We start from the raw sequence: 129,293 nt of genomic DNA on the forward strand, positions 1-129,293 counted from the left end.
ATATATATTATAAATTTACATATTGTTCTTTACATAACCAGTTTATGGATCTACATTATTTTTTTTCCTCAAATGATTGCAAAACCTATAGCATGAACAAAATACAGTATTTAATGTTACATTACAAAATTAATTACAGTGCAATGAAATTTTTAATAGCTCTCAGATCCTGATCAGATAGAAATAACTGAAATTTTTCACTTAATTGATGCATTTTATTATGGCCTATGGGATGCAGAAAGATCATATATCATCAACACAAGCTCTTTCATTCTCCATGCAGTAAAATAAAACATCAATATCATACTGCATTTTACAAATGTTTCAGCTTTAGATGCAGTACAATAAATAAAAATGTATGCACACTTTGGGCTATAGATAATGAATAAATAAAACAGTATTAAATAGTGCTAGTAAATGGCTTCCAAGTGGACTGTAATCTGAAAGATTTAGTAACATGCATGATGCTAGAAAAGAATAACAATATCAGTACTAAACAAGAAATGTACTTATGTACAAATTTATTGTTTATATCAATTTTAATTAATACTAAACTGTAAATATGTTTTATGGATATGAACACTTATTCCAGCATTGACTATTTAAATACCTTTTCAACTATCTTAATGGTATCAATGGCCCACAATGTTTTTTTTTTTATATATATGCTTTAAGAAGCAGCATACTTAAAGGGAAAGGGAGGGTATGCTCAAGAAGAATCCACTTTTTGAAGTTTTTCATCTTCACTTTCAATAGCTTTTTCTTTATGTTCTAATATGATATCATCTCCATCATCTTCAAATTCATCTTCTGTTGGTTTTTCAGGACCATCAATTATGACTTCATCTTCCTCTAAGGTCATATCGTCTTTGTCAGGTGGACATTGAAGACACCTAATAAAACATATAAGGTTCATTTGCATTCCCAAAGTCAATATGTTATATGCTCTTAAGTTCTATAAATAATAATAAAAACTTTTATGAAACAAATATTTTATATGAAAAATTCTGACTTTATTTTAACTGTTATACTCTAGTTAAGTGTTCCTGTAAATATGAGTTTTTCTCAAATATTCAAAGAATATAGCAGAACTAGCAACCAAAGACTCAGAATCTCATCTTCTCTTTTTTGTGTTAGATTTGATGGAATGTCACAGCCAAACAATTTAGCTTATTAGAAACCCCCTGCTTAATGCTTATGGTGGTGGGGGTAATCCCACCTGCAATATCTGTAAATTACATGTCTTCTGGCTGGTGGGCCTGTTTTGTGGGAGAAAAATCGCCATTCCTTCCTGCATGAGACTAACTCACTTCACTTGAAAAACCCCTGATAAAGATTCCTTGCAGAAATCAAACCCAGGATGTTTTTGATACAGTTGAGTTACAGAAGCCCTCCAACCTCAAAATTATTTTTTTTTTTTTTTTTGAATAGCTGACACTCCATATATAATATAACCTCAGTGCATCACCTCATGAGGAACAGAAATTTCAGCATTATACCTAAATGATTGTACAAAATGATTGTAGTCTTTTTATTTCATATATTTCAAATGTGTTTCAGTGGTCTTGGCAATTTGTACAATGATTTGTACTTCACAATTTGTACCTACCTGAGAAGAGATGTTAATTCAAATCCCATTTGTGACAGATCAAATTTTACAATTTTTTTTTTTTCCAGACAAGACACAAAATTTTCCCATGAGACAGAAAGTGGCTTAAATAATGTTATATTTTTCATGAAAAAATAAAACTAAATGTTAGAAATGTTCATATCTTAGCTTTTCTTTGAAATGGTGAAACTGCCAATATTTTCTTCAAATGTTGTCACTTTGCTATAATGCTTAGTTCTTTTCAACCTGTTTTTTTTTTTTTTTTTGAATAATATTTGCATATCTGAATCTACAGCTCACTCTTGAGTTGTCTGATTTGGATCCTTGTAAAAACTTTAGCACACAATTTTCTCTCCCACTGAAATACTTCTTACCCTGCTCCACTAGGTAGCAGTGTCACATCCTACTTCATATCCTGTGCACATTCTCATATCCTGGACCAAATGTGAAAATATCTCTGATGGCAATAATATAATAAATAAGATTTTCTTGTTTTGTGTGTGTGTGTGTGTGTGTGTGTGCATGCATGCGCTCTCAGAATTTATTCATGAATTCCCTGAAATTAATTCATGAACTTATCCTGAAGTTATGAAAATTCTTATGCAATTTAGAACGTGGCGTCAGTAATGACTAGTCCATGTTCTCTATTTAGCCTAAATTGAATCCTAGGCTACTCACCATTCTTCTCGATAGATCTTCCCATAACATTTCTGCATGCCTGGAAATCATTTCTTAACATGGAAAGATTTTTCCTCCCAAGAAACTCAGATTTTTCATTCTGATGATTATTGTTTCCCTAATTTTTGAGAAGATTTATGCACACATATTTGTTTAGATTAGGTTGATTTCTGAGTGCCACTGCAGATTCCAAAAACAGTCTTTCCTTTTTAAAAGAAAACAGAAATCAATCTAAAGTTAAAAGTATTGTTATCACCAGAGCAGATAATGGTAATACCACAGTCGCCCTTAATGCCACAGAATATAATCGAAAAATGTATACTTTTCTCTGAGATCACTACCTACATCCCATTAAATCACGATCACACAAAAATACAAGTTAAAAAATTAAAAAGCTTACTTAAAAAAAGTATCTTCTGGCCACAGGACATTATGAAAACACTCAAACCCTTTGGTTCAGCGCCCCCCCCCCCCACGATATACGGTTTATCCAAAATCCTTATTCCATATAAATTTATTCGATTGACTTCCTACCAGGAGTGCTTAAGGGTCAAAGCTGTATACCTGAGAGGAAACCTACACATAGCCTTTAAAGGAATGCGGAGAACCGACCAGGGCTTCTGACCTAATGTCCAATCCTCACCTTCTCGTGGTGCACCCTGTTGGGTATCTACTTTGATACTGAACAAACGAGGATGGGCTGGCAATTTGGGATTTAGCCGACCAAATTGTATTCTTATTGGTTAAACCAAAATAGAAAATGATGGTACAACATGACAAAATTTCATGCCGGCTGGGGCGTCGCCCGGTTAAACAAGGCCCCGGTTGTTTACGCCAGGGAACCAGGGTGAACAGCGAAAAGTCAGCTACTGGAACAAATCTGAAAACAAACCCCAACTCAACATCACCAGAGTTAAAGATCGGTACTATCAATGTAAGAAGCCTGAATGGCAAAGAAATGGAGCTAGCTGAGGAATTAGATAAGTACCAGATCGACATAATAGGGGTGACTGAAACAAAAAAGACCAAAACTGGTGAGATCTTTCTGAGCAATAAATACAAAATGTTATATTCAGGCAATGACAATCAAGGAAAAGAAGGAGTAGCCATAGTATTCAACACAAAATACGAGGCTAATCTTCTTGAATGGCAGTCAGTCTCAAGTAGAGTAATGTGGGCAAATATGAGAATGGGGAACTGGACAATGAGACTTATTTGTGCCTATGTCCCACAGAAGGTTCTACTAAGGTAGAAGTGGAGGAATTTTTTGAGGCTTTAGAAAAAGCAATTGACACAATGAAAAAGGAAAAGTTGGTCCTTGTTGGGGATCTAAATAGCAGAGTAGGAAATGATTGTGAGACATACAAAAATATTTTGGGAAAATTTGGAGAAAAGAGCAAAGCTAATAATAATGGCAAATATCTGTTGGATTTCTGCTCAGGACATGGACTTGTTATTACTAACACCATGTTCCAACATAAAAATGTGCACAAATTCACATGGAGAGAAGAGGCTAGGAATAAGAAAAGTCTCATTGACTATGTTATTGTTGATAGTGATGTTTTCTCCCTGGTGCAGGACACCAGAGTGTACAGAGGATTTGAAATTGGAAGTGATCACTATTTAGTCTTGAGCAGGATAAAATTGAATTTCATATTGAAAAGAAAAACATGTGAGAAAGTTTTAAAGCGAATAAAAGTTGAGCAGCTCTCAGATGTGAACTGTAGACTAAAATACACAAAGATTATTGAAGAAAAAATGAAAGAGTTTGAGAAGAGGAATCAAACCTTGGAGATTCAGTGGCAAACTCTGAAGAAAACATTGATTGATTCTGCCAGAGAGGCATGTGGTGAGGTTGTGTGCAAGGATGAAAAAATCAGAACTCCCTGGTGGACACAGCAAGTTAATGAGGCAGTGAAGGAAAAGAAGAAAGCATATCAAAAGTTCCTGGCAAAAAAGTCAGCTTTTACTCTTACAGAATACAGAGACAAATGTAAGAATGCTAAACACTGTGTAAAACTAGCTAAACAAAAGTCATGGGAGGACTTTGGCAAGAATATAGAAAATAAATATCAAGAAGGTGGCAAAATATTCTGGAGGTTGTTGAAGAAGCTTAGGAATGGAGGAAAGAGTGCTGTTAAAGGAATTAGAGATGATAAAGGTGATATGAAAACAGGAGAAAAAGATATCCTTGAAGTAAGGAGTAATTACTTTGAAAAACTGCTAAATGAAACAAGCAGTGATGACAGCACAGTGGTAAAAAACACTGACCAGGCATGCAGTCAGGATTACATATCCATACTTGAAGTAGAAAAAGCCATCAAAGGCTTGAAATGTGGAAAGGTAGCAGGAGTAGATGATATTCGACCAGAAATGCGGAAGCATGGTGGTATAAGAGTCTTACAGTGGCTGCACTGCATAGTTCAGAAAGCCTGGACAGAGGAATGAATTCCTGATGATTGGAGTAGAGCTCTCATAGTACCCATATATAAAAAAGGAAATAAAACTGAATGTGAGAATTACAGAGGTATTTCCCTACTGAGTGTTCCTGGCAAGATCTATGCAAGTGTACTTGAGAAACGGTCGAGAAGAATTGTGGAAGAAAAGCTTGATGAAGAACAAGCTGGATTCAGGCCAAATAGAGGCTGTCAGGATCAGATCTTCACTTTACGACAAATAGTCGAGAAAGCATGGGAATATAACAAAGATCTGTATTTAAGTTTTGTCGATTTGGAAAAGGCATATGACAAGGTGCCAAGAGAGAAGCTATTGAATACGCTGCAGTTATATGGTGTCAATGGGGCATTATATCAAGCAATACTTAGTTTTTATTTGAGTTGTAAGTCAGCAGTTAGAATTGAAGGAAGTACAGGAAGATGGTTTAATGTTAAATCTGGTGTGAGACAAGGATGTACATTATCCTCTGTTATTCATTATCTATATGGATCACATTATGAAGGAAAGTGGTATTAAACATGATATCAAAATTGGAGGAGTTAATGTCAGCTCTTTGCTTTATGCGGATGATGTTATACTTCTAAATAAATCCGCTACAAGTCTGCAAGATTCTCTGACTAAATTGAATAGCTGTTGTAATAGATATGGTATGAAGGTCAGCTGAAAATAGGCAGAATCATTGAAAATGTCAACTGTGTTGTGAATGGAGAACCTGTGGAACAAGTAAAACATTTCAGCTACTTAGGCACGATTTTTACTGAAGATGGCAAATTAAAAATAGAAATAGACAACAGAATCGGCAAAGCTGGTATGGTGGGAAGTCAATTGAATAAATTCATATGGAATAAGAGAGAAATTAGTCGGAACACTAAATTAGCTGTATACAAGACAGTGTTCAAACCAGTTTTAACTTATGGATCTGTGAGCTGGGTCAGAAGTAAAACACTTGACCAAAGACTAGAGACCGCAGATATGAGAGTCCTGAGAAAGATTAGAGGCGTGAACAGATGGCATCAATGGCAATATCATATTAAAAATGAGGATATTAGGAAAGTACTTGACATTGTCAGCATCCAGGAATGTGTTAGCAGAGCTAATCTCAGGTGGTATGGTCACTTAAATAGAATGGGAGAGGAAAGATTAGCAAAACAACTGTTCTCTGCCAGGTTGGCAGGAAAACGACCCAGAGGAAGACCAAGATATAGGTGGATTGATACGGTACAAAGTGCCTTAGACGATAGAAATATAAGATCTGATAATGTTGGAGTCTTGACAAGTAACAGACTGATTTGGAGGAAAATTGTAGATAGGAAGTTAGTAATGATGTAATTTTTTCATGTAGTACTGTCATATCCTGTACACCCTTTGAGGGTACATGGCAGGAATTTGATGATGATGACTTCCTACCATACGAACTTTCTTGATTCTGTTGTCAATTTCCACATTTAATTTACCATATTCACTAAAATCTTATCAAAGTAGCTAAAATGTTTTACTTGTTCTATAGGTTCTCCATTCACAATGCAGTTAATATTTTCATTGTCTTTGTCTAGTTATTGCTGACATTCATACCATATCCATTACAACAGTTATTTAATTTAATTTAGTCAAGGAATCTTGCAGACTTGTAGCGGATTTATTTAGCAGTATAACATCATCTGCATAAAGCAAAGAGCTGACATTAACATCTCCAATTTTGATATCAGGTTTAATACAATTTCCTTCATAATGTGATCCATATGGATAATGAATAACACATGAGAAAATGTACATCCTTGTCTCACACCAGCTTTAACATTAAACAATCTTCCTGTACTTCCTTCAATTCTAACTGCTGACTTACAATTCAAATAAAGACTAAGTATTGCTTGACATAATGCCCCAGTGAGACCATACGAATGTAGCGTTTTGAACAGCTTCTCTCTTGACACCTTGTGATATGCCTTTTCCAGATCTACAAAACTTAAATACAGATCTTTGTTATAATACCATGATTTCTCAACTATTTGTCATAAAGTGAAAATCTGATCCTGACAGCCTCTATATGGCCTGAATCCAGCTTGTTCTTCACCAAGCTTCTCTTCCACAATCCTTTTCAACCTTTTCTGAAGTATATTTGCATAAATTTTACCAGGAACACTCGTTAGAGAAATACCCCTATAATTCTCACATATCTCTACCTATTTACTTCAAGTAGGTAGAGATGACCTTGCTAATGCTTCTGCCTGGTATCATCACTTGGGCCTGGCTCCCACTGAAGAGATCTCAATAAAGATCGAAACTAGTCTGGGTAGTGGCCCTTCCCTTAATGCATAACATTATACATATCCGCAAGGAGATGTGTTTTGCATTATGGGAGATACTGAGATAGGAGCGATGTTAGCTTGCTCCACCTTTGCAATGAGTTTCCCGGTGTTGTACCACCTTATCCCAGTCCTGAAGATACTTTCAGGTGCAAACTCTGTTTGCTCACACTTGGATAAAGGATTAAACTAAATTTATTATAAACTTTCAACAATCTACTTCAAGTATGGATATGTATTCCTGATTGCATGCCTGGTCAGTGTTTTTTTACCACTGTGCTGTCACTGATTGTTTCATTTAGCAATTTTTTGAAGTAATTACTTCATACTTCAAGAATATCTTTTTCTCCAGTTTTCATGTCACCGTTATAATCTCTAATTCCTTTTACAGCACTCTTTCCTCCATTTCTGAGCTTCTTCAACAACCTCAGAATATCTTGCCACCTTCTTGATATTTATTTTCTATGTTCTTACCAAAGTCTTCCCACGACTTTTGTTTAGCTAGTTTTACACAGTGTTTAGCTTTCTTACATTTGTCTCTGTATTCTCTAAGAGCACAAGCTGATTTATTTGCCAGGAACTTTTGATATGCTTTCTTCTTTTCCTTCACTGCCTCTTTAACTTCCTGTGTTCACCATGGAGTTCTAATTTTTCTATCCTTGCACACAACATCACCATATCTCTCTCTCTGGTTGAATCAATCAATGTTTTCTTCAGGGCTTGCCACTGAATCTCCAAGGTTTGGTTCCTGTTCTCAAACTCTTTCATTTTTTATTCAATAATCTTTGTGTATTTTAGTCTACAGTTCACATCTGAGAGCTGTTTAACTTTAATATGCTTTAAAACTTTCTCACATGTTCTTCTTTTCAATATGAAATTCAATTTTATCTTGCTCAAGACTAAATGGTGATCACTTCCAATTTCAAATCCTACACTCTAGTGTCCTACACAAGGGTGAAAACATCACTATCAACAATAACATAGTCAATGAGACTTTTCTTATTCCTTGCATCTTCTCTCCATGTGAATTTGTGCACATATTTATTTTGGAACATTGTGTTAGTAATAACCCGTCCAAGTCCTGAGCCTTTTCTTCACTGTATATAGAAAACCCACTCACACAGGCAGATACATTCACAACCCCCCCCATTAATAATATGGTATCATTAAAACATTAATGAATAGAGCCCTATAATCTTTGTTTCAGTGGAATCTCTCTTTCAACTATATGCAACACTTCTTATCCAATGGCTACAGTGATTACAGAGTTAAAAAAATCAGTTCCTCCCCCATTCCTTGGCCATCTCGTCAGGAAGATTTCAAAAATGCATCACCATCCCTTATAGCACATTATGAAAAATAGCCAGGTTGTTAAAAAAGTACAACCTCTACACAACTTTTAAGTCCCAATGGAAACTTGCTACCCTTTCTGTTCTACTCTCAGTGCCTGGAATATATAAAGTACTCTGTTCCTGCAAGTTGGCTTACTTCAGACAGACAGGTAGATCTGCCACTGTCCATTTAGATGAACACAAATCTTATATCTGCAATCACGACTATGGTCAATCTGGCCTTTCTGCCCATGTATTGGACACAACTCAGAGGATCTTCTGGAAGAAAACCACCATGCTCCACCATAGTAAATTTAAAAAGGAAAGACTGTTTTTGGAATCTGCAGCAGCACTCAGAAATCAACCTAATCTAAACAAATATGGATACATGAAACTTCCCAAAATTTGGGAAACAATAATCATCAGAGGTCCCAGTTTACATCCTGGGTGCCTACAAATGCCCACAGAGGGTGCACCACCTAGATAGGACTTTAGAGTCACCCAAGTGTTTCATTAAGTATTGTGCTGTTTTTGTCTATGTGTTACGAGTGTTATTTGTACTCCTCTGAAGATGTCTCAATGACTGAGACGAAATATTGGAAGCATTAAAATTAGTTTTTAAATCCTTTAATAGTGCTGTCAATACTCCATTAAACATCAAATATGAGAAATCTGTTCAGAGTATCATGTATGGAGATTTGATGATTCAGGGTGTGCAGAGCAGAGTGTCAGAGAAGTGCTTGCTGGGTGGAACAATAGAGAGTGTGGCAACAGTAGTGAAGAGGGGTGAAAATACAGAGGAGACGATAGTAACAGTTGGTACAAATGACTTGAGAGAGATGGCACAAGATTTGAGATGTTAGGGATAGTGCAACAGAAATGTGTACAAGGAAAGATAGTGAGTGTGCTGTCCTGGTATGATAATGCAGAGTGGAGGAGAAAAGCAGTGATAATTAAAGAGATGATAGCAAGAATGCGCAAGAAAGAGGTCTGGAATATGTGGATGCTAGAGTAATTTGAGGATAGAAGAGAGCCATATGCAAGAAATTAATTACATTTGAAGGCAGAAGGACACAAGCATTTAGAGAGATTTATTTCAAGGCAGGGAAACTAGAATAGTGGAATTATACTGGAAGAAGCAAGAGATCTTGGGGGTAACTATTGATAGAAATTTCAACTTCAAAGGACATACTGCAAAGGTTGTGAAGACATATCAATATCAAAAAATTGCTGCAATATTGGGGAGGACATTTGACCATAAAAGATAAAAGTGTGGTATCCCATTGTATAAAGCTTTGATCAGACCACATATGGATTTCTGTGCTCAGATGTGGGATTTGAAGGGGATGAAGTAACCCTGTAGAGGGTGCAAAAGATGATAATAAAAATGATATCAGGACTGCACAAGATTGATTATGAGGAGAGGCCATGCAGACTGCAGAGCCTTGTGGAGAGAAGACAAAGTGGGAGGGGGGAGGAGGAGATATTTCTGTTATTGAAGGGCTACTATTGAATTAACACTTGAGGAGATTTCTCATATGGTAGAAGAAAGTGAAAGAACAAGGACAATGGGTCATCTCAGGAAGTTACAAAGGAAATAGTGAGTAAAAGGGTAAGTAAGTTTTTTTGCATGGAGAGTGACAGAAACTTGGAATGCATTGCCTGAGAGGGTAACGAAAGTGCAGACAGTGAATGAGTTTATGGAATAGTGGGAGACTTTATATTGACTAGTGTTGACCTCCCACAATGAGTTTTGTGACTCGTGGAAGTCAAGAAATTAACACATGATACAATTTGGTCAGTTTAGTCCCAGACTGCTAGCCAATCCCAGTTAGTTGAGCATTCAAATGGATACCAAATAGTTGTAAATATTTACAAATTCAAAGAAGGACATTGATAAACATAAATTTTTATATGACATAAAATTGCATTATTAGTGACAAACAGTTAAGTGTAGAGGTCAGATTATGTGAGTTACTGTATTTCAATTTCAATATATATGAACCAAATTTATTATGTTAATTCATACCTGCTTTCATTAATTCCATAATTGATGCAAGTAAAGCCTACACATTCACAACAACCATCATGAAACCAACGGTAACTAGAAGCTCCCATAGAACGACAGGAATTCTTGCACTTGTTCCACGACATACACTGAGACATATAAGCTACAGTGCAATTTACTGGAATACTTTCTGTTATTATTTCTGCTGACTTATCAGTAGAAACTATAAAATATTAAAACCAAGATTTCTAAGCAAACATTTCATTTCACAATATTAGAAAAAGAACTGTAAACTGTAATGCATAATATAATATTCAGCTAAAAGTGACTACATCTGAAAAAATTATTTTATTTTATTTTATTTTTCTAGTTAAGAGAATTTATGAGTATACTGTAAAAGATGATAGCATTCCAGGGAATCTTACTATAAATATAATTAAAAAAAAGCTACACAGTGAAATATGACACACAATATTTTTGATTCAGTTTACTGAGCTTAGTGAATTCTCTCTCATGGGAGTCAGATGATAATAAACTTAGTCTAAAATGCTACCGAGAATTTGCAATTCCAAAATTACACTAAGGGGGGGGTTTAAGGTCAAAGCTGTATAACAGAGAGGAGACCTCCACACAGCCTTTAAAGGAATGTGGAGAACCGACCAGGGCTTCTCACCTAATGTCCAATCCTCGCATTCTTGTGGTGCACCCTGTTGGGTATCTACCTGGATACTGAACAAACAAGGATGGGCTGGCAATTTGGAATTTAGCCAAACAAATTGTATTCCTATTGGCTTAAACCAATATAGAAAATGATGGTACAACATGAAAAATTTCATGCCGGCTGGGACGTTGCCCGGTTAAACAAGGCCCCCGTTGTTTTCACCAGGGAACCAGGACGAACAGCGAAAAGTCAGCTACTGGAACAAATCTGAAAACACACTCCAACTCAACATCACCAGAGTTAAAGATCGGTACTATCAACATAAGAAGCCTGAATGGCAAAGAAATGGAGCTAGCTGAAGAATTAGATAAATACCAGATTGACATAACAGGGGTGACTGAAACAAAAAAGACAAAAACTGGTGAGATCTTTCTGAACAATATATACAAAATGTTATATTCAGGAAATGACAATCAAGGAAAAGAAGGAGTAGCCATAGTATTCAACATAAAATACAAGGCTAATCTTCTTGAATGGCAGGCAGTCTCAAATATAGTGATGTGGGCAAATATCAGAATGAGGAATTGAACAATGAGACTTATTTGTGCCTATGGTCCCACAGAATCTACTAAGGTAGAAGTGGAGGAATTTTTTGAGGCTTTAGAAAAAGCAATTGACACAATGAAAAAGGAAAAGTTGGTCCTTGTTGGGGATCTAAATAGCAGAGTAGGAAATGATTGTGAGACATACAGAAAAATTTGGAGAAAAGAGCAAAGCTAATAATAATGGCAAATATCTGTTGAATTTCTGCTCAGGACATGGATTGGTTATTACTAACACCGTGTTCCAACATAAAAATGTGCACAAATTCACATGGAGAGAAGAGGCAAGGAATAAGAAAAGTCTCATTGACTATGTTATTGTTGATAGTGATGTTTTCTCCCTGGTGCAGGACACCGGAGTGTACAAAGGATTTGAAATTGGAAGCAATCACTATTTAGTCTTGAGCAGGATAAAATTGAATTTCATATTGAAAAGAATAACATGTAAGAAAGTTTTAAAGCAAATAAAAGTTGAGCAGCTCTCAGATGTGAACTGTAGACTAAAATACACAAAGATTATTGAAGAAAAAATGAAAGAGTTTGAGAATAGGAACCAAACCTTGGAGATTCAGTGGCAAGCCTTGAAGCCCTGATGGATTCAGCCAGAGAGGCACGTGGTGAGGTTGTCTGCAAGGATAGAAAAATCAGAACTCCCTGGTGGACACAGGAAGTTAAAGAGGCAGTGAAGGAAAAGAAGAAAGCATATCAAAAATTCCTGGCAAATAAGTCAGCTTTAACTCTTACAGAATACAGAGACAAATGTAAGAAAGCTAAACACTGTGTAAAACTAGCTAAACAAAAGTCATGGGAGGACTTTGGCAAGAACATGGAAAATAAATATCAAGAAGGTGGTAAGATATTCTGAAGGTTGTTGAAGAAGCTTAGAAATGGAGGAAAAAGTGCTGTTAAAGGAATTAGAGATGATAAAGGTGATATGAAAACAGGAGAAAAAGATATCCTTGAAGTAAGGAGTAATTACTTTGAAAAATTGCTAAATGAAACAAGCAGTGATAGCACAATGGTAAAAAACACTCCACAGGCATAGAGTCAGGAATACATCTCCATACTTGAAGTAGAAAAAGCCATCAAATGCTTGAAATGTGGAAAGGCAGCAGGAGTAGACGACCAGAAATGCTGAAGTATGGTAGTATAAATGTCTTACAGTGGCTGCACTGCACAGTTCAGAAAGCATGGACAGAGGGACGAATTCCCGATGATTGGAGTAGAGCTCTAATAGTACCCATATATAAAAGGGGAAATGAAACTGAATGTGAGAATTACAGAGGTATCTCCCTACTGAGTGTTCCTGGCAAGATCTATACAAGTATACTTGAGAAACGGTTGAGAAGAATAGTGGAAGAAAAGCTTGGTGAAGAACAAGCTGGATTCAGACCAAATACAGGCTGTCAGGATCAGATCTTCACTTTATGACAAATAGTTGAGAAAGCATGGGAATATAACAAAGATCTGTATTTAAGTTCTGTCAATCTAGAAAAGGCATATGACAAGGTGCCAAGAGAGAAGCTATTCAATATGCTACAGTTATATAGTGTCAATGGGGCATTATATCAAGCAATACTTAGTCTTTATTTGAGTTGTAAGTCAGCAGTTAGAATTGAAAGAAGTACAGGAAGAAGGTTTAATGTTAAAACCGGTGTGAGACAAGGATGTACATTTTCTCATCTGTTATTCATTATCTATATGGATCACTTTATGAAGGAAAGTGGTATTAAACATATCAGAATTGGAGATGTTAATGTCAGCTCTTTGCTTTATGCAGACGATGTTATACTTCTAAATAAATCTGCTACAAGCCTGCAAGATTCCCTGACTAAATTGAATAACTGTTGTAATAGATATGGCATGAAGGTCAGCAATAAAAAGGCAAAGACAATGAAAATAGGTAGAATCGTTGAAAATGTCAACTGTGTTGTGAACGGAGAACCTGTGGAACAAGTAAAACATTTCAGCTACTTAGGCACGATTCTTAGTGAAGATGGTAAATTAAATCTAGAAATGGACAACAGAATCAGCATAGCTGGTATGGTGGGAAGTCAACTGAATAAATTCATATGGAATAAGAGAGAAATTAGTTGAAACACTAAATTAGCAACAAGACAGTGTTCAAACCAGTTTTAACTTATGGATCTGAGAGCTGGGTCAGAAGTAAAACACTTGACCAAAGACTAGAGACTGCAGATATGAGAGTCCTGAGAAAGATTAAAGGCGTGAACAGATGGCATCAATGGCAATATCATATTAAAAACAAGGATATTAGGAAAGAACCTGACATTGTCAGCATCCAGGAATGCGTTAGCAGAGCTAATCTCAGGTGGTATGGTCACTTAAACAGAATGGGCGAGGAAAGATTAGCAAAGCAAGCATTCTCTGCCAGGTTGGCAGGAAAATGACCCAGAGGAAGACCAAGATATAAGTGGATTGATACGGTGCAAAGTGCCTTAGACGATAGAAATATAAGATCTGATAATGTTGGAGTCTTGACAAGTAACAGACTGATTTGGAGGAAAAATGTAGATAGGAAGTTAGTAATGACGTATATTTTTCATGTAGTACTATCATATCCTGTACACCCCTTGAGGGTACATGTCAGGAATTTGATGAACATGATGAACAAAATTACACTAATACAGGATTTTAAATGAGAGCTTAATCAATGAAATGAAACTAATATGTGTGCAATTATTACTACTGCCAAAACAAAGAGTGTAAGAAAGATGAGTGTATTATACAAATAGCATTTTTTTAAAAAAAATAAAGAATGATATAAAATAACTGTGGAATGCTTAAGGATCAAAGCTGTATATCTGGAAGGAGACCTTCACATGGCCTTTTAAGAAATATGGAGAAACGACTGGCACTTGACCTAATGAGGTTGGGCTGAAAAAATTGTATTCTTAGTAGCTTAAATCACAACATAAAATAACGGTAGAATGAAGAATTTCATGCCAGTTGGAGCACTGCTCGGTTAAACAAGATCCCTGTTGTTTTCATCAGGGAACCCAGGCAAATGGTAAAAAGTCAGAGATTGGAACAAATCCTGAAACACATCCCTACTCAACATCAGAAGAGTTCAAGATTGGAACTATCAATGTAAGAAGCATCAATGAAAAGGAAAAAAATAAAAGAAAGAATCAATGAAAAAGAATTGGAACTAGTGGAAGAATTGGATAAGTACCAGATTGATATAATACACCTGACTGAAACAGACAAAAACGGGTGAGATCTTTGTAAGCAACAAATACAAACAGGCAATAACAATAAGGGAAAAAAAAGGAGCAGCTATAGTATTCAACATCTTAAATGGCAGGCAATATCAAGTAGAGTAATATAGGCAAATATCAGAATGGGGAACTGGACAATGAGACATTTGTGTCTATGGTCCCACAAAAGGTTCTGCTAAGGAAGACACAATGAAAAAGCCTTCAGAATATTTTGCCATTTTTCTGATATTTATTTTCTATGTTCATTTCAAAGTCTTCTCATGACTTGTTTAGCTAGTTTTATTTTATACACACCGCTTCACTTTCTTACATTTTTCTCTATATTACCTCAGAACACACATCGTGGGAGGGCACTCAACTCTACTCATCATCATCATCATATCCACCCCCAGGACTCAATTCATCCTATCCCAGGATGGATTGAGTCTCCTCCCTACCTAGGAGGCTTACAGCTAATTAATGCAACTGGATCACCACTCCTTGCTGCATCCCCTAAGGACAGTATTTCTGACTGTAGTCCATATGTGTTCACAGGGCTGGTTTACCTGTTCTGGGGGACAAAAAACCTGAGTTTCCAGGTGAAGAAATCTCTTACCTCTGTATGAGACCAGTTAACTCACCTTTTGTCGATAGAGACCAGATAAAGGTTTCTCACGTCACTGACAGGAATCAAACCCAGGTCTTTCCGACCAAAGGGCTTTATCTATACTGACTGAGCTACGAAGGCTCCAACTCTACTCAGCTACATAAATCTCTTCATCTCCTCTACTACTTAATTCTCCACCTCCAAACAATGACACTACTATCATTAACACCATCACCAACAACAGTATCTATAAATTGTGTGCAATGATGGTTGATTTGCCTGTACATGGGATGAAAAACCCTGCTACCACTGTATGAGATCGGCTAAATCACCTTTAATTGAAAAAGCCCATATAGAGTTTCTCCTCACAATGAAAACTGAACCCAGCTCTTTTCCAAAAGGAGGGCACAATGTTCCATTGTTCTTCAAATTGTGTAATGAAAGCACTTGAATTGATAACTTTTTTATTTTCCTTGCCTGCCTTTTAACTTCTTGAGTCAACCATGGAGTTCTGATTTTTCTATCTTCACAAACAACCTCAGGATCTGCCAGTGAATCTCCAAGGTTTGGTTCATTTGCATTTTTTAAAGAGAATTGATGGCCAGTATTCATCACTCCCTCTTCATCAGAAAAGAGGGGTAAATAAAAAAGACATCATATTGTACTCCTTCTAGGACACTACTAGGTAGATGAATTGTTTTATCTTCTTATTTTTTTTTGGGGGGGGGGGGATCCATGACATATGAAAATGGTCCAAGTCCCAATCTTTTTTATTTAGTATATATTTCTGTACCAAAACCATCTTTGGCATGTCCTCAACAGTGAGTCTATGCTGATTGATGGTCTGCTTCATTTGTTCAACGAAGATGGAAAGCAGGCCATATCATTCAGGGATGTTATAATTGTTTGAAGGTGGTACTGACATACATCCCTATTGACACTTTTTTTTTTTTTTACAGCTGTCTTCTCAGTGTTTACCAGATGTTGCTGCCACTTTTGAGCATATTGCCTCATTGTTTCCTGATACATTGCTGTTCTTATTTTTTCCACCTCCTTGTATGCTCAGGAGTAAACTGGATGGTATCTTTCCCAATCAGAGCAATGATATTTGGTGTTTGAGAATGACCATACTTCTGACATTTAAAACAGAGCAAAAAGTTTGGGATGAGAGCCTTAATGGGCAGGCAACTGCCTTCCTTGACCTTTTATTTCAGAGCTGATCTCTTCGTCTGGTTTGTCAAAGAGGTCCCTCTCCGTTTTGTGGGAGGTAACTGTAATTGTCATTCTCCTGACAGATGTTGCATGCTGTAACTTTCCTGATTGTGTCTTAATTGGTGCTCTGATAACTGTATCTCTTGAATGCAGCTTCTTTATTATCTATGGAGATTCTGCTAATCCTTTCAAACTTACATACCATTATTATTAGCTTTTCTCTTTCCTCCAAATTTTCCCAAAACATTTCTATATATCTGATAATCAAATCATTTCCTATCCTGCTAGTTAGATCTTCAACAAGTACCAATTTTCCTTTGTGTCAGCTGCTTTCTCTAATGCCTCAAAAAAATTCTTCCACTTCTTCTTTAGCCTTTCTCTGGGACCATAAGCATAAATATGTCTCATACTATGTGTGTTTCACCTCTGTTCTGAGGCATTTATCTTAATTGGAACATTGATAACTGCCTCAAAACAGAGGTCAAAATATTTGTTATCATCATCATCATCATGTGTATCAAGGATTTAGGCCTAGCATGGCCTGTTCTGGTCTTAGAAGTCATCGTCGAATAGTTTAAGAGGACGTCCTCGTTTTCTTTTTCCTAATGGCTTGTACTTTAAGGCTTGTTTTGGTAATCTTTCTGTTTTCATTCTTTGAACATGTTCCATCCATTTATGTTTATATTTTTTAATTTTTTCTATTACTGGTTCTTGGTTTAATTCTTTCATAATTTCTTTTGTGATCAAATAGGGTATATTTTGCAGTTTTTCTCATAAACTTCATTTCTGCTGTTGTTAATCTTTGTTTGTCTTTTTGTTTTATTGTCCAGATTTCACTTCCATACAATAAGACTGGTAGGGCTAATGTATTGTATACTTTTAGTCTGGTTTGTTTTTGAACTAGATTTGGTTTAAATATAGAGTTAATTACACCTGTTATTTTTAAATATTTTGCAATTTTTACGTTTATATCTTTTTCATTTTCATATGTGATCATACATCCTAGGTAGTTAAATGAATTCATCTGTTCTAAGATCTTGTTATCTATTACTATTTTAGTTCTTGCTGGTTCCTGTCCTTTAAAGGCCATAGTTCTTGATTTTTCTGTTGATATTATCATACCATAATCTTTGGATATCTCATTTAGATCTAAAATAGCTTTCTGTAAGTTATCTTCAGAATTTGTAATTATTATTTGGTCGTCGGCAAAGAGGAGAGTGTTTAAGTTTACTGTAGGAGAAAGTTTAATTCCTTGATGTAAATTTTTATTCCATTTTATTATTATTTCATTTAAGTAGATATTAAAAAGAGTTGCTGAGAGGGGACATCACTGTCGGACCCCTTGGTTTATCTCTCTCGTATATGATAGCTCGTGATTTAATCTTATTTGTATTTGATTCTTTTCATATATACTACTTGTGATAGCTTTTAGGATATTATTTGGTATTTGTCTTTCTTTTAATATTCTAGTGGTAAGACTTATACGTTGGTTAGACATAACTGGTAATTAATTTACGGAATTAACAACGCATATAAAGTAAATTAATTAAAGATAACTTTAATGAATCACTTCTATATTTCGACAATGTCACATTGTCATCTTCAGGAACATAAAGATATGGTATGTGCACTACAGGAACTAACAAAGCAAATGAGGAAGAAATTAAGACACTAATTTTGTTCCTAAAGTCCTAATGGTGCCCTCTTGCGGGCTAATTTGGTAGTCTTGGCCGTTGGGCTGAAGTTCTCATAATGAAAGTCTGAAAAAATAACTAATATCCTCAAGAAATATGACCTTACTTCCTGTTACAGACCATATAAAAAGTTGGCATCCCTTATCCGCTCTACCAAAGACCAACCACTTCCCCTAGACCTACCTGGTGTATACCAGGTCCCTTGCAGCTGCAAATTGTCCTACTTTGGCCAAACAGGCAGAACAACAAATATCAGGATTTCAGAACACCAAGACTACATCTGGTTTCACCAGTACAGCCGCTCTGGGCTGGCAGACCATGCCTTAGATACCCACCATAAAATTCGTTGGAAGAAGACAAAAATAATCCATCGCAGCAAGTTTAAATACGAAAGATTATTCAAAGAATCTTCAGCAGCTCTAAAAAACGTTCCTAACCTCAACAAATTTGGGTGCATGAAACTGCCCCAAATTTGGGAGACTTTCATTATGAGAACTTCAGCCCAACGGCCAAGACTACCAAATTAGCCCGCAAGAGGGCACCATTAGGACTTTAGGAACAAAATTAGTGTCTTAATTTCTTCCTCATTTGCTTTGTTAGTTCCTGTAGTGCACATACCATATCTTTATGTTCCTGAAGATGACAATGTGACATTGTCGAAATATAGAAGTGATTCATTAAAGTTATCTTTAATTAATTTACTTTATATGCGTTGTTAATTCCGTAAATTAATTACCAGTTTCTTTTAATATGTTAAATAATATGTTTCTTTTAACTTTGTCAAATGCTTTTTCAAAGTCAATAAATGCAATATGTGTTTCTAAATTGTATTCTCTTCTTTTCTCTATTATTAATTTTAGGCAAAAGGCCGGGTCTATACATGATCCTCCTTTTCTAAATCCATTCTGTACTTCTAAAATAAAGTTTTCAGAATATTTCATTAATTTGCTATTTAAGATTCTGCTATATATTTTGTAACAGGAATTTAGTATACTGATACCTCTATAGTTTTTAGGGTCATCTCTATTATCTTTTTTTTTTAAACATAGGAATCACAATTGCTTTTTTCCATTCTATTGGGGGGGGGGGAGATACCAGTTGAATAAATTTTATTTAAAAATAATAAGAGTCTTTCTTTGAATCTTGTTCCTGCATAATTATATAGTTCTGAACCTAGCTTATCTTCTCCAGGTGATTTTCCGTTTCTTGTTTCTTTCAGGCTGATTTCTATTTGTAAAATATTTGTAAAATGAAATTTATATATATATATATATATATATATATGTAAATATCTCATTTCATTCATTAGTGGATATAAGAAACTGACTCATTTGAAGTGAGGATAAGAAGATGGCACTAATTTCTGTGAAAGAACCAGGAAATTAGATAAGTATATATTTTCTCATGTAACAACGACATACTTAAACATACAGCATATGCACTGGAAGGTCTTATTAAATTGTCCTTTGGTAATGAAAGATTAACAAAACTTTTGAAGATATGTACTCATAAATAGTTTAGTAGTTAAAGTGAATGTCCGAGCGGTTAGCCAAGTGGCTATGCGCTTTGCAACTGCATGCCTGAGAAAGGAGTGTCCTGGTTTGATTCTCATCGCTGAAGCGAGGAGCTTAAGGATCTTTCTCAGACATAGCCAAATTAGTCAGTTTTGGGCGTGGACTGCAGGGTTTTTCTTCTGCAAGCAGGCAAACCTGGCCCGTGAATACACACGGATTACAGTCATGCCTGAGAAAGGAGTGTCCTGGTTCGATTCTCGTCACCGAAGCGAGGGACATAAGGATCTTTCTCAGACATAGCCAAGTTAGCCAGTCTTGGACGTGGATAGCAGGGTTTTTCTCCCTGCAAGCAGACAAACCGGCCCCGTGAACGCACATGGATTACAGTCAGGAATACTTAAGACCCAGCCATAGGCCTGATTCGTCAGCCATGCCAGTCCCGAGCCCGGATAAAATTAGAGGGATTGAGATGGTGCCGTACTTCCCCATAAAAGGGGCCTCACAGCCGTTATATTATCATATCCTATAAATAAAAAAAAGTCAAAGTGAATAAGTACATTTGTTTAAGTACGTCATTGTTACATGAAAAAATGTATACTTATCTAATTTCCAGGTTCTTATACTTAAAAATGATGAGTGACATTCATATAAGGTACTACAATTACCTCATGCTATACAAACAAGTCATGATTTTTTTAATAAGGAATATTTACATTATGATTTAACCATTTGCAAATATAGATCCTTACAGAACATATTGGTTATCTTTCTGGAAAGTTCTGCATGGATAAATGTAATATTTGCTTAATATTTACTTTAAAAAAATTATAAACATACCAGCAGTAAACGTGATCTCTTTGTCACGTGTGGGACTGAAAAATGAAATGTGGGCAGGATAAGTGTATGATGTCCATCGTAGTAATCTATCCTTTTCCTCAGTTAGCACTGTAAACAATTCAGGTATAGGTTCAGGTAAGTCTTCAACATGAGACTTCTGGCTCAAATGGCTTTCTGTTTCATTAGGTTTAGGACACATTTCTATAAAGGAAGAAAAAAAATTAAAAAGGAGCTTTTTTGGTATAAAAAATTGAAAAAACCCATTTGAATGCACAATAAATAAAAATCATTAAGGTAATCAATGAAATTTGATTTTTTTTTTTTTTTACAGTAAATTGGCAATAATTTATTATATTCATTTTTATACCTGCTCAGATGATTTTTCTTTAATACATACAATGTTCATAACTTAATACCATATTGTTATATTGTATACAATTTTAAAATGCAAATATCAACAAATCACACAGAAAAAACACAAGGAAATAAGTAATATTTTAAAGAACCCTCTCATGGCACAAGTATCTCTTAAAGAACAAAGGCATATTATATTACAGAATTATGTTACAAGAAATTGATGAGGCCAGGGATCTTCAAGTTATGGTGGGTAGGACACTGAAGTTCAAAGATCACATTGCAAAATTTGCAAATACAATTCAGAGGATAATTGCAATGTTAAAACTAACACTGAATTTAAGGATAAGAAAGTCATTTTGCCTCTTCACAAGGCCTTGATATCATCTGGAAGATAGATTCAGTCTCCTGGATTCACAGGGAATAAAGAAAGTGGAAAGGATGCACAGAAGAGTAAAAAAAGATGATGTTGGGATTAAGAAATGTAGATTATGAGAACAGATTGCGAATTTGTGAACTGCAGACAGTGATAAACAGGAGAAAGAGGGATGATATGACAGAAGTCTATAAACTTCTGAAAGGATGTTATGGTGATCATCTGAAAATTTTTGTTCCATGGAAGATGGGAAGAGGAGCATCTGCGGAAGTTAATTTTGTGTGCAGTTACAACAGGAATGAGAACTAGATTTTTCTCTTACAGAACATTGTGTGAGCAGAACAATTTGTCTGCTGAAGTAGAGAGTGGATCCAGTATGAATGAGTTTAGGAGAAGGTATGACATCTGGTGCGGATGATCTGTGGCCTCTCTCAATGAGTCCTTGACTCCCTGGAGGTCTCAGATAATAATAATAATATTATTAATAATGGCAGAAAAATAGAAACTAATCAAGCAGTTCAACAGGGATGTCGCCCTGTCTCCTGCCTTATTTAGAGAGAGGGAGAGAGAGATGGGGGGGGGGTGGCTTGACAAATTATACAAAATCCCAATCGCCACAAAAAAAAAAAAAAGGGTGCTCACCACAACCCACCATCACTACCATTTTTAATGATGTTTTCCAATAAGTCAATAGTTCTATCAAGTGATTAGTCTTGCTGTATTATTGTTTTGAGAACCATTTTAAGAAGGAGAAGTCAAATAATAAGAACAGTAAAACCAACAAATATTTTGGGAAACAATTTGTTACATTAATTTTTGTTACTGGAATGACCTTTTATATTATGTATATTCTTCTGTATTTTCTTAAAGTTAGAAAAAAAAAATTTGTTTAGAAAACTAGCTTTTATTTTTAAAAAATAAATAAAAATAAAAACAAATTCTATTCCGTCTAGTCTGCAGCTATTTGCCAGCTGGTAAAATCTACTTGTCGTGAGCAAGTATATTTGTACCTATCTTCTTCTTCTTCTTCTTTTCAGTCATTTTCTGTACACTGCTGGACGAAGGCCTCCTCCAGTTCTTTCCACCTTTCTCTGATCTTGACAATGGTTGACCAATTTTCGCCAACAAAATTTGACAATTCATCACTCCACCTTCTTTTAGGCGTCCTCGCCCTCATTTCCCTTCTTTTGGAATCCAGTTCGTTAGTATGGTGGTCCACAGCTTATCTTCTCTTCTGGATAGATGTCTGGCCCATTTCCATTTTAGTCACTTATGGTGAAGAATGATGTCAGTGATGTGAGTCTGGCTTCTTATCCAGGTGTTTTGCTTCTTATCTTTTAATATGATGCCTAGCATCAACCTCCCATTTTTCTTTGAGTTGTTGTTGTTAGTTTATTTGCCAGTGCTTTTGGTTGTGTACGTAAACAATGGTTAAATGTCTTCCTTTTTAAACAGAGTGGGACATCATTGTTTTGAAAAATGCTTTTCAATTTTCTGAATGCACTCCAGGAAAGTTGAACTCTCCTATTTATTTTCTTTTGGAGTCCACAATTTAGATCAATGAGATGACCTAAGTATGTATATAAAGATACTCTTTCCAAGAAATTGTTTTCTATTATTATGTTTTTTGGTGGTACAAAATGATTAAACATGATTTTAGTTTATTTTTAGACTGACTTTTCTGCTTTCATGATGTGGGTCTTCTGGAGTATTTGCAAAAATTATATCATCTGCATATCTTAGGTGTGTTAAGTTTCTGTTATTAATTTTTATACCAAGGTTTATCCAGTTTATATTATTAAATATTTCTTGAAGGATTGCTGTAAAGATTTTGGGTGATAGAGAGTGTCCTTGTCAGACACCTTTTTCAATTGATATTTTATTGCTACTCGTGTGAAGTTGGATGATTGCAGTGTGGTATATTTCCTGGAGGAGGTCCATATATTCTCCAGGAACTCCCTGATTCTGGAGTGCTTTGATTATTGCATTAGTTTTGATGGAATCAAATGCTTTTTCATAATCAATAAAGGCTAAGCAGAGAGGCAACTGGTTTTCTTCTGCTTTTTCTATTATTTGTTTTGCTGCATGAATATGATCAATTGTGTTAAAGCCTTTACGGAATCCCGCATTCTACTGGTTGATTTGAGTCTAGAAGAGGGGTTAACCTGTTTGTTATTACTTTTGTGAGAATTTTGTACAGATTAGAGAGAATACTAATTGGTCTATAGTTCTTTACTTCTTCTTTGTCCCCCATTTTAAATAACGGTACCAGAGATAGCATTTTTCCAGTTTTCTGGTATCTTCCCCTCTTCTAGGCATAGATTTAGTAAGTTTGTGACATGGTAAATGATATTGTTTCCTCTCCCATTTAATTATTTCTCTGTGAATTAGGTCTTCACCAGGACATTTTTCCATTTTTCATTTGTTTTAATGCTTGTTTTATTTCATCTGAAGTGAATGGGGGGGGGATGAATTCTATATGCAATGGAGAAGAGTTATTTATATTTGATTTATCTATTAAAAGATCACTATAGAGTTCTTGATAAAATTCTTCTAGCCTGCTTAGGATTTGTTCTTGGTTCCTTATTGTAGTTCCATTCTTATCTTTCATTGCAGTTATTTGACTTTTGCCAACTGATAAATGTTTTCTTAGTATTTTCATATTTTTATTGTTTTCAATTGTTCCTTTTATTTTTTTAGTGTTATAAGATATTATTTCATTTCTCATCTTTTTCCTTATTGTTTTGCATAGTTCTGCATATTCTATTTTAGAAATTAAGTTTTTGACTTGTTTCATATTTCATCTCTTTTTTAGTAGTTGTAAGGTTTCCTCTGAAAGTTTATGGTCTTTTTGTTGTTTGTTGCTTTAGAATTCAATGGCTGCTTTATTACTTCCTTATATTTTTGCTTATTTTATTTATGTCTTCTTCTTCAAATATATTTATTAAGTCTAGTTTTTGATTGAGTTTTTCTTCGTAATCCTTCTTGTTTTCGACAGGTCTTAAATCAAAACTTCTTGATTTTTTTTTGTTAGCCATTTTATTCTTTCCAATTTGGGGTTTATTTTAATTTTGGCTCTCACCAGTCGGTAGTCACTTCCTGTTTTTACTTGATTTGTACCTATATATATAAGTTACTGTAAAAGCCTGAAAATTGGTAAATCCTAGCATTTACCATAGTGAGGTGATAAAAGTTCAAAAAATGCTTGTGAATGCTTCTATTTCGGCTTTTTCCAAGCCCGGTAAATGCCAGTATTTACCAACACCAATTGGTAAAAGCCCGAGTACAGTGTGAGTATAGACGGGTGTCAGTGGCAGTTTAGGTTAGGTTAGGTTCCAAAAACCTACTCTCGAACAAAATATTAGAATAAAAATACCAGATATTGATAGAGCGAAGATGGATCCAAAATCACTAATAGCTGTTATCACAGACATTAAAGGCAAAGAATTTTATGAACTTGGTACTAAGTTGGGTACCAAACCATTTCAGTAAATGGTTTGGTACCCAACAAGTTCATTTACCAACATCAATTGGTAAAAGTCCGTTTTGTTTAGATTATAATAATTTACCTTTGTCGATTTCAATTTCAAAACATAATGTCCAGAATAACATTAAACATAACTGCTTTATTATTTTACTACATTTAATTAATATATTATAAGAAAATGTTCATAAAATAAAAGTAACTTATTAATCCTAGACTTCAAGACTACATATTGCTGCATTAAACCCATTAAACCAACATCCCCATTCATTCACCCATCTGTCTAATTTATTCAAAACCACCTACAGGGCTGCTGCATCTACACCAATTAACCTTCCCAGCTTCACATCATCTGCAAACAACTCAATATTCCTCTGCAATCCATTGACAATGACATTGATATAAAGGTTAAACAATATAGGTTCCAGTACCGAGTCCTGTGGAACCCCACTTGTAACCTTCTGCTTCCTTGATATTGCCCCACCATACACAACTCTCTGATACCTATCAGACAGCCAATCCTGAATCAGTTGACTAACCCGACATTTAAATCCATGTGCTGCAACTTAAGTATCAGCTTATCATGTGGCACCCTGTCAAATGCCTCTGCAAAATAAAAAAAAATGGCAGTATATGACTTTCCCTCATCAACTGCTCTTGTCACTTTATTATAAATGGCAATCATATTACTAAAGCAAGAGCATCCCTTAACAAATCCATGTTGACTCTCACAGATAACATTACCCTCATCTGCCCAATGCTATATATGATCCCTCACTAATTTCTCCAAAATCTTAACTACTGATGAAACACAAACTGGCCTATAGTTAGACACATCCAGTCTGTTACCGCCCTAATGCAATGGCACTATCTTATCTTCCTTCCATTCCTTGGGTACCTTTCCCATAGCCAGACTTTTATTGAAAAGCCAGGTCAACAGAGCTGTCAGTTCTTTAGCACATTCTCTCAAAACCTGTGGTGAAATACCATCCAGTCCCAGTTTTACTGACATCCAGGGTACTCAGTATTTGGTACACACTCTCCTTTTGCATCTCTAAACCTCAAACCTGTCCTATCCCTATAGTATTAAAACTTGCTTCTCCAGGATGGAATACGCCAATAAAGTATTTATTGAACAACTCCACTATGATATTCCTATTTTTATCCCACAATGTCATTCTTCCACAATCATTTCTCCTCCTACTGGCCACATAGCTAAAAAATTCCCTAGGATTATCTTTGGATCTTAGTGCCAGTCTCTTCTCATATTCCAGTTTCACCTTCCTTACCATATTAGTCACTCTCCTGGCCTGAGTCTTATGTTCTTCATGCATCTGCTCTCTTCTCTCCCCCTTTATATCTATTCCATAACCTCTTTTTCACTTGCAGTTCCTGTTTGATATTGTTTGCCATCCACTTTACACCAAATTGTGCCCTCTTCTTCACTCATGGAATACAGCTTACTATTGCTGCTAACAAATATTCCTTCGCAATTTTCCACGCACTAATGATATCCTGGCCTTCCAATTCTGCTCTCCATCTAACTTCCCAAAGTTGATATCTAAGACTATTATAATCACCTGCCTTATAATTCCATGTATGCTCCCTTTTCTTTGATACCCTTGCATGTCTATTCATTTTCCAAGTCAAAACCACATGGTCACTCTCTCCAACAGGGGGGAGGGTGTCATCTCAGTTATTATCAGCTCTTCTGATGCTATGACCAAATCCAAAACTCTTGAACCTCTTGTTTCCCTCTATTTAATGTTGCCTAAGAATTCCAGAAATTCCATTCCCTTATTACTACATGCATTTTCCTCTTCCCAGCTTATACTGCTGTAGTTTAAAATCTCCCATAACAATCATTCTTCTTGCACTTGCCAAGCTCAACTGTCTAAACATCTCCTGGTCTCCACCCTCTGTGCGCCTTGGCTTGTAGCAACATCCCAATAAATATCCTGTCTTGTCTGCCTCTACCTTACCCCATATGCTTTCAAAACCATTAGTGTCACTGCCTTCCAAAGCCTCCACTCTTAGAGGACATAAGTAATCACTTAAGACATCAATTAATGATAGTATTGGGCCAGCTACCTCTGACTGGCTATTGATGGAGATTGAACTGTCCACTCAGTTTCCAAAGAGCTACACAGGGTTAAAACAGGCCTTGCCTACTTCCTATAAGGGAATAAAAGAAGTTAGCTGATTTTTTAAAAAAATAATGATGATATTTCAGAACTAAAAAATAGAATCAATAGAAGAAAAAAAAATGGATAGAACACATAAACTGAATGGCTAATACCTGATATCATAAACAATTAATAAAATATAAACCAAATGGGAAGAGAAGGCCCCTATTAGATTTAAAATGAGACCAGAACAGATTATCCATATTGAGCATTATGGGGAAAAGAAAAAAAACAACAACATTATTCCGAATTATAATTACTTCCTTTGGTATTACTAGTTAGCAAATAAAAGCAAATCTTTATATGGATATAAAATAAGCAGCAATTTATGCTACATGTAAATCTAGAGCATAGGTTCCCAAAGTGGGCGGTACCCCCCCCCCCCCCAGTAGACGCCGAAGCCTTCTAGATCAGAAGCATTTGGGAGCGGTCGGTGGCTCTTTATAGAAGAAATGAATAATATATATTTAAAAATTAATTATTTTCGTGATTTTGCGATTAGATAATCATTTCATTTTGCATTTTAATTCATCTTATGCCCGTCTCACACGATCAATTTTTTTATCAATTTTCTATGTCAATGAGAAAATAGAGCATGTATATAATATGTGTATAATAGGTTATGTTTACAGTAGCAAATATATTGTATATTATTTCTGGGAAAACTCCCATGTTACTCCTCTTTATAAACTATTATGATTACAGCTATTTTGCCTGCTTCAGTTTAGGAGTACCCCTGTTTAAATGTCATTGGCTATTTACTCATGGATTCTTAGGGCATTATGAGTGTAGATGTACTAAAAAGTATATGTAGCCTAAGGAATAGAAAATTGCACATACCTTTTTCTGGGTGTTGTGGCTTTTCCTCAGTCTGCGATGTCGAAAACTGCAGAGTGTGTGTGTGGGGGGGGGTAGGCAGTTTGGTAGAATAAGTTAGAAAAACCCGGGTTTTTTTCGTAACATATAGAAACATATACGTTTATATAGGGTGGGGAAAAAATGAAAGGGTTAATTTTTTTAAAATAGGGAGGGGGAAGGGGAAAGGTGGTTGACGGGGTGTGGACCGTTTCGACTATTCGTGGTCGTCATCTGAACACATTGGGCTAATGTGTTCAGATGACGTGCCCAATGTGTTCAGATGACGACCACGAATAGTCGAAACGGTCCACACCCCGTCAACCACCTTTCCCCTTCCCCCTCCCTATTTTAAAAAAATTAACCCTTTCATTTTTTCCCCACCCTATATAAACGTATATGTTTCTATATGTTACGAAAAAAACCCGGGTTTTTCTAACTTATTCTACCAAACTGCCTACCCCCCCCCCACACACACACTCTGCAGTTTTCGACATCGCAGACTGAGGAAAAGCCACAACACCCAGAAAAAGGTATGTGCAATTTTCTATTCCTTAGGCTACATATACTTTTTAGTACATCTACACTCATAATGCCCTAAGAATCCATGAGTAAATAGCCAATGACATTTAAACAGGGGTACTCCTAAACTGAAGCAGGCAAAATAGCTGTAATCATAATAGCAAATATATTCGTTATATTTCATTTCAAAATATATAAAACCAGTTTTCTAATTGATTTGTACAAAAATAAACCCAATTTTATATAATTTAATATTACGAGTAAAAATAATAATGGCAAGAAAGAAATAAAATTGTAAATTTTAGTTAGCCTAGTTAGTACTAACTTATATTGCTAACTAGAGGGAAAAAAACAAAGCAAATATTATTCGATACTTATTATACTGTTTTCTGTGGTTATGTTTTGTAGGTTTGTTGTTTATATCTTGTGTAATTATTTTATTTATTAATTATTATTTATAATTATTCAGACAATGTCATGGTCGGACGAACAAAATGTGATTGTGTGCAAAATAAAAAATTTAACATGTCATACAGGATATTTTAACTTCTATTTTTTATATACTTAAAAAATTTATTTATTTTTTGCTATTGTAAACATCGATCGTGCCATACAGGCTTTAGTCTATCCATGCAGCAGATGAGTCTTAACTAGTAGTATGTCGGTCAACTATTACGTAGGTAATTCACTCAATTCAGCATGTTTTGACAGGAATATGGGTGCTTACAGCGACTTGTTCAAAGCACGAGTACGATGGTATTGCAAACAAGTCAATGCATGCAAATCGATTCGGGCTAGATTTCAAATCTATAAATACCAGTGGTTTAGGAATAAATTTCATTATTTTTTGTGTGCTTTACCAACAATCATCAGTCGAAAGTGTGATAGATAAGCGGAGTCATACAAAGTGTAAATTAAATCTTTTATTTTGTGAATATTTTTGCAAATTTTATTACTTTATTATGTCTGAATATAAGAAGAAATGTCGAGAGTACAGTATTGAGTATTTGAAATATGGTTTTATTCAGTCTCCTACGAACCAATTATTACCCATGTGCTTGATTTGCCAAAAAGTGTTTTCAAATGAAGCAATGAAGCCTTTTAAGGCTACAAGAGTATTTGACTAAAATGCATACTGACAAAAAGGATAAAGATTTGTCCTATTTTCAAGTACTAGAAGAAAAATATTTTAAACGTCTAACTATATCAAAACTTTTTACGTCATCCACTAAACAAGATACAAGCTGCTTATAACATTTCATTATTAATCGCAAAAGCGGGAAAACCACACACACAATTGGTGAGGAATTAATCTTGCCGGCAGTAAAAGAAGTAATAAACACTGTGCTTCATAAGCCAGCGTCAGATATCATCAGAAAAATTCCTTTGAGCAATAATTCAGTGCAAAGAAGAATCGATGAAATGGCTGAAGATGTTGAAAAATCATTGTGCGATTATTTGAAGACATGCCAATTTTCCATTCAACTCGATGAATCAACTCTCCCAAATAATGAACCACTACTCTTATCATACGTACGATTCATAAAAGAAGAAAAAGTTTGTCAAGAATTATTATTTGCTAAAAACCTGGAAGCGGATACAAAGCGAGAATCTATGTTTAATATCATGAATAAGTTTTTTCAAGAGAAAGACATTCCTATTCGTAATATTTTGTCTGCTGCTACTGATGGTGCTCCAGAAATGACAGGGCGCCACAGGGTTTCATAGCGCATTTGAAACAAGTAGTACCAAATGTACTTGCTATACATTGTGTTCTTCATCGTCAACATTTGGTTGCGAAAAATTTAAGTGAACACCTGCACACGTCACTCCATTACGTTATTAGAATAGTCAACAAGATTAGAAGCAATTCATTGTGTGACAGATTGTTTGGCCAACTTTGTAGTGAAAACGATGAAGATTTCAATCATTTGCTGCTTCACACAGAAGTTCGCTGGCTTTCAAAAGGTATTTGTCTGAATCGATTTTACAATTTGTTTGATTCAGTACTAGAGTTCCTAGAAAACAGAGACGACGGATTGCGGGCCAACCTGATTACATCCAAAAACGACATCGCTTATTTGACAGACCTCTATAAAATATTTAATGAAGTCAATCTACAACTATTTGAAGACATGCCAATTTTCCATTCAACTCGATGAATCAACTCTCCCAAATAATGAACCACTACTCTTATCATACGTACGATTCATAAAAGAAGAAAAAGTTTGTCAAGAATTATTATTTGCTAAAAACCTGGAAGCGGATACAAAGGGAGAATTTTCCTGCCAGGTTGGCAGGAAAACGACCCAGAGGAAGACCAAGTTATAGGTGGATTGATACGGTACAAAGTGCCTTAGACGATAGAAATATAAGATCTAATAATGTTGGAGTCTTGACAAGTAACAGACTGATTTGGAGGAAAATTGTAGATAGGAAGTTAGTAATGATGTAATTTTTTCATGTAGTACTGTCATATCCTGTACACCCCTTGAGGGTACATGGCAGGAATTTGATGATGATGATGATGATGATCTACAACTACAAGGTGATGAATTGAATTGAATTAAAACAAAAAACGTTATTGCTGCTTTTGTAGGGAAACTTCTTCTATTCAAGCGGAATATGGGCCGAGGCAACGTTTCACCAAAATCGGTATAGCAATAACTGTGTTCAAGATGAAGCACATATTGGCCACTTCTTTTTAAAAATTTAACGGCATAAGCAGTAATGTATCATTAGTTGCTATTTATGTCAAAAATATCAAACGGCTTGAACGCAGAAAACTGTTATAATAGCGGGGGGGGGCATTACAAATTTATGTCTTGCAAAGTGGGCGGTGGCCCGAAAAAGTTTGGGAACCTATGATCTAGAGCAATCATATGCCTAATTAATAATGTTCCAATAAAAGCAAATTAGTTCCAATTTCCAGTCAGAAAGAGAGAGCATAAATTAGAAATGTAGTGCCTCTGTGGCACTATTGGAAGAATGACAGGACACTGTACCCTTCAATTAGAAAAGACCAGTGTTCGATTCTCATCATGACAACAGGGAATCTTTATTGGGCCTTTTCAGCTGAAGGCAAGTTACCTAATCTTATCTAGAGGCAGCAGGGTTTGGGGTTTTTTTCTCCTGGAAACTCAAGTTTTTCATTCCACACAGACAAATCTGCCAGAGTACACATACAATTTACAAACTAAAACTACTATGAGTAGACAGTAGATGGCATGATGATGATGGAAACTGATATAGTGGCGTCATGCATAGATGAAAGATTAAGTATAGACAGTGGGTTGTGTGGAGTAGTGCACTCTTCCATGAGTCCTTGGACATCTCAGGTGTCATGTAATAATTTTCATTACACACACACACACACACACACATACAGAACAAAACAGCAATTATGGTTAAAAAAAAAAAAAAAGAAATACTTACCGACACAAGAGCAACATTCACTATAGAGATAATCGAGACAAAAAAAACAATCTCTGTTGCATGTTGTGTTCTTCAAGTCACATTTGCAAGACTGAGTTAGCATGCATTTGCTTACAATTGATGCACACACTGCTTCATTACAAGAAGAGCCTGTTTCCAATATTATGTAAAGAACCAGGAGGGACAGTAGTAATGATAATCTTTTCATCTTTCAATCTATAAAGAAAACGGATCATTTGCATAGACACCAAAACATAGATGCAATGCAATTTTACAGAAAAGAAAAATATTATTCTCGTTTATTTTCAACGTAACACTTAAAAAAAGCTATATTCTCATAATTTTTTTTTTTTTAAATGAGTGCTTATGAAATACAAGTTCAATGGATACTATGAGCAATCGTCGTGCCAGATTTTAATTAGAGACAGACTGGAAGGAGAAAAGGGCACATGAGAAGATAGAAATGGAAAGAGAGATAATTACCTAAAAGAGCCTGTACTAGATCAGGTGACAGCATCCAGCAAAGGTTGTTTTAGGTAATTATTCCTAAGAGGATTTGTCCATAATGACCAAATGTGGAGAGTGATCACACAGGCTCAGCCTTGGAGTGGTGAAGTATGTGGAACTATAAAGTAGATAATTATAGAAAATGATTTGAGCAATACCATGCAAGGAACTGAAAGGAAAAATATTAGATGTTCATTGGGAATAGTCAAGACATGTTTGAGGGAAATGATATCAGATTACATTCTCATACATATCTTTGGATTCTTTCCAGAGAACTGTCACAAAGAAACTGATGAAATTTGTAGTTGATAATCCAGGTATGATCAAATCTATGACCTACAACCAACCTTCACAGCAATATGCACTTTGAATTTCAAATCTCTATCAACCATTTCACCACATTATGATTCATGATGTGATTTCACCACATCATCTACTACCTGGAGCATATATCCATCAATACAGTACATAACATTCCTTATTAATACAAGCATATTTAAATATTCCTGAAGAAATATGATGGCAGCATCACTCCTTATAATTTTTTCCAGCTTTGCAACATCACAAATAATTGAATATCTAGCACCTCAAAAATGCAATGGCAAGAAGGACAGAGCATTGTGACATTCGATAAGAAAAGATCAGAGTTTGATTCTTATTATGTGGAGATAAAACTTTATATGGAAGGTGAGATAGTTATGGAGGTAGCAGGATTTATTTTACCTGGAAACTCTGGATTTGCCATCATGCATGAAGGCAAATCATCAGAGAACACACCCAATTTATAGACAAAAAAAATACTATTAACGGGCAGTAGATGGTGTTAGGAGTAGATGAGGAATAGTGACATCATATATGGATGGAGGATTGAGTAGCCTAGACAGTGAGTCCTTCAACTCAGGTGTCACATAACTATAACAGTAATTGCCTATCAATCAATATAAATAATCAACAACACCATGGTCCTCTGGTATGCTACTGGTTATCTTCCTTTTCTGAGATCCTTCTCCTGACACACGTCTTGCTAGTATCCTTCAGAAAACCAATCTCTTAATCTAATTCAGTAATTATTATACATCTCAATTTTTTTTATGGTCCTACCCAAAAAGGCTATTTGCAAACATATAGTACATTTTGTACTATAGTTGGGCTAAGAATTTTTTTTGTTTCTATTTTATCAATTTTGTATCTTTTTTTTTTGTATTTTTAATTTATTTTTTAGATATTTCAGAAACCCTGCTCTACAGACCAAACATGAACTATTTCAAGCCACTTCAGGCCTCCAATAAGCAAGGAGGTGGTCTGTCTCACATTGGTCAATGAAATTCATCTCCAACCTAAAGAAAATCACAAACATCCATGCCCATGGCACGATTTGAATCTGCAGCCTGTTGGTTGGAGAGTGGATATGCTAAACACTTGGCCAACTAAGCCAGAAATTCCCTCAACTTTCATACTAACCAATACTAGTTCACAGTACCTCTGTAGCACAGTCGAAAGAATGACAGGACATGTGTCCTTTGATTAGAAAAGACCTGTTTGGTATCATATTAAAAGTGCATAAGATCCATTTGGATTCTTATGTTTTAAGGAATCTTTATATGGACTTTTTCAAATGAAGGTGAGTCAGCCAATCTCATTTGGAAATAGTAGGGTTTTCTCCTCTTGGAATTTTGAATTTGTCCTTAAAATGGAAAACTGGCCAGAGAAAATGCAATTAGCCAATAAAAATACTGTGTAGCATATGCATGCAGATGTATATAGTATCAAATCATGTACTACTGGATTATATAGCATAGAGTGGCTTCCCATAATGAGTACTGAGCCCCATGGAGATGTCATGTAATAATAACCTGCTATACAGCAATGTGTCAAATGCCTTCACCAAGCCCAAAAATATCACAGTATACAAGTCTCCCTTATCCACACATCTGTCACATTCATAAAATGCAAGTATATTGCTAAAGCAAGTCTTTACAAATACTTGCATTTTATGAATGTGACAGTAAACCTCACATTCATAAAATGCAAGTATATTGCTAAAGCAAGTATTTACAAATGCTAACCATCATAGCAAATCAAATGCTTATCAACTCATCCTATATTTCTTAAACAACCTTTCCAACTGGAAAGGTTGTTTTAGCACTACTCTTAGGTAAAGTAAAGCACTATTTTGTTTCCTTCCATTCTTTTGGAACTTCCCCTGCTGCAAGACTTTAAATAGTAAATGATAAGATCAAGGGTGAAGTCAATTCCGGTATACGTTCCCTCAAAAATCATGGCAATATACAACCCAACAAACCTTAAACCATTATGTAAATGGTTAGTATGAACTGCCCATAATGAGTTTTCTCATAGCCTTATTGACATCAAACCTATTTGATACTTCACACATCAATTCTACTCTCTCTAGTATTCATTTTCTTCTGGATTTTGTACAGCATAATTCTCACCAGTATGAAATGCACTGATAAAGTGGACGTTAAATAATTCAACTAAATCCTCTGCTGTAGTCAGTTTTATCCTATCCAAGAACAGCTGTTCAATAGGTTTACAGCTTTAGTATTTAGGCTTATTGCCTTGTTTAAGCTCATTAGAAGGATTGATGGAAAGAATAAAGTGGAATGATAAAATATAAGTTCATTAGATCATATATTTCATCTCAGCCATGGAGATATCATCAGGGATATTATCTCAAAATTGTATAAGCACACACAAGAGAATGCAGAACAACAGACAAAGCCTAAAGCCCCATAAGGGACGGCACCTTCTGTGGGTGCTGTTAGCCTAACTGTTGGGCAGGAGGACCAAGGATTAAAGTTTCCTGACTCTTGGGAAGTTTAACACAGCAATATTTATTAAGATTAGACTGGTTTAACAAATCTGCTGCAAATTCTAAAAAAAAACTTTCAAGCTTATATTTGTTGCAGTGAAGCATAATGGCTTCATTCATTCCACTCATTTCAAATCTTTAATTCCAAATTTAGTTTTAAATAATAATGATATCATGGTGAGCTTTGATAATAGCTCTCTATTTACCAATATCTCCCTTTCTGACACTTTACTGAAAAATGCTTCTCCCCTCCCCTTCTCCCCTGTTAGCCGAACTCTCTTTTATTCACCAAACGTTCCTACTAGCCAATGGCTAAAATGCTCTTCTCCTCACATCCTTCTCATCAAATAGATTACAATAATGCTATTAAATAGTTTTAATGGAACATGTACACTAGACATATTAAAATAACTTTCACAGTTTACACATGTAACAAAAATTATATAGAATTTAATTCAAAAACTCCAATATATTTCATCCAGTGTTATATGGACATCATCATCAAGGGGAGAGACTATTAACTGCATTCAAAACATGAATCACAATAATGAATCATAAATCAGCATATATAAGACACTATATTTGATATTATATTTCCTCTGTCTTGTATATATTTTGTTGATGATATATTTGCAGTCTAGTCCCACTCTGAGTCAGAATTACTTCAGATCCAAAAGAAAATAAGCTCCTTATACTTCTGTATCAAGTTCACTATTTAATGTGAAATCCAATAACTAAATACCCTTTTTGGATACCTTAATAATTTGTAATCCCACAAGCCATGTTGAATTTTCAGTTTATAGAAACTAACCTTTACTGGCAGATACATTCATTCATCCTCCCACCATCATTCACTATAAAAAAATGGGTATTATCAAGATCCATATACATATGAGGGAATCATAGAGCTCATATGATCTGTTCTTCTGATTCCCTTTTATTAGATGAACTGAATAAAATTAAAAGCAATCTGATATGTATGGGATACAACAAACCTACCATTCAAAAAATTATTAATAATTATCATTCTTCTACCTGACTACAATCCAATGTGAAAAAAATTTCAATATCCTAGCTTAAAGGAACCTCAAAACAAATAGCAAGGATTCGTCATAAATTCAATTGATACACTTCCTTCAAACCAGATTGGAAACTGTCGTCCTTCCTACCACATTTGAAGGATACATTACCACATCTTTCCTTTCCAGGTGTCTATCAGGTATCCTGCTCATGTCATCTTTGCTATTTTGAATAGACTGACCATTCTGCTTTGATTAGAATTGAAGAATATCAAGACCATATTACATTTTTCGAATCAGACAAATCTGGCCTTGTTTCTCACAGTTTTTTTGTCTGCCTCTTTGGAACCAGACAAAACTTCTTCATTTCAGCAAGTTCAAATTTAATCTTTTTTTTTTCCTAGACACATGCAAAATGCTACAAAATCATCCAAACCTGAACCAATCCAGACTGCATGCCAATATTCAAGTTTTGGGAGGTAATCAATATTAATTATAAGTTTTGTTTCTTTTTGTTTTGTTTTGTTTTTGTTTTTTTGGGGTGCTTAAGGGTCAAAGCTGTATAACTGAGAGGAGACCTCCACATAGCCTTTAAAGGAATGCGGAGAACCGACCAGGGCTTCTGACTTAATGTCCAATCCTCACCTTCTCGTGGTGCACTCTGTTGGGTATCTACTTGGATAGTGAACGAACGAGGATGGGCTGGCAATTTGGGATTTAGCCGACCAAATTGTATTCTTATTGGTTAAACCAAAATAAAAAATGATAGTACAACATGACAAAATTTCATGCCAGCTGGGGCGTCGCCCGGTTAAACAAGGCCCCCGTTGTTTTCGCCAGGGAACCAGGGCGAACAGCGAAAAGTCAGCTACTGGAACAAATCTGAAAACAAACCCAACTCAACATCACCAGAGTTAAAGATCGGTACTATCAACGTTAGAAGCCTGAATGGCAAAGAAATGGAACTAGCTGAGGAATTAGATAAGTATCAGATCGACATAATAGGGGTGACTGAAACAAAAAAGACAAAAACTGGTCAGATCTTTCTGAGCAATAAATACAAAATGTTATATTCAGGCAATGACAATCAAGGAAAAGAAGGAGTAGCCATAGTATTCAATACAAAATACGAGGCTAATCTTCTTGAATGGCAGTCAGTCTCAAGTAGAGTAATGTGGGCAAATATGAGAATGGGGAACTGGACAATGAGACTTATTGGTGCCTATGATCCCACAGAAGGCTCTACTAAGCTAGAAGTGGAGGAATTTTTTGAGGCTTTAGAAAAAGCAACAGACACAATGAAAAAGGAAAAGTTGGTCCTTGTTGGGGATCTAAATAGCAGAGTAGGAAATGAATGTGAGACACACAAAAATATTTTGGGAAAATTTGGAGAAAAGAGCAAAGCTAATAATAATGGCAAATATCTGTTGGATTTCTGCTCAGGACATGGACTGGTTATTACTAACACCATGTTCCAACATAAAAATGTGCACAAATTCACATGGAGAGAAGAGGCAAGGAATAAGAAAAGTCTCATTGACTATGTTATTGTTGATAATGATGTTTTCTCCCTGGTGCAGGACACCAGAGTGTACAGAGGATTTGAAATTGGAAGTGTTCACTATTTAGTCTTGAGCAGGATAAAATTGAATTTCATATTGAAAAGAATGACATGTAAGAAAGTTTTAAAGCGAATAAAAGTTGAGCAGCTCTCAGATGTGAATTGTAGACTAAAATACACAAAGATTATTGAAGAAAAAATGAAAGAGTTTGAGAACAGGAATCAAACCTTGGAGATTCAGTGGCAAACTCTGAAGAAAACATTGATTGATTCTGCCAGAGAGGCATGTGGTGAGGTTGTCTGCAAGGATAAAAAAATCAGAACTCCCTGGTGGACACAGGAAGTTAGTTAAAGAGGCAGTGAAGGAAAAGAAGAAAGCATATCAAAAGTTTCTGTCAAATAAGTCAGCTTGAGCTCTTAAAGAATATAGAGACAAATGCAAGAATGCTAAACACTGTGTAAAACTAGCTAAACAAAAGTCATGGGAGGACTTTGGCAAGAATATAGAAAATAAATATCAAGAAGGTAGCAAAATATTCTGGAGGTTGTTGAAGAAGCTTAGGAATGGAGGAAAGAGTGCTGTAAAAGGAGTTAGAAATGATAAAGGTGACATGAAAATGGAAGAAAAAGATATCCTTGAACTATGGAGTAATTACTTTGAAAAATTGCTAAATGAAACAAGCAATGATGATAGCACAGTGGTAAAAAACACTGACCAAACATGCAGTCAGGAATACATATCCATACCTTGAAGTAGAAAAAGCCATCAAAGGCTTGAAATGTGGAAAGACAGCAGGAGTAGATGATATTCGACCAGAAATGCTGAAGTATGGTGGTATAAGTGTCTTACAGTGACTGCACTGCATAGTTCAGAAAGCCTGGACAGAGGGACGAATTCCCGATGATTGGAGTAGAGCTCTCATAGTACCAATATATAAAAAATGAAATAAAACTGAATGTGAGGATTACAGAGGTATTTCCCTACTGAGTGTTCCTGGCAAGATCTATGCAAGTATACTTGAGAAACGGTTGAGAAGAATTGTGGAAGAAAAGCTTGGTGAAGAACAAGCTGGATTCAGGCCAAATAGAGGCTGTCAGGATCAGATCTTCACTTTACGACAAATAGTCGAGAAAGCATGGGAATATAACAAAGATCTGTATTTAAGTTTTGTCGATTTGATAAAGGCATATGACAAGGTGCCAAGAGAGAAGCTATTCAATACACTACAGTTATATGGTGTCAATGGGACATTATATCAAGCAATACTTAGTCTTTATTTGAGTTGTAAGTCAGCCGTTAGAATTGAAGGAAGTACAGGAAGATGGTTTAATGTTAAATCTGGTGTGAGACAAGGATGTACATTATCCCCTCTGTTATTCATTATCTATATGGATCACTTTATGAAGGAAAGTGGTATTAAACATGATATCAAAATTGGAGATGTTAATGTCAGCTCTTTGCTTTATGCCGATGATGTTATACTTCTAAATAAATCCGCTACAAGTATGCAAGATCTCTGACTAAATTGAATAGCTGTTGTAATAGATATGGTATGAAGGTCAGCAATAAAAAGACAAAGACAATGAAAATAGGCAGAATCATTTAAAATGTCAACTGTGTTGTGAATAGAGAACCTGTGGAACAAGTAAAACATTTCAGCTACTTAGGCACGATTTTTACTGAAGATGGTAAATTAAATATAGAAATAGACAACAGAATCAGCAAAGCTGGTATAGTAGGAAGTCAATTGAATAAATTCATATGGAATAAGAGAGAAATTAGTCAGAACACTAAATTAGCTGTATACAAGACAGTGTTCAAACCAGTTTTATCTTATGGATCTGAGAGCTGGGTCAGAAGTAAAACACTTGACCAAAGACTAGAGACCACAGATATGAGAGTCCTGAGAAAGATTATAGGCATGAACAGATGGCATCAATGGCAATATCATATTAAAAACGAGAATATTAGGAAAGAACTTGACATTGTCAGCATCCAGGAATGCATTAGCAGAGCTAATCTCAGGTGGTATGGTCACTTAAACAGAATGGGCGAGGAAAGATTAGCAAAACAAGTGTTCTCTGTCAGTTTGGCAGCAAAACGACCCAGAGGAAGACCAAGATATAGGTGGATTGATGCGGTACAAAGTGCCTTAGATGATAGAAATATAAGATCTGATAATGTTGGAGTCTTGACAAGTAACAGACTGATTTGGAGGAAAATTGTAGATAGGAAGTTAGTAATGATATAATTTTTGTCATGTAGTACTTACTATCATATCCTGTACACCCCTTGAGGGTACATGGCAGGAATTTGATGATGATGAGTTTTGTTTTTTTAATTAATAATTATTTTAAATTATTTTTTATCTATGCAGCTTTCTACAACTGGTCTTATGAACTCTAACAGTGTAATATCATATGCTTCAGATGTGACAGAGACATGAGTTACTATGCATATGATTTATGACTCATTATTGTGATTCATGATTTGAATGTAGTGAACAGTTTCTCTCCCTGATAATGTCCTCACTGAATGAAATATATTGCAGTTTATAAATAAAATTCTATATAATTTTTGTTACATGTGTAAGCCATGAAACATAATTTTGTAATGCTATTACTATTCCCTATACCTGGGGCACCTGAGGAAGAAAAAAAAACAGGACTCTAAAATATATATAAATATATATCTGTACTGCTTTCAAACCTCATCTGAAACTGGCTGTCCTTATCTGCTATCTCCCCTCTCTGTTCAAAGTGTTTACAAGGTTCTTTATTCTTGTAAGCAAATTATCTTATTATGGTCAAACTGTGAGATCTGGCAACATCCACCTATAAGAACACAAGAAATACATCTGACACCACTACTATGGTCAGTCTGCTGGTCTAGCTGACAATGCTTTGGATATCTTGCACAGAATCAAATGGGAAAAAACTACTATGCTTCACAGCAACAAACATAAACTTAAAATTTTCTTAGAATAAGCAGCAGATTTGCCAAACCAGCTTAATCTTAATAAATATGGATGTGTTAACCTTCCCAGGTTATCAAAGTGGTTAGCTTATCCACTCTCCAGCCAAGAGGCTGTAGGTTCGAATCCTACCAAGAGCATGGATGTTAGTGATTGTGTTAACCGTTTACCATGTGTGCTGCTGTAAACCTATATCCTAGTGCGGTATGGCCTTTGTACCATACCGCACCTATAGAGAACACTCCTCATAAGACTTTAAGCTTTTAGTCTATTTTCTTCTACTTATTGAGTTATTTTGCATGTGCTTATACAATTCTGTAGATGGTATCCCTGATAATGTCTCTGTGACACGACAGACATGGTAGATGCACACTAGATAACAAAAATTGTTTACTACCTAAAAATTCACAAACATTTGTGTCAAAAGATTCAAACTCATAATCTATTAGTTGGAAAGCAAGTATGTATGCTATTCATTCCAACAGGTCTAGCAGTTCACTGCCATTACAGGAAAACAGGAATAAGATAAATTTGTTAATGAAATATGGCTAATATTAAAAGGTTGATTGTGGATAGTTGGGATTCAGAGCCAATGTTTGTGGAACCTGCTTTCCGAAATTTAATAAAGATAATGTATAATGAAAAGAATACAACTGTTTAATCAAATACTACCTTAATGATCATTTATTGATACTTAACTGAAAAACCTTAATAACATCAGCGAATGAAGTCACAGAAAACAACCACATACATTTTTATTATTTTCCTTTTGTTTATTTGGTTCATACTGTCTGTTATTTTTGATACTTTACATCCTGTATTAGTTCTGAATTAGGAATGTGCTTGCTCCAGCACAGTCAACTCCATGCACTGTGCTACAGCCATCCGTTCTTAAACACCATGGCAGGTACTAAGTTGTCTTTTACCACCTATGAGATTCAATTTCCCTGACACACAGACACAAATTTATAGGGCCTCCAACAGGGCTCCAGAAATCCACTCATGAATTTTCAGCCAGGTTCTAAATGCATTCAAAATATAATGTTTTCTTTGCATAATTTTTTTTAAAACATTATCTTATTAACTGTCAAGTTATTTGATCAGGGGCAGTTGCTAATGAATTTATTAAAGAACTTTCATTTCCAACCAAGAGATAGCATCTTAGGTAATTATTGTGATTCAGATTATTATGTCACTACATAGAGTGACAAGACTCATTGTGGGAAGCCCACTCTAGAAAAGACAGTCTATCATATGACTCCTGGAACTTATTCACTGTTCATGCTCTCACCACTCTATGAGGCAATGCATTCCATGGTTTAACCACCCTCCATGCAAAGAAACTATTCCTTACCCTCCTTCTCAAGACTTCCTTTTGCAACTTCCAGGGATGATCCCCTTGTTCCACCAAATGAAAGACCTCCCCCAGTGTCAATCCTGTAACTACCTCTCAACAGTTTAACTGTCTCAATCATATCACTTCTCCTATCTACCAAACTTTGCAGTCCATGTTCCGTCAGTCTATCCTCACAACTAACATTGCAGTCCTGATATCATCTTTGTTATCTACCTCTGCACTCTTTCCACAGTTAATTTATCCCCTTCAAATCCTGGGGACCAAATCTGAGCACAATAGTCCAGATGTGATCTGATCAGGACTTTATACAATGGAATGACAACTTATCTCTTCTGGTCAGAATCCTTCTCAGTATTGCAGCAATCCTCAGGGTTACCTTCACCACCTTTATAACATGCTCCCTGAATTTCAAGTTTCTATCAATCATCACCCCACCCCAGATCCCTTGCCTCCCTTACTTCTCCCAACAGAGCATGCAGCCTCCCATCAATGTATCCCAAACTTCAAGACTTTACATTTAGCTGAATTAAACTGATACCCCCCATTCATTTGCCCATCTGTCCTTTTTATTCAAATCCTCTTGAAGGGCTACCACATCTGTGCTATTACTAATAATCCTTCCCAGCTTCATATCATCTGCAAACAATTGAATATCCCCCCCCCCTGCAATCCATTGAAAACTCTGCAGTTCAAAATAACAACTGCACTGTAGTCATTAAAATGAACTTAAATTTTTAAAATTTACAGAGCACTAAATTGCAAAATGTTGACTGTTTATGGATTTCTTCCTTTTTTTCAAGTTTATTTTAAAGATTGAGTTGTGAGGGCTCTGCAAAAAAAATTTTGCTTGCTTCAGGGCTCCACTTCAGCAAGAAGTTTGGGAAACCCTGGCCTAAGATTATCCCTCAAGAATTCCAAAAATTCTATTTCCTTACTACTACATACACTTACCTCTTCCCAATTTATACTACTGTAGTTAAAATCTCTCATAACACTCATTCTTTTTGCACTTGCCAAGCTCAACTGCTCTTCACCCTCTATGCTCCCTGGCTTATAGCAACACCCCACTAAATATCCTATCCTGTCCACCTCACACCATATGCTCTCAAAACCATTAATGCCACTGCCCTCCAAATTCTCCACTCGAGTGGACCCTTCCTATCCTGCTGAAAAATGCTATATACTGATACTTTTATTCCTATCAGTATATCATCTTCCATCAACCATGTCTCAGTGATCCCAATAAGCTCTGGACAGGCTGAGGCTCTCAGCACCACCAATTCATCTACTTTATTCTGGATACTCCTCACATTAGTATAAAGAATCAAGGTATTGTCACTGTTTCTATACCTATCATTATCCCCTACAGACTCCACTAGATTCAACATCACATGATGTATTCTTCCTTTTTGCAAGCAGCTATTCTCACAGGGGACACCCCAGTACCATCTACCCAGATAATTCTTGTTTCTCTGCATTGACACAATTGACTTATTCAATGAACAACATTCTCACCTGATGCCTACATCCTTTTCCCTTCAAAAGCCCTCCAAGCATCAACATAATCCATCTAACACATTCTGGCTATCACATTATTCATTACTGACACTCTTCTGCACAGCTCTGCATATCATACCTGGGCAACATAGTCACTATCTTCCATCTGTACAACCTCAAGAATGAACCTTGGATCTCTCACCACCCGATTCACACAGCCTCTCAAGTTATTCATGCCCACCATCACAATTATCTCATCCAATCTTTCATCTCACTTAATTGCCACAGTCACACTATCCTTCCTCCAGGCAGACACTCCTCTGGCATTCCATCTCACACATCACAGATCATCAAGTCTCCATACATCACATCCCTTACCATTTGGTTCTTCCTTGCTTGCCTGCATCCTTTACCCTCTATCTCCTCTGACACTTTCTTTCCTTGTTCTCCCGCTTATGTGCCATTCTGTCATCTCCATCTTATCTTTCTCTCATTCCCTCTCTTTCACTGGTTCTCCAATTCTCTCCTCTTCGATCATTCTCATAACTCTTTCACTCCTACTCTGATTTGCTTTGCATTCATTGTTTCCAGTCTCCTAATCTCTTCTTTCACACTTCTCAAGTCATTCCTGATACATTCCACTTCTTTCAGCACATCTCTCTCTCTCTCTCTCTCTCTGCAAGCTACCTACTCTTGCTTGACATTCATCCTCCCAATCAACACCATCTTCCAAAATTACATCTTTCAAACCTACTACCCCCCCCCCCCACACACACACTTTTATATTCTCATTCACATGCTGCTCGCTTTCCTCATCCATGAACATGCTACTTATCTCTCTTGGTTGGTATTCATCTATTTCTGATGTAAGCTTGCCAAGGTCCATTATGCTAATTTCTAAATCAAAGTACTTCCCATTTTCTACATTTTATGCAGGCGTGCACTCCCTTGTCTCTCGTCATTCGAACTGCCGGGATGTACACATGTTGCATACCACAAAATCCCGTAGCATGCTGTGTAAAATGTAGGTGGAGGACTCAATGACCATTGGCAAACTGAATTGCGACTACTGCCATTATTCAAACACTACACAAAGAATACTAACAAACTATATTAAAATATTACGTTTAAGTACAATTCCCAAAGTACAAACTACCCACAGACTATACATTCTATATAGTTTAGATTTTCTGTAAATTTAAAGTAAAACTCTAATTACAACAAAAAGTTATCTTTTGTTTTTTTTCACTGCTACCCCTGTAACAAATCCAACTACAACCTCACTCTCTTGCGGACTCAATTTAGACAGTATTAAAATAACATGTTGGTTATTACTGATGGTAATAAACAAGAATTAGTTAAGGAAATCAAAGACCCCAATATAGATAGGCTGCTTCTAGATGCTTCTACAAGTATTTCAAATGAGGATGAACTTGTCCATTATAAATCAGGAAACTGAAATTGTGAGAAAACTGTGCCAGAGATTGTGAGAATTATAGAACCATTGCTTAAATTTCACATACAAGTAAAGTTATGCTGAAAGTGATCCAACAAAGGTTGGAGCCATATGTGAATAGAGAAATGCCACAAGAACAGGCAGGCTTTAAGCAGGGGTGGGGAACCCCTTGCCCGCAAGTCTATTTCAATTCGTCCCTTGGCTGATGTACTCGTATGTACATGTAAATAAAATTTTATCATTTAAATTCATTATAATTAAATTTATTTAAATTTAAATAATTAAATATACAAAATCAAAAATAAGTAGATTACATAAAATATGATCGTCATACGTCTGGCAACCATCAAATTGAGGCCAGCCATTAAAATAAAAAGAAATCAGGAGCATTTCTCGCGGGCAAAGTTCAGACTTTCTCTGATTGGTTGCTTCGCAATTACCGCCATGACATTTTCCCCGTGTCCAAACATACTGACTTTTGACTTTGTTTTTCTCATGCAGTACTGCGAGTGCCTTGTAATTAACCAGTTGACAACTTTATTCAGTTTATTTTTTTAAATGACAAGTTGTAGTGAAAAGCATAAAAGTGGTGAATGTGCTCTGTTTTGTGAAAAATGGACACAAATATACTTAAAATAAAATAAATATCATTTTTTAAATAAAATAAATATAGCCTTTGCTTGATTGTTATAATTATATGTCTACATTGTAATTTATTTATGTACATTGTAATTAAAAGATACCATATCAGATGAGAATGTTGCACAATACACACTATATAAAAGAATTAAAATTTGCCAGTCGCCCACGGAAGTTTTTAAATGAGCAATTTTCACCCTTTATACTAAAAAGGTTCCCCGCCCCTGCTTTAGAGGAACTAGAGACCAAACAGCAAACATGAGACAGATTATGGAAAGAACAAGAGAATTTCAGGAGGAAGTATTCATCCGTTTTATTGATTATAAGAAAACTTTTGATTGTATGGATCATGACAGACTGTGGATTGTAATATTGGTTGATTTTATTGGTTAAGATGGAAAGTAACAAAGCTGGGCTTAATTTAAACATCAGCAAAACAAAAGTGATGGCTTCTGGTAATTTAAATGAATTTATAATAGAGGGAGATAAAATAGAAATTGTTGAAAGTCATAATTTACTGGGGTCCAGAATCAGAAATGATGGTAAATGTGAAGATGAAATTAAAAGGCCTGTGTAGCTCAGTAAAAGTGACGCTTACATCCTCTGCACTAGGCCACCCAAAGGTAGACTTAAGTTTAAGTCTAGTCGCCGACTAGAGGAAATTTTTCTAAGTCTATCTTCGACCGGTTCCCAAGTTAGTTGATCTCTGGCAAGGGCAAGCGAGTTTTTCATCCCGTAAACTGAAAAAATTGACCATAGAAACCACATTATTCAGACATATACTGTTAGGGTTAGGTACCAAGAGATGGCAGCACTTGTTTTCCCATCTCTTCATTGGTTCCGCCTATAATTAGTGATAAACATGGGCCAACTATCTCTGATTGGCTACTGCTGGAGACAGAACTGCCCACTCAGTTTCCAAAAGCTAGATAGGGTTTAAAGGACTCGCTTACTCCCTAATAGGGAATAAAAAGCATTAGCTGATTTTTTTTAAATTAAAAGATGGATAGTCATGGGAAAAAAAGCAATATTAAACCTGACAAAAATTATGAAAGAGTTTGTTCACGAAGGATGAGTAAGGCCACAAAAGTTAGAATTGTCAAAGCAATGGTATTTTCAGTAGTGATGTATGGATGTGAAAGTTGGATTATTAAGAAGAAAGATAGAAAGCAAATTGATTCATTTGAATTATGAGTGTGGAGGAGACTATTAAGAATCTCATGATTGACCAATAAGAAGGCTTTAGAGAATATAAAGACAACTGCTCCTTGGAAGCGATGATTGCTAAACAGAAGTTGTACTTTGGACTATGTAAGCTGATGAATCATTGGAAAAGGCATTGGAAGATTGAGGGAATGAGAAGAAGAGAAAGACCACAAAAGAGCTAGATGGACAACATAAAAGAACTCACCAACTTGAGCTTACAATTACTGAAAGAAAGGAAAAGAGGCCAAGTGGAATGGAGAGTTTGTTCACAAGATCACCAAGAGTCGAAAACAACTGGATGGCACATAACAGTAGCAAAATTAAAGAGAGACATTCCAGATCTTATATCAACACACTGTATTTCACATAATTTGAATCTGGCTGTTTTAAATTCTATTAAAGGTGTTCCTTTTGTTGCTGAAATTGAAACAGTAATAAAAACTATATACCTTTTACCATAATTCACCAAAAAGACAAAGAGCTGGGATAAGTAGCAGGCATGTTAGAAACAAAAATCCTGAAGTACAAACATTAGCATTCAGTAAGGTGAGTGTCTTTCGAATGTCTAATATAGTGGGGGCATTGACTGCACTTAATTACTCTAGAGTGTCAAATGCATTTGGAGGAAACAGGTAATGGAAAAGGAGATTATGCTGCTGCAACATCAAAAGGCTTGTTAAAGAAATGAAGACATACAATGTATTCAGATAATGCATGCAGAGAGCTATTCTAATGTTGAATAACAAATCTAATAGATGAAGGAATAATGTATTTAAAAGTTGTCTCAAATTACCTGGGCTGAAGAAATGGAAGATTTTGGGAAAGAAGAAAGTAAGATTTTGGTAAATAGTTTAATAAATATTTTGATGATAATGAAGGAATAGTTTCAGTAAATTTGGTGAACAAGTGGTAATCTGTTCAAAGTTGTGGGGAAACATTTAACTATACAAGATATTAAGGAGGTTACCATTTCCCTGAAAACTGCTTGAAGTTGTATAATAGTATGCACATTATCACGTGAACAAGGTTTTAATCAAATAAATCTAATAAAAGAGAAGATGGATCATCAACGAATCACTCCACCCTGAATGATTTATTGATGATGCATATGAATGGTCCCACTCTGCAGAACTTTATATTCAAGAAAAGACAGGCACAGGAATAACTTATAACCAGCTGGTTATAAGTTATTCATACAAAAAACCTAAATATGAGACTTCCTATTTAGGAAGTCTCCTACTTATATATGCAATCAGGTATATATAAGTCCTTTTGTCCATCAAATTCACTCCATACATCAATAAACTGTACATCATTCCTCCTGCACAATTTTCTCATTGACAATCATGGCCCTTCTTAGTTTTTTCCTATTATACCGAGGCAGCAGATTCACAATCTTTATTTTCATACTCTTTATTTTTGCTTCTACTAACAATTCTTTCATATCTTCTCTTGTTGCATATGTCTCACCTTTCAAATCATTTGTACCTGCCAAAACAATTAATTTGTTCACTTCTTTCTTTTGCTTACTTCAACTTCATCCCAAATATTCTTGTTTTTTTTTTTTCATTTTTTTCCTTCCCTTGTCCTTCTCATATCTGTGAATCTGTCCAAGTCATTTTTCAGAATGATACTTTTAGGTTTTTTAATTCTGAAACTTTGGAGTAAGAAAAAATATTCAACTGGGTTGGTTACCAGTCATTTGCATCCTAGTTTGGCAATGGAGATGCCACCTTAGGGTCCCCAAACTTTCCCTAGTTTCCCCTTCTGTCATTTGTACCTCACCAAGCTTCCCACTGGGGTTGCTACCTAGTCTTCACTTATGTTCCAGGCTCTATCATGTGGAGGTGAGAGCAGGACTCGGGAAGAGAAGCTAGGTGATCCTACTTATGGGGATGATATATTGCACATTCATATCCTTTGAACCCCATTTGCAGGCAGATAATTTGTGTTATGGTACATAAACCATATGTGTCATATGGTTTAGGTACCATCCTCCACTATCTTAGTTTAGCAAGAAGTATTGCCTAGTGCAATACTTCTTGCATATTCCTGTGCAATTCCACATAATATAAATTACTTTCTAAAATCATAAATTGAATTTAACACATAAGTAATATGATTGGGGGAAGAGATCATTTTCTGATATGTATTGACATGGTCTAGAATACATATCTAGAGGAGGTGCTTATTTCCTGCTAGAATTATTATTATTATTATTATTATTATAGTAATTATAGAATGGGATATTTTCTAGTACGCCACAGTAGGCAGTGGCCTAGCAGACTTTATCAACGCCCTTGTAGATAACGTAAACACACTTTGTTAATTCGTGCCATGTAATTTTGTGCAATTCGCCACTATCAAACTTAGGCGAGTTTACCTAAACAGGTAACAGAAATGCCTAGACAATGCTTGTAGCGTCCTCAGGTGCAATGTATTTTGCACGGTAATATAAAATACAGTTAACACTTGAACAAATACACGGGTTTGAATTGCGCGGGTCCACTTATACGCGGATTTTTTTTCTGCTAAATATATTGAAAAATTTTTTGGAGATTTGCGACAATTTGAAAAAACTCGCACACGAGCCGCGTAGCCTAGAAATATCGAAAAAAAAATAAGAACAAATTAGGTATGTCATGAATGCAGAAAATATATGTAGACACTGTCTATTTTATCATTTACTACCATAAAATATACGCAAATCTATTATAAAAATTTATCAAAAGTTACTCACACATACAGACCGTACATGGTGCCATTCGCAGTCCAGAAAAATATAAGCAAATGTAAAGATGCAGTATTAAATCAGAACTACATAAAATTAACAGTTATTAATTACTTAAATTTATTTAATTTGCATAAAATAAAAATTTTATAACAACTCATTCATTAGTATATAGGCTAGGCTACCGTGAAGTAATCGTATCGATTACACTAGGCTTCCATAAAGCAATCATGTTGCTGCAGCTTTGTTATCAATGCCTGAAACGTTATATGAATTTCTTTTTCATATTATCTTTTCGTTTCCGATGTCTAGTAATATGTTTAACACTGCACTAATTGATGCAGGTACTAACAGACGATTCATCTTGTAAACAGATGACGTAAACTACGGTATCAATAAATACAGTACAGTACTGTAAATGTATTTTCTTTTACTTATGATTTTCTTAATAACATTTTCTTTTTCTCTAGCTTACTTTATTGTAAGAATACAGTATATAATATACATATAACATACAAAATATGTGTTAATCGACTGTTTATTTTATCGGTAAGTCTTCCAATCAACAGTAGAATATTAGTGTAGTAAAGATTTTAGAGAGTCAAAAGTTATATGCGGATTTTCAACTGCGCGGGGGGCCGGCGCCCCCGCATTCATAAACTGAATCAACCGTACAATTAAACACAATGTTTTGTTCACTCACCAAGTATTCCTTTACAGGATAACAATAAATGCTATAAATTCAATAACAACACAAAAAATAAAATTAACTTTCTTCACTCCCTCCGCTAATCACATACAATATAATACATGTTACAAATTAAAGCGTGACAGAAAATAGAAAACTTTAGGAAACATTCTTTTACTTCACGTTTGGTCCAATAGATGGCGAATACTTTAAAAAAATCACGAGAGACTTCAAAGTTTTTTTTAATTTATTTTTTAAATAGTTCATAGTTGATCAAGCGATACTAACACGATTTCAGATTCTAAATTTTCTAGTATTCGAGAACTATCCCCACACACACACCCTTTAACAACTTGTCCTCGTTTAATAACTTTAAAAAGCACTCATGGTGGACACCATTTGGCAAACGAAAATAGAAGAACACATTGTTTAAATGAAATTGTATTTAAAACCCAGTTTCTTAGAGAATATTATTCTCTCCCATTCCAGACATCGACTAACTCGGGAACGACTGAAGAAAGTCTTAGAAAAAATTTTTCCTCTAGATGGCAACTAGAATCAAACCTATAACGGTTTACGTAAGATCACTTGATACTATGGTTACAAAGGTCATTTTCACATTTTTATTAACAACAATTACTTATATCATCATGAATTATACATACAAGATGCACATCGAAATAAGATTGTTATACCACCATATATAAAAAAGTGTCATCTGTTATATATGTGTAGTTGATACATTATTGTTCACTTAAATATTTTGAATTCCTTTTCTATATAGTTTTCTATATACTGATGTTCACTAATCAGGGATTCCGATAACTCTCAGTTAATTATATATACAAAACTTTCAGACCTGTCTATTATATTAAATTATGGTGTCTTTCAGCTCTGTTGGCTTTTTTTTTCCAGTTAGGTGTAAGGCACGCTATTGTTTATATTTAAATGATGCATAGTAAGTTATATATGGTCATCATGGCAGTAGTAGACCCAAAACCTCCCTCAAATGGGAGAGGCCTTCACCCTGCAGTGGGAGAAAAATAGGCTGTTCATCATCATCATCATCATATATTCATGTGTGTGTGTGTGTGTGTGTGCTTGCGTGCGTGCGTGCGCGCGCGCATCGAAATAAGATTCTCAGACAATCACATACCGAAATTTCGCCTTCTGTTGTTATTGTTATTATTATTCTTATCAACAGACCTGCATGGAATCAAGAGACTCATCGTGGGAGGTCTCACTCTCCCATGCACATCTCATCGTACCTCGACTTAAATGCATTCTCTGTTCCTGTACTCACCACACTCTCAGGCCATGTATTCTAATCACCCCCACTCTCCATGCAAAAATTCTACTCTTCAACCCCCAGCTCACACCTATCATATACAGCTTCCAGGGCTGGCCTCCCATTTTTCCCTTGTCTTCAGATATTCTATGAAAAATCTTATCCACATGAATCTGGTAATTACCCCTTACAAACTTATAAGTCTTGATCATGTTTCCCCCCTCTTCCTTCTATCCACTAGGCTCTGTAATTTGCATTCTCTCAATCTCATTCCGTAGCTCAGTCAGTATAGACGAAGCGTTTTGGTCGGAAAGACCTGTGTTCGATTCCCGTCAGTGACGTGAGGAACCTTTATCTGATATCTTTTGGCAAAAGGTGAGTAAGCCAGGTCTCCTACGGAGGTAGGGGAGGTTTCACCCGGAAACTGGGATTTTTCGTTCCCCAGAACAAGCAAAGCTGCTCTGTGAATACACATGGATTACAGTCATGAATACCTTTCAGCCATATGCCTCTCCCGAGCCCTTAAAATTGGGGTGGGGGGGGTAAAGCATTGGTGAACAACCCTGAAAAAATCTCAATTACAGGGGAGTCAAATGGTGAACTACTCTGTAAAAATCTCAATCTCATTCCAGAGACCAGAAATCAGCGTAGTCATTTGTCTCAGGACCCTCTTCAACATCTCTTGAAAACCCTGCAACCAAATCTATGCACAATAATCCATATGCGGCCTAATCAAAATCTTGTACAACGGAATCAACAGAGCCTTACTTCTACATGTCAGTGTCCTCCGCATCATTCCATAATCTGCTGTGTCATCCTCACATTTTTAGCAAAATGTCCACGAAATTTCAAGTCTCTATCTACCACAACCTCTAATCCTTCATCTATTCTACCTCCTCCAAAATGTCCCTACCAGTCTTATACTCTGCAGTGTTTGTTTCCTAAATTTTAAAACCTTACACTTCTGCAACATTAAACTGACATCCCCCCCTCCAGACTCGCAGATTTAGACAAAATCCTACGAGCCGGAGTGGAAATAGCGACCTAGGGATGCCTGCTTAGTACCTCTACAGTCCACTGCTCTGACAACTGACATATAGGCGAACAGCTCAGTTGGCAAAGCGGTTATTATAATACTCTAATCGTATACAGAGCTTCCATGTGTATTACATTAAATTATGGTATTTTAGTTTTTACTGATGTTTTTTTCAGTTAGAAATGAGTACTAATATTTTTTTAAGACACGCAGTTCGCATGACTGCTTTCTTGAAGTGTTGCTGTTGCACTAAGTTGGCAGTCACACTGATATTCACTAAGCCTGTAAGAGTTATGCTGTTGTCAAAGAAATATCTAAGGTTACATTTATTTATTATTATTATTATTGTTCCGGGAAACTCCAAGGAGTCGACAGACTCATCGAAGGAGGCCCTAACATCATGTCAAGAACAACTATTCGACATTGACACAGTATCTATCATACGTTGGCTTGAAATCATTCACGGTCGTAGCACCCACAACAGACTCTGGAAGCTTATTCCACTCATTCACCACACTGCAAGTAAAAAACTAGCTCAAACACCCTTGTCAACCACGCTCTTGCCCAGCTTCCATGCATGGCCCCTAGTCCTCCCACCACCAGTCATATTTTCAAAAATATCTTCTGGATCAATCTTATAGAAACCCTTCAGTAATTTGAATCTCTCAATCACATCACCCCTCCTTCGCCTATCGTCCAATCTCTACAACACATAAATCTTCAACCTATTCTCATGAGATTCATTCCACAGACCTATCATCTTGGTCACTCGTCTCTGGATCCTCTCCACTTCCTCCCCATCACGAAGAAAACCTGGCGCTCATAACTGGGCACAGTAGTCCAGATGGTGTCTTATCAAGGCTCGATATAGAGGAACAACAACTTGTTTGTCTCTGCATGCTAAAGTATTTTTCAGAAACCAAGTGATTTGATGAGCTGATTTAGTCACTTTTGCAAAGTGCCCCCTAAACTTCAATTCCCTATCCACCAACACTCCCAAATCCCTGGCCTCATCAATCTCCTGGAGTACGGTTCCACCAATGCGATATACTGTTGCTATTCTTTTCACCCCAAAGTGCATAACCTTACACTTTGCCACATTAAACTGACATCCAATTTTCGTAGCCCAGTCCTCCAAACTATCCAAATCATCCTGTAAAATTTTGACATCCTGTGCACTCACAATTGCTCTACCCAACTTTGCATCATCAGCAAACAAGTGAACACTTTCTCTCAAATCCTTTCCTATATCATTGATGAACAAATTGAAAAGCAGTGGTCCAACAACAGAGCCCTGCGGCACACCACTAGTCACAAGCCGTCTTTTAGACTCCACTCCTGCATAAACCACTCTCTGGTATCTCTCCTTCAACCACCCTCCTATCCATCTCACCAACCCAATATCCATCCCCATCTGCTCCAGTTTACTGATTAGGGTTCCATGTGGTATCCTGTCAAAGGCCTTGGCAAGGTCCAGTAGTATCACTGTAAACCCATTACCCCTATCCAGATCAGCCTTCACTGTGTTATAGAACGTGAGTAAGTTACTGAGGCATGATCTACCCTTCATAAAACCATGCTGTCCCCCATATAATATCCCATTTTCATCTATCCAACCCTGTATTCTTTTCTTGACTAATTTCTCTAAGACCTTGAAAATGATTCCTGATATGCTAATCGGTCGGTAATTTACAACAGCAGTCTTGGAACCACCTTTATGCAGTGGAACTATTTTCTCCTCTTTCTACCCCCTCGGGACTAACCCAGACTAGAGACTCAAATTAACACTGATGTATTGACATTGAGGTTATGCAATAGACTACTTACCTCCACTTGATTCACCACAATTCCCGTATAATCTACTGGTTTATTCGTTTCTGCAATGTCACCACCTGGATGATATATACTTGCAAAGTGCTCACTCAGTAACTCAACTATATCAACTGATTCAGTTACCTCCCTACCATCAGCATTCTGTAAAATCATTCTGCCATGTACATTTTTCCTTTTACTTGCTACATATCTAAAAAACTGTTTAGGATTCTCTTTAGCCTGCATGGCCAATGTTCTTTCGTAATCCTTTTTTGCTTTTCTTACCACACTCGTTACCCTTCTGGCCTTCGCTTTATACTGTTCATGTGCCTGCCGGTCACCTTTCTCCTTAAATTCTTTCCATAGTTGTTTCTTTTTTTGCAGCTCAAGCTTAATGGTGTTATTCATCCATTTAACCCCTACTTGATTTATTATTCGGACTCTAGGTATACAGTCAGCAATTGCTTCATGCAAACACTTCTTAACTGCCTCCCATGCACTATCAACTTCTAGTCCTTGCAGTTGTACATGCCATGGCACTGAACCAATCAAACTCCTAAGCTTGTCATACTTTCCAGCCCGATAATTCCACATGTACCCTGTCTTAATTGAAAATGCCATACCTTTAGCCACCTCCCAAGTCATGACCCTATGATCACTCTCACCAATTGGTGGCAGTGAGGTCATATTTGTTACAGCCAAATCCTCAGATTTAATTACTAGGTCAAGCACTCTCTGACCTCTAGTATTTTGCATTACATGCTGTCGCAGATAGTTATCCCTTAACACCTTCATTGACAATCACGTGATATCTCGCGATGTGAGTTCTCACCAAACGGCCGATCACGCGTTATCGCGTTGACGTCGCTAACTAAATAAAAAAATAAAATAAATTTGGCTACCACACGAAATTCCAATTTTCAGCTTGGCAATGAACGATATCGCGCGATCACGCGATGCGAGTCCTCACCAAACGGCCGATCACGCGTTATCGCGTGGACGTCGCTAACTAAATGAAAAAATAAAAATAATTTGGCCACCACATGAAATTCCAATTTTCAGCTTGGCAATGAAAGTGTTAATAACCGCATAAAATCCAATTCGTTCCTCCCGTGTGTCCTCTCCTGACTCCAATCAGTGCGACCATAGTTGAAATCTCCCATAATAATTACCCTCCTTCCACTCATTTCTTCTATTTGCTTGTGCATACTGTTACCACCATCTTTTCCATCACCTGGTCTATAGCAGCACCCAATTGTATATTTAGTTCTGCTAGCCACAATCTCACACCAAATGGCCTCAAATGTGCTCTTTTCTCTATCCTGCAATTCAACTTCTATTCTCCTTGGCTGGAGCTTATCAGCTATTATCAACAATACTCCTCCCCCCATTTTATGCTCCCTGTCATTCCTGAACACACTATACCCATCACATTCAATCCCACTAGCTATATCATCTACAGTCAGCCATGACTCACTAATACCAATAAGCTGTGGTCTGGACGTGCCAACCATGGCCAAAATAAACTCTTCCTTCTTGATCCTAATTCCTAGCATTAGTGTACATGAATTTAAGACCCCCATTAGCCCCAACCCGCCTCCCTAAGGACTGTATATCTATCCTCCCCCCTTGTTGAGGTAAGGTGTCACACTTTTTCCTGCAGTCGGTGATCTATTTCACGTGGTTGAGGTGTAGCGCCGTTTCTTCTGATTGAAGTGTAGAGTATCGGTTCCCAACCGGTGGTACGTGTACCCCCGGGGTTTCGTGCTAGGCCGTTCAGGGGTACACGAAAAATAATCAGTAATGGCGGAAAAACAAGTAAAGTAAACAAAATGCAAAAGTTAGTTATGGAAGAATAAATGTTAAGTGTGAATCACCGCTATTTTAAAAACAAGGGGTACAATTTTTAGAAATGGGTTTAGAAGGGGTACACAAGTGGAAAAAGCATGGCAACCACTGGTGTAGAGCCAGGAGCTTTTCATCTGCTTGTACTTCAGATCTATATTATTTCCACTGAAGTGAATGATAGTATCGTTCTGTTGTGAACTGGAGGGTTCTTCTGATGTAAGGTGGTAGGATAAATGGGCCCCTTCCTTTGTAGTGTTTATATATAGTTAAAAATATATATATAACTCCGTCAGTTTTCTCTTCTTGCAGCTATTTCACCTGAACACGGTTGCACTGACTGGGAAGCATCATACTCCTCCAATTTTTACCAGCTGCAAACACATGACTTGTTACATTGCACGATGCACCTCGCCCATCGATATGTTCGGTAGTTATTTCCAACGGACTCAAATAATTCATGCATCATAGTCATGTTATTCAATGGTAACGAAATGTTTTAATTTCAGTTAACATTCAGTACACATGTTTTTACAGATGTCTGAACACCTAACATCCGTATTGTGGTTATTAACGTTTGCAAGTCACTGCCTTTTTACTTAATTGTTTGTAGATATACTATCCACCAATAATTGTCTGGAAACTTTAGCAATTTACAATTGATACCATCAGGCGAACACCGATATCAATCAGGTCCACCTTTGACCACCTTCTGCACCCTTTGAAGGAGGCTTTCCACCTATGTGCCGCAGACATCAAATGGAATTTTTCTCCATTCCTCAATCAAAGCAGCACTGAGTTCAGCGACAGATCAAGGAAGCGTTGCTATGGATCTCAATCTCCGCTGCAATTCCTCACACAGTTGTTCGATGGGGTTGAGGTCAGGACTCTGCAGAGGCCAGGGAAGTCGTTTAACACCCATCTCTTCATACCATTCCATAGCAGCTGCATCTTTGTGGTATGGAGAATTGTCGTCTTGATAGTCACACTGGTCCGTTCTGAAAAAACTCCACAGTGTAGGCAGCACCAAATTATCCAGAATATCAAGATATCGAGCTGCCTTCATTGAACCACTGATACCGACCAGTGGTACCACACCAAACCAGCTGAATGCAGCCGACACCATTACTCCACCACCAAACGTTACTGTGGGTACAACACACTGTGGTAACAAGCATTCACCAGGCTGCCTCCACAACTTGCCATCAAACTGTAGACAGTTGAACCTTGATTCATCGCTGCAGAGTACCGTTTTCCACTGATCACTGGTCCAGTTCACATGTCCTTTGCATCAGGGCAAACGGTTTAATATTAGTGCTCCTCATGGTGTTACTTGCGCTCTGGGACTCATCACGGATGGTCTATGCCAATTTTAGCCGGTTTTACCACCCTCCTGTCCCTGTCAGTCCTTTTGGGCGGCGGCCATGGGTGTTTTCCTGCCCTGGTGATAACAGAACGTCTCCATTTTGTAGAACACATAGACAACCATTGATTTTGATGCTCCATTTGAGCGGCAATGGCACGTATGGACCGGCCACCAATGTGAAAGCTTACGATGGCACATTTCTCGAAGTCACTGAGTTCACGTCGCATTGCTATACCACCTGTATTCAACTACTGCAATAAAATACTGCTTCCTACTATCTGTACACCGGTTTTTATGTTATTAACAAAGCTGGAATGTTCCATAACTTCAAATGACAAGGGTGTCCAGACAATTATTGATAGATAGTGAATAATGTGATCCATATAGATGATTAGTAACAAGTGAGATAGTATAATGCATCAAACGATTAAAAACACTTGTCTTCCACCTGATTTAACATCAAACTCTCTGCCTGTTTCTCCTTAAATGCTAACTGCTGACTAGTAACTCAAGTATTATAGTAAATATTACTCGATGAAATGCCTCATTTACACCATATAATTGTAGTGTTTTGAATAGTTCTACTCTTGGTTCGTTCCTATCATATGCCTTTTCCAGATCTATAAAATTTAATATAAATCTTGTGATAGAGTAGATTCTTGTTAATTAATCCTCGTCAGGAATAGCATGATTTGACTCAATTTAGCAGTTACTCCAATTACACGATATTGCACGTAAAGAGTCTGAAAGGTGTATATACCCATGATAAAATCAGTTTAGATGTTTTTTTTTCTTTTAGTGAGAGCAAAATTACTTACTTATTGATAAAGTGAAGAAATTGAAGTTAATTAAAAAAAAGCATGTACCAGAGCCGAAAAAGGTTAGTCGATTGGTAGAGCCTCTGCTACTAATGGTTCAGTGAAGTAAGTTTGAGCGCGGTTAGTAGTTGGAAGGGGACCAATTGTTCGACTGTTGGCACACTCTCCCTAGATGAGTCTTTGGACTCCCTGGAGGTAAAAAAAAAAAAATCAGCTAACGCCTTTTTATTCCCGTATATACGGGAGTAGGCGAGGCCATTTAGCCCTATCTAACTTTTGGAGACTGAGTGGGCAGTTCAATCTCCACTGGTACCCAATCAGAGACAGATGGCCCAAGGCTATCACTAATTAAGCGGTACGCAGTGAAGAGAGACGGCTCAAATGAGCCGCCATCTCGTGGCCCCTAACCCTAACCCTAACACAATATATTTAATGTCTGAAATAATGTGGGTTCTACGGTCGATTTTCTTGAATTTACAGGACGAAAAACCCGAGTTTCCGGGAGGAAAAACCTGCTTGCCCGTGCCAGAGATCGACTAACTCGGGAACCGGTCGAAAAAAGGCTTAGAAAAATTTCCTCTAGTCGCCGAATAGACTCGAAACCAAGACTTCCTTCGTGCGGCCTAGCGCGGTGGTGTGCAAACGCCACATTATGACTTGACACCTCCCTGGAGGTGTCAAGTCATAATAATAATAACAATAATTTCATTTATGCACTTATTAAACATACATGCAGTTCTTAGCAGTTAATAATATTGTAAGAATTGATCAAGTGTACCCCTTTTTTTACAACTTTTGAGCCAAATCAGCGCAGGTATCTTGTGTAGATATATCACTACCTTCGTTGTCTTTTTCCATGAAATACTCTCAATTCAGCTACAAATTTTCTTTCATCCTGGTTATTATCTGTTATTCTCATCAATATCTTGTTTTTCTACTGTCCCCGATATTTCGATGCGAACCCCCCCCCCCCCAAAATTTTCATTTTATTATGGTATTGAAGATTATAGTCAAAGGCTGTAAACACTTTATAGTTTCTAAAATGGTTCAATTATAAAGGAATGTCATTCCAACTATTCGCCGTATCTTACATATCCACAACTGAATGCTTAAACCACAATGAGCAAAACAATTCTAAATACCCTTGTTTCTTATTCCCTCACCAATTCTCTGCCATTAACTGTACTTTTGGTAAAAGATGAACTTCAGCGTTGACCTCCTTAACAACAAGAACCAGTGCTTTTTTTCTTTTTTTTTTAGATTTCCGTTGTAATTCCAACAGAATCTAAACTAGTAAGACAATTGTTTAAAAAAAAATTCAGATGTCATCTATGCATTTTTCTTAGCATATTGCTGATCTCATGATCTCTCTGTTTAGAGCATCAAGGCCTCGCCGTTTTCCAATAGCTAACAGCATTCGTTTACCAGTTTCCTGAGAAATTTGAACAGCATGACAGTGTTACACTATCTACTGCTTTATTTAATACAAAATTGTAGTTATGTTTATAACACAGTGATTCTTCCAATGTGATGAAATTAGCCTTGTTTCCTGAGCATTTCCTGAGCACTAAATGTTTAAAGCCAGATTGCGTAATTTTTGGAACACCATGCCGTTGAGGTTATTGGCTAGTCCAGTTAAACGGCATGTGTCCCATTTAAACGAATCAAATTCCTGTTATATTCTCATTTTGTTTTTTGTTCTTCTAGATTTGTCTTTAGAAAACGGCTGCCCAGATTAACCGGTGGACCAATTAACTGGAAACTACCTTCCCATGCTTTCTCCACTATTTTTCACTTTAAGACAAATAGCTTCATTTCCACAATTTTTTCTTTAGTATCTGTGATAAATTTTCTACTTGCTCATTTCAGGTAATTGAATTAACTTTTTCGGCGTTCTAACTGATTAAATTTTCTGGTTGTGAATCACCAGCAAAATCGGAAGTATGTATTATTTAAGTTATCATTTTCTTTGATTAATACAGTTATATGTGCATAATGTTTAAATATCGTGATTGTATGATACTTAATCATTTAATATTGTTGTTGTACAACTATATTATATATAAAAACTATATATTAGGTTGATAGCCAACTTGTATAAGGAGCAAGAAGCCACAGTAAGAACAGGTGTTAGATTGACTGACTGACTGGCTTCAATTTGGAAAAGGAGTTAGACAAGGATGTTTACTTTCTCCTCACTTGTTTAGTATATATGCAGAGGACATCATGCGTGAAGCATTGGATGAGCTCAGGACAGGAATTACGATAGGAGGTAGATTGATCAGTAATCTGAGATACGCTGATGATACAGTTCTCCGAGGTACGCTGATGATACAGTACTCCTTTGTAATGACATGGAAGAACTACGACTAATTCTTGACAAAGTTAACAAGATCAGTAATAACAGAGGACTTCAACTCAATTCTATCAAGACAAAGATCATGGTTCTCAAAGAAAAAACAAACAGAGAAGCTCTTGAGAAACAAGTGTATCTTAATGGAGAAAGAATTGAGGAAGTCAGCAAGTTTGAGTACCTGGGATCCATTATTAATGTGAAGAATTGCTGTTCAGAAGATGTCAGAAAAAATGTTAGGAATGGCTAAAACAACAGTCAAAGACCTGTCTAAAATCTGGAAGGATGGATCTATCTCCATGGGAACAAAGTTGAGGATTTTAGATGCAGTTTTTTTTCCAACAGCGACTTATGGATGCGAGACCTGGAACCTAAACAAGTCAGATAAGAAACGGATATCTGCTTTTGATATGTGGTGTTACAGAAGGCTGTTGAGGATATCATATACTGAAAGGCGTACAAATGAATGGGTGTTAGAAAAGATTAGTAGAACTTTAAGGCTCCTTAAGGATATTGACAGAAGAAAGTTAAAATATTTTGGACACATATAAAGGGTGGAAGGAGGACTTCTCAGAACAGTAATAGAAGGTAAAGTTCCTGGAAAAAAGAGGCAGGGGGTAGACCATCATTGAGATGGATGGATGGCGTGTGTGGAGTGACTGATCTTCAGAGAGTTGAGGCTGCCAGAAAAGCAAACAACAAAACTACATGACGAGGCCTTGTGTGGAACATCATCGAGCATCGGAGTGACCATATGGCATCTGTAGTTGCCCAGTGAACATTGAGAGAGTTGTACAACTATGAATACACTCTCATATATTCATAGTTGTAGTGGCAACAGGCCAACCGATAGGAAGAGGAATGAATTCATATACCAATAATAACGCCCAGTTATTTTTAGCAACAATTTGGCTGGTTATACAACTCAATTTTCAGATTTTAACCTAGAAGCTAAGCAGGGTCTCTCAGAGTCGCAATATATGGAGTGTTCTAAGTAATGCCGTGTTTTTTTTTTTTTTTTTTTTTTTTTTGTAGATCATACGTGATTATTTCGTTGATGTTTAATTCCTGTAAATGGTTAACAGCTTCCTTGAAATTGTGGGCATTGATAACATTTGGGATAACTTTGGTCTGTTGCTGGACAACTTCGGTGGCAGATCTCGATAATTAGTCATTTTTTTCCCCAGTTGGTTGTTTTTATCACCAGGTACTAATGTGTCGGTAATGTGCACTTGTCGATACTCAATATTTTGATTGTGATGTCAGGTCTATTGTGTTTCGAAGGCCGATCAGTTTGTATTCTTAAGTAGGAGAGAACTTTTGCTGTTTAGTTTTCTAATGCTGTCTCGATTTTATGTACAGACCAGATATCAGAAGATAATCATATTTTTTGCATTCAGATGTTCTCAATTTTTGATTTTTTGCAAGGGTTTATTATTCCAGCGCACATTATCGGTTATTTTGCTGTTTCTTTTTGTAAGAGTTATTTCCTATTTGCATTTAGAAGAAATTCTTATGAGATGGTTTGAGGCATTTGTCAGTGCTGTTGTTGATGTAATTTTTTAAAAGATTTCTTCTTCTTCAACAAATAATCTCACTCGCAACAAGAGCTTCGTCTACCTATTGTTCTTGGTAGATACAGCCTGTCAACATCACTTCGTGGTAATGCACGATGCAAGTCATGAAATTCTGAGTTTCACGGTCCAATTTGTCTACTTTTTAATAATCTATTATCACAGCTGTGCATTGGATCACTGGTATAGCCCATGAGGGCATTGCCGAATTGTGCTCAATCCATTAAGTTTTATTCTCAGAATATTTCTGATTGTTTCGGAGTATTCCACTGCTAATTGTTGTTTAACATTCGAGTGGAGAATATCACTTCTTCTTCTTCTTTCGCTATGCCTTATCCCGTGTTAAACGGGGTCGGCGTTCACATCTTTAATCTTCTTCTTCTTCCAGATTCTCCGGTCCAGGGCATCTTCCCGACTCCATCCTTTCTCCCTAAGATTCTCTGCCACCTTATCCCTCCATCTGAGTTTGGGCCTACCTCTTTTCCTCCTTCCCTCCACCTCCATACGCTCCACTCGTTTACCAACATACTCCTCACTCCTTCTCTCTACATGACCGAACCACCTCAGCCTGCTTTCTTGTACCTTCTTACCGATCGGTGCAACCTTGATCGTCCCGCTGATGTAATCATTCCTTATCCTGTCCTTCTTTGTCACATCCCCTCATCCATGTCAACATCCGCATCTCCACCACTTCCATCTTCCTCTCCTGTGTCTTTGTTATAGGCAACGTCTCCGCGCCATGGAGCATCGCTGGCCTCACCACCATCTTATACAACTTTCCTCTCATCTTACAACTCACTCTCTTGTCGGAAAGGAACCCGCTCAACTTCCTCCAGTTCATCCAGCCGCATTTTTTGGTGCTGTATTTCCTCATCCAGGTCACGAGTGGAGAATATCACTGCCTTCTAATATTCCTAAGAATTTATAATATTAGCTATTTGAAATTACTTTAATACCATATATTTCTCCTGGTTAAAATTAAAATTGTTAGAGTCATTAATTTTCTCTTGTTTAATAGATAAAATTCAGTGGCGGCTCGTTCATAAGAGCTGCAGGGGTGCATTCAATGTAGCCCTGTAGTCTTTATGGACGAGCCGCCACTGAACTGGTTAAATGCTTTAACCAAAATCTGTAATTCGTCTTTGCCAGTTGCACTCCAGTATTTTTTTCCTTTTCTAATTTGCCCACTGCCCAATTCTTTAGTAATAACAACAATCTCCATTTGTTTTTGTTTCATTTCTGATTCTATTTCCTTAATCCGCGAGAAATATTCGTTACGTTCAGTAGAATTATTTCAGATTGGCTTCTAAAATTCAAATATTTCTCATTTTTCTGGCAAATGATTCTTTGCATTTGCAGAGATCGGTAAATGACTTTCGTTCAGTTGAAATTGAACATTTTATCTGGTTGATTGATTCTTGCTTCATATCTTTTAATATCTGGGCAGTCGCAATAATTCTTTGCTTTAGCTATTTAGTAACTTCAGCAATTGTTTTAGTGACAAAATTCATCGGTAGGGTAGCCAAGCGATTGAAGGCGCTGGTTTAACTTTGAAGGCGTGGGTTCGAATCCCAGCCTTCTATGATTTTCCCACGATAAGTCTGACTGCATGGAGGCAGAGTGTTAATTATAACACTTATGTATTTAAAATTTGTTTTTGATGTTATATTATTTTTCAGCTATCCTTTTTTGAGACTCTTTAAGTTACTAAGATCAGTTCGAATTTTGTTGGCTGTTCGTTCCAATCGGACATGTGCAGATTTCCTCGTCATCGGCTTTTGCTCTTGAGGTTTGTAACCAAGTTTATTGCAATAATATAAGGGATGCTATATAAGAGCCAATTTTTTTCTTTTAAAGATTTGCTTGTGATTGTTTTAATCAGAGCATTTGCATCAAAGAGCAGCTCTTTTAGGTTAGATCTATCTAGGGCTTTTAACCACGCTACCGTCCAGGACGTATATATACGTCCAAGTTACCATGGATGCGAAGTGTATATTAAAATTGTAATACCATTGACATTACATGGAAATATATGATGGATACGAAGCGTATGAGAATACGTATTTGATCCATAATAGCCTGTAAGGTAGTTTTTAATGTTAATAGTCTTACACGTTAATTTATGGAGTTCATATTTTCTGATATGACCGACTTCGTTTTACACTGCATTTCTGTCAAAATACTCTGAGCTGTATTGTCACCTTAATGAGCAATGAGTTGAATTCCGGAATTGGATGGAGTTACATACTTACGATTCGTTGTTAATGAGCTGTTGATTTATCAAGTAACTCTCGCAACTCAAGTTCTAAATTTTTTATTGTGGAAAATGAAATTCTTTTGTTCCATATGTCTTTGTTCGATTATTGCGGATTCTGGGAAGTTCTGTTTCTAATGTTGTTTTCAATTTTCTGATGTTGCTCTGTAAAAACAATTCACAACTCCTTCGTTTTCTTCTATAGTTTATTTTTTACGTTCATTTCCTTCCAGTGGCTTTTCAGTCTTCCTGCCTTGCTTATTCAGCAAGGAGAGTGGAGTCCTGTAGCCCAACCGTCGCGTGATGTCCAGGATCCCAACATCTGACAATCCTTGATGACCAGTGTGCTGATTGCCTATGAATTTCTTCGTGCGTTTCATCATCCCCCGTGAACCATGCTTCACTAATACCAATAATTTTAGGAGAGATTGAATCAATCAGTGCTACTCATTCATTCCCTTTATTCCTAATGCTCTTAGTATTAGTATATAGAAAAAGATACTTCTCAGTCCTCTCTCTATATGTGTTAGCTAATCATTACTCTTGGTCCACATATACGTTTATATATATATATATATAATTATCCGTAATATTCAAAGAACTGAACGTTATCGTATCTCTTGAAACATTTTCCCCACATGAGGCCGTTCTTCCTACTCTCAACCCTATCAATTCTAGTTTCCCTATACAAATACTTCCACTTCCTTAGAAAACCGTACTCTCCAAAATCTTGTGTCTCTATTCAGATGCAACCCATCTTTTGCACACAGCGTTCTTTTACCATCAAATGCACTTCAAATATCAACATATTCTAGACTTCTCTTCCTACGCATTCTTGTAATCATTCATTATCACCGCTCTTCAACTTAACTGCATTGTCAAAGTGAGGAAGTACACTCACTACCCTCCCCGTTACACTTTTCTACTGAACAGTCTTTAACATTGCTCTGAAATCCTTTGCCACCCTATTAAGGCTACCTTTCAAGTCATTAGTACCAACCATTGTTATAATCTCCTCCACATTCTGTTCTCTCTTCATCGTAGTCACGCTCTCCATTGTTCCACCAGGAAAGCACTCTTCGAACATGTTATTCTGCACACCCTGAATCATTGAATCGCCATATATTGTACCTGTCATGTCTTTACTACTCGCACTAGCGTATTTCACTCTCTCTTTTCTCAAACTCTATCTCTCACTTCTTTTCCTTATCACGCTTTCCCAGCATCCTCTCATTTCCTCTCTTCTTATTGTTCTTTCATTCTCTCGACTTTCTGTCACTTCCATTCTCTCCCTTGATCTCACACTCACCTGACAGTCTCTCTCCCCCACCTTTTCTTCTTCCTGTAACATCAACTGAACTATGAACTATTCTCCAGAGTCCGAACCTTTCAATTCATTGTCCTCAATTCAGCTCTCATACATTTCACTTCCATTATGACTACATCCATTTCTCTTTCTAAGCATTGCAGTTGAAACATTGTATGGAAAGAAATAGATGGTAGGCCATTTTCACAGGACTGCAGATCCGCAGCAAAATTTAACATTTAGCACTCTCAGTATTGGATCTATGGACAACTGGTGCAACACTCTTCAGCCTAGTCAGCGGAACTGAGACAAGAACTGATTAGATATTTTGTGCAGAGGCATATTTCTTCTCATTTCTTCTCTTTATAAGCATCCGACTTTACAAACACCTTTTAGCGGCACCTCTGAATGAGGTTTCTGTTTATCTAACCAATGATTAGTTGAACTAGGGATAGCAGGCGCTCCAGGTACTCCCATATCCTTTACCGAAAAGCTAATATCGTTATGTGGAAAATAATCAGGTGACACAGGAGGCTGTCCAAATGATATCAATGTACCTTGATGCATTCTATCAGAAGATATATTATCTGTTGTCATTATTTGTGATAATGGAGGTAACTCTATGTAATGAAAATGTCATGTGATGAAAACAATGATCTTTCTTCTCTTGTGATCGACACTGCAACCTCATTAATATTCTGGAGCACCCCTGGCATGAAGGTACTTTACATACAAACTTTGTTTGCTTAAACTTGGACAGATTGAGAACAAATTGTCAATCTGTCTTCATAATCTATATTCCACAATCCTGATATCATTTTTGATACTCTCCTTTGATTAAACCAAGAATATAATTTCTTGGTATCTTTGAGTTTTATTATAACCAAGTGAAAAAGCCTTATGAATAACTAAAGCCGTCTCTAAAAATTCGGACGATCCCCAGCCCCTCAATTGTGGGCGAAAGACCGTCCATCTCAGCGTTGACTCCACTCAGTGATGGCCTTCCACCCACCACCACCACCGAGCAGAACCGCTCATATTCCGAAGAGAAGCATTCACCGACAAAGCCCTTCACCGGGCTGGGCCGAAAAACGCTTCCCCGGAGACTCAAATTGCTCCCGTAAGGCAAAAATCTTAAGAGAGCGAACTCATAATAATCCCCCACCGGTTTCAGCCTTTATTGAGGCTTCATCAGTGAGTAGCTAGACCAAAGTGAAAAAGCCTTCAGTAAAATAAATAATAAATCAGCTAACGCTTTTTATTCCTTTATAGGGAGTAGGCGAGGCCTTTATACCTTATCTAGCTTCTGGAGACTGAGTGGGCAGTTCAATCTCCACCGGTAGCCAATCAAAGATAGCTAACACATGTCTATCACTAATTATAGTAGCCACCGATGAAGAGGTTGACAAACAAGTGCTGCCATCTCTTGGTACTTAAACCTAACAAGATATGTCACTTTCTGATATAATGTGGGTACTACAGTCGATTTTTTTGAGTTTACAGGATGAAAAACCCGAGTTTCTGGAAGGAAAAACCCGCTTGCCTATGCCAGAGATCGACTAAATCAGGAACTGGTCGATGAAAGGCTTAGAAAAAGTTTCTCCAGTCGTCGACTAGACTTGAACTTAAGTCAAATTTCGAGCGACCAAGCGCAGAGGACGGAAGAGCCACTTCCACTGAGCTACATCTCCAGTGAGTCAGGAACTTATCGAGTGAGGCCATACCATTCGCACCAGCTATCATCATATCTGTTCTTGAATTCATTCCCCCTACTTGCACACACAACATCCAAGGACAATCAAGTCCAGTCACACACTACTCTACAAGAGAAAAATTTATACCTGACCCCCTTATTGACAGCATTCATTCTCAACTTCCAAAGATGCCCTTGCGCCCTTTCACCACCCTCCAAAAATGAAAAATTATTACCTACTAAAATTCTGTATAATCCTTTCAGAAGTTTGTAAGTCTCAATCTTATCCCCCCCCCCCCTCTTTCTCCTGTTTACTAGTCTCTGCAGTCTACAAGTTCTCAATCTGTCTTAATAATCTGTATTCCACAATCCTAATATCATTTTTGACACTCTCCTTTGAACTCTCTCCATCAGATTGATCTTATCAAGATCTTGTAAAGAGGCAAAATGACTTCTTATCTTTACATGTCAAGGTTCGTTTCAGCATTGCCATTATTCTCTGAGTTGTATTTACAATTTTTGCTATATGACCCTTGAACTTCAACTTCCTGTCTACTAAAACTCCAAGATCCCAGCCTCATCAGTTTCTTCACGCATAATCCTACCAATATAATACGACGTTGGATATCTAATCACACCAAAGTGCATGATTTTACATTTATTAACATTGAAATTACAGCCATTTTCACTTGCCCACAATTTCGGCCTCTTCACATCATTCTGCAAGTAATGCATATCAACAGCGCTCCTGATTATCCTACCTGTTTATATATATGTCTATATATATATATATATATATATATATATATATATATTTTTATATATATTTATATGTTTATATATATTTATATGTCTATATATATATATATATATATATATATTTATATATATTTATATGTTTATATATATTTATATGTCTATATATATATATATATATATATATATATATATATATATATATATATATATATATATATATATATATCAAGATCAATTATATAATTTCAAGATCAATTATATATATATATATATATATATATATATATATATATATATATATATATATATATATATATATATATATATATATATATATATATATATATATATATAATTGATCTTGAAACGAAATTGCAAGTTATTAAGCAACATGAAGGTGATAAGCCCTCAATGTGAGCGCACATGACTTCGGATGGTCTCATTCTACAGTGAAGACCATATTGAAAAAGAAGGATAAAATCGTCGATGGTGTGAAAGGATCTGCTTCCATTAAATCGACGAAAGTGACGAAGAAACGACAAGGTCCTATTGGTGATATTGAAAAGCTACTTGCATCATGGATAGAGGATCTGAACCAAAAGCGCATAACCCTTAGCACTATAACCAAAAGCGCATAACCCTTAGCACTATAACCAAAAGCGCATACCCCTTAGCACTAAGATCATAACCGCTAAGGCACTATGTCTCTTCAATATGTTGAAGGAGAAAGCAGGGCCCGATTACGACTACCAATTCAATGCTTCTTCTGGTTGGTTCATTAGATTCCAGCAGCGGCTTGCGCTTCATAATGTGAAAATGTATGGTGAATCTGCAAGTACCGATGAGAAGGCTGCCAAGGAGTTTGTGACGAAATTGGATGAAATTATTACAGAGGAAAATTATTTGCCGCAGCAAATATTTAATATGGATGAGACCGCCCTGTTTTGGGAAAAAATGCTCGTGCGGACATGCATCCACAAAAAGCTAAAATCTATGCCTGGTTTCAAAGCTCTTAAAGGCCATATTCCGATTCTGTTAGGGGGGGGTTAAGTGGCTGGATATAACCTAAAACCATTTGTGATATGGCATAGTGAGAATCCATGAGCCTTCAAAAACATGAGGAAGTATACTCTTTCAGTTCATTAGCGGAGATATAATGAGCCGTGGATGACTGAAAATTGTTTGCTGATGCCTTAACCAAGTTCTGCGAGTGAAATGGAAAGCTATTGTGTGAAATAAAATGTAGAATTTAAAATTTTATTCTAGCTAATGCTCCAGGTCATCCGTCTTATATCAGTGATCTTATATCCCACTCCAAACACTACTTCATTGATCCAACCGATGGATCAGGGAGTTCTTGAAGTGTTTAAGGTTTATTGTCTATGGAGAACTTTTTCACAAGCCATTTCTACTACTGAAAGAGATGACCAGACTCTCATGCAATTCTGGAAAACATTCAATATTTATCATGCTATTCAAATATTGCTGTAGTTTGGGACGAAGTGATCTCTCAATGTATGAGTGGCATATGGATAAAGACATTAAAAAGGTTTGTGCACGATTTTGGAAGTTTTGAAAAAAACAAAGACCTTTGTAAATTGAGTAATGAAATAGTGGACCTAGCAAACAATCTGAATCTCGAAGTGAACGATGACGACATAATTTAACTCACAGAAAGTGCCTCTGAAGAGTTGACCACCGAAGAATTGGTCGAATTGGAGGATGTGTTGCAGATGAGGAAGAACAAGAAAAGGAAGAGTGAAAAGAGAAACAAGAAGAGGTAGTTAAATAATTCTCATTGTAGGGTCTTGCAGAAATGTTCTCTGCAGTTAGTGATGTTCTCGAAATGTCTGAAGAAATCATCTCCAATGTTGAGCGTTACTTATTAGTAGAAAGGAAAGGGCATGATGCATTTGCTTGCTGTAAACAAACTTATGATGAATAGAAGAAGAGGAATAAACAAAGCACACTGGACATTTTCATCAAAAAAAAAAAAAAAAATGGTTACACCAGAAGAGCCGCAGCCTGGTCCTTCACATAGGGAAGGTAATGAAAATGATTGTGGAGGAAGATTTGGGTGATTATTCTCCTGTTTTATAGTGGTAGTAACGCACACTACAGTTTTATAAGGTTTAAAAATTAAAATCAGAGTATACTTATTACAGTTAAGTCCCCCCCCCCCTATAATTCTGTTGATTTAATATATCGACTTACGTCCTGCTGGATGGAATGGAACCCCAACATAAGCTGAGGGATGACTATATATATATATATATATATAATAACGCCTTTTGTTTCTTTTGTTTCCTATGAGGCGGTGTTTCCCAAGGGGGGATGTATGCCCCACAGGGGGCAATTTGAATATTATGGGGGGAGCAATTAGAAAATGATGTCGCATTCGTTACCTCATCACCGATATAGTCAAAAAATTACCATTGTAGGGGATAAATTATCGATGTTTCAACCCTGACTTTCCGAGAAAAAGTAAAGTTGGCAACACTAGTACAGCAGTCAACAAAAATACATAAATACAAGTCACTTCTGGAAAGTAAACAGTGCTAGTTTAACTTTGTGCAATTTTGTTGTAGAAACAACGAGGCAAGTTTGTTTAATTTTTTTATGTATTGTCAATGTTTTTTTTTTTTTTTTTTTTTTTTTTGATACTAGGCTTTTTTATGTAACATTTTTACATGAAGTTAGTTTTTTAGTTACCAAAGTTGCGCTACTATCAATTTAAAAAAAAAACGAACGTTTTGCCACAATTGTATTAGGTTTGTTTGACATTTGAAAACATAAACATAATCTCTCATATTTCGTTGTTTCTTTTTCTCTGCTTGTGACGGTAGAATTTTAAAATTTACTTTTTCATTATATTAATTTTTTATTTATTATATATGTTTATAGTAGTATAAATAAATGTTATACATCATTAATTTCCTTGTATAATCCACACATGCTTACAGTATACTTTATAAACCTGCTTTTTCCCTTTCAATTGCTAAACCCATGCATAAAATGAGTAGTGCAAATAAGAAAAAAAAGTTTGTTCAGTATTCAGATGATTATTTGAAGTTGGGTTTCATACCCGCTGCTCAGGATGAACGGTCACCATTCTGTCTATTGTGAGAACACCGTTTGACCAACGAATCAATAAGAAAAGGTCGCATCGAAGCACATTTAAAGGCGAAACAGCACTTATGTGAAGTATGTTTTGAACCAATTTAAGTCTCTAAAGGAGAAGTTTGAGAAGTTCAACAATAGATTCATTATTCTCTGTATGAACTGCTACCCAAAATTCTGCTCTTGAAGCTAGTCATGAAATTTCTTTGCTCATAGTTAAATCAGGTAAAAATCATACTATAGAGAAGAATTTAATTAAGCCAGCAATATCAACTTTTCTCAAAACAATTCTGGAGAAAGATAACAAAGATGTCAACGGAATGCCACCGAGTAATAACACTGTTAGCAAAGAATAGATGAGATGGCTAAAAATGTGGAAACACAACTTGTTGAAAAGTTGGGATCAAGGAAATTCTCAATACAGATGAATGAATCAACTGTAAGAGACAGTGAGGCAGTATTGATGGCCTATGTAAGATATATTGACAATAGTGAATTTACTGGTGCAACTTATCATGAAGTATATGGAACAGCAACATATGTGCAAAATCGTCTTAAAGAAGTTTTTCTTCTATCTCAAAATATTGTAGAAAACATACATACAGTAGTGATAAAAGTTCAAGATATTACAATTACGAATATTTATAAGCCACCTGGATTACCTTGGCCGGAAAAAATTATTCCTATTGCTGAACATCCCGTAATCTATATTGGGGACTTTAATAGTCACCATGAACAGTGGAATTATGCTCGAAACAACGAATGTGGCGAAAAACTTGTTGATTGGATCGAACTAAATAATCTTCACTTAGTCTTTGATGCCAAAGACAAAGGCACGTTTAGATCTGAGGCCTGGAAAAGAGACTATAACCGTGATTTATGTCTTGTGAGCAAAAATAATTCAGGTCACCCTATGCAAAATCTGAAAAGGGTCTTAACTGACTTTTCTCATAGTCAACATAGACCGGTATTAATTGACATTGGCATTTCCATTCCATTTGTAAGATCAAAGCCTATTCCACGCTGGAATTTTAAAAAGGCTGACTGGAATAAATATGCAAATGAACTTGGCAAATGTATTCGCTGGATATCTCAAATAAGTAGTAATTTTCATCGATTTATAGGTGTAGTCCTGCTTGCTGCCAAGAAAAATATTCCTAGAGGTATTAGACATAACTATATACATGGTTGGAGCGAAGAATATGAATTACTTTATAATGAATATCAGATAAACAATGACCCCAAAACAGCAGACAAATTCCTAGAAAACTTGGATATATCCCGAAGGAAAAAATGGGCCAATACAGTTGAAGGTATAGACTTTACTCATAAAAAAAATCAGCTAACGCCTTTTTATTCCTGTATACGGGAGTAGGCGAGGCCATTTAGCCCTATCTAACTTTTGGAGACTGAGTGGGCAGTTCAATCTCCACTGGTACCCAATCAGAGACAGATGGCCCAAGGCTATCACTAATTAAGCGGTACGCAGTGAAGAGAGACGGCTCAAATGAGCCGCCATCTCGTGGCCCCTAACCCTAACCCTAACACAATATATTTAATGTCTGAAATAATGTGGGTTCTACGGTCGATTTTCTTGAATTTACAGGACGAAAAACCCGAGTTTCCGGGAGGAAAAACCTGCTTGCCCGTGCCAGAGATCGACTAACTCGGGAACCGGTCGAAAGAAGGCTTAGAAAAATTTCCTCTAGTCGCCGACTAGACTCGAAACCAAGTCTTCCTTCGTGCGGCCAAGCGCGGTGGTGTGCAAACGCCACATCCACTGAGCTACACTCATTCCAGCCGTAAAGTTTGGAGCCTTCTTAGGAAACTAGGTGGTAGTGTTCCTTTGATTAAAGAACAACCAAGAATCACCCCAGATCAACTAGCTATACATATTGTTAATATATCACGTATCCCAAACAATAAAAAGCATACAAGATATATATAAAGAGAAAATTAAAAGGATTTAGCAAGTCTTCACCTATAACTTAAAATTTTGCACACCCTTTTACGCAGCAAGAAGTTTAAGCAGCCTTAAAGGAATTAAAGCCTGGTAAGGCTCTTGGTTTTGATAACATTCATCCAGAATTTTTGATTAATCTGGGAAGAAATGCAAGATTATGGTTATTAAAGTTCTATACTGACATTCTTACAACTGGTAAACTTCCCACTATTTTTAAAAAAGCAAAAGTACCTTCAATTTTAAAGCATGGTAAGCCTAATCATAAACCGGAAAGTTACCGACCTATTACTCTCCTCAGTTGTTGTTCTAAACTCTTTGAAAGACTTATTTATAATAGAATATGCTCCATAATTTTTAAAAATGTCCCAATAGAACAAACTGGCTTCAGACAAAATCGTGGGTGTTGTGACCAGGTTCTCTCTTTGGTAACTCACAGAGAAGCTGGTTTTCAAAAAGGTTTAAAAACATCAGCATCAATTATTGATTTGTCAACCACCTTCTACACCGTTTGGAGACAAGGCCTTCTATATAAATTATATAAAATTATCCCATGTAAAACAATAGTCCATATTATTAACAATATGCTAAGAGATAGAAGATTTATAGTGACTATAGGTAATAAAACTAGCAGCGAAAGGAAGTTAAATAATGGACTGCCACAAGGATCTGTTTTATCTCCGTTATTATTCAATCTGTATATATCTGATCTTCCTGTCACTACGTCAAGGAAATTTTGTTATGCCGACTATATAGCAATAACTACACAGCATAAATGCATAAGTCGTACAGAAGAAATTCTAAAAGCTGACTTAACTATTTTGGATGAATATTTTAAAAGATGGAGACTTTGTTTAAATAGGAGCAAAACGGTAATATCTTGTTTCATCTAAATAATAACTTGGCAAATGTGAAACTAAAAATTGAATTGAACAACACTATACTTCCATATAATACATTCCCTAAGTACTTGGGAGTCACACTTGACCATTCTCTCACTTTCCGGCAACATCTTTCAAACTTGGCATATAAACTAAGGACACGTAATGATATCCTACAGAGACTCTGTGGCACTACCTGGGGTTCTAGAGCCCCTACTCTTCGGACAACAGCCCTTGCTTTGGTATTCTCAAGTGCTGAATATTGTGCTCCTGTGTGGCTAAATAGTCCTCACACAAGAATTATCACTTTTCAATTGAACAATACCTTAAGATTAATTACAGGTATTAGATCGACCCCAACATATATTGGTTACCTCTTTTAGCAGGCATTATTCCTACAGAACTACGTAAATTGAATTCTTTAGTCCGTGAATTCCAAAAAATTGCTGGTAATCCGAACCTATCTATTCATCAGGATCTCCCAAATCTTAACGTCAAAAGATTGAAATCTCGCCATCCATCACTACGAGCAGCAAAAGAACTAGTGCTAAATAATTTTAATCCTTTATCGAAGTGGAAAGAGACATGGAAGGAAAATACGAAAGAACATTTGCATAACATCTTTAAAGGTGATCAAATCATCACAGGATCAGATCTACCTTGCAAAACATGGACGGTACTAAATAGAATTCGGACAAATCATGGCCTATGTGGAGATACTCTCTATAAATGGAACAGACAAACATCTCCAGAATGTGACTGTGGTGCTCCACGACAGACTATGCAACATACTGTAACAGAATGCATCTTCCGTGCTTATCAGAATGACTGGAAAGACTTTTTACAAGCGGCTCCTGAAGCTGTGACCTGGATTACGAACTTAGATCTGAATTTATAATGATATATATGTTTCTTTTCCTTATTATAACATATTAAGACCTTTTACTCTTAACTCTTATTTTAATTTTCCAACTTCTTGGATTAGATCTGTGTTTTCCTTCAAAGTTTTAACTTAAAATATTTTAAATTCTTCAATTCTGTTAATATATAATGACATCATGATTCTCTTTTTTAACATCATGTTTTTGCCATGAGCTATGTATGTATGTATGTATGTAGTGAATTTACTGAAGAGATGTTCTGTGAAGAACTGAAAACTACCACTACTGCCATTGGTATATACAATAAACTCAAAAATTATTTAGATGAAGCTCAAATATCAATGTAAAATATTACAACTTGTGCTACAGATGGTGTTCCTGTTATGATGGGTAAGAAACGTGGCTGTTTAAAATTAATGAGTGATGACAATCTTGAAATGTTGCTTGTGCATTGTGTGATTCACAGAGAAATTTTAATTTCCAAAAAACTTTCACCTGTTCTAAATGAGATATTGAACTGAGTTATAAAATGTATCAACACTATTAAAGCTAATGCCAAATGTCAGTGTCTCTTCAAACAATTTTGTGAGGATAACACTGCTGAGCATGCAAAACTTATTGCTTCACACCGAGGTGAGATGGCTGTCACAGGGGAATATCCTGAGAAAATTCATGGAACTATTTGATATTCTTAGTGAGTTTTTGAATGACAAAGCTGAAATGAAACTCCTTCAAACAGCTGATGGCCAAGCATTTTTGAGTTATTATTATTATTATTCCTGACACCTCCAAGGAGTCCGAAGACTCATCGCGGGAGGACACCTACAGCTGTCTCAACCACTACACCGAACCTCTACTACGAATCATCTCCATCAACGCCATCTACCGGTATTAATATTTTTTGTCTGTAAATTGCTTGTGTTCTGAAGGGCCGATTTGTCTGTATGCGGGATGAAAAACCCGAGTTTCCGGGAGAAAAACCTTGCTACCTCCGTATGTGATCGGCTAACTCACCTTCGATTGAAATCGTGCAGATAAAGATTCCTCCCGTCGCGACGAGAATCGAACTTAGGCCTATTCCAATCGAAGGGCGCAATGCACCGTTGTTCTTCCAATTGCGCTACGGAGGCGCTTTAATAGATATCTTTGAAAAAATGAGTATGTTAAATAAGCAACTGCAAGGAGCAAATGAGACCCCTGTTGATGCAAAGGCTAAAATATTTGGTTTCATTACATTTCTGCAATTATGTCAAAAGAATATTTCAGCCAAAAAATTTGACCAATTTTATTGGCTAAATAAGTGTTCAGGTAACTGATGCTGCTGTGCCTGTTATTGCGGATTACCTAAGCAAAATGGCCCATGATTTAAATGACAGATTTTCTGATTTAAAAGAGACTGATTTTCCATCCTGGATAACTCAGTCAATGCTACTGGACTTAACTGTTGTGGCCATGCAGTATCAAGAAGTACCTCAGAAATGCAAAATGATGAGTCTATTAGAACTTTTTTCAACATAAAAGGAACAATGGCATGTTTTTGTGACTAGACAGAAACGAAATACCCAAATTCAACTGATTTTGCAAGAAACTTACTGTTGCCCTTCACTAAAGCCACATTCACCATATTTAGGTGAATGTGGCTTTAGTACTGTAGATGATTTGTTACTGAAAGAAAGAAATCGTCTGGATATCACAAACCGTGGGGATTTGAGATTGAAATTGACTAAATGAGTACCTTAAATAAAAACTCTTTGCAGCAGACACCAAGCTCAAGGATCACATTACTTGGATTTTATTTTCCCGAGTTGAGTTCAATTTATGTTTTATAATATACATAGTGTATATTACATAAAATATAAAATTTATATTCATTGAAGATAGTCAAATTAAAAACACGTTTACTCATGTTCCTTTTTTATTTGAAGCCTATTTATATTACACTTTTTCAGAACTTGGTTGACTATTATGCTAGAGGGGGCATCGAATTCTTTGAGACGTTGAGGTGGGGCATAATCCAAAAAAGGTTGACGACTAATTGAATAAGGGAATGACAACCGTTAGCGAACACATGTATATTAGATTTCAAAGCTTCTTGTAAATAAAAACGAGATAGCGTGAGAGTATATTTTTTCAGCACGATCAAATTAAAATTTGAAAGTACTGAATCATTATTATTATTAACTCATTTTTAGCGAATCATATAATTCATTCAATTCCGACAAATAATATATTAATTCTATAGGTGGCTCCATCTTGTGAAATTATATTTAAAGAAAAGTGGAGCATGGCTAAATGTTCAGTTGATCAAAATTGTAATAAAGCACATTGATTCTTTATTTCTGTATTTGTGGAAACATTATCACTAAGCGGATGTCATTTTGTTTTCGATATTTAAATTAGCAGAAATGAAATATGAAAGTGAGGAATCAAAAACTTATGTTGAGTATTGATTTGCACATCGGTCAACTTGACTGTAATTATGCGTTTATAAGAAGTGTAATTGCTTATGTTTGTTGCGAATAACAATTCTCAAAATATAAAATGAATAATAAAATTAATTAGCCTACAGCATGCAAATAATAGAAAAAAAAATTGAGTACAATTTCATCTACCATATTTACGTGCCAAATTTATCGGGCAGTCGTGGCCGAGTGGTTAAGGCGATGGACTCGAAATCCATTGGGGTTTCCCCGCACAGGTTCGAATCCTGTCGACTGCGATCTGTGTATTTTTTTAAGTAGTCCATCATCTTTCTATAATTCATCTAGTAGTCACAAATATGTAGACTGCTCAATTTTTTAACTATATGTCACGCGTAAAACAGTTATATTTATTTATACTTTCGATTACATTTTTGCTTTTATAGAACCTATTACAATTTATTTTTTTGATATTATCATTCTCTTAAGGCTGTCAAAAAATCGTTCAATACCAATGAGGTGGGTTAATGTGATATACTAGGAGTTGTAGTATATAATTACGATATGAAAAATTTTTTATCATTTACTAAGCATGTATATGAAGGTACTGTTAATTTAAATGTGTTAGTACAACCAGACTGGATTCATTATACTTCCAAATAATAATCATCATTATTATTTATGAAAATACTCATACACTAATAATCATCATCATCATAATAATAATAAAAATAATGACTTCAGTAAAGAATTACAGTTAACAAAATCATATTGTTATTAGTGTTAATGCAGTGATGTAAAAAAAAAAAAGTCTTCTTTTCTTCCACAGTGTGATTAATGGATTCATTTAAAAATCTGCATGTAGGATAATATACAAAGATTTATGATTCTGTGATGTCATTGGATTAAAAATGTCCTTCCCACAGGTTTATAAATATCCCTTATTATTATTATGTGATACCACCAATGACACAGTATTAAGAGCACTCTAAACTATACAACCCATGTCTGCACTGCAGCTGTGAATTTAATACATATGTTCATTGTTACAGAGTGATCAGCATTTGTCATAGCAAAATTATGGAAATTGCTACTATGCTAGAGTAAATATTTAACACGAATCAGTTGCAACACATGTTTGCCCTTACATATTGAGTATAAGCAAGCATTATATGTTGTCAAGTGACACTATGTGATATCCTAGCTTGCTGCAGACTAGAAGACTACATTTTAGTACTATTATAGATAATCCCTCTTAGTACTGGCTAAAATACAACTATATAAAGAGATTAAGCATGCGATACAGAGAAAAAAGGGCATTGTGGAGGCAGCAAAAGAGAAGTGGAAATAACCAATTCCATGAGGTCTACAAAGAGCAAGCAAGGAGGGTTACTTGGTTGGTGAGGGTAGCTAAGGAGAGGTATGAACAGCAGTTGGCTAATGAAGCCAAAAAGAATCCTAAGGAGTTCTTTCGATATGTAGCCAGCAAAAGAAAGGAAGATTATGGAAAGATGACATTGATTGGAGAAAATGGTGTATAAAGACAACTGTTGCGGAATGTGTGGTGGAGATACTTAATGAGCAGTTCATAAAGATCTTTCAATCTTCTGAATGTGACTTCATGGAGGGATTGAGAGCAGTTGATGATGGGGAGGAGAGACTGACTGTAGGTGAGCAAGAGGTGTATGGGGAGGTGAGTAAACTAGATGTTAATAAGGCTGTGGGACTTGATAATATATCACCAAGTATTCTGAAAGAATGTGCCAGGGAGTTGACATCTGCCTTGACATATTTTTTTAATGAGTCTTGCACTCGGTCAAGTTCCTAAGGAGTGGAAGGAGGGCAAGATTGTGCCACTTCATAAAGGAGGTGATCGAACTCAAGCATCAAACTATAGGCCTATCTGTGTGTCAGGTGTTGTGGTTAAGTTGTTGGAGAAGCTTGTGAGAACTAGGATCCAGAATTGGGTTGACAACAATGGTATTATCTTTGATGGACAGCATGAATTTGATAAAAGGAGGTCATGTTTTAGTAATCTACTTACCTATTATAATAAAGTGACGGCTTCCTTCGACAGAGGAGAGGGATACACAGTAATATATTTAGATTTCGCAAAGGCTTTGATAGATTATTTCATGATAAGGTGATAGTTAAACTAGAGCAGATGGGGTTGGATATTAGATTAGTGCATTGGATCAGAGACTGGCTATCTGATAGGTATTAGCAAGTTGTGTATGGGGGAACAATATCCTGAAGGAAAGTCACTAGTAGTGTACCTCAGGAGTCTGTTTTAGGTCCATTACTGTTGAACCCAGTGCCGTACTCAGGATTTAATCTTGGGGGGGGGGGGGGGGAGCATTCAAGATTTAATCTTGGGGTGAGTTAAGTATACGATTTGAGAATACACACTATGCATTGCATACGACCTATGACTGAGCATCTGCAGTGATTGCCAATACATGATCTCCTTTGGCCCGGTTTGGGCAAACGAAGTAGCGCTCAGTCCGACGAAGCAATACTTCGTTCTCCTTGCGTGCAACAGTGGCCATGATTCCCGAGAGCTATAGGGTATTCCCACCTTATGTGACTGCTAATTTATAAGTAGCATAGAAGACATGATACAATATAAATTTAAAAAAAAAAATTTTAATTAGGAAAAGATTTTTGGAAAATTTTCTAGTATTTTTTTCCTTTTTCTTTTTTAGGGAGGGGGCCAGGACCCTTGGCCCCATCCCTGGGTGTGCCACTGGTTGAACCTGTATGTTAATGATATTGGCAAGGATTTGGGTGAAGATATTCAGTTGTTTGCAGACGATGCAAAGTTGAGACGAACTATGAAGAGTAGAGAAGATGTTGTGGCCTTACAAGAAGACTTGAATAAATTGAGTGATTTGGCACGGGAATGGGGATGCTAGTTCAATGTTGCAAAATGTAAGGTTTTAAAATTTAGGAAACAAGGATGGGATGTAGAATTTATATTTGGTGGGAATATATTGTAGTGGATAAGGATCTGAAATTTAGGGGACACATTGCCAAAATTGTGAAGGCAACACAAAGACTTCTGGGAATGATGTGGAGGACACTGACTTGTAGAAATAGGGAGATTCTTGTTCCACTGTATAAGGCTCTGATTATCCCCCCCCCCCCCCACCCCCCCCCCCCCCCACCCCCCCCCCCCCCCACCCCCCCCCCCCCCCACCCCCCCCCCCCCCCACCCCCCCCCCCCCCCACCCCCCCCCCCCCCCACCCCCCCCCCCCCCCACCCCCCCCCCCCCCCACCCCCCCCCCCCCCCACCCCCCCCCCCCCCCACCCCCCCCCCCCCCCACCCCCCCCCCCCCCCACCCCCCCCCCCCCCCACCCCCCCCCCCCCCCACCCCCCCCCCCCCCCACCCCCCCCCCCCCCCACCCCCCCCCCCCCCCACCCCCCCCCCCCCCCACCCCCCCCCCCCCCCACCCCCCCCCCCCCCCACCCCCCCCCCCCCCCACCCCCCCCCCCCCCCACCCCCCCCCCCCCCCACCCCCCCCCCCCCCCACCCCCCCCCCCCCCCACCCCCCCCCCCCCCCACCCCCCCCCCCCCCCACCCCCCCCCCCCCCCACCCCCCCCCCCCCCCACCCCCCCCCCCCCCCACCCCAGATGTAACAGTCAGCCCAAGAAGAGAAAGCTGATCTTGAAAGTAAATTGGAATGTTTTCAAAAATAAATGGCAATAAAGTGAGATCTTTCATGCAAGTAGTAAGACAAGTCTGAGTTTTTATGGCATTGAAGTTTACTAAGTTGTCTTCACTTGAAGATGTTGAGGAAATCAGTATTTAAGTCAATGATTATGGAAGATCTTAGGGCTTAACATTTGAATACTACAGGGCTTCTCAAATGAGGAAGAGATATGAAGAGTATTGTCATTTGCAAAACTGTGAATAGGATTTGAAGTTAGAGAAATAAGGTGATGTAAAGCAGGAACAATGTTGGTGAGAGTACAGAACCCTGAGGTACTCCAGCATTAATTAAATCTGATGAGAGGAACCTGTTCACCATGACACACAATGAACAACCAGTGAGGATGCTGGCAATCCAATCTGAAAGTGCAGACCATAAGATGATAGCTTGTTCAGGAGGCCTCGATGCTGGACACGATCAAATGCCTTTGAAATATCAAGAGCGACCACATGGGTTTCTCCAAAACTTTCCATGGCCTGTGTCCAAAGGTAGGTGAGATTAGCAAGGAGGTCATTTGTAGAACAAGAATAGTAGAATCCATATAGGTGATTGCTGATTAAGTGATGAGTCTCCAGGTAGTGAAGAAGCTGGTTGTGGCGCTAGCGTCGCCGTAGCACGTGGCGGTGAATTTGAGCTGTGCAGAAGAAAGTGATTTTTAATCGGTGAATAGTCCGCTTTTTTCCCCGTTTTTCTACGTTTTTGAGTGCTAAATTGTTTCTCTGAATACGAGTGTACTTCAGTGGTTGTTTTTTGGAAGTTAGTTGCTGTCGCGATATAATATATTTTGGTACCGTCGGAATCGAACGCGTAACGGTGGAAGACAAAACGAAGCTAAGTTACTGTATTTAGTTATATTTCATTTTATTTAATTATATTTAGTACTTAAATGTTCTGATGTTTGTACTTTTTTTCCCTCTTATTTATTAATTGAATAATTATTAAAGATTACGCTACTCGGCAGTAAGGAATGATGGTGGATTCAGCAGCAGTCGCAAGAGGCGTAACGCCAAGTCCTCCGCCATTTAAGAACTCAATTATTAGCAATATCATAAGGGACTTTGTGGTATGCAGTACTTGCGGCATGTATGCGTCTCGGGAATTACATATGTGGCTTGTTAAAGAGAGTGGAGAGCGTATGTGCGCAAAATGCAGGCAGTTGGAGGAAATAAGTACATTAGATATATCGATATCCGACTTTGTTGCTCCAGGAACGGGGAATGAATGTAGGAAGACAAGTAGTGTGATAGGAGAGAATGAGAAAATAATAGTTGATGGTGTGGAAGGTGTGAGTGACTGTGAAAGTTTAGGAGATGGTTTTGTTTGGGAGAGTGAATTTAGATTAAGAGTGACTGACCTGCAGAGGGAGATAGATGAGTTGAAAGAGGAGGTGGAATGTCTTGTGAATGAGAGCAGAAGTATGAAAGATAAGATTAGGAGAATGGAAGAGATAAATGCAAGGCGAATCAGAGTAGAAGAGATAGAGAATTTAGGGAGTATGAGTGAGAGGTATGGGGGTGCTAGAAGAGGAGAGAATGGAAACAGTAGAAGAGAGGGAATGAGAGAGAGGTATGGGAATGCTAGCAGACAAGAGGATGGAAACAGTAGGAGAGACGGAATGAGAGAGAGATATGGAAGTGCTAGAAGAGGAGAGAATGGAAACGGTAGGAGAGATGGAATGAGAGAGAGGTATGGGGATGCTAGAAGACGAGAGGATGGAAACAGTAGTAGGAGAAAGGTATGGGAATGAAAGAAGAGGAGAGAATGGAAACAATAGGAGCAAGGGAATGGTAAGAGGTATAATGTATGGCGACTCAATGATCCGTGGTGTTCAAGATAGGATGCGTGAGGAGTGTTTACCAGGAGGAACAATAGAAAGGGTGGCTATGGCAATTAAGAGAGGTGAAAGGGTGGATGAGATGATTGTGATGGTAGGAACGAATGACTTGAGTGGTAATGTAAGTCGGACAGCGAGAGATATGAGATTTTTGCTTGAGACTGTACGGAAGAAGACAGAGAGAGGAAAAATACTGTGCGTGTTGCCTAGGTATGATAATGATGAGCTGAGCAGAAGAGCGGTGATATTGAATAGCATAATAGCGAGAATGTGTGACAAGAGAGGACTGGTATATGTGGATGCTTAGAGTGCGTTTGAGGAAAGAGAGAAATTGTATGCGAGAGACCGTTTACATTTGAATGAGGAAGGACGTAGGCATCTGGAGAGATTGCTGTTCTGAACGAGTCAGTGTGTCCCAGGGAGGATGATAGCAGGGGTGGCCTCTTGTGGGAATGGATACTTGGGAGAAGGGAGACAATGTTAGATAACACTGAGCCCAGTGGAGTCTAGAAGGGATAATGCTGGTTATAGAAACAGTGGCATTTATATGCTTTATACTAATGCCAGGAGTATCCGGAATAAGGGAGAGGAATTGGTGGCGCAGATAGCATCAGCCTGGCCAAAAATTATTGCAATCACTGAGATGTGGTTGACAGAAGGGGATATAACAACAGGAATAGAAGTTGCTGGGTACAGCATTTTTCGTCAGGATAGGAGGGGAAAGCGTGGTGGTGGGGTACTGCTTATGATAAGTGATGACCTATGTCCTCTAAGAGTGGAGAATTTGGAAGGAAGTGAGACAAATGATTTTGCGGGCGTATGGTGTGAGGTAGACGTAGGCAAGACAGGATATTTAGTGGGGTGTTGCTACAGACCCAGGAGCACAGAGGATGGGGACCAGGAGATGTTTAGACAGCTAAGTTTGGCAAGTGCAAGAAGAATGATTGTTATGGGAGATTTTAACTTCAGTAGTATAAATTGGAGAGAGGAAGATGCATGTAGCAATAGGGGAATGGAATTTCTAGAATTCTTGAGGGACAAATGTCTTAGGCAACATGTAACAGAGGGAACAAGAGGTTCAAAAGTTTTGGATTTGGTTATAGCATCAGAAGAGTTGATAATAACTGAGTTGATGTCTCTCCCACCAGTTGGAGAGAATGACCATATGGTGTTGACTTGGAAAATGAATAGACATGCAGGAGTATTAAGAGATGGGAACTTATGTGGAATTATAAGGCAGGTGATTATAATATTCTTAGACGTCAACTTCGGGAAGTTTCGTGAAGGCAGGAATTGGAAGGCCGGGATATCACTAGTGCGTGGGAAATTGTGAAAGAATATTTGTTATCAGCAATGGTAAGTTGTATACCACGAGTGAAGAAGAGGACACAATTTGGAGTAAAGTGGATGACAAACAATATTAAACAGGAATTGCATGCGAAAAAGAGGCTATGGAAGAGATATAAGGAGACAGGTGAAGAGATGCATGAGGAATATAAGACACAGGCCAGAAGAGTGACTAGTGTGGTAAGGAAAGTGAAACTGGAATATGAGAGGAGATTGGCCCTAAGATCCAAAGAAAATCCTAGGGAATTTTTTAGCTATGTGGCCAGTAGGAGGAGAAATGACTGTGGAAGAATGATATTGTGGGATAAAAATGGAAATAGAGTCACTGATGCAGAGGACATAGTGGAATTGTTCAATGAACACTTTATTGGAGTATTTCATCCTAGAGGAGTCAGTTTTAATGCTAGAGGGATAGGACTTGTTCGAGGTCTGGAGGTACAGGAGGAGAGTGTGTTTCAGATACTGAGTACTCTGGATGTCAGTAAAGCTGTGGGACTGGATGGTATTTCACCACGAGTTTTGAGAGAATGTGCTAGATAATTGACAGTGCCTTTAACATGGCTTTTCAATGAAAGTCTGGCTTTGGCAAAGGTGCCCAGGGAATGGAAGGAAGGTAAGATAGTGCCATTGTATAAGGGTGGTAACAGACTGGAAGTGTCTAATTATAGGCCAGTCTGTGTGTCATCAGTAGTTGTTAAGATCTTGGAGAAAGTAGTGAGGGACCGTATACAGCATTGGGCAGATGAGGGTAATGTTATCTGTGAGAATCAACATGGATTTGTGAAAGGGCGCTCTTGTTTTAGCAATATGCTAGCCTTTTATAATAAAGTTTCAAGAACATTAGATGAGGGAAAGGCATATACTGCAATTTTCTTAGACTTGGCGAAGGCATTTGACAGGGTGTCACATGATAAGCTGATATTTAAGTTGCAGCACATGGGTCTGGATGTCAGATTGGTCAACTGGATTCAGGATTGGCTGTCTGATAGGTATCCGAGAGTTGTGTATGGTGGAGCAGTTTCCAGGAGGCAGAGGGTTACAAGTGGGGTCCCACAGGGCTCAGTACTAGGACCTATATTGTTTAACCTTTATATCAATGACATAGCCAGTGGATTGCAGGGGGATATTCAGTTGTTTGCGGATGATGCGAAGCTGGGAAGGATTATTAGTAATAGTGCAGATGTGGTAGCCCTGCAAGAGGATTTAAATAAGCTAGATAGATGGGCAAATGAATGGGGGTGTCAGTTTAATGCAGCAAAATGTAAGGTCTTGAGGTTTGGGAAACATCGATGGGATGCTGCATACTCTATGGGAGGAGTTATACTGGAGGAAGTAGGGGAGACAAGAGATCTGGGGTTGATGATTGATAGAAACCTGAAGTTTAGGGGACATATTGCAAAGGTGGTGAAGGTAACACAGAGGATTGCTGCTATTATGAGAAGGACACTGACCTGCAGAGATAAGAGGGTTATCATTCCGTTGTATAAGTCTCTGATCAGACCACACTTGGACTATTGTTCTCAGATTTGGTCCCCAGGATTTGAAGGGGATAAATTAACTGTGGAAAGGATACAAAGATGGTTTCAGGACTGTACAAGGATAGTTATGAGGATCGGCTGAGAGAATGTGGACTGTAGAGTTTGGTGGATAGAAGAAGGAGAGGTGATATGATTGAGACTTTTAAACTGTTGAGAGGTGGTTACAGGGTTGACACTGGGGAGTTCTTTCGTTTGGTTGAACAGCAGGAAGGAGTGATGACAAGAGGCCATCCCTGGAAGTTACGAAAGGAAACTGTGAGCAAGAGGGTAAGGAGTGGTTTCTTTGTGTGGAGTGTGGTTGAGCCGTGGAATGCATTGCCTGATGGAGTGGTGGGAGCGAGAACGATCAGTGAGTTTAAGGAGTGGTATGATAGACTTTGTGTTTCTCAGGGGGGACCTCCCCTCGATGAGTCTTGACAGACTTTATGTCTTAGGAAGGACCTCCTTCGATGAGTCTTTTGACTCCTTGGAGGCCTGAATAATAATAATAATAATTATCACTTTTGAAAGTACTGAGGTAAGAGCAATAAGGCAATAGTTAGATGGATAACTTTTGTCTCCATTTTTAGGTACAGGCTGGATGAAGACCTACTTCCCATGTTGTTTGATAGATACAAGTCGAATATGATAGCTTGTAGGTGATTCAGGATGGTGTTAATTCTGAGGCACAAGTTTTGAGTACAACTGGAGGAATACGATCAGGATCAGGAACCTTGTTAGTATTGAGATTAATCAGGATTTTTCCTTCTGATGGAAGTTCAGTGGAGGCATGCAATGGGCATTTTGTGCTAGTGCAGGAAGTATTTTCCCTGATCATCTAAGGAATATAATACTATTGGTTGTAATGTATTTTTGTCTATAAATTGCACGCGTTCTCCTGGCTGGTTTGCCTAGTTGTGGAATCAGAAACCCAAGTTTCTAGAAAGAAAAACTCTGCTGCCACCATATGAGACTGGCTAACTCACTTTCAGTTAAAAGCCCTGATAAAGGCTCTTTGCATCCTAGATGTGGTTTGAACCCAAAATGAAAACCAGGTGAAGCCTTATACAATGAAACAATAACCTCTTTATTTTTCACAACTTGTTATACTTCACAACTTTAAAATTCAAAACTTGTTATAGACATACTGGCCACTAAATCAGGTGACTAAATCTGTGCATAATAATCTATTATGCACAGGCCTTATATGATGAAGCAATAACTTCTTTATTTTTGTATGTCAAGGTCTTCTGCATTATTACCATAATATGATGTGACAATTCACAACTTGTTATACACATACTGGCCACTAAATTAGAAACCTTTATGCAGATGCACATAAACGTCACTTATGCAGCATATGTGCAAAATACTCAGTCATGTGCATCACAATGTGTTCTAGGCAATTGTTTAAGAATGCTGCTGGCCAGTAATCATCAACAGTGTTGATCACAATGGGAAAAACAAAGAATCTTTTGGAGTTCGATAAAGGGCTTGTTGTTGATATCCATATGGCTGGAGCCATGATTCTGAAAACAGCAGAGTTGACTGGTTTCTCAAAAAGAAAGATATTCTGGGTATTTAATCAGTGGAAAATTAACCCACATTGCTTGTCTAAGAGGCATAACTGTTGTCCTAAGACAGTCAGGAATGAGATCATCGTCGTCTGAGAAGGCTTGCGGACAAATAGAACTTCCTGTGTGCAGCAATTGACCAAAGCATTTAATGAAGGCTGTTCCTGACCCATATCTCACTGAATGCGCAAGGAATTGAAGAGGATTAGTATTTGCAGTTGCATCCCTATACAGAAACCACTGATTTCTGCAAAGAACCAAAATGTTTGTCTACAGTTCATGTGACTTGCTACATGGGTTCAGCACAGTGGACCTGGCCCATGTGAGTGTCTGTTAACTTCTTTCCAAGCAGTGTCTATATATATATATATATATATATATATATTAATAAAACTAAATTTAACTGACTAGAACCCGAGAAAGTATAACAAAAAACCTTTAATACATCACAACTAGTTTCATCGGTGCTCCGACTTCTTCAGGTGAGAAATAAAAACATAAGATATAAAATAACACGGTAAAAATGAACTTTACAGCTTAATAAAAAGCAGAATAATAACAGTCATATTTGAATAGGTGACCGCGTGCTACCATTGGCATGAGTAGAATGTGTGCGACAGCTAATTTTTGAGCGCCAGTACTGGATTACTGCGCTATGGGAATCAGGTAGATTGTAGCTAAGATTATTGTTTAAATGTGAAGGGTCCAGAACTATTTCTTTTGATTCGATAATTCTTCTTTCGAATTCATCCTTGCAAATATATAAATTAGTAGTGCGTTCCCAATCAACTTGATGTGGCTGTTCTTCAAGGTTAGAGTTTGCCGAGAAAAGGACATGACTGGAAAGGACGCTCGCTCGTGCTCTACTGTAGGAGATGTCACGTCTATGTTCCTCAAGACGAAGTGAAACAGATTTGTCTGTCTGGCCAAAATAAGGTCGACCACAGTTGCACAAAACTTTATAAACACCAGGAAAATGCAGATGGTTGTGTTTTGGTTTTGGTCGACTCAGAAAAGAATATATATATATATATATATATATATATATATATGATAGGCAGCAGGCCAGAAGAGTCACAACTGCTGTATGGAAAACTAAGTATGAGTATGAATAGAAACTGGCTCTACAAACTAAAGATAACCCAAAAGAATTCTGTTGATATGCTGCAAGTAAAAGAAAGAAAGAATGAATATGAAAAAATCACTCTACTAAATGCAGATGGTGTGAGGGCAACAGATGCAGAAGAGGTTGTTCAACTAATGAGTGCCCATTTTGCTAATAGCTATCAACCTGGTGTGTATGCAATATTGAGCTCACTGCTACCTCTTCACCAAATGAAGAAACTCAGGTGTATGAGGAGGAGGTATTAGAGCTATTGCACAAACTGAATAAGAATTCAGCAATAGAGGCTGATGGAATATCTGCAAGAATGTTCAGCTGAACTGGCTATTCTTTAACTAGGCTATATAATTTGAGTCTCAGAACAAGAAGATTTCATGGGAGTGGAAAGAATGTATGATAATCCCATTGCACAAGGGTGGTGCAAAGATTGATGTATCCAACTATCAACCAATTGGCATCTCAAGAGTGGTGGTGAAGATTTTGGAAAAGTTGGTCATTGCTTGCATTCAGAAATGTGTTGACAGAGAATCTCTACTTTGGGTTTACTAAGGGAAGGTCATGGGTTTACTAAGCATGGGTTTACTAAGGGAAGGTCATGTTTTAGCAACTTGTTCACATTCTATAATAATGTTACCAATTGAACCAGAGGAGGGGAATGGATGCACCATGATACTTTGGGATTGATTTTGCTAAGGCTTTTGACAGAATACAGCATGGAAGACTGTTGTATAAATTGGAGAATATTTGTTTGGATTATAAAATATTAGGGTGGATAAGAAGATGGCTGACTGACAGATACCAAAAAGTGGTGTATGGGGGGGGGGGGGGGCAATCTGCAAAATTTAAGGTAATCAGTGGTGTACAACTCAGTCCTTGATCTGCTGTTATTCGGTCTGTATATTAATGACATTGGAAAGGATTTGACATGCGACATACAGCTATTTGCTGATTATTATTATTATTATTATTATTCAGGCCTCCAGTCAAAAGACTCATCGTGGGAGGTCCTTCCTAAGAACATAAAGTCTATCAAGATTCATCAAGGGGAGGTCCCCCCTGAGAAACACAAAGTCTATCATATAACTCCTTAAACTCACTGATCGTTCTCGCTCCCACCACTCCATCAGGCAATGCATTCCACGGCTCAACCACACTCCACACAAAGAAACCACTCCTTACCCTCTTGCTCACAGTTTCCTTTCGTAACTTCCAGGGATGGCCTATTGTCATCACTCCTTCCTGCTGTTCAACCAAGTGAAAGAACTCCCCAGTGTCAACCCTGTAACCACCTCTCAACAGTTTAAAAGTCTCAATCATATCACCTCGCCTTCTTCTATCCACCAAACTCTGCAGTCAACATTCCCTCAGCCGATCCTCATACTATCCTTGTACAGTCCTTAAACCATCTTTGTATCCTTTCCACAGTTAATTTATCCCCTTCAAATCCTGGGGACCAAATCTGAGAACAATAGCTAAGTGTGGTCTGATCAGAGGCATACAACGGAATTGATAACCCTTTTATCTCTGCAGGTCAGTGTCCTTCTCATATTTGCAGCAATCCTCTGTGTTACCTTCACCACCTTTGCAATATGTCCCCTAAATTTCAGGTTTCTATCAATCATCAACCCCAGATCTCTTGTCTCCCCTACTTCCTCCAGTATAACTCCTCCCATAGAGTATGCAGCATCCCATCGATGTTTCCCAAACCTCAAGACCTTACATTTTGCTGCATTAAACTGACACCCCCATTCATTTGCCCATCTATCTAGCTTATTCAAATCCTCTTGCAGGGCTACCACATCTGCACTATTACTAATAATCCTTCCCAGCTTCGCATCATCCGCAAACAACTGAATATCCCCCTGCAATCCACTGGCTATGTCATTGATATAAAGGTTAAACAATATAGGTCCTAGTACTGAGCCCTGTAGGACCTCACTTGTAACCCTCTGCCTCCTGGAAACTGCTCCACCATACACAACTCTCTGATACCTATCAGACAGCCAATCCTGAATCCAGTTGACCAATCTGACATCCAGACCCATGTGCTGCAACTTAAATATCAGCTTATCATGTGGCACCCTGTCAAATGCCTTCACTAAGTCTAAGAAAATTGCAGTATATGCCTTTCCCTCATCTAATGTTCTTGTAACTTTATTATAAAAAGCTAGCATATTGCTAAAACAAGAGCGCCCTTTCACAAATCCATGTTGACTCTTACAGATAACATTACCCTCATCTGCCCAATGCTGTATACGGTCCCTCACTACTTTCTCCAAGATCTTAACAACTACTGATGACACACAGACTGGCCTATAATTAGACACTTCCAGTCTGTTACCACCCTTATGCAATGGCACTATCTTACCTTCCTTCCATTCCCTGGGCACCTTTCCCACAGCCAGACTTTCATTGAAAAGCCAGGTTAAAGGCACTGTCAGTTCCCTAGCACATTCTCTCAAAACTCGTGGTGAAATACCATCCAGTCCCAAAGCTTTATTGACACCCAGAGTACTCAGCTTCTGAAACACACTCTCCTCCTGTACCTCTAAACCTCGAACCAGCCCTATCCCTCTAGCATTAAAACTGACTCCTCTAGGATGAAATACTCCAAGAAAGTGTTCTTTGAACAATTCCACTATGTCCTCTGCATCAGTCACTCTATTCCCATTTTTATCCCACAATATCATTCTTCCACAGTCATTTCTCCTCCTACTGGCCACATAGCTAAAAAATTCCCTAGGATTTTCTTTGGATCTTAGGGCCAATCTCCTCTCATATTCCAGTTTCGCTTTCCTTACCACACTAGTCACTCTTTTTGCCTGTATCTTATATTCTTCATGCATCTTCTCGTCACCTGTCATCCACTTTACTCCAAATTGTGTCCTCTTCTTCACTCGTAGTATACAGCTTACCATTGCTGCTATCATATATTCTTTCACAATTTCACACGCACTAATGATATCTGGGCCTTCCAATTCCTCCCTCCATGAAACTTCCCAAAGTTCACGTCTAAGACTATTATAATCACCTGCTTTATAATTCCACATAAGTTCCTGTCTCTTTGATACTCCTGCATGTCTATTCATTTTCCAAGTCAAAACCATATGGTCACTCTCTCCAACTGGTGGGAGAGATGTCATCTCAGTCATTATCAACTCTTCTGATGGTATAACCAAATCCAAAACTCTTGAACCTCGTTCCCTCTGTTACATGTTGCCTAAGACATTTGTCCCTCAAGAATTCTAGAAATTCCATTCCCCTATTGCTACATGCATCTTCCTCTCTCCAATTTATACTACTGTAGTTAAAATCTCCCATAACAATCATTCTTCTTGCACGTGCCAAACTTAACTGCATAAACATCTCCTGGTCCCCATCCTCTGTGCTCCTGGGTCTGTAGCAACACCCCACTAAATATCCTGTCTTGCCTACCTCTACCTCACACCATATGCTCTCAAAATCATTTGTCTCACTTGCTTCCAAAGCCTCCACTCTTAGAGGACATAGGCCATCACTTATCATAAACAGTACCCCATCACCACGCTTTTCTCTCCTATCCTGACGAAAAATGCTATACCCAGCAACTTCTATTCCTGTTATTATATTCCCTTCTGTCAACCACGTGTCAATGATCCCAATAACTTTTGGCCAGGCTGATGCTATCTGCGCCACCAATTCCTCTCCCTTATTCCGAATACTTATGGCATTAGTATAAAGCATATAAATGCCATTGTTTCTATACCCAGCATTTATCCCTTCTAGGCTACTAAGACTCCACTGAGCTCAGTGTTACCTGATGTCGTCTCCCTTCTCCCAAGTATCCATTCCCACAAGAGGCTACCCTGCTATTATCCTCCCTGGGACACACTGACTCATTTAGAACAGCAATCTCTCCAGATGCCTACGTCCTTCCTCATTCAAATCTAAGCGGTCTCTCGCATACAATTCCTCTCTTTCCTCAAACGCACTCCAAGCATCCACATATACCAGTCCTCTCTTGTCACACATTCTCGCTATTATGCCATTCAATATCACTGCTCTTCTGCTCCGCTCATCATTATCATACCTAGGCAACACGCACACTATTTTTCCTCTCTCTTTCTTCTTCCGTACAGCCTCAAGCAAAAATCTCACATCTCTCGCTGCCCGACTTACATTACCACTCAAGTTATTTGTTCCTACCATCACAATCATCTCATCCACTCTTTCACCTCTCTTAATTGCCATAGCCACCCTTTCTATTGTTCCTCCTGGCAAACACTCCTCACGCATCACGGATCATTGAGTCACCATACATTATACCTCTTACCATTCCCTCTCTCCTATTGTTTCCATTCTCTCCTCTTCTTTCATTCCCATGGGTCTCTCTCATTCCCTCTCCTCTACTGCTATTCTCTCTTCTAGCATTCCCATACTGCTCTCTCCTACTGTTTCCATTCTCTCCTCTTCTAACACTTCCATACATCTCTCTCATTCCCTCTCTCCTACTGTTTCCATCCTCTCGTCTTTTAGCATTCCCATACCTCTCATCTGATGATGCAAAGATAGGTAGGGTAATCAGAAATGCAGCTGATATGCAGTACTTGCAGAATGATTTGAATAAGCTGGAATTGTGGGCATGGGAAAATGGATGTCAGTTCAGTGTCAGTAAATGTAAAGTTATGCACTTTGGCATGATATCCAATCTCATATTATAATGTGGAATTATGATAGAAGAAACTGATAAGGCTAGGGATCTTGGAGTATCAGCAAATAGGAAGTTGAAGTTCAGGGGAAGGGGTTTCATGTAGCATAGATTGCAAATGCAACTCAAAAGATAATTGCAATGCTGAAACAAACTTTGACATGTAAAGATAAGGATGTCATTTTGTCTCTACAAGGTCTTGATAAGACGTCACTTGGACTATTGTGCACGTCTGGTCTCCTGGTTTCTGTTGTGATTCCGATACAGTGGAGAGAGAGAGAGAGAGAGAGAGAGAGAGAGAGAGAGAGAGAGAGAGAGAGAGTGCAAAGGAGAGTGTTAAAAATGTTATTAGGATTGTGGAATACTGATTATGAAGACAGATTGAGAATTTGTAGACTGCAGACACTCTCAGAGAGAGGTGAAGTGGTAGTGGAATAGGGACAAAGTGCCTTAGTGGTTATAGTCATAGTGCTAAGAGGTATGTGCATTTGGTTCAGGTCCTCTATGCATGATGGAAGTAGCTTTTCCAATCATTCATAGGATCTTGTCGTTGCTTCGTCACTATCGTTGAACTTGCAACTTCTTTTCAAGATCAATTGCTTGTCTCTTTTTCTGTGATTCTTCACTAGGCTTTTTAATTGGGCATGTGGGGGCCATGTTGCACAAAATATTTCGAAATATTTAACAATAAATACACAATTAACATATTTTTGAAACACAAAATGAACAGAGGAACTGTTGAAGCCAAATGCCGACTGTCAAGAGAAGTTGCCGCTGAATTCGCAGTTGCCACTGCATTGCTGCATGATTCATTATTGCTAAATAAAAACCTTTTTACTTTACGCACGCTTGCATCTTGTTTGAAAGTATAGTCGAAAATTTTATTTATTCCATTATGGGATCACAGCCGTATCTTTAAAAGCACGTAACTCGAATGGACGTAAGTCGAGAGATGACTGTAGTTGAGATATTTAATAAGCAGTTCATTAAGGTCTTTCATTTTTGTGAATGTGACATCACAGAGAGTTTTGAGAGCAGTTGATGATGAGGAGGAGAGACTGACTGTATGTGAGCAAGAGATGGGAATTGAGCAAACTTGATATTAATAAGGCTGTGGGACTTGATAATATATCACCACATATTTTGAAGGAATGTGCTGGGGAGTTGGCATCTGCCTTGACATATTTGTTTAATGAGTCTTGCACTAGGTCAAGTTCCAAAGGAAGGCAAGATTGTGCCACTTCTTAAGGGAGGTGACAGAACTCAAGCATCAAATTATATGTCTATCTGTGTGTCAGCTTTGTTTGTGGTTAATTTTTGGAGAGGGTGTTGAAAACAAGGATCTTTAATGGACAGCGTAGATTTGCTAAAGGGAGGTCATATTTTAGTAATCTACTTATGTATTACAATAAGGTGACGGCTTCATTGAACAAAGGAGATGGATACACGGTAGTATACAGTCATACCCCGAAGTTACGCGGTAGGTGGGACCAAAAAAAAAAGTGCGTAAGGCAAATTCGTGTAACTCGGTGTATAATTTTGCATGTAATTTATATATACAAACATACAAAATATTAGTTAATTGGGACCAAAGGTTTATAAAAACACCTATATTTTTTAAGAAATATAATCATAATTGTAGTTTTTCTTGCATAAAAAAAAGTTATTTTGCTGTAGACGGTTTCATAAAATCTTCGTATGATGGCATAATGTCTTTTTCTTGTCAATCAAAATTTCTTCATAGCAAGCCAATGATTTTTTTATTCCTTGCCTTGTGGCTACAAATCATTCCTCGTTAGAATCTATGTCCTCCAAAATCTGTAAACCTTTCTTTTATGTATAATAAATTTAGTTTAATCCTTGATCCAAGTGTGAGCAAACAAAGTTTGCGCCTGAAGGTATCTTCAGGACTGGGGTACAACACCAAGGCACTCCTTGCAAAGGTGGAGCAAGCTACCAACACTCCTATCTCAGTATCTCCCATAATGCAAAACACATCTCCTTGCGGATATGTCTAATGTTATGCATTAAGGGGAGGGCCACAACCCAGGACTTGTACCAACACTCCTATAGGAGTGTTGGTAGCTTGCTCCACCTTTGCAAGGAGTGCCTTGGTGTTGTACCACCTTACCCCAGTCCTGAAGATACTTTCAGGCACAAACTTTGTTTGCTCACACTTGGATAAAGGATTAAACTAAATTTATTATACTCTAACCAAGTGAAAAATAAACTTTCAACTTTATTTTATGATTGTTCTTACTGTGGAATCCTGTAGATCGAACTTCTTTGCTAGCTCAGAAATTTTCATTCCGCCTTCAAAATCCTTAATAATGTTGAGTTTTGTTTCCATAGTCAATGTTTTTCTTTTCTTGCTTAGCTGTAGAAGAATCGGACTTGCTTCTTTTGGAACGACATTATTATTTTTTATGTGATAAAATTTTTATCAAGAACATAACATTAAACAATCACAAGGTTTGTAGACTATAAAAATCGTGTATGAATGGAGACCGCGCTAAACACGTCAGTGTGTTCACAGCATGTGCGACACTGGCGAATGCGGATGGCTCTGGAAAGATACGACTAGTGATGAGGCGTGAAGTGGGACGGGAATAAGTACATATAAGAAACCGCGTAACTCCGGATTCGCGTAAGTCGGGGTATGACTGTACTTAGATTTTGCAAAGGCTTTTGATAGATTACTGCATGATACGTTGATAGTCAAACTAGAGCAGATGGGGATTAGATATTAGACTAGAGCATTGGATCAGAGATTGGCTATCTGATAGGTATCAGCAAATTGCATATGGGGAAGCAATATTCCAGAAGAGGAAAGTCACTAGTGATATGTCTATGGGATCGGTTTTAGGGCCATTGCCATTTAACCTGTATATTAATGAAATAGGGAGGATTTGGATGGAGATACTCTGCAGATGATGCATAGTTGGGACCAACTAGCATGAGTAGAGCAGATGTTGTGGCCTTACAAGAAGACTTGAATAAATTGAGTGAATGGACATGGGAGTGGGAATGTCAGTGCAGTGTTACAAAATGTAAGGTTTTAAAATTTGGAAAATAAAGATGGGATGTAGAATATATGCTTGGTGGGAATATATTGTTGGAGGTGAAGAAAGTAGGAGATCTTGAGGTAATGGTGGATAAGAATCTAAAATTTAGAGGACACATTGCCAAAATTGTGAGGACAGCACAACGAATTCTGGGGATGGTGTGGAGTAGAAGTAAGGAGATTCTTGTTCCATTGTATAAAGCTCTGATTAGGCCACACCTGGACTACTGTGCACAGATTTGGTCACCTGGTTTTCAAAAGGACGAAAAAATGTTGGAAAGGATCCAGAGGAGACTGACTAGGGTAGTTTCTGATCTCTGGAATGTTGAATATGAGAAAAGGTTGAGAAGATGCAATTTACAGTCTAGTGGATGGGAGGAAGAGGGGTGATATGATAGAGACGTACAAGTTGGTAAGAGGTTTTTCATAAAATGGTGGGATATCTGGGGAGAACAAGAGGTCATCCCTGGGAGCTGTATAAGGAGGGTGTGAGAAGCAGTTTTTTTGCACAGAGAGTTGTGAATGATTGGATGCATTGCCTGAGAGCATGGTGTCTGCAAAGAATCCAATGTTTAAGGTAAGGTATGATCAGCTGTGTGTGTGTGACAAAGGGACCTCCTAGATTAAGTCTTTAACGCCATAAGGTCTTAACGTAATAATAATGTGATTGAGACTTACAAACTTCTAAATGGTCATACAGGATTTCATTTGATGGAATTTTTCATTTTATGGAAGGTGAGGAAAGGACAGTAGAGCATCCTTGGAACCTGAGAATGAATGCTGCTGAGAAGAGGATGAGATCTAGATTTTTTTCTCTCATAGAGTGGTGCATGATTGTAATGGACTGCAAGCAGTGTGAATGAATTCAAGAACAAGTATCATAGCTGGTGCATGTAATACTGGATACCAAGATTGAAGTAATGTATTTGCCATACAAGCAGTGAAAAGGTGTATCTCCTTATTATTATTATTACAACTTGGATAAAGGATTAAACCAAGAATATGATATCTTGGCATCCTTATTTTGTATTATAACTAAGTGAAAAAATTGTCAACATCTATCGCTAATCCAGAGTAAATTAATAATAAGGTTATACACCTTTTCATTGCCGACAGAAATTATAAATATCATCACTCACCTAAACAGTAAAAAGGCTCCAGGACCAGATGGCCTTGGTCCTGGGCCAACTAACGAAATAGTAAAACTACTTCCAAGAAAGGCCATAGTCCATCTCGTCAACATTACCAATGCCATTTTTAGATTCCAGCATTTTCCCACTGCTTAGAAAACAGCCACCATCATGCCATTGAAGAAGCCAGGAAAAAACCCTCACCTTCCCGAAAGCTACAGACCTATCAGCCTGTTGTCCAGCCTCGGAAAGGTGACAGAGAAAGTGATCCTCACAAGATTCCAAGCAGAAACGGATAAGTTAGGAATTTTGCCTAACGAGCAGTTTGGCTTCTGCAAGGCCCATAGGAAACTCAATTGGAACTCATTGGAAACTCAATACAGCTGCCATCTTCATTGATACAGAGAAGCTGTTCGATAAAGTATGGCACCAAGGCCTTCTTTACAAACTCAAAATTTAACTTGCTAATCAAGTTAATAAAAATACTCCATTCATACCTGAAAGACAGATACATGCAGGTCAGGGTCGGTGAAACGATTTCATCCAGACGCAGGGTCTTGGCAGGTGTACCTCATGGCTCTCTTCTGGCCCCTCTCCTGTTTTCAATCTACATAGCAGACATCCCTCTGAACCCGAGAACACATTCATTGCATTATATGCAGATAATACTGCATTAATGGCAAGATCTCTGAGCCCAAAACTGGCAACTAGAAGACTTAACCAGTATACATATACTAGAGAGGTGACTGGCAGACTGGAGGATCCAAGTAAACCCCCAGAAGAGCTCAGCTATACTGTTTACAAGAAAGAAAATCCATAGTATGGAGGACATTCATCTTTTGGGAGTTAAGATTCCATGGCAGACTGAAGTCAAATATCTCAGAGTGATTCTTGATAGAAAACTCCTATTCAGCAATCATATAAGACACATTGCCTCGAAGACATCCAAAGTCATAGCACAGCTCTACCCTGTGATCAACAGACAAAGTAAACTGGATACACAAACAAAATTAACAATTTGCAAGATGGTAATACGACTGGTCATCACTTACGCATCCCCCCATGGAGCCACACCACAAATACAAACATTCTAAAACTACAGAGATTACAGAATAAATGCTTCAGGATGATTCTAGATGCCCCTTGGTTTATTAGAAACTCCCAGATCCATAGAGAAGTCAACATCCCTTACATCTCTTCCCTTCTCCTAGATCTAGCTGAGAAGTTCTTTACCAAGACAAGCAACCACCCAAATCCGTTGATCAAGGAAGCTTTGGAATATAAGGAAGCAGAAAGCTACAAATAAAAGGCCGAAGTCAATCTTAAGTTCAGCTGAACACAGCTAATATCACTGCCCTCATTGGGCAAGCATATAGCTCATAAACACTCCATTCAAAGTTCTTTCATTACAGACAATGGAGAATATGAAAATCAATTTTGCTTCACCCATCTAGTCAGAAATGTTATTTGTCGTCATCGTAACCTTGGTATTCCTTCTGGCTTTGGCTTCCACTGATGCACTTTTGTGCTGAAGTGGAAAATTGACAGAAGTGCCTTTCCCTGGGATATGAGTGGCTCTGCACGGTGGTTGGAGTGAGCTTGCCTAATGGCACGCTCACTCCCACCAGCAGTGGTTCCACTCAGTGGCAGGCCCACACCAGAATTATGAGTTAAATGATCCTTCAGGTCACTGACTGAGATTAGAGTGATCTGGGGTTGATCCCTGAGTTTTTGAAGAATTCCTTCTACTTTATGAAGTGGGTTTGCTTACTTCCTGAAAAGTGGAGAAGTTCTGCTTGGTGGCAGGTTGCCTGTCACTGGTGGAATGACTTCTGACTTTCCTGTCATGGACTGATTCAGATCAGGAATAATGAGTCTAGTAGTAATCCTTTGGGTCGCTCAGTGAGATTTGGAGTGACCTTGTGGATCACTCAGAGGTTTTGGAGAGGTATCCCCCACACTTAAGCATACCTCAGTAAAAGTTGAAACTGGTCTGGGTAGTTTACCATCCCATAATGCATAGCATTATACACACGTTTGTAAAATTCTATAAAAATTTCCATGATCGTTTTAAATCACGTGAAATCAGAAATTGTAAAGTTTAAAAACTAATGTAATGATTCTACTGATAAATTGTATATAACGATTTATATTGGAGGTCTATGTGTAACAAAAAATAAAGGATTAGCCCAGATAATGTTTGTCGTCAAAACTGAAGGTAGCCCAAGTGACGTGATCATGTTCGCAGAAGATCCGGAGAGTTACAGCTGAAGAACAAAGAATAAACAGAGCTAGGCTCTTGGAGCACTCACTCTCTCAGTTTTTCTCGTGTCAAGACCTTGGCTCCAGGTGTGTGACCCCAGGCACGGTGGGGATCCAGGAGAGGTCGTTGCCTTCCGATGTATACCCAGTATTTGCCGGACATGCTACAAGCACGTGGAGTTCGCGGCATCCACAGTGGTTTCAGTTTACCAACGGAGAATCAATCTATACTGTCCTGGGAAAACTGCCACAGCAGAACCATCCAGATTATAGCCAGCGCTCAGGAAGAAAGGCAAAGTGTAGCAGAACTTTCGTCCAAGTTGTTAGGATTGTATGTGAAACACAAATGTGAGTAAGCTCTGCTCTGTTATTGTTGAAGTAGTTGTACTTGAGGATTGTATGTATCCTTGCTGAAGTTAGATTGTGATTAGTTAGTTATTATATTACAGGAATAGAGAGAGAAGTAAAATGTTAACTTATGTATGCCTAGATAGAATACTTAACGTAAGAGGTAGCTCCAGATATCTAAGTGTTGTAAACAAGTTGATTAAGAGTTGTATATGTTATGTCTAATTGTATATGTTGCATGCTGAGTAAGTGATAGGTTTTTCGAAGTTATGCTTCATATTTATCCAGTACATTGTACAATTGACTTAGTTTAAAATAAACATACTTTGTTTGTATAAATCTCTTGCCTGATCTATCAGCCAATACACTGTTTCCAAATAAATATCAAACCTGCTAGCCTACTAAAGTAAGAATTGCCATGACTAGCTTTTCAAGAACTGAGTATGTTAATGTTCAGATCTTACATATGTTCAAATCTAATTTCTCATGCTGTATACATAATTTAGAATGGTGCAGTCGTAAAACAAATATATTTTTCTAAATTATTCAGCGTAACCTGTTATAGTGAATAGACAAACCTCAAGTGTCTTTCACTAACAGAACAAACATAGGTAAGCATAGGAGGGATTAGTTGCAGGGCCTAAGATAAGCAGATTATTGTTAACTTGAATAAAGTGGAGATTTAAGGTTAGGCATAAAAATTAAGCAATATTAAACTAGGTAGAAAAAAAATTATTATTATTATTACCCCAAGACCTCATGGAGTCAAAGACTCATCTGGGAGATCCTATTATCACACACGCAGCTCATATTGTGTCTTGAACACATTCAAACTCCTTGCAGACACCATACTCTCAGGCAAAGCATTCCAATCATTTACAACTATACATACACGAAAAAAACCTGCCTCTTACTCCCCTACTCACACCATCTTCATATAGTTTTCAGGGATGACCTCTTGTTCTCCCCTGATCTCCCACTATTCTCTGTAGAACTTCTCCAGCATCGATCCTATAACAACCCCTTACCAACTTGTAGTAAGACAGGAGGAAGAGGGGAGATATGATATCTCCCCTCTTCCTCCTGTCCACCAGACTCTGCAAATTACATCTTCTCAATCTTTCCTCATACTCGACATTCCAGAGGTCAGAAACTACCTTAGTCAGTCGCCTTTGGACCCTTTCCAACATCTCTTCATCCTTCTGAAAACCAGGTGACCAAATCTGGGCACAATAGTCCATGTGTGGCCTAATCAAAGCCTTATACAACGGAACAAGAATCTTCTTACTTCTACACGTCAGTGTTCTCCACATCATTCCCAGAAGTCTTTGTGTTGTCTTCACAATTTTGGCAATGTGTCCCCTAAATTTCAGATCCTTATCCTTATCCAGAGATCTGGGGGTGATACCCCAGATCTCTTATTTCTTCCACCTCCAACAATATATCCTCACCAAGCATAAATTATGCATCCCATCTTTGTTTTCCAAATTTTAAAACCTTACATTTTGCAACATTGAACTCACCTCCCCATTTCCGTGCCCAGCCCAATCACTCAATTTATTCAAGTCTTCTTTTAAGGCCACAACATCTTCACTACTCTTCATGGTTTGTCCCAACTTTGCATCATCTGCAAACAACTGAATATCTCCATCCAAATCTTCACCAATATCATTAATATACAAGTTAAACAGTAATGGCCCTAAAACAGACCCCTGAGGCACTCCACTAGTGACTTTCCTTTTCCTGGATATCGCTCCCCCATGCACAACTTGTTGATATCTATCAGATAGCCAGTCTCCAATTCAATGCACTAATCTAATATCCAACCCAATCTGCTCTAGTTTGACTGTCAATTTATCATGAGGTACTCTATCAAAAGCCTTTGTGAAATCCAAGTATATTACTGTGTATCCTTCTCCTCTGTCCAAGGAAGCAGTCACTTTATTGTAATAAGTAAGTAGATTACTAAAACATGACCTCCCTTTAGCAAATCCATGCTGTCTATCAAAGATAATGGCATTGTTGTCAACTCAACTCTGGATCCTAGTTCTCACAAGCTTCTCTAACAACTTAGCCACAACCTGACACACAGATAGGCCTATAGTTTGATGCTTGAGTTCGATCACCTCCTTTATGAAGTGACACAATCTTGCCCTCCTTCCACCCCTTAGGAACTTGACTGAGTGCAAGACTCGTATTAAAAAAATATGTCAAGGCAGGTGTCAACTCCCTGGCATATTCCTTCAGAATATGTGGTGATATATTATCAAGTCCCACAGCCTTATTAACATCTAGTTTACACAACTCCCCCATACACCTCTTGCTCACTTACAGCCAGTCTCTCCTCCCCATCATCAACTGCTCTCAATCTCTCCATGAAGTCACATTCACAAGATTGAAAGACTTTTATGAACTGCTCATTAAGTATCTCCACCACACATTCCACAACAGTTGTCTTTATACACCATTTTCTCCAATCAATGTCATCCTTCCATAATCTTCCTTTCTTTTGCTGGCTACATATCGAAAGAACTCCTTAGGATTCTTTTTGGCTTCATTAGCTAACTGCTGTTTATACCTCTCTTTAGCTACTCTCACCAACCAAGTCACCCTCCTTGCCCGGTCTTTGTAGATCTCATGGAATTGGTTATTTCCACTTCTCTTATGCTGCCTCCACTATGCCCTTTTTCTCTGTATCTCATGCTTAATCTCTTTATTCATCCATCTCACACCTACCTTATTTAACCTTCTCACCCTTGGAATATATTTAGACATTGCATCTACTAGAGCATTAATCTTTTTTCCAGCTAACTCCTCATTCCATGCTGCACCTGCAAGCTGTCTCCTGAGCTCTTCATAATCATCCCCCCCTGCCCCTTGTAGTTTCCACATATATACCCTTTTCTCACAGAGGTCCTCGCACTGCTGGCAACCACCTAGGTAATCACCTCATGGTCACTCTCACCAATTGGTGGATGATTTGACACCTCATTTATAATTACATCCTCTGATGAGATGACCAAATCCAAGACCCTCAATCCTCGCGTGCCCTCTGTTACATACTGTCTGAGGTAGTTATCTCTCAAAAACTCATTTTCTTTACTTCCAGTTGCTACTCATCATTCCAGTCTATATTGCCATAATTAAAATCGCCCATAATGATCACCCTTTTCTTATTTGCTTGGCTAATTTGATTATACATTTCATTATCACCACCATCTACATTACCTGGTCTATAACAACATCCAACCAAGTATTTCATTCCATTCACCTGTATCTCACACCATGCTGCCTCAAAACCACTGGCACTATTTCCCTCTTGCATCTCTACTTTGTATGAACATAACTATTTCTCTATCATCAATAGCACTCCCCTCCCGTTTTACCGCTTCTATCTTCACGAAACACATCATACCTTCCATCTCTGTTCCTGTCAGGATGTTGTCCTCTTCCAACCATTTCTCACTTATTCCAACAATCTTTGGGTGAACAGACGCAATTAGTGCAACCATTTCATCTGCCTTGTTTCTTATACTTCTAGCATTTGTATACAAACACAACAGCTCATTTCTGGATCTACAGCTAGTTCCACTGATACCACTCACTTGATGTGATCTCTCCATGCTCGACTGAGCCATTTCCCTTTCTGCTTATTCATTTTAGAACTCTTTTCAATTCCAACTGTTTCCTCTTGATCCCAGGTCATCCCATTCCTTTCCTATCTACACATGCTCTCACCTCCTCTTGGAGCATCCACCTTTCTCATGCTGTGTACCCCTGTCCACCCTGAGCCCCCCCAGTTTCCCTGCTCCTCTTGCACAACCATTCTCTCATTTGCTATACTCATATCACTCACTTTCCCATTTATAACCACCTCTTCAATCCCTCCTGCTCTTCCACATCACTTCCCGCTTGATCTAATTCATTCTCTCTTTCTCACTCTACTCACTTCTCTACCTTCCAGCAGCAGCAGTCTCTCCAAGCAACTCACACCATAACCACTCAAATGCAGTCCATGGCTCCCATACAGTCACTTCATCCTTCAAACTCATTCCACACATTAACAAACTGTACTACCCTCTCCTCACACATTTCAGCCAGCATATCATTCATAATTCTTGCTCTCCACCTCATCTCACCACGGTCATACCTATGCAACATGCTGACTACCCTTTTTGTCACACTATTCTCTTTTATCCATCTAAGCAGCCTCCTGATATCCATTCTGACGTGCTCTTTGTCCTCTGTCAAATCATTCGTACCTATTAAAACCATCAACTCCTTTGCTCGCTCCCTCCTCATATCCAATGCCTCAATCACTCTACTCATTTTACCACCTGGAAAACATACCTTGTGCATCCTATCATCCAGCACACCTTTAATAATGGAGTCGCCATACAACGCCACTCACTCATCTTTCGTGCCATCATGATTTGTTTTAATAGTTTTTACCCGAATTTTCTTAATTTCATCTCTTTCCTCATCCAGTCCAATTCAACTTCCGAATCTCGTGTCACATTCTCTCTATCATTCAATCTTTCTAATTTTCTCGACCCCCCCTCTTCTCACTTTCACTCTCATTCATCCTTCTGTGTTTCTGCACTTTCGGTCCAACATGCATCCAACTTTCGCTATCATTCATTCTTTCGATTTTTTCCACTTTCGATTCCTGCATCACGCCATATCTGGTTTCATTCGTTCTCTCAATTTCATTTCCTTCCACCACTCTCACCTCACTTTCGTCCTTTTTAACATGTTACAGTCTTCAAATCAAAACAAATCAAATTTATTTTTTAATGCTAACACTTCTTTTTAATGACAACATGGAGAACACTTGCTGATAAAATGAAGAATGCTGGACACTTCAGCTAGGGACAGCTTGCTCCTTTAGGTAAGTGTGGTGGGAGAAGTATTCAATGCTACTGCCCTGCTGGCAACTTAGTATACCGGCCAGTGGCTGTCTCTTATAAGTGCACCTATATAATGTCTCGACAGACAAAACATTTTACACCTTAAAGGATGTGTGCTTTGCATTATGGGATACTGAGCCAATTGATGTGAAATCATTAGCCTGTGATAATTTCACATTGCATGTGAAGCATCCTCACTGGGCTACTTGTATTTGCTTTCAAATAAAATAAAATGTAAGCAAATAAAAGTAGCCTCACTGGGCTACTTTTATTTGCTTACACTTACACAAATAAGTGTAAGCTTACAATTAAACCAAGAATATAATTTCTTGACACCTTTAATTTAGGGTTTGTGAAAGGTAGGTCATGCTTTAGCAATATAGTTGCACTTTATGAAAATGAAGAATATGTTAGGTAAGGGTAATGTGGGCATACATCCAGGTTTGGTTGGGACTGTTCCGGTATATGCCTGTTATCCATGTATCCTCTCCAGTTTAGTGTTTGTCCAGCATTTTTATTTTTTAATGCTAATCTTTTTAATGACAACATTGAGAACACTTGCTGATAAAATGAAGAATGCTCGGACACTTCAGCTAGGGACAGCTTACTCCTTTAGGTAAGTGTGGTGGGAGAAGTATTCAATGCTACTGCCCTGCTGGCAACTTAGTATACCGGCCAGTGGCTGTCTCTTATAAGTGCACCTCCTGTTGCAACTTGTGTGATGCACAAGGCTGTCAGGCACCCAGTTGGCTGGAAAATATTGGAAATTATGTTTGGATGTATATGAAATATGTGTGGGTAATAGAGATTGAACAGTTCTATGGGAGATATAATGCAGCATTTTTATTTTGCTTTAATGTACATGGACATATGTTGTTTTTATTTTCTTTAGAGAATTTTATTTTTGAAAATAGTTTTAATAGACCTATTTTATAGGTGCAGTGTGTGTCAGTCAATAAATAAATATTTAAAAATATTATTTTGAAATTATAATTCTCCATCCCTGCAGCCTACTTTCATTCTTGAAAATGTCTTGGTTTGGATGATTGGTTCATTTATATGGTAACCCTAGTTAAGGAAGACTTGTATAATGATATAATTCAACTTTGCATCAATAGAATGACACATGACATTGTGGACAAACTAGAGATCAGATGGATAATAGCTTGGACAAATGACAAGAGGCCATCCCTGGAAGTTACGAAAGGAAACTTAGCAAGAGGGTGAGAAGTGGTTTCTTTGCATGGAGAGTGGCTGAACCGTGGAATTCATTGCCTGATGGAGTGGTGAGAGCGAGAATGGTCAATAAGTTTAAGGAGTGGTATGATAGACTTTGTGTTTCTTAGGAGGGGGACCTCCCCTCGATGAGTCTTGACAGACTTTATGTTCTTAGGAAGGACCTCCCACGATGAGTCTTTTGACTCCATGGAGGCCTGAATAATAATAATAATAATAAAATGAATAGGAGAATTGACTTTCTGAAATGATACTAGTGAGTTTTGTATGGGGGACACTGTCACAGAAAAGAATGGTAACTAGTGGTGTGCTGCAGAGGTCTGCTTTTGGATCCTATTATTTAATTTATTTGTTAATGATATTTCATATGGATTCACAGGAGATGTTCATTTATTTGCTGATGACATAAAGCTAGGAATAAGTTATAAGGAGTGATGCTTATGTTAATTCCCTTCAGGAAGATTTAAATAGCCTTTTAAATTGGATGAACCAGTGGCTTGCAGTTTTAATGCTAATAAGTGCAAGATATTGCAGTGTGTATATATTAGTAGAACCATACTTCAGGAGGTGGGTGAGATTCAAGATCTGGAGGTAATGGTCAACAGCAGCCTGAAGTTTAGAGAGCACTGCAAGTGTTGTAAATGCTACACAATGCATTGCTGCTATGATTAGGAGCACTCTGATAAATAGGAATGAGTTAGTTGTGCTACTGTATAAGACATTGTCAGATCATACATGGACTATTGTGTTCAACCCATTTTTCACTGTGTGGAACTTTGGAGAGAATCTTTTCCCCTATCTACTAAATTCTACAATTTACATTACCTCACCCTCTATCCATAACCAATATTTTAAAGCAATAATCAGAACTCTAGAATATTGCTTATGGATACAGGAGAAGGTAATGTAAATTGCAGAATTTAGTAGACAGGAGAAAAGATATGATATGATAGAGATATTTAAGTTCGTTAGAGCTATACTACATTCTGAATGATACTGAAATGCTGCAGAGACATCAAGAGATTAGAGAGAAGAGAAAGAAAGCAAGAGGTCTGGGGTAAAAAAAGATCATATGAATAAGTGAGAGAAAGATGGTAAAGAGATAATTTTTTATGATTCTATGATAAGAGGAATACTTCATGTAAACATGACAAAATCTTGTTTCCTTGGTGCAAAAATTAATATTAGTGATGCTGTCAGAATGCAAAAAAAAGACAAGGTGAAGAAATGATTGTTTTGGGTGGCACTAATGACCTGAGAAGTATTGTATGAGGGAGGATGTGAAAGAGTTATTGGAAGATGCAAAAAAAGAAGAGTGAGAAGGTAAAGTCTGTAAATCTGCTGCCAAGCTATGACAGAGGAGGGTGATGATGGCTGATAAATCAATATGCATGTGCAGAAGGTATGATGTAAAGTTTGTAGACCTATGGTTTGAGTTTGATGGATAGAAGGATTTGTATAATGTTGATGAATTGCATATGGTTTGAGTTTGATGGATAGAAGGATTTGTATAATGTTGATGAATTGCATATGAATGGATTTGGAGTTAGGTGTTTAGAGAGTTGTTCACTGAGAGTGTGGAAGTGCAAAGTCTGGAAGACTGAAGAAATTAGGGTGAATGCAAGCAATGACCTGAGAGGTGAGAAGTATTGTATGAGGAAGGATGTGAAAGTTATTGGTGGAAGAAGCAAAAAAGAAGAGTGAGAGGGTGAAGTTTGTAAATCTGCTGCTATGCTATGTCAGAGGAGGGTAATGAGGAGGTGACCCATGAGGCAAATGAGTGTGTAAAAGAAAAAAAATGCAGAATCTATTCTCTCAGACAACAATATCGAATGGGGTAGTCAATTCATGATGTAAAGGTAGTTGGGGAGTGTGCAGTGCACACCCACAATATCACCGATATTATATTTTTGCATTTATTCCTGTTAAAGACTTCTCTAATTGTTTCCTGGCTTTATGTGATTACTAAAATGATTTACTCAAGGGCTCACTTTAGTGAGTACGGGCATGGCAAACCCAGGTACCTGATGCTGGACTATGCCTTACTTCATGTAATATACATCTGTTATATTACATGAAGTATATTACATGTAATATACAGGGTGTTCGGGATAAATTTGACAGTTTCGTAAGGAAAAAGAAAATCTTCTTTGTATCTATTAAATTTAATGAATTGACAAAAAAACATTACAGGCAGAGTTAATTACAATACTATCAACAAGATTTACTCAAAATAACCACCATTAGCATCGATCACAGCTTCAATTCTGCTTCGGAACCTCGAACAAGCTGATGCTACAGTCTCCCTGGGAAGGGCCGCAAAAACTGTTTTAATTTTATCCATTAACTGGGCTTTTGTATTACTGGAAGTGCGATTGGTGTCTTTTTCAACTGCGCCCCATACAAAATAATCCATGGGGTTAAGGTCTGGGGAGTTTGGAGGCCAAACATTTGGACTGGTGAAGTCGTAGAAATTTTCAGACAACCATTTTTGACTTTTCCCAGAGGTGTGGCAAGGGGCCGAATCCTGCTGCCATACATACGGCCTACCATTGGCTACCCTTGTTATCCAGGGCTTGACTACAGTTAGCAACTCCACGAACAAAGCCCGAATTCCAATGCCAGGGTTCTTCAACACCTGTTCCTGCAGATTTGCGAGGAATTCTGCTGTACGAATGCAATCAGATCGTCTGCTAGGGATCTTTCTTCTTGCTACATCCTCGTAGTCACCATTGCAAGTCTCTAGTTCATGCCTGATTGTTTTTACTGTATTCAGGGAGCATTGGGCAGCAGTCGTAATATCCTTATTTTGATGGCGGGCACGAATCATCATGATACAAGTTATTCTCTTCCATGATTCAGGTGGGTTCCAGCTATCCATCCTTTCTGACATCTTGTATATGAATGAAGAAGGGTCCAAACTTTTAAATGAAGAGAAGTGTGTGTTAATACATGTAACTTACGGAAAAATATAATTAATTATAAATATGTCAAATTTATCCCGAACACCCTGTACATCTGTTATATTATCTATAGACTGTCCCTCCTCTTCCTTCCTTGCTTCTTTCTTCTCTTCTTGCACTATTGTGAGGCACCAACCCGTCTGGCCAGCGTAGTGCTATAAGGCCAAATACCTCCCCATGAAGACAATGCAAATGATGAATAAAATAGGAAAATTGCATACTGGCTCGTCCGTCGCCCAGCATAAAAAGGGACGCGTCCTGGACTTAGGTAGAGGGTCTAGGTCGAAAAATATGCTACAATGAGTAGCATATTTTGCTACTCATTGTAGCAAAATTACAATGAGTCCACCTACAGTGCACAATGATAGAAGGATATTAGTAGGAACATATAACTGCAGATCTCTACGGGATGATGATAGATTGGAAGAACTGATGAAGGAATTGGAACATATACAATGGGACGTTGTAGGTCATTCAGAGATAAGAAGGAAAGAAGAAACTCTCATGTAATTAAAAGATGGACATCTACTCTACCACTGTGAATATGACAGAAACTCAACTGGTGGTGTAGGATTCCTAATAAAAAAAACAATCAAGGACAATGTCCTGTTTGTAAATAAAATAACATCAAGAATAGCTGAACTAAGTTTCTTCATAAATAAAAGATATCAATTGAAAATTATACAATTATATGCACTGACTACAGACCATCCAGATGAAGAGATAGAAGATTTCTATGAAAAATTAGAATCCACATTAAATAATTCTAAAGAATTCTACATAATTATAATGGGTGACTTTAATGCCAAAATTGGAAGCAGAGATGACCATCTGAACTCCATCAGTAAATTTGGATTTGGACAAAGGAATGAAAGAGCAGAAAGACTTATTGAATTTGCAGAAGAAAATAACCTCTTTATTATAAACAGCTTTTTCAAGAAGAAAATCAACCAAAAATGGACTTGGAGCCCAAATGGACAAACTTACAATGAAATAGACTTCATCCTCTCCAACAGAAGATATATAATAAATAATACCGAAGTGCTTAATAGATTTAACACAGGAAGTGACCACAGACAAGTAAGGGCAAAAGTATGGATCAACAAAAAATGGGAATGGAATAAGCTCATAAGAAAAAAGTCCAATTTAGTGAATCTATAAAACCTCTACCACAATAAAAGCTGTTATAGAGAATCACTCAAAAATGAACTAAAAAAGTTAAACACAGCTACTACCATCGATGATGCTAATGAAATATTAACAAAAATCTATCTTGAATTGTGCACTAGAAATAGGAGGTGTAAAAAAGCACCAAGGAGAGGAAACCTTAGATCTGATGAAGAAAAGGAGATATGAAAAGAGATTTGAATGACACCAATAAAATAGAATATGCAGAAATTTGTAAAACTATACGTAAAAGGATGAAACATGAACCTAGATCGTATAATACTAGGAAAATTAAAGAACCAATAGAAAACAATAGTAATATGAAGGTCCTAAGACGAACATTATCAGTTGGAACAAAGGAAATAGCTGCTGTAAGAGGAAAAAATAGTGAACTTAATGCAATAATCAAAAGAATTCAGGAATTTTATACTGAACTCTATGAAGACAAAGACCGGGACATCCAAGAATCATCTATGGATAACTCAAGTGAGGAAGAACACGATGTCCCTGAGATCTTACAAGGTGATGTGGAAATGGCATTGCAGGAAATGAAGAATGGAAAGGCCCCAGGAGAAGATGGAATTATGGTAGACTTCTTAAAGCTGGGAGGAAGCCCTGTCATCAAACAGTTGACTAAACTCTTTAATAAATGCCTAAAACAGAGAAAAATTCCAAAAAATTGGAATAATTCACTTCTAATATTAATTTCTTAAAAAGGGCAATAAGGAAGAAATTAAAAACTACAGACCTATAAGCCTACTCCCCACCATATATAAAGTCTTCACAAAAATTATAAATAATAGAATAAAATCTAAACTAGAGGGAATGCAATCCTGTGAACAAGCTGGATTTAGAAAGAATTACAATACTTTGGACCATATTCACACATTAAGACAGCTCAATGAAAAATCAGTTGAATAAAATAAATCCTTATGTCTGGCCTATATAGACTATGAAAAAGTATTTGATTCAGTTAAAATATCTGCAACACTAAAAAACCCAGGGAACTGAGAAACCATATATTGAAACACTAAAACATATTTACAATAATGCAACTTCTGTAATTAAATTATATAAAAACAGTGAAAATTTCCCAATACAAAAAGGCATCTGGCAAGGCGACACTATATCTCCCAAATTATTTACAACTGCACTAGAGGAAGTCTAGAAGCCTTGATTGGGAAACAAAAGGAATAAACATAAATGGAGAAAGGCTGCATCATCTGAAATTTGCAGATGATATTGTCCTGATAGCAGATAATCTTGAAGATCTGGAAGAAAGGCTAAATCAGCTAAATGAAGCCTCCAGAGAAATTGGATTAAAAATAATGATGAATAAATACATAAACCATAGAACTATCAAGTTGAAAACCATGAAATAGAACAAGTTACTTCATATGTATATTTGGGCCAATTGTTATCCTTTGAGGAGTGCCAAAGAAAAGAGATTGAACGAAGAATTCACCTTGGATGGATGGCTTATGGGAAAATGAGAGACATATTCAGAAGTGACATCCCTATGAGTCTAAAAAGGAAAGCTTTCAACCAGTGCATACTTCCTGTCCTAACATATGGAGGAGAAACATGGACTTTAACAGAGGCCCTAAACAAAAAGCTGAGAACAACACAACATCGCATGGAAAGAAGTATGCTAAAAATAACATTAAGAGATAGGAAGACAAATATCTGGATAAGATCTCAAACAGGTGTCCTGGATATTGTAAAATACATTAAACAGGCTAAGTGGAGATGGGCTGGCCATATTGCCAGATGCAGTGACGGGAGATGGACTAGAAAAATAACAGAGTGGAGACCAATGGATGGAGCAAGACAAAGAGGAATACCGAGAAGAAGGTGGAGAGATGAACTGGAACAAATTGCAGGAGTGAGATGGATGAGAGAGGCAGAAAACCGAGTGATTTGGAAAATCATGGGGGAGACCTTCGTCCAGCAGTGAACAGAACCAGAAGGTCGAAGAAGAAGAAAATGAAACACAATATACATTGAATGAGTTTAAAGCATAGTTCAATGGGCTTTGTATGTTACCATGTGTACTTCCTGCAATGAGTGTTTTCACTCTGCAGAGGTCTGGTGTTAATAATATTTCATGGGTCCACTTATTACAGGCAATTATGAAGGACCCTAATTGAACAACAAACTGAATAAAGTGGACAAACAAACAGGTTTGGTCTAAGTCAGATTGTTCAAATTCAGTTTTTTGTTTTTTTTTTGATGCCAAGTTGGATGATTATGTTAACACTGTGAATGGTGTGAAGATACTATTAATCCATAGATTCTATTAGGTGCATTTCCTTGATTCACAAATTCATTTGAGAATCATTTCTTTGCTGACCAACTTGAATGAAAAGTACAAATCAGAACATGGCCACATGAAAAGCAAATCCAAGAACGGTAGAATTCAAGAGATAAGAAGTAAGGTGATCCATATGGAGAATGAAATTAGACATTTCATGAATATATATGGAAGGGTACAAAAGGATAGAACGATAGATAGTAGAGAAAAAGAAGTGCCAAAGTAATCAGGGTTGGTGCCATTTGGAGATTCTATTATTAAAGTTGTGGTGGATGATGAGACTCACAAAATCTGTTTTCGAGGATGAACAGGGTGATTGATGTTTTGCATATGAGAAGTAAATTAATGAGAGATTTAAAGATAGTTGTATTAGTTAGTATATCATGAATGGTATGTGTGGAATTTGAGGTAGTATGGATGGAATTGTATAAAAGTGATGGATTGCTTTTAAATGGTTTTAATATATATGAGTCAACTGCAGTGACTGTTGCTGGAAGGAAGTGTAATGAGTGATGTAAACATGAAATTGGAGGTAGTAAGAGATGTAGAAAGATCAGGAGAATTGAATAGGCTGAAGTATTTGTGAACAAAGAGAAGAGGAGAGTAGTGTTAGAACAGGAATGCATGACAGACAGGGACCAGGTTGATGTAGCATAGGAATGGGCAAATGTAGAGAAGTGTATAAAAGCAGTGTATTGTTTGATTATAGATCTAGATCCAAAATGCTATCCTTATTTGCAAATACCAGGAGTATCAGAAATAAGAGGAAGTGAATATTTATCTGAAAACTGTTGGAATAAGTGAAATATAGTTGCATGAAGATATCCTCACAGGAAAAGAAATGGAAAACTGTGATGTTCTTTGTAAGGATTAGAGGAGAATTACTATTGATGGTAGCATTATGCACATCAATGGAAATACAAGGGGAAGGAAACAGTGGCATTAATTTTGAAGTAGTATAATGTGAGGTGGAGGTTAACAGGATGAGATATTTATTATTATTTCTTGACCTCCATGGAGTCACAGTCTATCATACCACTTCTTAAACTCATCATTGTCTGCATGTTCACCACCCTCTCAGGCAATATTCCACACTCTTCATGTAAAATGCTTTCTTACCCTTTTACTCATCACTCCCTTTTGCAACTTCCAGGGATGGCCCCTTGTCCTGGTTCCTTCCCCTTATTCTACCATATGAAAAATTTCTTCAGTGTTAACATGTAATAACCCTTCAATAGCTTAAATATCTCGATCATAGTTCCGTCTGTCTTCTATTCACCCAAATCTGCAGTCTATCCTCATAATCAACACTGTACAGTCCTGATATCATTTTTGTTATCCATCTCTGTACCCTTTCCAAGTTTACTTCATTCCATTCAAATCCCAGTGACCAGATCTGAGCATAGACATCCAGATGTGATCTGATCAAAGTTCTATAAAATGGGACCCACACTTTTTTTTCTTTCAGTCAATGTCCTCCTCAACATTGCAGCATTTCTCTGAGATGTCTTCACAACCTTTGCAATATATCCTCAAAACTTCAAATCTCTATCCACAATCACCCAAGATCCTTTGCTTCCTCCACCTCCTCCAGTATAACCTTACCAAGTGAATATGAAGTATGCCATCCGTGGATCCCAAATTTTGAAACCTTACATTTAATTGTATTGAACTGACATCCCCATTCATTTGCCAACCTTTTGCACTTATTCAAATCCTCTTGAAGAGCCAAAACATTATTAGCACTATTACTGTCCAACCACAGATCCGAGAGCCTAGTCTGGCAACCTGCCAAGAGTCAATTCATGTTGAAGGGGAGAGAGAAATAAGACGATATACAAATTTGTCATCAACACGCAAAATCACGTGCTTTATATGTCAAATTTTTCAACTGTTATACAAGCAAAATAGTTACCACTTTAAAAACTACAATGTTCATAAAAGAACAGTTAATTTTCCAATATGTAATAAACAACTCATCCCACAAGACGGATTGATTACCCTATTATCGGAATGGATTCTCCTTCTTCTGACGCGCAGAAGTGTCTCGTATCTGTGGGTGTACAGTACTAATAATTCTCCAAAGCGTCACATTATTTGCAAACAACTGAACATCTCTCTCTCTCTGTAGTCTAGTGACAATATCATTGACATAAAAAAACAGCAGTGGTCTCTATACTGAACCCTGTGGAACTCCACTTGTAACCTTCCTATTCCCTGATATTGCTTCCCTACAAATCCACTGCACTAACCTGATATTCAAATCCATATGTTGCAACTTAAAAATCAACTTATGTGGTATCCTGTCAAATGCCTTTGAAAAATCCCCCCCCACCCCCCAAAAAAACTGTGTATTCCTGACTCTCATTCGTTGCTCTTTTTACTGTATTGTAAAAGGTTACCAGATTACTAAAACAAGAGCACCCTTTAACAAATCCATGTTGGCCTGCATAAATAATATTGCCCTCATCTACACAATTATGTATATGAGCTCTTATCATTTTCTTCAAAATCTTAACTACAGAAGAAATTCAATCTGGCCCTATAGTTTCATACTTTCATTCTACTGCCACCCTTATGCAATGGTACTATCTTACCCTCCTTCCACTCTCCAGGAACCTGCCCCATCACGATTTTCAATAAACAGCCAAGCTAATGAAAGTCAGTTCCATGCCATATTCCTATAAAACACATGGTGAAATTCCATCTAGACCCCTGCCTTATTACATATAACATATTACGTACTCAGTATTTGGAATACATTCTCTTCCTTCACTTCTAAACACTTCATCACTCATTAACCTTCTAGGAATATATAGCTTGCTGTACCCACTGTCGGTGCCAGGTTATTTTGCACCCTAGGCAAAGTTTACAAGTGTGCCCCTTATTTCATAAACTGTTTCTAATTGACATTAAAACAAAATAAAATTGTCTTTCAGGTTAAATTAATAGGGCTTTTTTATTTTCTTTTTTAATTAATTTGAAAATTCTCTGTTATAATTCATTTACAAAAAGTTATAAAATACTGAAATTTAATATTTTAAAATATTTATCTTAACTGAATTTTAAATAGCAGTAAGTTCAAATCATTTAGGTAAGGAACAAAAAAGAACCAAGAGTTAAATAGTATGATGTGTGAGGGATAAGGAAAAAGAATCGATACATACCTAAATCATATACCACTATTTAATTTTGATATTTTAGTAAAGTATGAATAAAGCATAGCTTAAAGTTTTGTGCCCTTCATGGCTTGCGTCCTAGGCGGTTGCCTAGTTTGCCTAAATGGTAACGCCGGCCCTAGCTGTACCAGAAACACTAATAAAGGGATCATTAAATAATTCAACTATATCATCTGCTTTGGTCACTCAATTGCCATCTCCATCCAGCAATGTAATCTGTCCGCTATCCTTTTTCCTCCTACTCGCTGCATAGCAAAAAAAAAGTCCTTGGATTGCAGTGCCAGTCTCCTCCCACATTCTAATTTTTCTCTCCTTACAATACTAGTCACTGAGCCATGTATTCCTCATGCAACCATTTTTCACCTCTCTCTTTATATGTTCTTCCATAATCTTTTTCTTCTGCAATCCCCTTTTATTTCTCTTGACATCCATTTGACTCAAAATTGCTTTATCTTCTTTGCTCAAGATATACAATTTGCCATTGCTGTCAATAACTTTTTCTTAAGCATCTCCCATGCACTAATGATCCCTCTTCCTTCAAATTCTTTCATACATTCGCACTGCTGCAAACTGGTTTCTAAGTCTATGATAGTTGCCTGCTATGTTATTCCACATAAATTTCTTTCTGTTCTGATACCTACACATGCCTATTCATCTTCCAAGTCAGGAATACATGATCACTCTCACCGGGGGGGGGGATGATCTCTCGGTCACAATCAGATCATCTGATTCTATGTTCAAACTCAAAACTCTTCATCCTTGTGTTCCCTCCTCCATACTACCTAAGACAGTTGTCTCTCAAGAAATCCAAAAATTCAGTTCCTTTATTGCTGCATGCTGTCTCCTTGCCCACTTTATAATGCTGGTCTGTAGCAATATTCTACTAAATATCTTTTCCTATAAACATCTATCCAACACCACATACTCTCAAAGACAGTGTTATATCCACACTGAGAAGGCACAATTCATCTCTTATCATGAGTACCACTCCACCACCACATTTATCCTTCCTATCCTGCTGCAATATGCTATACTCTTCAATTTCTATCCCTGCTTTCACTGATACCAGCAACCTTTAGAGAGGCTATACTCTTATAGCCTCTCTAAAGGTTATCTGAGCCTGTGTCTAAATGACACAGACTCAGTCCCTTTATTTCTAATGCTCCTGGCATTTGTATACAGAAAAACCAATGCATTGCCAGTATTCTTGTGGCCATTACTTCCTTTATATACTTCTAACAGATTTTTAACAGTATTAACAACACCAAACAATTTTATCAAAAGATGTTTTATTAACTGCTTATATTTTACTAAGGAAAGTGGTATTAAACACGATATCAAAATTGGAGATGTTAATGTCAGCTCTTTGCTTTATGCGGATGATGTTATACTTCTAAATAAATCCGCTACAAGTCTACAAGATTCTCTGACTAAATTGAATAGCTGTTGTAATAGATATGGCATGAAGGTCAGCAATAAAAAGACAAAGACAATGAAAATAGGCAGAATCATTGAAAATGTCAATTTTTTTAAATTAAATATAGAAATAGACAACAGAATCAGCAAAGCTGGTATGGTAGGAAGTCAACTGAATAAATTCATATGGAATAAGAGAGAAATTAGTCAGAACACTAAATTAGCTGTATACAAGACAGTGTTCAAACCAGTTTTAACTTATGGATCTGAGAGCTGGGTCAGAAGTAAAACACTTGACCAAAGACTAGAGACCACAGATATGAGAGTCCTGAGAAAGATTATAGGCATGAACAGATGGCATCAATGGCAATATCATATTAAAAACGAGGATATTGGGAAAGAACATGACATTGTCAACATCCAAGAATGCGTTAGCAGAGCTAATCTCAGGTGGTATGGTCACTTAAACAGAATGGAGGAAGAAAGATTAGCAAAACAAGTGTTCTCTGCCAGGTTCGCAGGAAAACGACCCAGAGGAAGACCAAGATATAGGTGGATTGATACGGTACAAAGTGCCTTAGATGATAGAAATATAAGGTCTGATAATGTTGAAGCCTTGACAAGTAACAGACTGATTTGGAGGAAAATTGTAGTTAGGAAGTTAGTAATGATGTAATTTTTTTCATGTAGTACTATCATATCCTGTACACCCCTTGAGGGTACATGGCAGGAATTTGATGATGATGATATATTTTACTAAATTTCAAATCCCTGTAATTTTTGTTTTTGAGTCAGCCATGGCTTTGAAGAATTCTCCTAACCTAAACAAATATGGTTGCATTAATCTGCCAAAAATTTGGGAGATATCCTGTACACCCCTTGAGGGTACATGGCAGGAATTTGATGATGATATATTTTACTAAATTTCAAATCCCTGTAATTTTTGTTTTTGAGTCAGCCATGGCTTTGAAGAATTCTCCTAACCTAAACAAATATGGTTGCATTAATCTGCCAAAAATTTGGGAGACTTATTGTAAGAGCAACTTCCACATAGCTGTAATGGTTTTTTTTACAACATTAGAGGGCATCAAAATAGGACTAGATCTTTTGTCCATTACAATTGTATTGTATCACTTATTCACTGTCGTGTATGCTAGCTGTGTTGTGCTCTGATGATAATGTATAAGCAGTTAATAAAACATCTTTTGATAAAATTGTTTGGTGTTAATTCCTTTATACTCAACCTGGCTGTGTAATATAGTGTACACCCTCGCATTTCTCAAACCACTATCTCTACAACTAGGTGTGAATATTGGCATATACAATCAACCTCGTCTATAATGGATTTTTGTTTGTTTCATTTTCAAACTGTTTACCTATAACTTTAATACAGCAAATTAATTCACTTTAAGCTGACGTTGGTTACATTGGATATCTGTGTCAATTGCAAATTTACCTTGGTTATAATTTTTGCAGTAAATAATGGGTAATCTAATTAAAACAACGATGAATAGCCTAATAGCTTTGCGCTTCGCAACCATATGCCTGGATAAGGAGTGTCCTAGGTTCAATACCTGTTGATGACGTGAGGAGCTTAAGGATCTTCCTCAACCATGGCCAAGTTAGCCAGTCTTGGGCGTAGACAACAGTTTTTTCTGCGTTTATCTGCGGTTTTTCATCCCGCAAGCAAGTAAACCGGTCCTGTGAACACACACAGATTACAGTCAGGAATACTAACCCAACCATAGGCCTGATTCGTCAGCTATGTCGGTTCCGGAGCCCGAATAAAATTTGGGGGAACTGAGATGGTACATTCCCGTAAAGGGAACTCCCAGCCACTGTATCATCATACGATAATTAATTAATTCACCTGTAGCAGTTCTAGTTTCCCTGCCCAGAAAACAACAGTCTCTCCAAATGCCTGCACCCCTCTGCATTCAAATGTAATCCATCTTTAAAAATTGTAGAAGTGGCAAGAGATAAGCAGGGCTGAAAAGAGAAAGAAGCAGATGGTCTGAAGGAATAAAAAAGACTGACTGAACAAACAAGAAAAACAAGTTAAGGAAAAAATTATGCACAGAGATGCAATGATCAGGGCAGTACTTAACGCAAGTGTGAGAAAAATCCTGTTTCCCGGATGCAAAAATTCACAATATTAGCCACACCATTCAGATGCAAAAAGGTAAGTCACAGGAAATTGTCTTGGTTAGTACAAATGATTTGAAAGGCAAGAAGGATTCTATGAGGGAGGATGTAAAGGAGTTGTTAAAAGAGACAAAACTGAAGAGAGAGGGTGAAGATTGTGTCTCCAACCACACTATGATAACGGCAAACTGAGGAGGAAGGCATTGGTGGCAATGAGTCTATACGTGATTGTGCGGAAGGAATGATGCGGGATTTTATTGATCTGTTTAATAGAAAGAAGGATTTGTACAATGCTGATGGACTACATCTAAACGGTTTTGGTGTTAGGTGCCTGGAGAGAGCTTTGTTTGTCAAGCATGCTGAAGCACAAATTCAGGAAAACTTAAGCAATTAGAGAATAACTTCGCATTATGGGATACTAAGGCAATTTATGTGAAGTCATTAGCCTCTATATATGAGTTGCCATGTCATGAGGTTACTTCATGCACAAACTTTATTTGCTTACACTTGGATAATGGATTAAACCAAGAATATAATTTCTTGACATCTTTAATTTATTCCTTTTGGCTTTAGTTCAGGGAGATGTTGCTTCAAATGTGATTGTACACCATTTGAAAATGTTCAATATTATTATTATTAAGAGCAAGAGTAATAAATGGAATAAGAAATAAAATGGATATTAAAAAAAAGTGGCATTCAGCATGCACTGTGGGGTAAGGTATTACAGAAGTAGTACTAGCAAAAAAAAAAAAAAAAAGCAGTGATCAGTTTCACATGAATATAAACTGAGAAGACTAGTGAAGAAAGAGAATATGAAACTACTAGCTAATAAAATGAAAAAAAATTGTGTAATTATTTACTTATGGTAGAATACTACTCGTCAAAAGTGGGAGAATTATGAATGTCCCCTGCAATGGGATTTCACACTATGGTAGCTCTTCCATTGAAAATCAAACGACCATTGTAGAAGACACAATGAAATTATTTAGTGAACACTATTTAGAATATGCTACATTTGTGAGAGTAATTTTGCTTGAGCTACAGACGGGGAGGGATAGTATGACAAGGACTAGGAGTGAACAAACAATACACATACTCACTGAATTGGAAACGTTTATGCAGATGTACATAAACACCACCTATGCAGCATACTTAGTCACATGCTTTACGTGTTCTAGACCAGCGCTTCCCAAACTGTGGGCCGCGGCCCCCTTGGGGGCCATAGGTTTTATTGAGGGGGGCCGTGAAATAATGAAAACAAATTTAAAATGTTTTAAGACTAAGTATATATTATTTTATTTTAAAAGAAACGTATTTAACTTTTATTTCTTTTTTGTTATTTTTTATATTTTAATGGAAAAATTCACACATTGGTGTTGGTTCACAAACTTTGCTTCCTGCGTATTTCGGCGCTTAACGAATATTAGTAAATATTGCTTATTCATATGTTTCATTTCAAAGCAGTGGTTAATTCTATTTACTTCGAATGTTCTCCAGGGAAGTTCCAAATCTTTCTGTCCCTTTCATAATGCGTTCGTAATCAGGGACTGTTGATATTGACTTTATATACATATCAAAACTCGTTTTATATTATCACTGTCATCCGAGCTAGTTTTCTGTTACCAATAAAAGTTTCGCATATACTTCACACATGAAAAAAGCTTAAACAAGTTCATGTGGGGAGATAGTAACTCGCTTGCAGTGGTAAACAACACTCCCTCCCTAAGAGCCACTATACTGCAGAGGCAATAAAAATAAGTACTTTTATTATGCCAGTGAATAAGGTATGAGGAGTCTGTGTAATATATTTCTCAACAAATAGTGCAATTAGAGACAACTGGGATAAAAACACTAATTAATGAATCACATGTCCCCTCATACAGAAACTATGCTGTATAGACTGAAACAAAACCATATGATGCATGGGCAAACACAGTATCTAACTAAAAACTATTGTTATTAATTAGATGTATGCGAGTTCGATTTCCCAAGGCAGCAATAAAATTCAACCGAACGTGTTAAAATTCGTAAAAGTGTTAAAACTAAGTAATATATATATATATTAAATGTTATGGCAGTTTCACATATGGAATTCGGTTGAAGAGAGTTAGCATTTCAACTCAATTGTCAGCTATGCTTTTATCTTTCAGTTGCGCGATCTTTTGTTAATACTGCACCAATCATGTGCACGTTTTAATAAACAGACTGCCTTTGCTGTCTGTTTCGCGTTAGGCTTAATTACCATAAAAGGAGAAAAATCACAAAAGTGAAAAATGTTCCTGGTCCGGGGATTCCCGTATTCAGGTAATATTCACTAATTTCATGTTATCAGTCTGTGGTGTGCCAGTATTGGTAAGTGGTGAGATATTATTTTATCTATTCTACGTTAAAAAATTTAACCCTCAGATGGATAAGTGGTTGATAAAAAATAAAAAAAAAATCCCGCGAACAATCAGAAACAGACTAAAAAAAAAAAAAGGACAGTATTTCATATTTTACCAGAACAGACCGTATCGTCTTCAGAACCAAACGGTAAGAGGCAAAAAATGTAATATATGCATTTGATTTTTGCAATATTTGCTGTGTATGTTTTGTATTGAATATAAATACAATAAATATAATAATAATATATCTCTATTACGATTTTTTTCGAGGGGGGCCATGAAATATTTTAATTTTTGCAAAGGGGGCCCTGACATCCAGAAGTTTGGGAAACACTGTTCTAGACAACTATTTAAAAATGCTGATGTTCAGTAATCATCAATACTGATCACAATGGGAAAAACAAAGGATCTTTCGAAGTTTGATAAAGGGCTTATTTCAAAATCATGGCTCAGGCAGAGCCACGATTTTGAAAACAGCAGCTAACCGGTTTCTCAAAAGAATATCCTGGATGTTTAATCAGTGGAAAAATAATCCATATTGCTTGTCTACGAGTCATAACTGCAGTCTTAAGACTGTCAGAGATCATTGTCGTCTGGGAAGAACTGTCAGGAAAGATATCTTAGAAGGCTTATAGGGACAAATGAAACTTCCTGTGTGCAGTAATTATTAACCAAAGCATTTAATGAAGGCTGTTCCTGATCCATATCTCACCAAACTACATGCAGGGAATTGGTCAGTTCACTGTAAAAGTTCTATTACAGTGGTATCAGGAACACCATGACTAGACACTGGAAAAAAAAAAAAAGTCATACACGGTACACCTTGTTTTGTACTGATAGTAGGCAGTTTGGTGGAAGTCCCATGAAGCAATGAACCCAGCTTGCCTTGTAAACACAACTCCTGGTTCTGGAGGTGTTGTCATAGTTTGGAGCATGTCTTGTTGGTACGGAACAAGTCCTCTTATAGTGCTGGAAGGTCGGGTGTCCTCCAAGCAATATCTGAACATTGTTGCAGAGCAAGTTCATCCTGCAATGTTTTTATCCAGCAGGTGATGATTGTTTTATGAATGACAATACTTCTTTCCATCACGCAAGAATTGAGCAGTGCTTTGGTAAGCAAGACAGAGACTTCCACCATCTTCCTTAGATACCACAAAGCCTGGATCTGAAACCCCCCCCCCCACTGAGAATATATAAAACATCTTAGAAAAACAGATGCAGGAGCAAAGTCCTGTGTCACATCAAAAAATCACTAAGTTTTACAGTATAGATAGAGTATTTTCCTGTTAAATGTTTGTCTATGAAGATTGCAAGACTGTTTTTCTTCCTTTTATACATGTATAAGCTACTACTATAAAGGGATGTCTGGCTATTTTTGATTAGATACCTTAAATTGAACTGTTATAGTTGTATTTATCTTCAGCCATTTATCCATATTTAAGATGAAGTAGGTATTTCATTAAAAATTAAAGGAAGAAAAGAACTATATGCACATTGCATGATAATGATCATGTACATCCTGTAGTAATCTTATTACACGATCAATCAATTAAGCAACCTGAATAAAAAATTTATTATGGCTTTATTTTTCATATCAACAGTTCATGTTCCATATTTGAATTTTTATCTTTTCTAAAGGACTGGTACCAGGCCATGGACCACACCTTTTTGGATACAATGATCGGCATTCTCTTTTCTAAAAGTCAGGAACCATTCTTTGCTCCTGCACAAATCAGTGCTCATTTTTCTGCTCTTTCCCTTCAAAGAGTTCAAATGCAGGAAAACTAATGCCCAGAATTGGATTATTTAGATAAGGGAGCCATTAATATTAATAAGGAGACAAAGAATATTAGATGATTTTTGCTATTACTGAGAAAAATACTACCTGTAACAATGCCTTTGCTTATATAGGACAACTTCTCTGTATAAGCAAAGGAACTGATTTCCCACATTGAAATGTGGCAAAACAGTGTCTTTAATAATACTGCACCTAGAGCTAGCCTTTCGGTTTAAGAGAGTGAAGACATTACAGAGATTTATTACAAGATAAGGATAATAGAGTTAGAGCATTCCATATGATCAGTGTCTGCAGGAACGTGGAATGCAGCATGACTCAGATACAAAAGGAGGGTAAAATTTTATGGAATATGCACCCCTTTTAGGTTAGGTCATAACAGTAAAAGTGATATCCTTATTTTCACATATGGCAAATCCATACACCAATAAGATTACATTTAAGGTCTGGATATGTGCAAATTTACACTAGATTCCCTATTATGTATTAATGAATTCCATATGATTATATCAGTTAATATGGTAACACTATCTTATATCATCTTGACAATATAGGGAGATAAAAATGAAGCATAAAACTGCTGTTCCTTGTCCCTATCTATTTTCTTAAAGATAACAGAGGAAAAAAAACAACCGTAAACAGTAAATATGAATTTTGCACCACTTTGTTAACTCACATTAACACCTTTACATATAAGCCTTGGAAAGATTCAGAGATGTTCATGTGGTCACTTCACATTTCCAAAGCAGTCAATTGGTAATTAAACTTTTGTGCCAAATCCAAACTATCATATTACGGAATCTTCCTGTATTCAAATTCTATAACAAACTTAAACAACACTGGCTAAATAGTCAAGCTTTTACACACAAAAAAACATCAGTATATATATATATATATATATATATAGGAAATTACTAATATCTACTTTCTTTCCTAAAAATACAATATAAAATTTAATTATATTTGGCTACTTTTTCTATTAACCCTTTTCAACACTCATAGGGTAAGGAAACAGATTTACTTCTGATACTGTTACAAAAAACTTGCAAACATATACTTATCATTGTCAACAACCATGGGTCCAATGCCCGTAGGCGTCTGATGCCATCTTGATAATTCTTCCATTGCATTCTATTTTGTGCAAGATGAATCAGTTTGTGTATAGAGTTTCTGCCCCATTTGACAACGTCATCGCCCCCATTCTCTGTTTGGTCTTCCTTTTTTGTTCTTTCCTTCAGTCATCCCAAACAGCAACATTTTTATTTTCCTCTCATCGTTCATTCTACGTATATGGCCAAAGAGACTGTTTCCTTTCGATTATTTTCTGGATCAGGTTGAATTCGTATGTAGATTTCCTCATTGTTCACTTTCTGAATCCAGCTTATTCTCAAGATCTTTCTACAGCACTTCCTCTCAAATGCTAATATCCTCCTTTCAGATTCTCTCAGGAGTACCCAGGCCTCACATCCATAGAGCATGCTGCTAAAGATACAGGTTTCTACAATGCGCAGTTTAGTTTGCATCTTTATAGCTCAGATCTTCAATATTTTGGCAATGGCTTTTAAAATAGTTGTTGCTTTGGCTATTCTAATTTTTATCTCTTTTTTGGGGTCCAAGTCATGAGTCATCCAAGATATGTGAAGTGTTCCACATTTTCCAGTTGAAATCTGTCTATGATAACTCTATTCAGTAACTCCTGTTGTCCAAATATCATTGTTTTATTTTTTTCAAAGTTGACATTTAGTCCATATCTCTTTCCTTCTGTGTATAGTGTTTGCAATGTCTGTTCCAGCCTTGTTGCATCTTCTTCAATCAGGATGATGTCATTCTGCAAAGCAGAGGTAGTTTATTCTCATGCCATTTATTGAAATGTCTCCATCTTCTTTAATCTTATTTAGTGTTCTTCCCAGATGTGTGATGATGATATTAGGTCCCCTTGTCTTGTGACAAACCAATCTCCAGTCACACCTGCTACCCTGATTTTTGTTTGTGCTGGCTGTTTATATCTTTCACAGCAGGTGGATCAATTTATTGTCCACACCATAGGAGTCCAAGACAGCCCATTATATTTTGGTCAATATTATCAAATGGTTTTTGGAAGTCCACAAAACAGAAGTATATCTTTTTTTTTTTTTTTCCCCTTTGAGCTTTCTCTGCTATTAGTCTTAGTGCAAGTATTTATTGCACTGTACTTCAATCTTTTCAAAATCCAGCTTGCTCATCAGGAAGATGTGCCTCCATATCCCTTCAGGCATTCTGTTAGTATTTTCATCAGCACTTTGCCAAGATAACTCATTAATGCAATAGTTCTGTAATTGGTGCATTCTAAAGGCACTGCCTTTCTTATGAAGAACAACCAAGACTGATTTTTTCCACTCTTTGGGGGCATACTCTGATATCTCCATATTTAATTCATAGCTTATGCATTTCTTTTACAACTGATTCTCTCCCATATTTTAACATCTTGCTTATTATGTTGTCATCTCCAGGACTCTTGTTGTTCTTGAGATGTTTTATAGCCTTATTCACCTCCTCTTCCAAGATGTCATTTTCAAAGATCTCTGCTGGTGGAGAGATTGCTTTTAGTTCTGTGATTACTTCTGTTGCAGTATTATTTAGTCGATTTTTATATAGTTCCTAATAATATCTTGTCCATCAATACTTTACCATCCTCATCTTTGACTGCTACTGGTTTTTGTGTGCCACTTCCTATAAGTTTGTATACCTCTCTAGTTTTGTGTTCTCCATAGTACTGTTCAATGTCTTTGCACTGGTCCTCCAACCATTTGGCTTTATCAGATCTTGCTGCTTTCCATACTTCATTGCATTTTTGACGGTATAACTCAACTGCTGCCTCTGAATTATCTCTTTCAAGTTTCAGTTCTCTTGTACCAATTTAGGGTTTCCTGAGTTATCCATTTCTTGTTGATCTTTTTCTCTTTCGGGAATTACTTCCTCTATTGCTTTTTTGAGCACTGTAGTCAATCATTCTGCTCTTGTATTCATATTTTGTTTTTCACTTGGAGTCTTAAAGCTTAGTTTCCAATATGTTCTGGTATGCTGTTCTTAGCCTGTCTCCAGCTTTTTGGAACTTTCCTTTGTACTTCTGTTTCAGTTTTAGTCTTATATTCACAATCACTAAGCTGTGGTTCAAATCAATATCAGCTCCTTGGAATGATCTGCACTGTTGAACTGAGGCTCTCCATTTCTGGTCTATTAATATCAGGTCGATCATATTCCTGTGTTTGCCATGTCCATTTACGACAATCTTTTTTTGTTGGAATTTGGTATTGCAAATGAAGCATCTCTCCGCGTTCATTTCTTTCTCCATATCCAAAATTTCCCATCCTGTGTTATTTTTGCCAATCTTTGCATTCCAGTCTCCTCCAATGATGAGTATATCCTGCTTCGGCACCTCATCAATTTCAGTTGTAGATCTCTGTAAAATCTCTCAATGTTGTCATCTGCACTCTCTGCAGTGGACACACATATTTGAATGGTCATGCACTGAATCTTGCAACCAACATTCTTTCACTAACTGGTTTGTATCCTATCATTGCCTGACAGGCCTTGTTACTAAGCAGGAAAGCTATGCCTGCTTCATGCTTACTTTCATTTCCTGACCAGAGAATTCTTCCACCATTTGATTCTCCTGACAGTGTCCATCTCATTTTTTAAATACCCAATATATCACATCTGTATTTCTTCTTGAAGCAACTGCAATTTTCCAGTTGCCCAGAGTTTATGGACATCCCACGTACCAATTGATATTCCATCCTTTACAGGCCCGAGTTTGATTTTCTTGTATTTGTTTTCAGTAACTGATTTTTCGATCCAACCCTGGGGATGCAGACCTTGTTTGACCAGGCCGGCATGAGTCTTTTCTCTTGTTCTTTGGTATCAGATTTCAATCGTATTTTCTTTTTACTGTCAGCACATCGACACTTATCTGACAAACCCTTAATCTTCCTTGAAGAGCTTGGGAGAGATGCAAGAAGGAGCATATAGATTTAGGCTTAGGGTGGCCTAAGCTCGCCTTGAGCTTAGGCCACCCTAAATCTTGTCCAGGACTGCTTATTGGCTATTTGCAGCTAGTCTCCATCTCTGGTGGCCATTCCCCAATCCGGTAGCATGCAGCTTTGCCTCAGGAGGAAAGACCCCAGACCAGAAAACATGCAATTAGCTCAAAATTATATTTAACTGCATAGATGTGACAGGGTTTTTAACTCTTTGAAAGCCATGTTTACAGGAGTAAACATAGTTCAGACATACAGACCTCGCAAGTAAGCTTATCTACCCCTATAACAGCATTAGATTTCCATGCATAAGTGAAGTTGGCTATAACAGGCCACTTAGCTTAACACACAGAAGATGTGTTGTTTATAACAGCAGTCATTTAGAATGCTGTTCATATGAAAGGTCCTTCTGATATTTTTTTTACTCTCATGCAGATTAGATCACTGGGCATTGTTTTTGGTAGTGTTTGTGTGCAGCTATTTTCTATGATAATGCCCTTCTGACAAAGGCAAAATATTGGAAGATAATAAAATTTTTTAGATATTGGATTTCAACTGATTAGTTAAAGTAACTGAAATATTAAAAGTGAAGTTAGTCATAAAAAAAAAAAGCAATTGTATGTCGTGATTTTTACTCCATCACAAAATGATCGGATTCAAACTAGCCTTGATTCTCAAATCTATCCAACAGTGGAATACCGTTCACACGTTTGGAGTGATACACCCACATCCTCTCTGAGAGCATTTGATGCTGTTCAGAAAAGGATAAGCTGATTAACTAACAATTCTCATTCTCACAGATACACTCCTATCCCTCTCTCATAGATGTTCAGCTTCTGCCTCCTGCTGAACTGGCCACCATAATCCCTCCACTTTCTTTGAAAACTAAGAACAAGAGCTGCTGCTAGTCAACATCTATTTGCAGTCCAGCTCCACATACCCATGGCAATTCTTTTCCCCCTGTTTCATTCCATCTAACCTCTGTTCTTAGGAACAGCATCCCTAAGGTTGTAGTCTTTGTAGAAGACAGAACCTTTACTGGTTCAAGAAACATCAATAGATTTCTTGCTCATACTTGGCACTGATATGCTATATGCACCTTTTTATGTGTGGATCAGAAAAGTATCAGGTACTTTTATACTTATCGCTGCATGCCATTTCCTCAAAATATTCACTAATTTTATGCATATATATTTTAAAAAATGAGAGGATGGAATAAACCTTCATGGAAGCAATCTTCATGAGCAATTAGCATTCAAACACCTTCTCTACTGCTGTTAAAAACTTAATATTCTGAAGGGCAATGAAAAATGTTTTGAAATTGTGAAGCTATTAACAAACAGAAAACTCAAGCAGCCAACTTTTTATGTTACATCTGATGATTT

At 37.3% G+C, this 129,293-nt stretch overlaps 1 protein-coding gene and 1 non-coding gene across 2 annotated transcripts; one reads left to right on the top strand and one right to left on the bottom strand.

Annotated features, from left to right (window-relative positions):
* Positions 1 to 222: 222 nt before the first annotated feature.
* On the bottom strand, positions 223 to 50,530 carry LOC150103248 (protein twisted gastrulation-like). Its single transcript, XM_090398171.1, has 5 exons — positions 50,431 to 50,530; positions 31,947 to 32,162; positions 20,735 to 20,935; positions 10,408 to 10,609; positions 223 to 893 (listed from the first exon to the last, which is right to left on the bottom strand). The coding sequence occupies exons 2-5, from the start codon at positions 32,152 to 32,154 to the stop codon at positions 710 to 712; spliced, it is 795 nt and encodes a 264-aa protein (XP_090254297.1). The 5' UTR covers positions 32,155 to 32,162; positions 50,431 to 50,530; the 3' UTR covers positions 223 to 709.
* A 27,468-nt stretch (positions 50,531 to 77,998) lies between these two features.
* Positions 77,999 to 78,080, top strand: TRNAS-CGA (transfer RNA serine (anticodon CGA)). The gene has a single exon. It is a non-coding gene; the product is annotated as a tRNA-Ser (tRNA).
* Positions 78,081 to 129,293: the final 51,213 nt, after the last annotated feature.

The sequence above is a fragment of the Typopeltis vanoorti genome, chromosome 9, assembly GCF_054136105.1.
Source record: "Typopeltis vanoorti isolate ZY-2024b chromosome 9, IOZ_Tvanoo_1.0, whole genome shotgun sequence".
Classification (NCBI taxonomy): Eukaryota; Metazoa; Arthropoda; class Arachnida; order Uropygi; family Thelyphonidae; genus Typopeltis; species Typopeltis vanoorti.

Coding starts and splice junctions, on each gene's coding strand:
- LOC150103248 (XM_090398171.1), bottom strand. CDS start 32,154: ATGAAAAGATTATCATTACTACTGTCCCTCCTGGTTCTTTACATAATA. Junction 20,936..31,946: donor TGAATGTTGCTCTTGTGTCG/GTAAGTATTTCT, acceptor CTTCCTTTATAG/AAATGTGTCCTAAACCTAAT. Junction 10,610..20,734: donor AGAGATCACGTTTACTGCTG/GTATGTTTATAA, acceptor AATATTTTATAG/TTTCTACTGATAAGTCAGCA.